This window comes from Oncorhynchus clarkii, chromosome 32 (assembly GCF_045791955.1).
Source record: "Oncorhynchus clarkii lewisi isolate Uvic-CL-2024 chromosome 32, UVic_Ocla_1.0, whole genome shotgun sequence".
Classification (NCBI taxonomy): domain Eukaryota; kingdom Metazoa; phylum Chordata; class Actinopteri; order Salmoniformes; family Salmonidae; genus Oncorhynchus; species Oncorhynchus clarkii.
In genome coordinates, this window is record NC_092178.1 from 5,391,355 (window position 1) to 5,509,075 (window position 117,721).

Genomic DNA, 117,721 nt, shown 5'->3' on the forward strand with positions numbered 1-117,721 from the left:
ACATATGAACAGTACCAAAACAAGCTACATATGAACAGTACCAAAACAAGCTACATATGAACAGTACCAAAACAAGCTACATATGGACAGTACCAAAACAAGCTACATATGAACAGTACCAAAACAAGCTACATATGAACAGTACCAAAACAAGCTACATATGAACAGCACCAAAACAAGCTACATATGGACAGTACCAAAACAAGCTACATATGGACAGTACCAAAACAAGCTACATATGAACAGTACCAAAACAAGCTACATATGAACAGTACCAAAACAAGCTACATATGAACAGTACCAAAACAAGCTACATATGAACAGTACCAAAACAAGCTACATATGGACAGTACCAAAACAAGCTACATATGGACAGTACCAAAACAAGCTACATATGAACAGTACCAAAACAAGCTACATATGAACAGTACCAAAACAAGCTACATATGAACAGTACCAAATCAAGCTACATATGGACAGTACCAAAACAAATGATCTAATGATTTTTTCTCTTTGCAGAAAACTCTGCATAGCTGGGATGGTTGTATCCCCGATACATGTATATATCTGTTGGTTGCAAGTATTTTATATAATCATTTGAATCCGGCGTTGTTTTGTGTATCAGTTCATAAACCGTGTGCCATAGAATCGGCACATCGAAAATCCCAACTATTTTGCAGCTGTCTATTGTTTGATCCTTTTACTATTTTCTACATTGTAGAAAACATCAACACTATGAAAGAACACATATGGAATCATGTAAAAATAAGTGTTAAACGAATCAAAATATATTTTATATTTGACTTTCTTCAAACTAGCCACCCTTTGCCTTGGTGACAGCTTCTGATTCCATCCTGTAATGTCCCTAACATCATTACCCCGTAGCAATTTGTAGTGCTCTAATTAACTTGTTAATTGTAGGGGGCAGTATTTAGATTTTTTGGGATGAAAAACACACCCATTTGAAACTGCCTATTTCTCAGGCCCAGAAACTAGAATATGCATATAATTGTCAGATTAGGATAGAAAACACTCCAAAGTTTCCAAAACTGTCAAAATATTGTCTGTGAGTATAACAGAACTGATATTGCATGCGAAAACCTGAGGAAAATCAAACCAGGAAGTGGCTTCTATTTTGAAAACTCCATGTTCCATAGCCTGCCTTCGTTCCGTTTAAAGGGATATCAACCAGATTAGTTTTCCTATCGCTTCCTCAAGGTGTCAACAGTTTTAGACATAGTTTCAGGCTTTTATTTTGAAAAAAATGAGCGAGAAAGAAAACATTGCGTCAGTGGATAGCTGGGTGTTCGCATGAGTTTTGCTTGAATAACAGAGTGGGACAGCCATTGTCTCTCCCTCTCCTATTGAAAAAGCGATTGTCCCGGTTGATATATTATCGATTATATATTGTAAAAACAACCTGAGGATTTATTATAAAAAACATTTGACATGTTTCTGTGGACATTACGGATACTATTTGGAATTTGTCTGCGATGTCGTGACCGCTCGAGCCTGTGGATTTCTGAACATAACGCGCCAAACAAACGGAGGTATTTTGGATATAAAAATTATCTTTATGGAACAAAAGGAACATTTGTTGTGTAACTGGGAGTCTTGTGAGTGAAAACATCCGAAGATCATCAAAGGTGAGCGATTAATTTGATCTGATTTTCGTGACCAAGCTACTTTGATGCTAGGTGTTCATAATGTCTTGTCTAGTGATCGATAAACTCACACAAAAGCTTGGATTGCTTTCACTGTAATGCATATTTTCAAAATCTGACACGACAGCGAGATTAACAACAAGCTAAACTGTGTTTTGCTATATTGCACTTGTGATTTCATGAACATTAAATATGTTTAGTAATTTAATTTGAATTTGGCGCTCTGCAATTCAGCGGGTGTTGATGAAAATGATCCCGCTAACGGGATGGGGTGTGTCAAGAAGTTAACCAGGAATTAAATTACTGCGCTCTCTGGACCTTCACCCTCATTCTCCTTAATTCCGTTAAACACCAGATTTTCTCACATAGTCTATATATCATCCATCCATTGTCTTGTTGGTAGAAGTTGTAAGACATTTGGCAAAAGAAACATGTCTTGTCACCTAAAAACCTCACAAACTTTTACAGATACACAATTGAGAGCATCTTGTCGGGGTGTATCACCACCTGGTACGGCAATTGCACCGCCAGGAACCGTAGGACATTCCAGAGGGTAGTGAGGTCTGCCCAACGCATCACCGGGCGCACACTACCTGCCCTCCAGGACACCTACAGCACTCGATTTCAAAGGAAGGCCCAAAAGATAGGATGGGGACAATCAACCACCCAAGTCACAGCTAGGAACACAAGCATTTTGCTACACCCGCAAAAGCATCTGCTAAATATGTGTATGTGACCAATAAAATTTGATTTGCACCTGCATTGCTCGCTGCTTGGGGATTCAGGCTGTGTTTCTGTACAGCACTTTGTGACATCGGCTGATGTAAGAAGGGCTTTATAAATACATTTGATTGATTGATTGATAACCAGGAGATAGTTGGATGTGTTCTGGCTCTTCATAGAGAAGTGTGTGATGTACCTTGTGTTTCTCTGTGTGTGTGGGATTGTGTGTGAGAGAGATGTGTAGGGGTGGATGGCATTGTGTGTGTGTGTGTACCAGCTCTGGCCAGGGTTGAAGCAACAGAAGGCAGGAAATCCAGACTGCCTGTTAGAATAAACCTGCCTCTGTCCTCTGTCCTCTCCACACCAGAATTAGTTCTGCTCCGGCAACCAGCTCTTTCTGAAAAAGACAAACACACACACACACAAAACCTTGCCTCAAAAGACAACGATTCAACCATTTGCCTTCATTCAGTCCTACTCTAATTGTTCACTCACTTGACTGAACTAAAACACATTATAGGCATTGGTTGAAGCCCAGTTGTTAAATGAAAATCTCCCTACCATCATATTGAAGCCAATATGACCACAATTTCTATGAACATTTGAAAATCAACTTGATTGATCAACTTGAACACACTCCTCGCCTCTCAACAAGATCTGTCCGTTACAGAGAACCACATGCCAGATGTACACTATAAACAGGGTCGTTATCTATTTCATTTTTAATAGTATTTTTTGCTACCTACTTAGCTCAAATTCTAGACGTCGGATTAAAACAAGACTATAGCGTACATAAAGTGACCATTGGACATAAATAAATAAAAATGCTGTTTTGAATAAATTTGTAGGTGCAACAGTTTTTATCAAATTGGTAATTTATCGCTCTCATATACTCAGTCATGTCCGTTTTGTAGAATTTTCTGACAAACATCTTTCAACTGAATCTCAAAGTTCTAACAACAGATGTGTTGCTCGGCAACAACACATCTGCTTGCATCATGCTGCCAGTCAGAGCAAGCGTATGCGAACAATGAGAGGCAAATATAGACAGACAGCATATGGGGTATTCAAGCAGAGGTTAATCAATAAATGCAAAAAAAAATAATGTTTTATTAGCTAGTTAGCTAGCTAGCTAACGTTACCTAGTTAAAATGTTAGCTTGATTGTACAAAGTCCAGCAGCTAGCCTATGTAGCTAGCTGTAACGAGTGTGCTGAGAGTCGGGAAGCAAGTTCAGGAAGTGAGTGTTTTTAATAAATAAACGCAACTAAATACAAAACAAGAAACACAAACAATGCACCGACATGACACTGGAACAGAAACAGTAACGCCTGGGGAAGGAAACAAAGAACTGTGAAACGTCGCTGGAAGCTCTGACCTGTGGAGGCGCACTGGAAGCCTGATCTGTGGAGGCGCACTGGAAGCCTGATCTGTGGAGGCGCACTGGAAGCCTGATCTGTGGAGGCGCACTGGAAGCGTGTGTGACCGGTACAGATGGCACTGGGCTGATGACACGCACCTCAAGCCGAGTGCGGAGAGGAGGCACAGGATGTACTGGACTGTGGAGGCGAACTGGAGACCTGGAGCATAGAGCTGGCACCATGCGTCCTGGCTGGATGCTCACTTTAGCTCAATACGTGCGGGGCACTGGCACAGGACGCACTGGACTGTGAAGGCATACTAGCGACACAGTACGTAGAGCCGGCGCAGGATATCCTTGTCCGAAGAGGTGTACTGGAGACCAGGAGCGCTGAGCCAGCACAACCCGTCCTGGCTGGATGCCCACTCTAGCCCAGCAAATGCGGGGAGCTGGAATAGAATGCACCTGGCTATGAATGCGCACTGGAGACACCGTGCGTATCATTGCATAACAGTGATGCACACAGTGCATGACCAGTCACACGCTCCCCACGGTAAGCACGAGGAGTTGGCTCACGTCTAAACACTACCTCTGCCAATCTCCCCTTGTTCCCCCACAAAAACATATTTTGGGTCTGCGTCTCGTGCTTGCCTCGTTGGTAATACTCCTCGTAACGTCGCCGTTCCGCTTTTGCTGCCTCAATTTCCTCCCTCGGACGGCGATACTCCCCAGCCTGTGTCCAGGGTCCTGACCATCAAGGATCTCCTCCCAGGTCCATTCCTCCTGCTTGGTCCTTTTGTGGTGGAATCTTCTGTCTCGTTCGTCATAAGGATCGAACCAATCGGCTCGGACCAATCGGATCGGACCAATTCCACATATTTATTAATACATTTTAAACTCACTGAAACAAAAACAAACAACCAAACAAAACGTGAAGCTACTAGTGTGCACACAGGCACCTAACTGTAGACAAGATCCCACACCAGAAAGTGGGGAAAAAGGCTGCCTAAATATGATCCCCAATCAGAGACAATGATAAACAGCTGTCTCTGATAGGGAAACATATCAGGCCAACATAGACATACAAAACCCCTAGACATACAAAAAACCTGAGACATACAAAAACCTAGAGTACCCACCCTAGTCACACCCTGACCTAACCAAAATATATAGAAAACAGTGATATCTAAGGTCAGGGCGCTTCTGTGGAACCGGACTGGGAACCACCACTGGAGGATCTGGACTGCAGCTCGTAGCTGGAAGCCCCGGACTGGGGACCGTCGCTGGAAGCCCCAGACTGGGGACCGTCGCTGGAGGCCCCAGACTGGGGACCGTCGCTGGAGGCCCCAGACTGGGGACCGTCGCTGGAGGCCCCAGACTGGGGACCGTCGCTGGAGGCCCCGGACTGTAGACCGTCGCTGGAGGCCCCGGACTGTGGCCCGTCGTTGGAGGTTCCGGACTGTGGCCCGTCGTTGGAGGTTCCGGACTGTGAAATGTCGCCGGAAGCTCTGGACTGGGAACTGCCACCGGAAGCTCTGGACTGGGAACTGGACTGTGGGAGTGCACTGGAGACCTGATGCGTGGGACCGGTATCGTTGGCACCGGGCTGATGACATGCACCTCAGGGTGAGTGAGGAGAGGAGGCACAGGACGTACTGGACTGTGGAGGAGCACTGGAGACCTGGAGCATAGAGCTGGCACCATGCGTCCTGGCTGGATGCTCACTTTAGCTCGATACGTGCGGGGTGCTGGCACAGGACGCACTGGGCTGTGAAGGCGTACTGGTGATACAGTACGTAGAGCCGGCGCAGGATATCCTGGTCCGAAGAGGTGTAAGGATCGGACCAATCGGATCGGACCAAGGCGTAGCGTGAACAGAGTTCCACATATTTATTAATACATCTTAACTCACTGAAACAAAAACAAACAACCAAACTAAAACGTGAAGCTACTAGTGTGCAGACAGGCACCTAACTGTAGACAAGATCCAGCACCAGAAAGGGGGGAAAAAGGCTGCCTAAATATGATCCCCAATCAGAGACAACGATAAACAGCTGTCTCTGATTCGGAACCATATCAGGCCAACATAGCCATGCAAATTTTTTTTTTTACATCACTCAAGGACTAATCATGCAATGTGCTTTTGCAACACTAGCTAGCAAGCTAGCTAATCCATAGACCAGGCTACAATAAGAGCTAGCCACATTTCACTGTCATACAGGATACAACTCAATCTGCTGAGAAACAATTGCTAGCTAACATTAACAGCGGCTCTGGCTCTGTTGTGCACTGACTGCTTGCTAACATCAGAAAAACTCACCTGTTTAACATACATAATCCATTCCAGTACACTCCTTCTCCTGTCTCCTTGAGACTTTGTGCTGTTAGTTTGGCACTGATCAACAGTGCCAAACTAACAACTCTGCCACACGTTGGATATTTTTACAACTCTGCCGTGCACACCTGTGTGAAGCAAGCCACAATAAGGATCAGTCACAATAGTGGAATTTGCTAAACAATAAATAATAAGAAATTAATAAATAAAAGTTTCCCCGTTGAAAGGGATTCAAACTGATACAAATAATGGAATCATCCCATTTGGACTAGATAATTCTAAACAAGGTCAGATGGTGAACAACCCTTAGCCATGGTATATTGGCCATATACCACACCCCCTCAGGCCATATTGCAATCATTATAATGTTGCATTATAATGTTGCATAATCACATTCCGGTGTACAAACTATGGAAATTAAAAACATAAACATTTGAATAGAAATTGATCTGAAGCCAAAAAAAGCAGGGAAATTCACAAGCACCACAATGCCTATTCCACCCATGCTCTACCAAGGTTTTCCAGTACACAGCCTTGATCTACTACAGTAGCAACAGTATGTTGGTATTGTACTTCAAACTATGTGTAGGCAGGTTCCTTAGGATTCAAACCTTCTCGAACAGCCTAATTCATACTCTTCCCTATACTTTCCATTGTAAGAGCATGGGCTCTCCATTAAAAAAATGATGGTTGGTTGTTCATTGGATTTTCTCCTACCATATCTATTGTGTTATATTCTCCTACATTATTTTAACATTTCTACAAACATCAAAGTGTTTTCTATCCAAGTATATGCATATTCTAGCTTCAGGGCCTGAGTAACAGGCAGTTTACTTTGGGCACATCAGTCAGGCGGAAATTGAGAAAAAAGGACCCTAGCCCTAACAAGCTAAATCATTACACAAAGGCGAGTTTTCATTGGGCTTTTAATTTGAATAACAAATACGTTTTTCATAACTTCACTATCGCAAATTCTTGAATCAGGCTTCAGGCCGCATACGTGTTCTGGTAAATTTCCTTTATTTTTCCGGGCTTCAGCCTATTTTCACTTACAATGTAGTTTTTAGTTTTTAGTTGAAAGGACCTTTCTCCAAGGTATCTTGCTTTAATGTATGTTTAGGTTAATGGCAGGGTCCCTCAACAATAGCCTTAAGGCTGAAGGATTAACAGGTGCACATGTTAGGACATAAGGAGGGGTGACCAGTGAGGCTGAGGTGTGATGATTAACTCAAGCTAGGGGTGAGGTTTATGGATTGAGGCTGAGGGTGTCCTAAAATGTACACTAGACGTTACTGACTGGCTACACCCAGTCAGTTTCCAATCTGATGTTCAGAAATTATTTCTCTAAGGGTCTGTCTAGTCTCCATAGCAACCCGGGAATGGAATGTTTGGACCGGCGGTTGGCAGGAGAATACGAATACCTGGGTTCTTTTCACCTGAGTGTTCTGAGTTCTCGGGAGAATGCTCTGACTGCTCTCACTGTTCATACTCGATCTAACCACTCACACAGCAGGCTGGTCACTAGAAACTGATGATGATTTCGGACGTTTGAAAAGCACTGGGAGAAAACTCATGACGCTTAGACCACTGAGCTTCCACAGTTCACTAGCAAGCCATGAGAAGAGTGGATAATAGGTGATGGAAACAGTGCGTCATTTTTAATGATTTTGTTTTAAGCCTTCCCCAAACCATAGCCCTAACGTTAACCACTCGGACTAAGACCTAGACTGTTAACCCTTTGAGTTGTTTCTGTTTTCCACCTGTAACCATGCGGAATTAACCCTGTTACCATACAGAACTGACCCTGTAACCATACAGAACTGACCCTGTTACCATACAGAACTGACCCTGTAACCATGCGGAATTAACGCATCAAAAAAAGACGTTCATCCATAATATGTCAGATTTCAAATGGAAACGATGAGATGTTGTTGCACACAGAGAAGGTCAAGGAGGACTTTTCAGAAAGTGCACAAGCCAAAAGCGTTGTCAATATATAGAGATTTTTGAAATCTAAATCAAATGAGCTTATTTTACTATCTGGAAGACGTCATTGTGTTTTCATGTGGGGATATTTTGATACTGTTGATGAAGTATATTATCATGTATGAGACTTGCCATAGGTATTTAAAACCTCTTAGGGCTGCAATCCCGTTAACGGGATAATATGACAACAGCCAGTGAAAGTGCAGGGCGCCAAATTCAAAACAACAGAAATCTCATCATTAAAATTCCTCAAACATACATGTATCTTATACCGTTTTAAAGGTTTTAATAAAGGTAGTCTTGTTGTTAATCCCACCACAGTGTCCGATTTCAAATAGGATTTACGGCGAAAGCACCACAAACGATTATGTTAGGTCACCACCAAGCCACAGAAAAACACAGCCATTTTCCCTGCCAAAGAGAGGAGTCACAAAAAGCAGAAATAGAGATAAAATTAATCACTAACCCTTGATGATCTTCATCAGATGACACTCATAGGACTTCATGTTACACAATACATGTATGTTTTGTTTGATAAAGTTCATATTTATATCCAAAACTCTCAGTTTACATTGGCGCGTTACATTACTAGTTCCAAAAACACCCAGTGATTTTGCATAGCCACATCGATTCAACAGAAATACTCATCATAAATGTAGATGATAATACAAGTTATACACATGGAATTATAGATATACCTGTGTATATCCACTGTGTCAGATTTAAAAAAAACTTTACGGAAAAAGCAAACCATGCAATAATCTGAGACGGCGCTCAGAACAATCAAGTCTAATTAGCCGCCATGTTGTAGTCTACATCAACCCTAAATTACATGCTAAATATTCCCTTACCTTTGATGATCTTCATCCGAATGCACTCCAAGGAATGCCAGGTCCACAATAAATGCTTGATTTGTTCGATAATGTCTGTTATTTATGTCCAATTAGCTACTTTTGTTAGTGCGTTTGGTATACATATCCAAACGCTTGTTCTGGTCAGCGTTACGTTGGACAAAAACTTCAAAAAAGTTATATTACAGGTCGAAGAAACATTTCAAACTAAGTACAGAATCAATCATTAGGATGTTTTTATCATTAATCTTCAATAAAGTTCCAACCGGAGTATTCCTTTGTGTCTTCAGGAGCCATGGAACGCAGGTCACTATCATGTGAAATGCGCATGACCAGAAAATGGCTGACTGCCAGACACCTGATTAATCTTACTTCTACCCCTTCCTTTTTCGAAAATTCTGTTAAAAATCGCGCAACTTTTCAGCGTCCTGCTACTCATGCCAGGAATATAGTATATGCATATGATTAGTATGTGTGGATAGAAAACACTCTGAAGTTTATAAAACTGGTTAAATCACGGCTGTGACTATAACAGATCGTGTGTTTCATTGAAAAACGCAAGAAAAACTGCTCTCTGAAAGCTAAAAATAATTTCCATAAGTCACTTCCAACAGTTATTAAAAGAGAACAGAATTTAATGGCGATCTGCCTGAAATTCATACAAATTCCGCACGATGGCGCCATTGTCCTAATTTTCAATTGAATTAATTGTTGGAAAATCCTTCTATCTGACCTGCAGTTTCCCAGTCTTCACCCGGATGCAGTTGAGGGAGATATCAGAAGCCATTGTTTTTGCAAGTGAAGACCTATTGAAAAGACATCGCCCTGTAATCATTTTGATAGATTATAAACGTTTACTAATACCTAAAGTTGGATTACAAAAGGATTTCGAAGTGTTTTGTGAAAGTTTATCGTCGACTTTTTTAATTTTAAAAAATTACGCAGCGTTTAAAAACGATGATTTTTTCTGAATGACACAGATCCCATACAAAGCTATTTTGGGTATATATGGACCGATTTAAACGAAAAAAAGACCCAATAGTGATGTTTATGGGGCATATAGGAGTGCCAAGAAAGAAGCTCGTCAAAGGTAATGAATGTTTTATATTTTATTTCTGCGTTTTGGGTAGCGCCGGCTACCGCAAAATCTGTTGTTTACGTGTCGAGCTGGCATTTTGGGGGGTGCATGCTATCAGATAATAGCTTCTCATGCTTTCGCCGAAAAGCATTTTAAAAATCTGACTTGCTGGCTAGGTTCACAACGAGTGTAGCTTTAATTCAATACCCTGCTTGTGAATTTTGATCAAAGATTGAGTTGTAACGAGTACATTTAGCATTTAGCGTAGCGCATTTGCATTTCCAGGGGCATACTTGAGACGTCTGCGTCTCAAGTATGGTCAAGAAGTTAATTCGGCTGTCATTCAGTCCCACAACACAGCAGAAGCCCCATTAAAATTTCTATAGACGGTTCACATCTAGTGGAATCCTAGGAAGTGAATCTTCCTTCTTTTCTCAAGGGGATTTCAATAGGAACTGTGTTGAATACATACCAACCTCAGATTTCTCACTTCCTGTTTTGATTTCTTCTCAGGTTTTTGCCTGCCATATGAGTCCTGTTATACTCACATACATCATTCAAACAGTTTTAGAAACGTCAGAGTGTTTTCTATCCAATACTAACAATACTATGCATATATTAGCAACTGAGACTGAGGAGCAGGCTGTTTACTTTGGGCACCTTATTCATCCAAGCTACTCAATACTGCCCCCCAGCCATAAGAAGTGTTTAAACCATGTCAAATTACATGACTCAATGACAACTGTAGTGCTCTATATAGGGAATAGGGGAGGGGGGGGGTCTGTTTTAGGAGCCAGACATACATTTAAAAAATCCTTTACATATGCTTTCAAATCCTTTAAATGTTTTTTTTCTGTGATCAGGTATTTCCTGTTTCCTGTTTTGTTAATAAATCATATATCTACAGTATGTTACAGTTAGTTACGGTTCTCTCTTCATTTCTGACACCACATTTGCATAAGACATGATTAAAACCAGGAAGTGGTTGGTCCAAGGATTCTAACCTTTATGTTCCAGAATGTAATTATTAGAATCCCGCTGGACCCGTAATTAGGTGGCCTGTCAGCGAGCTAAATTAGGAACCTGCCTGAGCCTGGACTCCTGACAGCTAATGGCTTGGACCTGCCAAAGAGATGACGGAGCAGTCTGCTGAGACTATATGTCGCTCTTACTTCTTAGGTAACACCTTAGGGCTTTTCAATGTGCTACAGATGAAATCATTATTTTACTGACGACATTAGAGTACAAGACATAATATCCATGTTATAGAATATCAGTCGTTCAAGTCCCTGAAGTAGCTAGATTGTAATGTCCATCTGATTGCTGACGATTCTCCACTTCCTGGATCCATCCTCTCCCTAACCATTCTCCTGTCCTCCCATTCACTTCTCCTAACTCTAACCCTCCTGTCCTCCCATTCACCTCTCCTAACTCTAACCCTGCTGTCCTCCCATTCACCTCTCCTAACTCTAACCCTCCTGTCCTCCCATTCACCTCTCCTAAATCTAACCCTGCTGTCCTCCCATTCACCTCTCCTAACTCTAACCCTCCTGTCCTCCCATTCACCTCTCCTAACTCTAACCCTCCTGTCCTCCCATTCACCTCTCCTAACTCTAACCCTGCTGTCCTCCCATTCACCTCTCCAGCCTCTTCTCTCCTCCCCTGCCCTTCACTTCTCCAGCCTCTTCTCTCCTCCCCTGCCCTTCACCTCTCCAGCCTCTTCACCCTCCCCTGCCCTTCACTTCTCCAGCCTCTTCTCTCCTCCTCTCCCCTTCACCTCTCCAGCCTCTTCTCTCCTCCCCTGCCCTTCACCTCTCCAGCCTCTTCTCTCCTCCTCTCCCCTTCACCTCTCCAGCCTCTTCTCTCCTCCTCTCCCCTTCACCTCTCCAGCCTCTTCTCTCCTCCCCTGCCCTTCACCCCCCAGCCTCTTCTCTCCTCCCCTGCCCTTCACCTCTCCAGCCTCTTCTCTCCTCCCCTGCCCTTCACCTCTCCAGCCTCTTCTCTCCTCCCCTGCCCTTCACCTCTCCAGCCTCTTCTCTCCTCCCCATCCCCGTCTTCTCCCTAACTTGTAAATGCATGTAGGCCAATAGAGCTAGCACTCCACTAATGCTAATCCTATGGGAAGAGAGGATAACAGAGCTAGCTCTGAGGCTTGTGCTAGTACTGTGGGTTTGTAATGGGAGCAGAGGCAAAAAGAGCTAGCTCTGAGGCTAATGCTAACAGCACTGTGGGAAGTGGGAGGAGAGGCTAGCCCACAGAGGGAGGGACAGACAGCCAACACAGTGCATGGATCCTCAGTCACTCTCACAGTGCTAAACACACAGAATACTGCAGCCTGCACACAGGGAGAGACAGAGAGAGAGAGAGACAGAGAGACAGAGAGACAGAGAGAGGGAGGAGTGAGAGAGACAGAGACAGAGAGAGAGAGAGAGAGAGAGGGTGGCACCGAAGGGGAGAGGAGAAGATGCATGGCTTGCAATGTGAGTAAGAGAGAGTTTGTATATTTTAAATGGAGAGTGAGGAAAACTGTTTGTGATCACGGGTGTGTGAGAGACAGTTGAGCGCTGGTGTCCGTGGCTGTATCTCTCTCTCTCTGTGTGTGTGTGTGTGTGTGTGTGTGTGTGTGTGTGTGTGTGTGTTTTACACGCTCTGTCAGCTATCTGGAATCCTCTATTGACTGAGTAGTGCTACACTGTGTAGTGTAGTGTAACAGTGTTACACTGGAGTGCAGTTACTTGGACGAGAATAGACAGAAAGACAGACAGACAGCAGTACCAGTAGCTCTTCCTCATGGGACAAAAACATTGGACAGGAGAAAATACGTAAATAAAGGCTAGAGATACCTTTCTAAATACTCTATAGGTTACTTTGGAGTACACTTCACATGAATTGAATGTGTGTGTAGGGAGGGGTGATGTGTTGTCTGTGTGTGTAGGGAGGGGTGATGTGTTGTCTGTGTGTGTAGGGAGGGGTGATGTGTTGTCTGTGTGTGTAGGGAGGGGTGATGTGTTGTCTGTGTGTGTAGGGAGGGGTGATGTGTTGTCTGTGTGTGTAGGGAGGGGTGATGTGTTGTCTGTGTGTAGGGAGGGGTGATGTGTTGTCTGTGTGTGTAGGGAGGGGTGATGTGTTGTCTGTGTGTAGGGAGGGGTGATGTGTTGTCTCTCTGTGTACGAAGGGGTGATGTGTTGTCTCTCTGTGTAGGGAGGGGTGATGTGTTGTCTCTCTGTGTAGGGAGGGGTGATGTGTTGTCTCTCTGTGTAGGGAGAGGTGATGTGTTGTCTGTGTGTGTAGGGAGGAGTGATGTGTTGTCTGTGTGTGTAGGGAGGGGTGATGTGTTGTCTGTTTGTGTAGGGAGGGGTGATGTGTTGTCTGTGTGTGTAGGGAGGGGTGATGTGTTGTCTGTGTGTGTAGGGAGGGGTGATGTGTTGTCTGTGTGTGTAGGGAGGGGTGATGTGTTGTCTGTGTGTGTAGGGAGGGGTGATGTGTTGTCTGTGTGTAGGGAGGGGTGATGTGTTGTCTCTCTGTGTACGAAGGGGTGATGTGTTGTCTCTCTGTGTAGGGAGGGGTGATGTGTTGTCTCTCTGTGTAGGAAGGGGTGATGTGTTGTCTCTCTGTGTAGGGAGGGGTGATGTGTTGTCTCTCTGTGTAGGGAGGGGTGATGTGTTGTCTCTCTGTGTAGGAAGGGTGATGTGTTGTCTGTGTGTGTAGGGAGGGGTGATGTGTTGTCTGTGTGTGTAGGGAGGGGTGATGTGTTGTCTGTTTGTGTAGGGAGGGGTGATGTGTTGTCTCTCTGTGTAGGAAGGGGTGATGTGTTGTCTGTGTGTGTAGGGAGGGGTGATGTGTTGTCTGTTTGTGTAGGGAGGTGTGATGTGTTGTCTCTCTGTGTAGGGACGGGTGATGTGTTGTCTCTCTGTGTAGGGAGGGGTGATGTGTTGTCTGTGTGTGTAGGGAGGGGTGATGTGTTGTCTCTCTGTGTAGGGAGGGGTGATGTGTTGTCTCTTTGTGTAGGGAGGGGTGATGTGTTGTCTCTCTGTGTAGGAAGGGGTGATGTGTTGTCTCTCTGTGTAGGAAGGGGTGATGTGTTGTCTCTCTGTGTAGGGAGGGGTGATGTGTTGTCTGTGGGTGTAGGGAGGGGTGATGTGTTGTCTGTGTGTGTGGATGTTTCTCAGCAGCTCTCCATGAAGGTGCTCATTCTTTTCTCCTCTTTTGTTGTGTCTTTGATTCAGGCTTTACAGGGTGGGTCAGGTTGGATGGGGAATGTGGGTCCTACTCAGAACAGGGTGGTGCTGGCTGGGGATTGTGGGTAGTACTCAGAACAGGGTGGTGTTGGCTGATGAATGTGGGTAGTATTCAGAACAGGCTCATGTTGGCTGGGTAATGTGGGTACAAATCAGAGCATGGTGGTGTTGGCTGAGGATTATGGGTAGAACTCAGAAAAGGGTGGTGCTGGCTGGGGATTGTGGGTAGTACTCAGAACAGTGTGGTGCTGGCTGGGGATTGTGGGTAGTACTCAGAACAGGGTGTTGCTTCTCTTCCTCTCTTTTCACACACTGTACTGGTTCTTCTTTCTTCCCCAGGGCTCCCTCTCTCCATACACACAAATAAAATGAGAGAGTGAGTGAGTGAGTGAGTGAGTGAGTGAGTGAGTGAGTGAGTGAGTGAGTGAGTGAGTGAGTGAGTGAGTGAGTGAGAGAGAGAGAGAGAGAGAGAGAGAGAGAGAGAGAGAGAGAGAGAGAGAGAGAGAGAGAGAGAGAGAGAGAGAGAGAGAGAGAGAGAGAGAGAGAGAGAGAGATTCTCATCATATCTGTATGCTGCTGTACATTCCTCCATATATATCAAATATACTGTATATATATAACATATCTCTGTCTGTCTGTCTCCTTTAATTCTTCCCTGTTTCCTCACTCCCTCTTTATCTTTCACTCTGCTTTGTTGGAAAAGGACCCCGTATGTCATCATTTCACTTTAAGTCTGCTGTTTACGAAGCATGTGACAAATAACATTTGACTTCTGTCCCCTTTTCTCCTTCTATCCTTCCCTCTTTCTGCCCCTCTGCTAATAATCGAAGATGGTGTCCCAGTGCTGATACAGAAATAGAGAGAACAAGACAACGAAAGAAGGGATGGTGGAAAGAGGTCAGAGGAGGCCAACTTGATCATTTTTCTCCATGACCCCTGACCCCACAGAAGAAGAAAGCAGAGACAAGAGAAAGAGAGAGAGGAGATAGAGGGGGGACAGTACCATCCCGTAACCCTCAGGTCCTCAGGAGTAATGTCCCGACGGAGCTCAGTGGGTGAGCTGGTGCCCAGGGAAGTCTCTGAGATCCTAGCCCGGGAAGGGAAGGCCCAACGTGGGCAGAGGAAGACTGGAGGGTCCCTGGGCCAGGCCTTCAGTTGGTTAAAGGGAAGCAAGGGGAAGAACAACGTCAGTAACAGACAGAACCGGATGGGGAGTGGGATCGGGGATACAGAGGGAGACCAAACCAAACACAGACAACACCAGAATCACAGTTCACCTAAAGGTACGTCTGAAACGGGGGTGAGATGAATTGTCCTTTAGAATGTGTAGCAGAGGTTAACTGTACATGGCTGGAGTGGCCCGTGATGTCACCTTCTCTGATGTCACCTGACTGTCGCACAGGAATTACGAACGCTGAGCGTTTCTGCTTTGACGTTAGTGATGTAGCTGAAGAATGCACCACACACACCACACGTACACACGCACACACACTACACGCACACACCCACACACACACACATGCACACACTCTTCCTTTTACTGATGAGTTTGCTGGGTCACGTGGGCGGCACAGAGATGTACTTTTCTTTCTCCCCGCTCCTCTCAGTGTGTTTATGAGTGTTTCACCAGACCACCATTCCTCCTGGCTAGCCAGAGAGTCTGAACCAAACCTAGAGGGTTAGCCAGAGAGTCTGAACCAAACCAAGAGGGTTAGCCAGAGAGTCTGAACCAAACCAAGAGGGTTAGCCAGAGAGTCTGAACCAAACCAAGAGGGTTAGCCAGAGAGTCTGAACCAAACCAAGAGGGTTAGCCAGAGAGTCTGAACCAAACCAAGAGGGTTAGCCAGAGAGTCTGAACCAAACCAAGAGGGTTAGCCAGAGAGTCTGAACCAAACCAAGAGGGTTAGCCAGAGAGTCTGAACCAAACCAAGAGGGTTAGCCAGAGAGTCTGAACCAAACCTAGAGTGCTAGCCAGAGAGTCTCAACCAAACCAAGAGGGTTAGCCAGAGAGTCTGAACCAAACCTAGAGGGTTAGCCAGAGAGTCTGAACCAAACCTAGAGGGCTAGCCAGAGAGTCTGAACCAAACCAAGAGGGTTAGCCAGAGAGTCTGAACCAAACCAAGAGGGTTAGCCAGAGAGTCTGAACCAAACCAAGAGGGTTAGCCAGAGAGTCTGAACCAAACCAAGAGGGTTAGCCAGAGAGTCTGAACCAAACCAAGAGGGTTAGCCAGAGAGTCTGAACCAAACCAAGAGGGTTAGCCAGAGAGTCTGAACCAAACCAAGAGGGTTAGCCAGAGAGTCTGAACCAAACCAAGAGGGTTAGCCAGAGAGTCTGAACCAAACCAAGAGGGTTAGCCAGAGAGTCTGAACCAAACCAAGAGGGTTAGCCAGAGAGTCTGAACCAAACCTAGAGTGCTAGCCAGAGAGTCTCAACCAAACCAAGAGGGTTAGCCAGAGAGTCTGAACCAAACCTAGAGGGTTAGCCAGAGAGTCTGAACCAAACCTAGAGGGCTAGCCAGAGAGTCTGAACCAAACCAAGAGGGTTAGCCAGAGAGTCTGAACCAAACCAAGAGGGTTAGCCAGAGAGTCTGAACCAAACCAAGAGGGTTAGCCAGAGAGTCTGAACCAAACCAAGAGGGTTAGCCAGAGAGTCTGAACCAAACCAAGAGGGTTAGCCAGAGAGTCTGAACCAAACCAAGAGGGTTAGCCAGAGAGTCTGAACCAAACCTAGAGTGCTAGCCAGAGAGTCTCAACCAAACCAAGAGGGTTAGCCAGAGAGTCTGAACCAAACCAAGAGGGTTAGCCAGAGAGTCTGAACCAAACCAAGAGGGTTAGCCAGAGAGTCTGAACCAAACCAAGAGGGTTAGCCAGAGAGTCTGAACCAAACCTAGAGGGTTAGCCAGAGAGTCTGAACCAAACCTAGAGGGTTAGCCAGAGAGTCTGAACCAAACCTAGAGGGTTAGCCAGAGAGTCTGAACCAAACCAAGAGGGTTAGCCAGAGAGTCTCAACCAAACCAAGAGGGTTAGCCAGAGAGTCTGAACCAAACCAAGAGGGTTAGCCAGAGAGTCTGAACCAAACCAAGAGGGTTTCACAGTATTTCGCCTCACCTCTCTGAGACGTACTAGTTTACAGAAGGTTCTTGTTTCAGTTATAGAGCTGAGGTCATTTATAGAGAAGAGAGAGGTGGACAGTGCATTTTCACTGGTTTATTAACTGTCAGCCTGTCTGTCTGTCTGTCTGTCTGTCTGTCTGTCTGTCTGTCTGTCTGTCTGTCTGTCTGTCTGCCTGTGTTGCCTGCCTGTCTGTCTGCCTGTCTGCCTGTCTGCCTGCCTGTCTGTCTGTCTGTCTGTCTGTCTGTCTGTCTGTCTGCCTGTCTGTGTGTGTTGTCTGTCTGCCTGTCTGTTGTCTGCCTGCCTGCCTGCCTGCCTGTGTTGTCTGCCTGCCTGCCTGCTGGAGGGTCTAGCCATTATAACCAGTGGACGAAGTTTAGTCTAAACTAACTAAAGACAACTGGTGAATATCTCCCTATGTTGGTTCTACGAGGGTCATCAGAAGTTGACCTTTAAACGACTGGACCAGTGAGCGTTGGCGTTCTGTGTGTGTTCAGTAGCTCCCATTAGAATCCCAATAATGGTGTAGAATGGTCCAGAAGACGACTGCAGGATGACAGAAACCTTGACCTCCTTTTGACATTGTTTCGGGATTGTGCTTTTCAGACACAGAGCTTTCCAGGTCGGATAAGAGATGACTATAATTTGGTTTATGAATCGGTTTCTTTGTTCTCTTTTCTCGGCATTGTGAATTGGTGACCGTGCTTTTGTTGAGACCTTGTTTTTGTCTCACACCTTTTTTCTTTCTCTCTTTGTTTGTCTGTAAGAGAGAGAGAGAGAGAGAGAGAGAGAGAGAGAGAGAGAGAGAGAGAGAGAGAGAGAGAGAGAGAGAGAGAGAGAGAGAGAGAGAGAGAGAGAGAGAGAGAGAGAGAGAGAGAGAGAGAGAGAGAGAGAGAGAGAGACAGAGAGACAGAGAGAGACAGAGACAGCGAGAGACAAAGACTGATAAAAGAGAGAGAGAGAAAGAGAATAATAGAAAATAAAAGAGAGAGAGAGGGAGAGAGGATAGATTTAAAGTTAGATTTTGGATAGAGAAGATAGAGAGGATAGAGAGGATAGAGAGGCCCTAATTCTCCTGTTTACTAGACCTTTAATAACAGCATATTCCTTCTGCTGTTCATATTTCTAGAACCAGCCGGATGACTTTACCAGACCAACCTGAAGAGTAGGAGGCTTTACACAAACCAATCTGTCTGTGTGTTACTGTGTGTCTGAGACTGTACTGTGATTTGTATAGGTTTGTGTTGGTGTGCGTCTGTGTGTTTGCGTCCTGCCCCCCTATCTATCTCTGTCAAGCCTGTGAATGTCCTTTCTGGAATGTATAATTTATAGAAATTCTTCTCGTGTAAAACCACTGGGAACAGAGTGTGTGTGTGTGTGTGTGTGTGTGTGTGTGTGTGTGTGTGTGTGTGTGTGTGTGCATTCAAACCACAGTCTTTGATGTGCTGGGATCCTGGGAACAGAGTGTGTGTGTGTGTGTATGTGTGTGTGTGTGTGTGTGTGTGTGTGTGTGTGTGTGTGTGTGTGTGTGTGTGTGTGTGTGTGTGTGTGTGTGTGTGTGTGTGTGCATTCAAACCACAGTCTTTGATGTGCTGGGATCCTGGGAACAGAGTGTGTGTGTGTGTGCATGCGTGTGCGTGTGTGTTTCTGCATGCAAGAGCTTGTGTGTGTGTGTGAGTGTCTGTGTGCTTGCGTGTTTGTGTGTATTTGTGTATTTATATGTGGGTACATGGATGCTTGGTTCCCAGTTTGTGTCCAGAGTTATGTGATGGAGAGGAGAGATTACATAGGAACACAAAGCCTTATTCAGAGAGGAGAGATTACATAGGAACACAAAGCCTTAAAAAAAAGTATAGACTTTAGTCAATATGGAGGCTATATACAGGAGGCACCGGTACAGAATCAATGTGGAGGCTATATACAGGGTGTTACGGTACAGAGTCAATGTGGAGGCTATATACAGGGGGTACCGGTACAGAGTCCATGTCGAGGCTATATACAGGGGGTACCGGTACAGAGTCAATGTGGAGGCTATATACAGGGTGTTACGGTACAGAGTCAATGTGGAGGCTATATACAGGGTGTTACGGTACAGAGTCAATATGGAGGCCATATACAGGGGGTACCGGTACCAAGTCAATGTGGAGGCTATATTCAGGGGGTACCAGTACAGAGTCAATGTCGAGGCTATATACAGGGGGTACCAGTACAGAGTCAATGTGGAGGCTATATACAGGGGGCACCGGTACAGAGTCAATATGGAGGCTATATACAGGGAGGTACCGGTACAGAGTCAATGTGGAGGCTATATACAGGGGGCACCGGTACAGAGTCAATGTGGAGGCTATATACATGGGGTACCGGTACAGAGTCAATGTGGAGGCTATATACTGGGTGTTACGGTACAGAGTCAATGTGGAGTCTATATACAGGGTGTTACGGTACAGAGTCAATGTGGAGGCTATATACATGGGGTACCGGTACAGAGTCAATGTGGAAGCTATATACAGGGGGTACCGGTACTGAGTCAATGTGGAGGCTATATACAGGGGGTACCGGTACAGAGTCAATATGGAGGCTATATACAGGGTATTACGGTACAGAGTCAATGTGGAGGCTATATACATGGGGTACCGGTACAGAGTCAGTGTGGAGGCTATATACCTGGGGCACCGGTACAGAGTCAATGTGGAGGCTCTATACAGGGTGTTACGGTACAGAGTCAATGTGGAGTCTATATACAGGGTGTTACGGTACAGAGTCAATGTGGAGGCTATATACATGGGGTACCGGTACAGAGTCAATGTGGAAGCTATATACAGGGGGTACCGGTACAGAGTCAATGTGGAGGCTATGTACAGGGGATACCGTTACAGAGTCAATGTGGAGCCTATATACAGGGGGTACTGGTACAGAGTCAATGTGGAGGCTATATACAGGGTGTTACGGTACAGAGTCAATGTGGAGCCTATATACAGGGGGTACCGGTACAGAGTCAATGTGGAGGCTATATACAGAGGGTACCGGTACAGAGTCAATGTGGAGGCTATATACAGGGGGTACCGGTACAGAGTCAATGTGGAGGCTATATACAGGGGGCACTGGTACCGAGTCTTTGTGAGGGGGTACAGGTTAGTTGAGGTACCGTAGAAGCTGTTGAGGAGCCTTTTGGTCCTAGACTTGGCGCTCCGGTGCCGCTTGCCGTGCGGTAGCAGATAAAACAGTCTACATCTTGGGTGACTGGAGTCTCTGACAAATCTCTGGGGTTTCCTCTGTTACCACCTGGTATATAGGTCTTGAATGGCAGGAAGCTTGGACCCAGTGATGTCCTGGGCCGTACGCAATACTCTCTGTAGCGCCTTACGGTCAGAGCAGTTGTCATACCAGGCGGTGATGCTCTCGATGGTGCAGCTGTAGAACCTTTTGAGGATCTGGGGACCCATGCCAAGTCTTTTTCAGTCTCCTGAGGGGGAATAGGTTTTGTCGTGCCCTCTTCACACCTGTCTTGGTGTGTTTGGACCATGATAGATCGTTGTTGATGTGGACACCAAGGAACTTGAAGCTCTCAACCTGCTCCACCACAGCCCTGTCGATGTGAATATGGGCCTGTTCGGCTCGCTTTTTCCAGTAGGCCACGATCAGCTCCTAAGTCTTACTCACATTGAGGGAGAGGTTGTTTCCTGGCACCACACTGCCAGGTCTCTGACCTACTCCCTTACAGGCCATCTCATCGTTGTCGGTGATCAGGCCTACCACTGTTGTGTCGTTCGGAGAGGAGAGAATACCTAGGAACACGAAGCTTTATTCAGAGAGGAGAGACTCAGAGAGGGAAAGATCTTCAAATACATTTTTAATTAGATCACTACCCACACACATTCATGAGTGGACGTGCACACACACACACACACACACACACACACACACACACACACACACACACACACACACACACACACACACACACACACTTCCCTGAATGGCAAAGACAATCTCCCTTTTGATTTTTTTAACTATTTTTTTGTTATCCTTTCACTGTCCCCCCTCTCTCATTCTCTCGTGATACTGTCCCCCTCCCCACCTCTCTCTTTCATTCAGAGATAGTTATCACTGTCTCTCTATCTCTCTCTTTCATTCAGAGATAGTTATCACTGTCCCATCTCTCTCTCTTTCATTCAGAGATAGTTATCACTGTCCCATCTCTCTCTCTTTCATTCAGAGCTCGTGATACTGTCCCCCTCCCCACCTCTCTCTTTCATTCAGAGATAGTTATCACTGTCCCCTCTCTCTCATTCACTCAGAGCTCGTGATACTGTCCCCCTCCCCACCTCTCTCTTTCATTCAGAGATAGTTATCACTGTCTCTCTATCTCTCTCTTTCATTCAGAGATAGTTATCACTGTCCCATCTCTCTCTCTTTCATTCAGAGATAGTTATCACTGTCCCATCTCTCTCTCTTTCATTCAGAGATAGTTATCACTGTCCCATCTCTCTCTCTTTCACTCAGAGATAGTTATCACTGTCTCCCTCCCCCCTCTCTCTTTCATTCAGAGATAGTTATCACTGTCCCCCTCTCTCTCTTTCATTCAGAGATAGTTATCACTGTCTCCCTCCCCCCTCTCTCTTTCATTCAGAGATAGTTATCACTGTCCCCCTCCCCCTCTCTCTCTTTCATTCAGAGCTCGTGATACTGTCCCCCTCTCTCTCTTTCATTCAGAGATAATTATCACTGTCCCATCTCTCTCTCTTCCATTCAGAGATAGTTATCACTGTCTACCTATCTCTTTCACTCAGAGCTCGTGATACTGTCCCCCCCTCTCTCTTTCATTCAGAGATAGTTATCACTGTCCCATCTCACTCTCTTTCATTCAGAGATAGTTGTCACCGTCCCATCTCTTTCTCTTTCACTCAGAGCTCGTGATACTGTCCCTCTCTTTCTCTTTCATTCAGAGATAGTTATCACTGTCCCCTCTCTCTTTCATTCAGAGATAGATATCGCTGTCCCATCTCTCTCTTTCATTCAGAGATAGTTATCACTGTCCCCCTCCCCCTCTCTCTCTTTTATTCAGAGCTAGTTATCACTGTCCCCCTCTCTCTTTCACTCTGAGCCAAATAGTTATCACTGTCCCCCTCCCCCTTCTCTCTTTCACTCAGAGCTCGTGATACTGTCCCCCTCCCCCTCTCTCTCTTTTTCAGTCAGAGCTAGTTATCACTGTCCTTCCTCTCTCTTTCACTCTGAGCCAAATAGTTATCACTCCAAATTCATTATAAATATACTAAATATTGACTAACTCCCCCATAGTGACTAACTCCACCATAGTGACCAACTCAACCATAGTGACCAACTCCGCCATAGTGACTAACTCCACCATAGTGACAAACTTCTCCATAGTGACTTACTCCTCCATAGTGACTATCTCCTCCATAGTGACTATCTCCTCCATAGTGACTAACTCCTTCATAGTGACTAAATCCTCCATAGTGACTAACTCCACCATAGTGACTAACTCCCCCATAGTGACTAACTCCACCATAGTGACTAACTCCACCATAGTGACTAACTCCACCATAGTGACTAACTCCCCCATAGTGACTAACTCCCCCATAGTGACTAACTCCACCATAGTGACTAACTCCCCCATAGTGACTAACTCCACCATAGTGACTAACTCCTACATACTGACTAACTCCACCATAGTGACTAACTCCACCATAGTGACTAACTCCACCATAGTGACTAACTCCACCATAGTGACTAACTCCACCATAGTGACTAACTCCACCATAGTGACTAACTCCCCCATAGTAACTAACTCCACCATAGTGACTAACTCCACCATAGTGACTAACTCCCCCATAGTAACTAACTCCCCCATAGTGACTAACTCCCCCATAGTGACTAACTCCACCATAGTGACTAACTCCACCATAGTGACTAACTCCACCATACTGACTAACTCCCCCATAGTGACTAACTCCACCATACTGACTAACTCCCCCATAGTGACTAACTCCACCATAGTGACTAACTCCACCATAGTGACTAACTCCACCATACTGACTAACTCCACCATAGTGACTAACTCCACCATAGTGACTAACTCCACCATAGTGACTAACTCCACCATAGTGACTAACTCCACCATAGTGACTAACTCCACCATAGTGACTAACTCCACCAATAGTAACTAACTCCACCATAGTGACTAACTCCACCAATAGTAACTAACTCCACCATAGTGACTAACTCCACCAATAGTAACTAACTCCACCATAGTGACTAACTCCACCAATAGTAACTAACTCCACCATAGTGACTAACTCCCTCATAGTGACTAAATCCTCCATAGTGACTAACTCCACCATAGTGACTAACTCCACCATAGTGACTAACTCCACCATAGTGACTAACTCCACCATAGTGACTAACTCCACAATAGTAACTAACTCCCCCATAGTGACTAACTCCACCATAGTGACTAACTCCCTCATAGTGACTAACTCCACCATAGTAACTAACTCCACCATAGTGACTAACTCCACCATAGTGACTAACTCCACCATAGTAACTAACTCCCCCATAGTGACTAACTCCACCATAGTGACTAACTCCCTCATAGTGACTAACTCCACCATAGTAACTAACTCCACCATAGTGACTAACTCCACCATAGTGACTAACTCCACCATAGTGACTAACTCCACCATACTGACTAACTCCACCATAGTGACTAACTCCACCATAGTGACTAACTCCACCATAGTGACTAACTCCACCATACTGACTAACTCCCTCATAGTGACTAACTCCACCATAGTAACTAACTCCACCATAGTGACTAACTCCACCATAGTGACTAACTCCACCATAGTGACTAACTCCACCATAGTGACTAACTCCACCATAGTGACTAACTCCACCATAGTGACTAACTCCCCCATAGTGACTAACTCCACCATAGTTACTAACTCCCCCATAGTGACTAACTCCACCATAGTGACTAACTCCCCCATAGTGACTAACTCCACCATAGTGACTAACTCCCCCATAGTGACTAACTCCACCATAGTGACTAACTCCACCATAGTGACTAACTCCACCATACTGACTAACTCCCTCATAGTGACTAACTCCCCCATAGTGACTAACTCCACCATACTGACTAACTCCCCCATAGTGACTAACTCCACCATAGTGACTAACTCCACCATAGTGACTAACTCCACCATAGTGACTAACTCCCCCATAGTGACTAACTCCACCATAGTGACTAACTCCACCATAGTGACTAACTCCACCATAGTGACTAACTCCACCATAGTGACTAACTCCACCATAGTGACTAACTCCCCCATAGTGACTATCTCCACCATAGTGACTAACTCCACCATAGTGACTAACTCCCCCATAGTGACTAACTCCACCATAGTGACTAACTCCCCCATAGTGACTATCTCCACCATTTCTTTATAACAATGTGCATTTGTTTTGTGGTATTTACTTTTATATATAGAAATAGGGGTTATTTTTATTTTCTATTTTTTCAATGTAGCCCCCTCTAAACCACCTACTGTCTGACCAATGTAGCCCCTCTAAACCACCTACTGTCTGGACACTGTAGCCCCCTCTAAACCACCTACTGTCTGACCAATGTAGCCCCCTCTAAACCACCTACTGTCTGACCAATGTAGCCCCCTCTAAACCACCTACTGTCTGACCAATGTAGCCCCCTCAAACCACCTACTGTCTGACCACTGTAGCCCCCTCTAAACCACCTACTGTCTGACCAATGTAGCCCCCTCTAAACCACCTACTGTCTGACCAATGTAGCCCCCTCTAAACCACCTACTGTCTGACCAATGTAGCCCCCTCTAAACCACCTAATGTCTGACCAATGTAGCCCCCACCTACTGGCCCACTGGCAGGGTGACTTTGTGGTGAGGTCATTTTTTTTCTCAATCCCTGGTATTCACTGTTTCTGGATAGAGCAGGTTTTTAGTTGTTCAAACTCAGCTCTCTCTCAGCTGCTGTCAGGCACATCTGTGTGGCCTGGTGTGTATGTGCACGTGTGTGCACGCCTGTAAATGCAAGAGGTCAGCGTGGAGAGAGAAGAGGTCACCGTGGAGAGAGAAGAGATCACCGTGGAAAGAAAAGAGGTCACAGTAGAGAGAGAAGAGGTCACCTTGGAAAGAGAACAGGTCACTGTGGAAATAAAAGAGAACACAGTGGAAAGAGAAGGGGCCATAATGGAAAGAGAAGAGGCCACCGCGGAAAGAGAAGAGGTCAGAGTGGAAAGAGAAGAGGTCATCGTGGAGAGAGAAGAGGTCACCGTGGAAAGAGAAGAGGTCACCGTGGAAAGAGAAGAGGTCACCGTGGAAAGAGAAGAGGTCACCGTGGAAAGAGAAGAGGTCACAGTGGACTGAGAAGAGGTCACCGTGGAAAGAGAACAGGTCACCGTGGAAAGAAAAGAGGTCACAGTGGAAAGACAAGAGTTCATAATGGAAGGAGAAGAGGTCACTATGGAAAGAGAAGAGGTCACTGTGGAAAGAGAAGAGGTCACAGTGGAAAGAGAAGGGGACATAATGAAAAGAAAGAGGTCACCTTTGAGAGGGAAGAGGTCACCGTGGAAAGAGAAGAGGTCACCGTGGAAAGAGAAGAGGTCACCGTGGAAAGAGAAGAGGTCACCGTGGAAAGAGAAGAGGTCACAGTGGAGAGAGAAGAGGTCACCGTGGAAAGAGAAGAGGTCACCGTGGAAAGAGAAGAGGTCACCGTGGAAAGAGAAGAGGTCACCGTGGAAAGAGAAGAGGTCACCGTGGAAAGAGAAGAGGTCACAGTGGAGAGAGAAGAGGTCACCGTGGAAAGCGAAGAGGTCACCGTGGAAAGAGAAGGGGTCACCATGGAAAGATAAAACGTCACAGTGGAAAGAGAAGAGTTTGAATGTTTAATGAAGTGAAAGGTTCAAATGCTCTCACTGCACAGTATACCCATACCATTCAATCACTCTAACACACGTGCAGACGAACACACACACACACACACACACACACACACACACACACACACACACACACACACACACACACACACACACACACACACACACACACACACACACACACACACACACACACACACACACACACCAGGTAATAAAGAAGCAGGGTGTGATGTCACAAAGGGCACCGGTGACACAGATTGCTTCAGATAGGTCACGTTTCGTTCAGCTACAAGACATGCAGACACCTGCTATAGAGAAAGTGATGTTGTCCCAAACATTATTAACACAGAATACAGTATGTTGTCCCCAACCTTATTGCCATTGAATACAGTATGTTGTCCCCAACCTTATTGACGCTGGATACAGTATGTTGTCCCAAACCTTGTTGACGCTGAATACAGTATGTTTTCCCCAACGTTATTGACGCTGGATACAGTATGTTGTCCCAAATCTTGTTGACATTGAATACAGTATGTTGTCCCCAACCTTACTGACAAGGAATACAGTATTGTCACGAATCTCGCCGAAGATGGTGCCTCTTCCTGTTCGGGCGGCGCTCGGCGGTCGTCGCCGCCGGCCTAATAGCTGCCATCGATTCCCTTTCTGTTTGTTTCTGTTTATTGGGTAATTGGGTACACCTGTTTTGAGTGAGTGTTTGTTTGTAGGCTATTTAAGGGCACTAGGCCCGCTGGGTATTTGTGCGGGCTTGTTTTCTGTTATCTGGTGTATGGTTGTAATCAGTATTTTTTCTGGACAGTTTTTAGTCCGTTGTATTTTGGGACGGGCTGTTTCATGCGCCCTGGTGTTTTGCATGTTGTGGCTCCACAGTCTATGGAATAAAATATCCACGAACTGAATTACCTGCTCTCTGCGCTTGACTCCTCCACTCACCATTGTAGAAGTTGTAACAAGTATGTTGTCCCAAACCTTATTGACAAGGAATACAGTATGTTGCCAATATTCTAGTGGTTGATGTGTCACACTTTGGCTTTCACTTAATCTGATTTCACTTAGTCTGATTTCAGTTTGTCTGATTTCAGTTTGTCTGATTTCAGTTAGTCTCAAACAAGCTTGTACTCAACTCTAAGGTTTAACTCTCTTGACACACATCCAAACACACACACAACCTCCTGTGGAAACCATATCTACAGTGGGGCAAAAAAAGTATTTAGTCAGCCACCAATTGTGCAAGTTCTCCCACTTAAAAAGATGAGAGAGGCCTGTAATTTTCATCATAGGTACACTTCAACTATGACAGACAAAATGAGAAGAAAAATCCAGAAAATCACATTGTAGGATTTTAAATGAATTTATTTGCAAATTATGGTGGAAAATAAGTATTTGGTCAATAACAACATATTTTTCCACCGGTTTCAAACATTGACAGATAAATATTCACTTAGTTTTTGAAAATCTTCCTCTGATTTGTCATCCAAAGGGTCCCAGCTATAACATGTAGTGTTGTTTTGTTAGATAAAATCCTTCTTTATATCCCAAAAAGTCAGTTTAGTTGGCGCTGTCGATTTGAGTAATCGACTTGTTCAACATGCAATGAAAGGAATTTGAAAATCCACCCATAAACTTTGGTTTCAACAAGTCAAAATGTATTTCTCTTTACTCCTCAGATACCCTAAAATGTAATCAAACTATAACATTTCTTAGGGAAAGAAGTATGTTCAATAGGAAACCGATTTTAGCAGGTGTATAATTTCCAAGACTGTGTCCTTCTGCTAAAACGGATATTTCTTATTTGTTTTTGAAGTTACAAGCCTGAAACCTTGAACATAGACTGCTGACACCCGGTGGAAGACATAGGAATTGCATCCAGGGAGCTAATTTTCAATATGACCTTTCTCTTGCCTTTCTAAGAGGATGGTCTCACTCTCAAAAAAAATTCTGGTTGGTTTTTCTTTGGATTTTCACCTACCATATCTATTGTGTTATATTCTCCTACATTATTTTAACATTTCTACAAACTTCAAAGTGTTTTCTTTCCAATGGTACCAATTATATTGCTCAGGGCCTGAGCAACAGGCAGTTTACTTTGGGCACGTCATTCAGACAGGAAGTGGAGAAGAAAGGGACCTAGCCCTAAGAAGATGTATTGCAACCAGGCTGGATGAAAATGACTACATAGACCATGATCCTTTGCAAGCTACTGCCACATTCACCATGATCCTTAGCTATTTTGTGGTTCCATTCAGCCCCATTGAGCAATTTGGCTCGATTCAAATTCAAATACATCTGGCTTCATGCGCTGTCGCGAGTTTTCTATAAGGAAGATGTGGATGACGTCATCACCATCTACTGGTTTTAATGTCTATGACACACACACACACACACACACCTAATTTGGGGGCCAGGTAGATGGAATGTGGTGTGTGTTTGTGTGTGTGTGTGTGTGTGTGTGTGTGTGTGTGTGTGTGTGTGTGTGTGTGTGTGTGTGTGTGTGTGTGTGTGTGTGTGTGTGTGTGTGTGTGTGTGTGTGTGTGTGTGATGGCAAGACTGTATAACTCAGAAATTGTCTTACAGATATGTCCTCAGAACACTGTTTCAGCCAGGAACACTGACCTTTACAATCAGTTCAGTTTGTGACCTCAGTTAACCACTAGGTGGAAGTGTTGGGTAGGTTATCTCAGGCCTAGACAAGAGCCACACCTACACACACAGAAGGAGAGGTATAATTCCTAATCATGTCCTGAGGCAATGCCCCACTGATGGTTACCCTGACAACACCTTTCCCTGGTGACAGCTGCATAACTTGACGACCACCACCACACACACACACACACACACACACACACACACACACACACACACACACACACACACACACACAATCTATTTTATGGGAGTATCTGGGGCATGTCTGACATGTTGTTTTTCTGACGTATGGAGCCATAAACCAGACTGTTAGAATGACACTGTCACTCTCTATTTCTCTCTCCTATTCTCTCTTTCTCTCTCTATCTAACTCTTTCTCTCGCTTTCTCTAGCTTTCGGCTCTCTTTCTCTCTCTCCTATTCTCTCTTTCTCTCTCTTTCTCTTTCTCTCTCTTTCTCTCTCTTTCTCTCTCTTTCTCTCTCTTTCTCTCCTGTCACGTTGCTTGCCAGATCAGTTACTTGATCAGGAAAACCTCCTGGCTCTAATTGTGCTCCATCTAACAGTCAGTGTAACGGGAGTGGTTGTTATGTTAGCATCCTAATGGACAGCTTCACTCTGTGGGATCCGTTTATACAGGATCCATTACCATTAGCGGTAGTGTACAGGACTCTCCTCTCTCTCAATGATGTTCTCTCTTCTCTCCTCTCTCCTCTCTCTAGATGATGTCTTCTCTTCTCTCCTCTCCTCTCCCTCTCTCTCTTCTCTTCTCTCTCTCTTCTCTCCTCTTTCGTCTCTCTCCTTTCTCTCGCTCTCTCCTCCTTTCTCTCTTCTCTCTCTCCTCTCTTCTCCCTTCTCTCTTCTTTCTCCTCTATCTTCTCTCTTTCTTGCTCCTATGTCTCTCTTTTTCTCGCTCCTATGTCACTGTCCCATCTCTCCTAATCTCATATTAACCTTAAATAGCTGAACTATCTGTTGGCCTGTAAAATTGAGGTTGTAAATCCCTCCTCAATTTCTCCAGTTCCTCTCCACTACCTCCCCTCTACCTCTCCTCCGCCCCTCTAGTGTCTCACAGTAAATCTCTTCCTTATCACATTCTCTACTCAACAGCTGCTGGGCTGGGCTATATAATAAACATAAGGCAGAAGGGTCATGACATAGTGACGTTATATGAATCACCATGACGTAGCTAGTTATATGAATCACCATGACGTAGCTAGTTATATGAATCACCATGACGTAGCTAGTTATATGAATCATCATGACGTAGCTAGTTATATGAATCACCATGACGTAGCTAGTTATATGAATCACCATGACGTAGCTAGTTATATGAATCACCATGACGTAGCTAGTTATATGAATCACCATGACGTAGCTAGTTATATGAATCACCATGACGTAGCTAGTTATATGAATCACCATGACGTAGCTAGTTATATGAATCACCATGACGTAGCTAGTTATATGAATCACCATGACGTAGCTAGTTATATGAATCACCATGACGTAGCTAGTTATATGAATCACCATGACATAGCTAGTTATATGAATCACCATGACGTAGCTAGTTATATGAATCATCATGACGTAGCTAGTTGTATATATCACCATGACGTAGCTAGTTATATGAATCATCATGACGTAGCTAGTTATATGAATCACCATGACGTAGCTAGTTATATGAATCATCATGACGTAGCTAGTTATATGAATCACCATGACGTAGCTAGTTATATGAATCACCATGACGTAGCTAGTTATATGAATCACCATGACGTAGCTAGTTATATGAATCACCATGACGTAGCTAGTTATATGAATCACCATGACGTAGCTAGTTATATGAATCACCATGACGTAGCTAGTTATATGAATCATCATGACGTAGCTAGTTGTATATATCACCATGACGTAGCTAGTTATATGAATCATCATGACGTAGCTAGTTATATGAATCACCATGACGTAGCTAGTTATATGAATCACCATGACGTAGCTAGTTATATGAATCACCATGACGTAGCTAGTTATATGAATCACCATGACGTAGCTAGTTATATGAATCACCATGACGTAGCTAGTTATATGAATCACCATGACGTAGCTAGTTATATGAATCACCATGATGTAGCTAGTTATATGAATCACCATGACGTAGCTAGTTATATGAATCACCATGACGTAGCGAGTTGTATGAATCACCATGACGTAGCTAGTTATATGAATCACCATGACGTAGCTAGTTATATGAATCACCATGACGTAGCTAGTTATATGAATCACCATGACGTAGCTAGTTATATGAATCACCATGACGTAGCTAGTTATATGAATCACCATGACGTAGCTAGTTATATATATCACCATGACGTAGCTAGTTATATGAATCACCATGACGTAGCTAGTTATATATATCACCATGACGTAGCTAGTTATATATATCACCATGACGTAGCTAGTTATATATATCACCATGACGTAGCTAGTTATATATATCACCATGACGTAGCTAGTTATATATATCACCATGACGTAGCTAGTTATATATATCACCATGACGTAGCTAGTTATATGAATCACCATGACGTAGCTAGTTATATGAATCACCATGACGTAGCTAGTTATATGAATCACCATGACGTAGCTAGTTATATGAATCACCATGACGTAGCTAGTTATATGAATCACCATGACGTAGCTAGTTATATGAATCACCATGACGTAGCCAGTTGTATGAATCACCATGACGTAGCTAGTTATATGAATCACCATGACGTAGCTAGTTATATGAATCACCATGACGTAGCTAGTTGTATATATCACCATGACGTAGCTAGTTATATGAATCACCATGACGTAGCTAGTTATATGAATCACCATGACGTAGCTAGTTATATGAATCATCATGACGTAGCTACAGATGTAGGATCTTACTTTGAGCCAGTTTGCCACAATATTATTTACGTTGATCTACTTTTTTTTTCTCCCATCTTGTCTCGTTGCTGCAACTCCCCAACGGGCCTGGGAGAGGTCAAAACATGACTCGCTGAAAACCTCAAAATCTGCAGGCACCAATGTGTCGGAGGAAACATCGACGACCCGACGACCCGCCTGCCACAAGGAGTCGCGATGAGCCAACTAAAGCCCCCCTTTGCCAAACTCTCCCCTAACCCAGAAGATGCTGAGCCAGTTGTGCCTTTCTCTTTGGGACTCAAGGCCAGCTGTGCCTCTCTCTGGGACTCAAGGCCTGTTGTGCATCTCTCTGGGACTCAAGGCCAGTTGTGCCTCTCTATGGGACTCAAGGCCTGTTGTGCTTCTCTCTGGGACTCAAGGCCAGTTGTGCCTCTCGATTGGACTCAAGGCCAGTTGTGCCTCTCTATGGGACTCAAGGCCAGTTGTGCCTCTCTATGGGACTCAAGGCCAGTTGTGCCTCTCTATGGGACTCAAGGCCAGATGTGCCTCTCTCTGGGACTCAAGGCCTGTTGTGCCTCTCTATGGGACTCAAGGCCTGTTATGCCTCTCTATGGGACTCAAGGCCAGTTGTGTCTCTCTCTGGGACTCAAGGCCTGTTGTGCCTCTCTCTGGGACACAAGGCCTGATGTGCCTCTCTATGGGACTCAAGGCCTGTTGTGCGTCTCTCTGGGACTCAAGGCCTGTTGTGCGTCTCTCTGGGACTCAAGGCCTGTTGTGCGTCTCTCTGGGACTCAAGGCCTGTTGTGCGTCTCTATGGGACTCAAGGCCTGTTGTGCCTTTCTCTGGGACTCAAGGCCTGTTGTGATACAGCCTGGGGAATTTAAAATAATAATAGTTTAATAGGGTAATAGTTTAATAGTTTAATACGGTAATAGTTTAATAGTTTAATAGGGTAATAGTTTAATAGGGTTATAGTTTAATACGGTAATAGTTTAATAGGGTAATAGTTTAATACGTTAATAGTTTAATAGTTTAATACGGTACTAGTTTAATAGTTTAATACGGTAATAGGGTAATAGTTTAATAGGGTAATAGTTTAATACGGTAATAGTTTAATAGTTTAATCCGGTACTAGTTTAATAGTTTAATATGGTAATAGTTTAATACGGTAATAGTTTAATAGTTTAATAGTTTAATAGTTTAGTAGTTTAATACGGTAATAGTTTAATAGTTTAATAGTTTAATACGGTAATAGTTTAATAGTTTAATAGTTTAATATGGTAATAGTTTAATAGTTTAATACGGTAATAGTTTAATAGTTTAATAGTTTAATAGTTTAGTAGTTTAATACGGTAATAGTTTAATAGGGTAAAAGTTTAATAGTTTAATATGGTAATAGTTTAATACGGTAATAGTTTAATAGTTTAATACGGTAATAGTTTAATAGTTTAATACGGTAATAGTTTAATAGTTTAATACGGTAACAGTTTAATAGTTTAATAGTTTAATAGTTTAGTAGTTTAATACGGTAATAGTTTAATAGTTTAATACGGTAACAGTTTAATAGTTTAATAGTTTAATAGTTTAGTAGTTTAATACGGTAATAGTTTAATAGTTTAATGGGGCAATAGTTTAATAGTTTAATAGTTTAATAGTTTAATACGATAATAGTTTAATAGTTTAATACGGTAACAGTTTAATAGTTTAATAGTTTAGTAGTTTAATACGGTAATAGTTTAAAAGTTTAATGGGGCAATAGTTTAATAGTTTAATAGTTTAATAGTTTAATAGTTTAATACGGTAATAGTTTAATAGTTTAATACGGTAACAGTTTAATAGTTTAATAGTTTAATAGTTTAGTAGTTTAATACGGTAATAGTTTAATAGTTTAATAGTTTAATAGTTTAATACGGAACTAGTTTAATAGTTTAATACGGTAATAGTTTAATAGTTTAATACGGTAATAGTTTAATAGTTTAATACGGTACTCGTTTAATAGTTTAATACGGTAATAGTTTAATAGTTTAATACGGTAATAGGGTAATTGTTTAATAGGGTAATAGTTTAATACGGTAATAGGTTAATAGTTTAATACGGTAATAGTTTAATAGTTTAATACGGTAATAGTTTAATAGTTTAATACGGTAATAGTTTAATAGTTTAATACGGTAATAGTTTAATAGTTTAATACGGTAATAGTTTAATAGTTTAATAGTTTAGTAGTTTAATACGGTAATAGTTTAATAGGGTAATAGTTTAATAGTTTAATAGTTCAATAGTTTAACAGGGTAATAGTTCAATAGGGTAATAGTTTAATAGTTTAATAGTTTAATAGGGTAATAGTTTAATAGTTTAATAGTTTAATAGGGTAATAGTTTAATAGTTTAATACGGTAATAGTTTAATAGTTTAATAGTTTAATAGGGTAATAGTTTAAAAGTTTAATACGGTAATAGTTTAATAGTTTAATAGTTTAATGGGGCAATAGTTTAAAAGTTTAATAGGGTAATAGTTTAATAGTTTAATAGTTTAATGGGGCAATAGTTTAAAAGTTTAATAGGGTAATAGTTTAATAGTTTAATAGTTTAATGGGGCAATAGTTTAATAGTTTAATAGTTTAATAGTTTAATAGTTTAATAGTTTAATAGGGTAATAGTTTAATAGTTTAATACGGTAATAGTTTAATAGTTTAATAGTTTAATAGTTTAATAGTTTAATAGGGTAATAGTTTAATAGTTTAATACGGTAATAGTTTAATAGTTTAATACGGTAATAGTTTAATAGTTTAATAGTTTAATACGGTAATAGTTTAATAGTTTAATAGGTTAATAGTTTAATAGTTTAATAGTTTAATAGGGTAAGAGTTTAATAGTTTAATACGGTAATAGTTTAATAGTTTAATAGTTTAATAGCTTAATAGTTCAATAGTTTAAAATGGTAATAGTTTAATAGTTTAATAGTTTAATACGGTAATAGTTTAATAGTTTAAAAGTTTAATAGTTTAATAGTTTAATAGGGTAATAGTTTAATACGGTAATAGTTTAATAGTTTAATACGGTAATAGTTTAATAGTTTAATAGTTTAATAGTTTAATAGTTTAATATGGTAATAGTTTAATAGGGTAATAGTTTAATAGCTTAATAGTTTAATACGGTAATAGTTTAATACGGTAATAGTTTAATAGTTTAATACGGTAATAGTTTAATATGGTAATAGTTTAATAGGGTAATAGTTTAATAGTTTAATAGTTTAGTAGTTTAAAATTGTAAGAGTTTAATAGTTTAATAGGGTATTAGTTTCATAGTTTAATAGGTTCATAGTTTAATAATGTAATAGGGTAACAGTTGAATAGGGTAAAAAGGTCATGTGTTTGTGTCTTCCCTTTACCAGAGTCTGTGTTGACAGGAGATGTTAGTCATGTTTGTTGTGTAGTCTAGTTTGACAGACACACAGCCTGCTCTGGGTGTTGTTGTGTACAGCTTGACAGACCGATGAGATGTTCTGGTCAGAGTAAACACTGGAGTATTTTTTGGATCCTCTCTTCAGAGAATAGAGAGCTAATAAAATAATTACGATAGATGAAAACATCCAGAAAACAGTCAGAAGAGGTGGAGAGAGTCCACACACAGAGAGAAAAGGACTAAACTGTGTCTGAGACATAAACAAAGAGATGTGAGGTAGGGAGAGAGAGAGAGAGAGACAGAGAGAGAGAGAGAGAAAGAGCAACAGAGAGAGAGATAGAGAGAGAGAGAGAAAGAGAGAGAGAGAGAGAGAGAGAGAGAGAGAGAGAGAGCGAAAGAGACAGAGACAGAGAGAGTGGGAGGGGCACACACAGACAGGCTTGCTGAGTGGAACTGTACGGTCACTGCTGCTTCCGCTAGATGTATTGGACTGAGAGAATGTGTAAGCAGCTTAGTTGTGTGACAGGCGTAGTACTGGCCGGAGCGATGAGGTTGTGAGGGTAGGTGCGTGGGGGTTCTCAGGCTGGAACTGTGTCAGTGTGTCAGTGTGTTATTGTCTAGCTGGAACTGTGTCAGTGTGTTGGTGTGTAGTTAGAACTTTGTCAGTGTGTCAGTGTGTAGCTGGAACTGTGTCAGTGTGTTCTTGTGTAGCTGGACCTGTGTCAGTGTGTCAGTGTGTAGCTGGACCTGTGTCAGTGTGTCAGTGTCTAGCTGGAGCTGTGTCAGTGTGTCAGTGTGTAGCTGGAACTGTGTCAGTGTGTCGGTGTGTAGCTGGAGCTGTGTCAGTGTGTCGGTGTGTAGTTAGAACTGTCAGTGTGTTGGTGTGTAGTTAGAACTGTGTCAGTGTGTCAGTGTGTAGCTTGAGCTGTGTCAGTGTGTAGCTGGAGCTGTGTCAGTGTGTTGGTGTGTAGCTGGAGCTGTGTCAGTATGTTGGTGTATAGCTGGAACTGTGTCAGTGTGTTGGTGTGTAGTTAGAACTGTGTCAGTGTGTCGGTGTGTAGCTGGAACTGTGTCATTGTGTCAGTGTGTAGCTGGAACTGTGTCAGTGTGTTGGTGTGTAGTTAGAACTGTGTCAGTGTGTCAGTGTGTAGCTGGAACTGTGTCAGTGTGTTCTTGTGTAGCTGGACCTGTGTCAGTGTGTTAGTGTGTAGCTGGACCTGTGTCAGTGTGTCAGTGTCTAGCTGGAGCTGTGTCAGTGTGTCAGTGTGTAGCTGGAACTGTGTCAGTGTGTCGGTGTGTAGCTGGAGCTGTGTCAGTGTGTCGGTGTGTAGTTAGAACTGTCAGTGTGTTGGTGTGTAGTTAGAACTGTGTCAGTGTGTCAGTGTGTAGCTTGAGCTGTGTCAGTGTGTAGCTGGAGCTGTGTCAGTGTGTTGGTGTGTAGCTGGAGCTGTGTCAGTATGTTGGTGTATAGCTGGAACTGTGTCAGTGTGTTGGTGTGTAGTTAGAACTGTGTCATTGTGTCAGTGTGTAGCTGGAACTGTGTCAGTGTGTTGGTGTGTAGTTAGAACTGTGTCAGTGTGTCAGTGTGTAGCTGGAACTGTGTCAGTGTGTTCTTGTGTAGCTGGACCTGTGTCAGTGTGTCAGTGTGTAGCTGGACCTGTGTCAGCGGTCATTGTGTAGCTGGAGCTGTGTCAGTGTGTCAGTGTGTAGCTGGAACTGTGTCAGTGTGTCGGTGTGTAGCTGGAGCTCTGTCAGTGTGTTGGTGTGTAGCTGGAGCTGTGTCAGCGGTCATTGTGTAGCTGGAGCTGTGTCAGTGTGTCGGTGTATAGCTGGAGCTGTGTCAGTGTGTCGGTGTGTAGCTGGAGCTGTGTCAGTGTGTTGGTGTGTAGCTGGAGCTGTGTCAGTGTGTCGGAGTGTAGCTGGAGCTGTGTCAGCGGTCATTGTGTAGCTGGAGCTGTGTCAGTGTGTCAGTGTGTAGCTGGAGCTGTGGGAATATGTGTTTGTTTACTAGGGTGACGTGGAGTGTGAGTGTATGAGTGAGTCTCTAGCCAGATTTAGAGCAACACGAATGTGTATTTAGCGAAAACAGGGAAGGCATGACAGAGCATGAGATTGAGTGTATGAGTGAGTTTTTCCAGTAGTGTGTGTATGCTAAACTGTTTGTGACTGTGTGTGAGTTTCAGGATTAAGGGGGTGTGAGTTTCAGGACCAGGGGGGTGTGAGTTTCAGGACCAGGGGGGTGTGAGTTTCAGGACCAGGGGGGTGTGAGTTTCCGACCAGGGGGGTGTGAGCTTTTGAAGAGGGACAATCCAGATGTTGCCTTTTGGGACACCTCCTTCACCTGGACTCTAGACCCCATGTAGGGGGGTGAGGATTACCCCGGATTCCTTCACCATGGGGAACAGCGTCCACAAGAACAAGAAGAGGGTCTCTGAAGCCCGCAACGGACCCTCTTCACACCTCAACCCTGACCTCCGCTCAGGCTCTAAACCTGGCCCTAACCCCAGCCCCCGCTCAGGGAATACCAAATCCTTCTGGCACTTTGGGCGGGTGGATAAACTCAAAACAGGTAGGATCAGAGCTGGATGATCAATGGGAATGTTTTTGGGGGATTAATTTCAGCAGTCTGTGATGTCAGCAGCATGATGTCATCTGTCTTCTAGATCTTCCTGGAGATTCCAATGAGATAGTTCTAGATTCCAATGTGTAAATGGTCATTATCTCTGGTTGTAGTAACGATGGTGTCAAAAGCATGAACACCTGTTTGTTACCTTGTGGAGAGGAGGGGCAAGCTTCCTGTGGAACAATATGAGGTAGCAGAAGTTACTGACGTTGATGTGAGTGTTTCTCATTCAGACAGATGTATCAGACTGTTCTGGTGGGCTGTTTAAACATGCAGACAGATGTATCGGACTGTTCTGGTGGGTTGATTATCATGCAGACAGACGTATCAGACTGTTCTGGTGGGCTGTTTCTCATTCAGACAGATGTATCAGACTGTTCTGGTGGGCTGTTTCTCATTCAGACAGATGTATCAGACTGTTCTGGTGGGCTGTTTCTCATTCAGACAGACGTATCAGACTGTTCTGGTGGGCTGTTTCTCATTCAGACAGATGAATCAGACTGTTCTGGTGGGCTGTTTCTCATTCAGACAGATGAATCAGACTGTTCTGGTGGGCTGTTTCTCATTCAGACAGACGTATCAGACTGTTCTGGTGGGCTGTTTCTCATTCAGACAGACGTATCAGACTGTTCTGGTGGGCTGTTTCTCATGCAGACAGACGTATCAGACTGTTCTGGTGGGCTGTTTCTCATGCAGACAGACGTATCAGACTGTTCTGGTGGGCTGTTTCTCATTCAGACAGATGTATCGGACTGTTCTGGTGGGCTGTTTCTCATTCAGACAGATGTATCTGACTTCACTGTTCACAGATGCACTCTGTGTTTTAGTTCTTTATGTCACATGTGAGGGTGTGTGTAAGTGTGTGTGTGTGTCTGTGTGTGTGCGTGCGTGTGTGTGCGTGTGTGCGCGTGTGTGTGGGTGGGTTTACCTTGTAGCCTAGGTGTGTCTATCTGGAGTGGAAAACTCTGCTAAATATGGCCCTGTGCTGATAAGTTTAATGTGAACCCTCTGAACACTCTTTCCCTATAGTTAAACCCCAAATACATTCACCTTCCACAACACTGCACTTTTCACAACCTTTCCGTTGAACCAGACAACATTTCCGTTCTGATTCTGTTATCTGAACACATGTACAGATGTAGGAACTTAATTTGATCACTATTTAAATTCAAGCTTGTAGTGTATTCAAAGTTTAAAAAAGGTTTCTAAAGTAGTTTTTTTAAATTTCCCTTAACAAAAACTGCATCGACCCCTACAAAAAAAATAGATTCATTTTACAATCCACGTATTAATTCACATTTCCTTCTGCTGCAAAGATTATTTTCCAGTTGCAGCAAATTGGCTCAAATTAAGATCCTACATCTGCATGTAGGAGAGTCTCTCTACATGTGGAATGAATCCATTTATTTTAAGACCCAATGTTTTCCTGGAATGTTCTTACAATATTCAACCTCTGATGGAATGTCTTGTCTGTTGATCCAGGATGCTGATGGTTTCCATGGTAATAAATCAACTTTTTTTTTTTTTACCATATAAGGCTATCTTCCGTATACCACCCTTACCTTGTCACAACACAACTGATTGGCTCAAATGCATTAAAGAAAGAAAGAAATTCCAAAAGCCAAGAGTGTGCAAAGCTGTCATCAAATGGCAAAGGTTGGCTACTTTGAAGAATCTCAAATGTAAAATATAGTTTGATTTGTTTAACACCTTTTTTGGTTACTACATGATTCCATAAGTGTTATTTCATAGTTTTGATGTCTTCACTTTTATTCTACAATGTAGGAAATAGTAAATAAAATAATGAAAAACCCTTGAATGAGTAGCTGTGTCCAAACTATTGACTGGTACGGTACATGTTACTCTGTTTACCAATAATACTGTCATGTCATCTTGCCTGTAGGCCAACACAGTCTTGTAAAGTTAAGCCATTATGGTACATTGGATCATTTAATCAACACGTTGTGATCCCACATTTCTTCCATTTTCTATCTAGAGTATTGTTAGTACAGTTGATGAGTACCCTATCTTGTGAGTATCTTATCTTATGAGTATCTTATCTTATGAGTATCTCATCCTATGAGTATCTTATCGTATGAGTATCTTATCCTATGAGTATCTTATCCTATGAGTATCTTATCCTATGAGTATCTTATCTTATGAGTATATTATCTTATGAGTATCTTATGTGTATCTTACCTCTACTTACCTCTTCCACAGTCCTGTCTCTTTATGGGCCTAGAGTGCTGACGTCCTGTCCTGTGTCTTTATGGACCTAGAGTGCTGACATCCTGTCCTGTGTCTTTATGGACCTAGAGTCCTGACGTCCTGTCCTGTGTCTTTATGGACCTAGAGTGCTGACGTCCTGTCCTGTGTCTTTATGGACCTAGAGTCCTGACGTCCTGTCCTGTGTCTTTATGGACCTAGAGTCCTGGCATCCTGTCCTGTGTCTTTATGGACCTAGAGTCCTGATGTCCTGTCCTGTGTCTTTATGGACCTAGAGTGCTGGCATCCTGTCCTGTGTCTTTATGGACCTAGAGTCCTGGCATCCTGTCCTCTGTCTTTATGGACCTAGAGTCCTGGCATCCTGTCCTGTGTCTAACACTGTGTTGTTTAAATAGATTTGATTAAAGAGGAGAAACTTTGTTTACGATGGAGACTTTGTTCATTGGCTGTGGCTAAAGGGATTTTATTTTGGGAGAGAAAATGTGCTTATTATGGTTTTAGTTAAGTTTCACAAGGAGATGGCAGTGCTTAGTACAATGGTACTCGATGCAGTTGGCTACACACACACATGTATTCACACACACACACACACACACTTGATGATCCTCCCAGTGCTTCCAGGTGCTTTTTTAGCAAACTAGAGTCAACTTTTTGGATGAGATGTGTCCCATCATGTCTGGTCGAAAACCGAACACTGCATTCCACAGTAAGAACCTCGTACCAACGGTCAAGCGTTGTGGTGGTAGTGTAATGGTTTGGAGATGCTTTGCTGCCTCAGGACCTGGACGACTTTCCCTTAATAGAAGGAACCATGAATTCTGCTCTGTGTCAGAGAATTGTACAGGAGAATGTCAGGCCTTCTGTTTGTGAGCTGAAGCACAGCTGGGTCATGCAGTAAGACAATGATCCAAAACACACAATCAAGTCTACATGAAAATGGCTAAAACGCAATAAATTTTAAGTTTTGGAATGGCCAATTCAAAGTCTAGACCTAATCCCCATTGAGATGTTGAGGCAGGACTTGAAACGAGCAGTTCATGCTTGAAAACCCACAAATGTCACTGAGTTAAAGCAGTTATGCATGGAAGAGGGGGCCAAAATTCCTCCACAGCGACGTGAGAGACTGATCAACAACTACAGGGAGTGGTTGGTTGGAGTGATTGCAGCTAAAGGTGGACTGATCAACTACAGGAAGTGGTTGGTTGGAGTCATTGCAGCTAAAGGTGGACTGATCAACAACTACAGGAAGTGGTTGGTTGGAGTCATTGCAGCTAAAGGTGGACTGATCAACAACTACAGGAAGTGGATAGTTGGAGTCATTGCAGCTAATGGTGGCACAATCACTTATTGAGTGTAAGGGGGCAATTACTTTTTAACACAGGAGAATTGGGTGTTGTATAACTTAGTTTATGAAATGAATTAAATAAGTATAAGTAATTGTTGTGTTATTTGTTTACACGGGTTCCCCGTCTAATATTAGTTTTTGGTTGAAGTATTGGTAACATCAAATCAAACTGTATTAGTCAAATGTGCCGAATACAACAAGTGTAGACTTTACCGTGAAATGCCGAATACAACAAGTGTAGACTTTACCGTGAAATGCTGAATACAACAAGTGTAGACTTTACAGTGAAATGCTGAATACAACAAGTATAGACTTTACCGTGAAATGCTGAATACAACAAGTATAGACTTTACCGTGAAATGCTGAATACAACAAGTATAGACTTTACCGTGAAATGCTGAATACAACAAGTATAGACTTTACCGTGAAATGCTGAATACAACAAGTGTAGACTTTACCGTGAAATGCTGAATACAACAAGTGTAGACTTTACCGTGAAATGCCGAATACAACAAGTGTAGACTTTACCGTGAAATGCTGAATACAACAAGTGTAGACTTTCCCGTGAAATGCTGAATACAACAAGTGTAGACTTTACCGTGAAATGCTGAATACAACAATTGTAGACTTTACCGTGAAATGCTGGATACAACAAGTGTAGACTTTACCGTGAAATGCTGAATACAACAAGTATAGACTTTACCGTGAAATGCTGAATACAACAAGTATAGACTTTACCGTGAAATGCTGAATACAACAAGTATAGACTTTAACGTGAAATGCTGAATACAACAAGTATAGACTTTACCGTGAAATGCTGAATACAACAAGTGTAGACTTTAGCGTGAAATGCTTCACTTACGAGCCCTTATCCAACAGTTCAGTTCAAGAAGAGTTAAGAAAATATTTACCAAGTAGACTAAAATAAAAAGTAATAATAAAAAGTAACACAATAAGAATAACAATAATGAGGCTTCATACAGGGGGTACTGGTACAGAGTCAATGTGGAGGCTATATACAGGGGGTACCGGTACAGAGTCAATGTGGAGGCTATATACAGGGGGTACCGGTACAGAGTCAATGTGGAGGCTATATACAGGGGGTACCGGTACAGAGTCAATGTGGAGGCTATATACAGGGGGTACCGGTACAGAGTCAATGTGGAGGCTATATACAGGGGGTACCGGTACAGAGTCAATGTGGAGGTTATATACAGGGTGTTACGGTACAGAGTCAATGTGGAGGTTATATACAGGGTGTTACGGTACAGAGTCAATGTGGAGACTATATACAGGGGGTACCGGTACAGAGTCAATGTGGAGGATATATACAGGGTGTTACGGTACAGAGTCAATGTGGAGACTATATACAGGGGGTACCGGTACAGAGTCAATGTGGAGGCTATATACAGGGGGTACTGGTACAGAGTCAATGTGGAGGCTATATACAGGGGGTACTGGTACAGAGTCAATGTGGAGGCTATATACAGGGGGTACTGGTAAAGAGTCCATGTGGAGACTATATACAGGGGGTACCGGTACAGAGTCAATGTGGAGGCTATATACAGGGGGTACTGGTACAGAGTCAATGTGGAGGCTATATACAGGGGGCACTGGTACAGAGTCAATGTGGAGGTTATATACAGGGGGTACCGGTACAGAGTCAATGTGGAGGTTATATACAGGGGGTACCGGTACAGAGTCAATGTGGAGGTTATATACAGGGGTACCGGTACAGAGTCAATGTGGAGGTTATATACAGGGGGTACCGGTACAGAGTCAATGTGGAGGCTATATACAGGGGGCACCGGTACAGAGTCAATGTGGAGGCTATATACAGGGGGTACCGGTACAGAGTCAATGTGGAGGCTATATACAGGGGGTACCGGTACAGAGTCAATGTGGAGGCTATATACAGGGGGTACCGGTACAGAGTCAATGTGGAGGCTATATACAGGGGGTACCGGTACAGAGTCAATGTGGAGGTTATATACAGGGGGTACCGGTACAGAGTCAATGTGGAGGTTATATACAGGGGGTACCGGTACAGAGTCAATGTGGAGGTTATATACAGGGGGTACCGGTACAGAGTCAATGTGGAGGTTATATACAGGGGGTACCGGTAACGAGTCAATGTGGAGGCTATATACAGGGGGTACCGGTACAGAGTCAATGTGGAGGCTATATACAGGGGGTACCGGTACTGAGTCAATGTGGAGGGTATATAGAGGGTGTTACGGTACAGAGTCAATGTGGAGGCTATATACAGGGGGTACCGGTACAGAGTCAGTGTGGAGGCTATATACAGGTGGCACCGGTACCGAGTCAATGTGGAGGCTATATACAGGGGGCACCGGTACAGAGTCAATGTGGGGGCTATATACAGGGGGTACCGGTACAGAGTCAATGTGGAGGCCATATTCAGGGGGTACCGGTAATGAGTCAGTGTTGGGGTACAGGTTAGTTGAGGTAATCTGTACATGTAGGTGGGAGTGACTAATCATAGATAATATACAGCGAGTAGAAGCAGGGTACATGAGGGGGGGTGGCAATGTAAATTGTCCGGTTGCAATTTTTATGAATTGTTCAGCAGTCTTATGGCTCGGGGGTAGAAGCTGTTGAGGAGCCTTTTGGTCCTAGACTTGGTGCTCCGGTACCACTTGCCGTGCGGTAGCAGAGTAAACAGGAGTCTCTGACAATTTTATGGGCTTTCCTCTGGCACTGCCTATTAGACACATACCACCCTCTATAGGGCTTTCCTCTGACACCACCTGGTATAGAGGTCCTGGATGGCAGGATGCTTGGCCCCAGTGATGTACTGGGACGTTCGCACCACCCTCTGTAGCGCCTGCTATACCAAGCGGTGATCCAACCGGTCAGGACGGTGCAGCTGTAAAACATTTTGAGGATCTGTGGACCCGTCTGGGGGCCCGTGCCATCTGGGGGCCCGTGCCATCTGGGGGCCCGTGCCATCTGAGGGCCCGTGCCATCTGGGGGCCCGTGCCATCTGGGGGCCCGTGCCATCTGGGGGCCCGTGCCATCTGGGGGCCTGTGCCATCTGGGGGCCCGTGTCAACATCCAGTACATTAGAAAGGGGGCAAATAATTAGAAAGGGGGCAAATACTTTTTCATTGCACTGTATACACACACTCTCTCTGTTTCGCCTACCCCTCTCTCTCTCTCTCTCTCTCTCACTCACTCACTTACCTCTCTCACTCACTTACCTCTCTCACTCACTTACCTCTCTCTCTGTCTCTCTCTCTCTCACTCACTTACCTCTCTCACTCACTTACCTCTCTCTCTCTCTCTCTCACTTACCTCTCTATCTCAATTACCTCTCTCTCTCTCACCTCTCTCTCTCACTTACCTCTCTCTCACGTACCTCTCTCTCACTCACTTACCTCTCTCTCTCACGTACCTCTCTCTCTCACTTACCTCTCTCTCTCACGTACCTCTCTCTCACTTACCTCTCTCTCTCTCACTTACCTCTCTCTCACGTACCTCTCTCTCACGTACCTCTCTCTCACTCACTTACCTCTCTCTCTCACGTACCTCTCTCTCTCACTTACCTCTCTCTCTCACGTACCTCTCTCTCTCACTTACCTCTCTCACGTACCTCTCTCTCACGTACCTCTCTCTCACTCACTTACCTCTCTTTCTCACGTACCTCTCTCTCTCACGTACCTCTCTCTCACTCACTTACCTCTCTCTCTCACGTACCTCTCTCTCTCACTTACCTCTCTCTCTCACGTACCTCTCTCTCTCACTTACCTCTCTCTCTCACGTACCTCTGTCTCTCACTTACCTCTCTCTCTCTCACTTACCTCTCTCTCTCTCTTTCTCTGGTTTCCAGTAAATGGATATAAAGTGCTCGTCTGCTGATCCTTCCTTCCTCTGTCTCTGAGTCGTGTTTGTTGTGTGATTGAGTGAGTGAGTGTGTGTATATGAGTGAGTGTGTGTGTGTGTGTGTGTGTGTGTGTATATGAGTGAGTGTGTGTGTGTGTGTATATGAGTGAGTGTGTGTATATGAGTGAGTGTGTGTGCTGCCCATACCAAGAACACAGACATGGTCTGTTCATAGCTAATGTGTATGGCATGATTCTGATGAGCAACAATCAAATGAGCTTACAGTCCTGGATTTACCCTGAAAGCAGAGCCTCAGGAGAAATTCAAGTGGGGCTAAACTTCCTGATTTGGCCTCTTTTTCGGCTTGGTCATTAAGAAATGCAGCGGCCATGACTGAAGCCAAACTAGAGAGTTGTCTTGTGGGGGGGGTTAATGTGGGTGTCTCTTGCGTGTGTGTGTTTGCACTTTCACCCTGCCAAAACAGTACACAGTTACAGTCACTCCCCCTTCCAGATAACTTGAAACAGTCTAACCAGGTCGTCTGTCTTAAAGTCTCCTAGGTTAGCTAGTCCTAGCCTACCTCTTTCGACAATTAGCTGGTTTGACATTTGTTAGCCACTCCCTGGGGGGCTAGTTAGGGAGCGTCAGTAAATTGTAAATTGCACAATATTTTCATGTTGCAGATACTTTTAGTTGCCTCGTTAAATGCTTTCAATATTTGTAAGTGAATTTCTACAATGTACAGTTGGTTTGAGGTTTTAAAGTCATTGAAAAGTGGAGTTATTGACATTTTAATATATATTGTCACGTGTACGTTGTGTGATTTACTGATTGTCCCTAACGAGCCCCATAGGGATATCCAATGTCAAACCAAATTGACCATTGGGCATTACGATCGGGTCGAGTGCTGCTCTTCGGAGTGATGATTACTTGGGTGATACATGCTGTGGGCATTGTGGGTAAGATTGAAATAAACCCATGACAAGGAAAACTGTTACGGTACCCTTCATTTCAACACACCTTGGTTTTCCTATCATCTCAAAAACATGTTTTGGCCGACTTTATGATTAAAACTATCCTATTTTACACTTTATAGTTTATTTTGACACTCCAGTTAATGTTTCTGAGTCATATCGATGACACATAGGGCGTTTTCAAATTTGAAAATAGCTTTTTTTAGGTGCAGTTGCTCTTTAAGGAAGTGTTTACACCCCTTGCCTTGTCCTCACTCCTCAATAAACACATGTGAGTCTGAGTCATGTTGACAAACAGCGAACACATTGAAACCTAGACCATGTAGTAGTTTCTCCTGCTGTGTAACTTTCTACCTCTGATCTCCATTACCCAGCATCTCATGACTAGATGTATCCCATGAGAAAAAAAAAAAGCTGAAAAGATAAAATAAGAACAAGAGATGAGTGTTTGTGCTTTATAGAATTTCTTAGAGGTTGTTGTTCCAGGAAAATGTAAAGAGAGTAGAGTTAGAAATTATAGAACCGACATTCCCATTCAAAGGGAACATTTCCATTCCATTTTATTGTAATTCTATGGTTGAGACCAGACAGTGGACTTACGTGGTTCTGAGGGTTTTCTTGGTGACCTCATGATGAAAATGAACTGAAAATTCACTCTTCATTGGAGAAATATGTTTTTCAGTGTTTATCAGTTGCTTTTCAGAATTTACTTATATCCATATTGACGTCACTAAAGATGTCAGAGGCAATCAGATAGCAGGTGTGAGAATATTTTCAACATAAATACACAACTCAGAGGACGAGAGGTCAATGGAGTAATAATGATCAATGGGTCAGAGACATGGGAGGAATTTAATTCCAGGATTCATAGCTACATGGCAAGTTCTCATTGGTCCAATTTGTTTATACATTGAACCTGTAATAGGATACTTGTTATTTGGCCATTGGCCCAGTTTTTTTTGCAAGGAATTCTAATTGGTCAACCACAGGCTAGGGCGGGGTTATATATCTACACTCTGTCTCTTTGTTCTGTGGGGAGAATCACGGAAGAGAATCACTGAGGACAGGGGAGAATGAACATCTACCTCTCAGCATAACATCTCCTCTATGAAAAAAACAATTTTTATCCTCCTGATTTGCTTTGGGGTCTGTGTTATTGAAGAGTAACGTCAACTGCTAACACAGGTGAAACACCTGTCTGTGCATCCGTCCTTCCAAACAATCCTTTCAAACAATCTGTCAAGATGTAATTGTAAACTGACAACAATCTTGTGCGACCATCTACGAGAGTGACATTAGTAATTTAACCACAAGATAAAAACATGGCCGGAAAACATCAGTTTTCAATGATGGATGAAGCCGATCGTCAGTATATGGAGCATTCAGTAGGGTGAAACCAGCCGATCGTCAGTAGATTGAGCATTCAGTAGGGTGAAACCAGCCGATCGTCAGTAGATTGAGCATTCAGTAGGGTGAAACCAGCCGATCGTCAGTAGATGGAGCATTCAGTAGGGTGAAACCAGCCGATTGTCAGTAGATTGAGCATTCAGTAGGGTGAAACCAGCCGATCGTCAGTAGATTGAGCATTCAGTAGGGTGAAACCAGCCGATCGTCAGTAGATGGAGCATTCAGTAGGGTGAAACCAGCCGATCGTCAGTAGATGGAGCATTCAGTAGGGTGAAACCAGCCGATCGTCAGTAGATGGAGCATTCAGTAGGGTGAAACCAGCCGATCGTCAGTAGATTGAGCATTCAGTAGGGTGAAACCAGCCGATCGTCAGTAGATTGAGCATTCAGTAGGGTGAACTGTTCAGAACTCTGAAACCAGAAATGTATGACACAGAAAGGACACTGTTCCCCACTTCATGATATAGAAAGGACACTGCTCCCCACTTCAAATCAAATCAAATCAAAATCAAATTTTATTTGTCACATACACATGGTTAGCAGATGTTAATGCGAGTGTAGCGAAATGCTTGTGCTTCTAGTTCCGACAATGCAGTAATAACCAACAAGTAATCTAACTAACAATTCCTTCATGATATAGAAAGGACACTGGTCCCCACTTCATGTGTTCAGAAAATAAATGCATTATGATGTCACATGACTTTTGTACCTGTTTCCTCCAGCATCTTCACAGGGTCCTTTGCTGTTGTTCTGGGATTGATTTGCACTTTTTGGAGCGGTATGACGGCTTCGTGGTCCCATGGTGTTTATACTTGCGTACTATTGTCTGTACAGATGAATGCGATACCTTCAGGGATTTGGAAATTGCTCCCAAGGACAGTGAATTATAAGTGAATTTATATGTCTATAAACAATTGTTGGAAAAATGACTTGCGCCGTGCAGAAAGTAGATGTCCTAACCGACTTGCCAAAACTATAGTTTGTTAACAAGAAATTTGTGGAGTGGTTGAAAAACGAGTTTTAATGACTCCAACCTAAGTGAATGTAAACTTCCGACTTCAACTGTATGTAAAATAATCCATCTACCTTGAGGATCTGTTTGGACAATGGAGATCAGCTCCACCCCCTTCCCTTGAAACACACACATGCTGCCCCCCCCCCTTTTTGATCATGTTCCCAAGCATCTCTGTGCAGTCAGACCTTTGGTTATTTTGTGCCACCTGGGCCACAATAATTTGCCACCTCTCTGATTGTCCGAGTGTGACCCCCTCCGCATGGGTTACCGCAGCTAGTGTTGCCAGCACTGCCACTGCCTGGGTGGGGGTGGGGGGGGGGCACCCCGCCGGAAAATCCCCAGCAGTTAGGTACAAGGTCGTCAAGGTTCTCATTAGCAGCTTTGTGAATGTCCTTGTATATTAAGCTCTCCTATCAGTGGGCGTTGGCTTTGTAGGACCAACCCTGCCAGGCAGGTTCAAAATCTTGAGGGGGCAGTTCTGCTTTAGTAGGTCTCTGACCACATGTATCTTTATGATTTGGTTGAGTATAGGCTACTTGCATTAGGACCATATAAACAGATGAGGACTTCTCCTTAGTGTGTGGGTGTCTCAGGTGGGTGTCTAAGGTATATGGTTGGGGACCGTTCCATCATGATAGGACAATAAATAAATAAACTGTATTCATCATTTATTTTAAAAATTTATATTCCATATCTGCACACAATTGAAAGTTCAAATCAAATCACATGTATTTATAAAGCCCTTCGTACATCAGCTGATATCTCAAAGTGCTGTACAGAAACCCAGCCTAAAACCCCAAACAGCAAGCAATGCAGGTGTAGAAGCACGGTGGCTAGGAAAAACTCCCTAGAAAGGCCAAAACCTAGGAAGAAACCTAGAGAGGAACCAGGCTATGTGGGGTGGCCAGTCCTCTTCTGGCTGTGCCGGGTGGAGATTATAACAGAACATGGCCAAGATGTTCAAATGTTCATAAATGACCAGCAGGGTCAAATAATAATAATCACAGGCAGAACAGTAAAGTTCTCTCTGTCACAAGCCCTGGTCACAAACACACATGGACTCTGGGATTTACAACCGCTATCCTTTTTCCCTCACTTAACTCCACACTTTTCCAAACACACAATACACACGCACCCCACCTTCCATCACAATACACACACACCCCACCTTCCATCACAATACACACACACCCCACCTTCCATCACAATACACACGCACCCCACCTTCCATCACAATACACACACACCCCACCTTCCATCACAATACACACGCACCCCACCTTCCATCACAATACACACACACCCCACCTTCCATCACAATACACACACACCCCACCTTCCATCACAATACACACACACCCCACCTTCCATCACAATACACACACACCCCACCTTCCATCACAATACACACGCACATACCCACATTCAACTTAATGAGAACGCATCGTCTCATCTCAAGAGGTTAAATAAATAAAATATTAAAGTTATTAAAGTTATTACCAAAAAAACTAACATGGTTGAGTTTAACAGGGTTGTCTGTAAGACAGGAAGACAGGCAGGAAGACAGACAGACAGGAAGACAGACAGGCAGGCAGACAGACAGGAAGACAGACAGACAGGCAGGCAGACAGACAGGAAGACAGACAGGCAGGCAGACAGACAGGAAGACAGACAGACAGGCAGACAGACAGGAAGACAGACAGGCAGACAGGCAGGAAGACAGACAGGCAGGAAGACAGACAGGCAGGAAGACAGACAGGAAGACAGACAGGCAGACAGACAGGAAGTATCATAAACGAGAGCATTAAGAGGTTTAAGTCGAGACCCGGGGGGGCTTTAGGCCTGCCCTGTCCTGCTGGATGTGTGGGGAGGAAAACTATAGGAAGCACAGCTACCACTCATCAACTCATCAATCATCATCAACTCCATTACAATGCCTTGCTTGCATTACTGACAAAGTGGTTGTCTGGTAGTCTAACTTTCAGTCTGTCTGACTCACTTTGAGTCACTTTGTGTATGACTCTGTTTCAATCGTTCACTTTCCTTCTTTCTCTTTCTCATTATGTTTCTATATTTAATACCTCTTCACAGTGTCCTGAAACAGAATGTCTGTCATTATGTTTCTATATTTAATACCAGTGTCCTGAAACAGAATGTCTGTCATTAGGGTTCTATATTTAATACCAGTGTCCTGAAACAGAATGTCTGTCATTATGTTTCTATATTTAATACCAGTGTCCTGAAACAGAATGTCTGTCATTATGTTTCTATATTTAATACCAGTGTCCTGAAACAGAATGTCTGTCATTATGTTTCTATATTTAATACCAGTGTCCTGAAACAGAATGTCTGTCATTATGTTTCTATATTTAATACCAGTGTCCTGAAACAGAATGTCTGTCATTAGGGTTCTATATTTAATACCAGTGTCCTGAAACAGAATGCCTGTCATTATGTTTCTATATTTAATACCAGTGTCCTGAAACAGAATGCCTGTCATTATGTTTCTATATTTAATACCAGTGTCCTGAAACAGAATGCCTGTCATTATGTTTCTATATTTAATACCAGTGTCCTGAAACAGAATGTCTGTCATTATGGTTCTATATTTAATACCTCTTCACAGTGTCCTGAAACAGAATGTCTGTCATTATGTTTCTATATTTAATACCAGTGTCCTGAAACAGAATGTCTGTCATTATGTTTCTATATTTAATACCAGTGTCCTGAAACAGAATGTCTGTCATTATGTTTCTATATTTAATACCAGTGTCCTGAAACAGAATGTCTGTCATTATGTTTCTATATTTAATACCAGTGTCCTGAAACAGAATGTCTGTCATTATGTTTCTATATTTAATACCAGTGTCCTGAAACAGAATGTCTGTCATTATGTATCTATATTTAATACCAGTGTCCTGAAACAGAATGCCTGTCATTATGTTTCTATAATTAATACCAGTGTCCTGAAACAGAATGTCTGTCATTATGTTTCTATATTTAATACCAGTGTCCTGAAACAGAATGTCTGTCACTATGTTTCTATATTTAATACCAGTGTCCTGAAACAGAATGTCTGTCATTATGTTTCTATATTTAATACCAGTGTCCTGAAACAGAATGTCTGTCATTATGTTTCTATATTTAATACCAGTGTCCTGAAACAGAATGTCTGTCATTATGTTTCTATATTTAATACCAGTGTCCTGAAACAGAATGTCTGTCATTATGTTTCTATATTTAATACCAGTGTCCTGAAACAGAATGTCTGTCATTATGTTTCTATATTTAATACCAGTGTCCTGAAACAGAATGTCTGTCATTATGTTTCTATATTTAATACCAGTGTCCTGAAACAGAATGTCTGTCATTAGGGTTCTATATTTAATACCAGTGTCCTGAAACAGAATGTCTGTCATTATGGTTCTATATTTAATACCAGTGTCCTGAAACAGAATGCCTGTCATTATGGTTCTATATTTAACACCAGTGTCCTGAAACAGAATGTCTGTCATTATGTTTCTATATTTAATACCAGTATCCTGAAACAGAATGTCTGTCATTATGTTTCTATATTTAATACCAGTGTCCTGAAACACAATGCCTGTCATTATGTTTCTATATTTAACACCAGTGTCCTGGAACAGAATGCCTGTCATTATGTTTCTATATTTAATACCAGTGTCCTGAAACAGAATGCCTGTCATTATGTTTCTATATTTAATACCAGTGTCCTGAAACAGAATGCCTGTCATTATGTTTCTATATTTAATACCAGTGTCCTGAAACAGAATGTCTGTCATTATGTTTCTATATTTAATACCAGTGTCCTGAAACAGAATGTCTGTCATTATGTTTCTATATTTAATACCAGTGTCCTGAAACAGAATGTCTGTCATTATGTTTCTATATTTAATACCAGTGTCCTGAAACAGAATGCCTGTCATTATGTTTCTATATTTAACACCAGTGTCCTGAAACAGAATGTCTGTCATTATGTTTCTATATTTAATACCAGTGTCCTGAAACAGAATGTCTGTCATTATGTTTCTATATTTAATACCAGTGTCCTGAAACAGAATGCCTGTCATTATGTTTCTATATTTAACACCAGTGTCCTGGAACAGAATGCCTGTCATTATGTTTCTATATTTAATACCAGTGTCCTGAAACAGAATGCCTGTCATTATGTTTCTATATTTAATACCAGTGTCCTGAAACAGAATGCCTGTCATTATGTTTCTATATTTAATACCAGTGTCCTGAAACAGAATGTCTGTCATTATGTTTCTATATTTAATACCAGTGTCCTGAAACAGAATGTCTGTCATTATGTTTCTATATTTAATACCAGTGTCCTGAAACAGAATGTCTGTCATTATGTTTCTATATTTAATACCAGTGTCCTGAAACAGAATGCCTGTCATTATGTTTCTATATTTAATACCAGTGTCCTGAAACAGAATGTCTGTCATTATGTTTCTATATTTAATACCAGTGTCCTGAAACAGAATGTCTGTCATTATGTTTCTATATTTAATACCAGTGTCCTGAAACAGAATGTCTGTCACTATGTTTCTATATTTAATACCAGTGTCCTGAAACAGAATGTCTGTCATTATGTTTCTATATTTAATACCAGTGTCCTGAAACAGAATGTCTGTCATTATGTTTCTATATTTAATACCAGTGTCCTGAAACAGAATGTCTGTCATTATGTTTCTATATTTAATACCAGTGTCCTGAAACAGAATGTCTGTCACTATGTTTCTATATTTAATACCAGTGTCCTGAAACAGAATGCCTGTCATTATGTTTCTATATTTAATACCAGTGTCCTGAAACAGAATGTCTGTCATTATGTTTCTATATTTAATACCAGTGTCCTGAAACAGAATGTCTGTCATTATGTTTCTATATTTAATACCAGTGTCCTGAAACAGAATGTCTGTCATTATGTTTCTATATTTAATACCAGTGTCCTGAAACAGAATGTCTGTCATTATGTTTCTATATTTAATACCAGTGTCCTGAAACAGAATGTCTGTCATTATGTTTCTATATTTAATACCAGTGTCCTGAAACAGAATGTCTGTCATTATGTTTCTATATTTAATACCAGTGTCCTGAAACAGAATGTCTGTCATTATGTTTCTATATTTAATACCAGTGTCCTGAAACAGAATGCCTGTCATTATGTTTCTATATTTAATACCAGTGTCCTGAAACAGAATGTCTGTCATTAGGGTTCTATATTTAATACCAGTGTCCTGAAACAGAATGTCTGTCATTATGGTTCTATATTTAATACCAGTGTCCTGAAACAGAATGCCTGTCATTATGGTTCTATATTTAACACCAGTGTCCTGAAACAGAATGTCTGTCATTATGTTTCTATATTTAATACCAGTGTCCTGAAACAGAATGTCTGTCATTATGTTTCTATATTTAATACCAGTGTCCTGAAACAGAATGCCTGTCATTATGTTTCTATATTTAACACCAGTGTCCTGGAACAGAATGCCTGTCATTATGTTTCTATATTTAATACCAGTGTCCTGAAACATAATGCCTGTCATTATGTTTCTATATTTAATACCAGTGTCCTGAAACAGAATGCCTGTCATTATGTTTCTATATTTAATACCAGTGTCCTGAAACAGAATGTCTGTCATTATGTTTCTATATTTAATACCAGTGTCCTGAAACAGAATGTCTGTCATTATGTTTCTATATTTAATACCAGTGTCCTGAAACAGAATGTCTGTCATTATGTTTCTATATTTAATACCAGTGTCCTGAAACAGAATTTCTGTCATTATGTTTCTATATTTAATACCAGTGTCCTGAAACAGAATGTCTGTCATTATGTTTCTATATTTAATACCAGTGTCCTGAAACAGAATGTCTGTCATTATGTTTCTATATTTAATACCAGTGTCCTGAAACAGAATGCCTGTCATTATGTTTATATATTTAATACCTCTTCACAGTGTCCTGGAACAGAATGCCTGTCATTATGTTTCTATATTTAATACCAGTGTCCTGAAACAGAATGTCTGTCATTAGGGTTCTATATTTAATACCAGTGTCCTGAAACAGAATGTCTGTCATTAGGGTTCTATATTTAATACCAGTGTCCTGAAACAGAATGCCTGTCATTATGTTTATATATTTAATACCTCTTCACAGTGTCCTGGAACAGAATGCCTGTCATTATGTTTCTATATTTAATACCAGTGTCCTGAAACAGAATGTCTGTCATTATGTTTCTATATTTAATACCAGTGTCCTGAAACAGAATGTCTGTCACTATGTTTCTATATTTAATACCAGTGTCCTGAAACAGAATGTCTGTCATTAGGGTTCTATATTTAATACCAGTGTCCTGAAACAGAATGTCTGTCACTATGTTTCTATATTTAATACCAGTGTCCTGAAACAGAATGTCTGTCACTATGTTTCTATATTTAATACCAGTGTCCTGAAACAGAATGCCTGTCATTATGTTTCTATATTTAATACCAGTGTCCTGAAACAGAATGCCTGTCATTATGTTTCTATATTTAATACCAGTGTCCTGAAACAGAATGTCTGTCATTATGTTTCTATATTTAATACCAGTGTCCTGAAACAGAATGCCTGTCATTATGTTTCTATATTTAATACCTCTTCACAGTGTCCTGGAACAGAATGCCTGTCATTATGTTTCTATATTTAATACCAGTGTCCTGAAACAGAATGCCTGTCATTATGTTTCTATATTTAATACCAGTGTCCTGAAACAGAATGTCTGTCATTATGTTTCTATATTTAATACCAGTGTCCTGAAACAGAATGTCTGTCATTATGTTTCTATATTTAATACCAGTGTCCTGAAACAGAATGCCTGTCATTATGTTTCTATATTTAATACCAGTTTCCTGAAACAGAATGTCTGTCATTATGTTTCTATATTTAATACCAGTGTCCTGAAACAGAATGCCTGTCATTATGTTTCTATATTTAATACCTCTACACAGTGTCCTGGAACAGAATGCCTGTCATTATGTTTCTATATTTAATACCAGTGTCCTGAAACAGAATGCCTGTCATTATGTTTCTATATTTAATACCAGTGTCCTGAAACAGAATGTCTGTCATTATGTTTCTATATTTAATACCAGTGTCCTGAAACAGAATGTCTGTCATTATGTTTCTATATTTAATACCAGTGTCCTGAAACAGAATGCCTGTCATTATGTTTCTATATTTAATACCAGTGTCCTGAAACAGAATGTCTGTCATTAGGGTTCTATATTTAATACCAGTGTCCTGAAACAGAATGTCTGTCATTATGTTTCTATATTTAATACCAGTGTCCTGAAACAGAATGTCTGTCATTATGTTTCTATATTTAATACCAGTGTCCTGAAACAGAATGTCTGTCATTATGTTTCTATATTTAATACCAGTGTCCTGAAACAGAATGCCTGTCATTATGTTTCTATATTTAATACCTCTTCACAGTGTCCTGGAACAGAATGCCTGTCATTATGTTTCTATATTTAATACCAGTGTCCTGAAACAGAATGCCTGTCATTATGTTTCTATATTTAATACCAGTGTCCTGAAACAGAATGCCTGTCATTATGTTTCTATATTTAATACCAGTGTCCTGAAACAGAATGTCTGTCATTATGTTTCTATATTTAATACCAGTGTCCTGAAACAGAATGTCTGTCATTATGTTTCTATATTTAATACCAGTGTCCTGAAACAGAATGTCTGTCATTATGTTTCTATATTTAATACCAGTGTCCTGAAACAGAATGCCTGTCATTATGTTTCTATATTTAATACCAGTGTCCTGAAACAGAATGTCTGTCATTAGGGTTCTATATTTAATACCAGTGTCCTGAAACAGAATGTCTGTCATTATGTTTCTATATTTAATACCAGTGTCCTGAAACAGAATGTCTGTCATTATGTTTCTATATTTAATACCAGTGTCCTGAAACAGAATGTCTGTCATTATGTTTCTATATTTAATACCAGTGTCCTGAAACAGAATGCCTGTCATTATGTTTCTATATTTAATACCTCTTCACAGTGTCCTGGAACAGAATGCCTGTCATTATGTTTCTATATTTAATACCAGTGTCCTGAAACAGAATGCCTGTCATTATGTTTCTATATTTAATACCAGTGTCCTGAAACAGAATGCCTGTCATTATGTTTCTATATTTAATACCAGTGTCCTGAAACAGAATGTCTGTCATTATGTTTCTATATTTAATACCAGTGTCCTGAAACAGAATGTCTGTCATTATGTTTCTATATTTAATACCAGTGTCCTGAAACAGAATGTCTGTCATTATGTTTCTATATTTAATACCAGTGTCCTGAAACAGAATGCCTGTCATTATGTTTCTATATTTAATACCTCTTCACAGTGTCCTGGAACAGAATGCCTGTCATTATGTTTCTATATTTAATACCAGTGTCCTGAAACAGAATGCCTGTCATTATGTTTCTATATTTAATACCAGTGTCCTGAAACAGAATGTCTGTCATTATGTTTCTATATTTAATACCTCTTCAGTGTCCTGAAACATAATGCCTGTCATTATGTTTCTATATTTAATACCTCTTCACAGTGTCCTGAAACAGAATGCCTGTCATTATGTTTCTATATTTAATACCAGTGTCCTGAAACAGAATGTCTGTCATTATGTTTCTATATTTAATACCAGTGTCCTGAAACATAATGCCTGTCATTATGTTTCTATATTTAATACCAGTGTCCTGAAACAGAATGTCTGTCATTATGTTTCTATATTTAATACCAGTGTCCTGAAACAGAATGTCTGTCATTATGTTTCTATATTTAATACCAGTGTCCTGAAACAGAATGTCTGTCATTATGTTTATATATTTAATACCAGTGTCCTGAAACAGAATGTCTGTCATTATGTTTCTATATTTAATACCAGTGTCCTGAAACAGAATGTCAGTCATTATGTTTCTATATTGAATACCTCTTCACAGTGTCCTGAAACAGAATGTCTGTCATTATGTTTCTATATTTAATACCAGTGTCCTGAAACAGAATGCCTGTCATTATGTTTCTATATTTAATACCAGTGTCCTGAAACAGAATGCCTGTCATTATGTTTCTATATTTAATACCAGTGTCCTGAAACAGAATGTCTGTCATTATGTTTCTATATTTAATACCAGTGTCCTGAAACAGAATGCCTGTCATTATGTTTCTATATTTAATACCAGTGTCCTGAAACAGAATGTCTGTCATTATGTTTCTATATTTAATACCAGTGTCCTGAAACAGAATGCCTGTCATTATGTTTCTATATTTAATACCAGTGTCCTGAAACAGAATGTCTGTCATTATGTTTCTATATTTAATACCAGTGTCCTGAAACAGAATGTCTGTCATTATGTTTCAATATTTAATACCAGTGTCCTGAAACAGAATGTCTGTCATTATGTTTCTATATTTAATACCAGTGTCCTGAAACAGAATGCCTGTCATTATGTTTCTATATTTAATACCAGTGTCCTGAAACATAATGTCTGTCATTATGTTTCTATATTTAATACCAGTGTCCTGAAACAGAATGTCTGTCATTATGTTTCTATATTTAATACCAGTGTCCTGAAACAGAATGTCTGTCATTATGTTTCTATATTTAATACCAGTGTCCTGAAACAGAATGTCTGTCATTATGTTTCTATATTTAATACCAGTGTCCTGAAACAGAATGTCTGTCATTATGTTTCTATATTTAATACCAGTGTCCTGAAACAGAATGTCTGTCATTATGTTTCTATATTTAATACCAGTGTCCTGAAACAGAATGTCTGTCATTATGTTTCTATATTTAATACCTCTTCACAGTGTACTGAAACAGAATGTCTGTCATTATGTTTCTATATTTAATACCAGTGTCCTGAAACAGAATGCCTGTCATTATGTTTCTATATTTAATACCAGTGTCCTGAAACAGAATGCCTGTCATTATGTTTCTATATTTAATACCAGTGTCCTGAAACAGAATGTCTGTCATTATGTTTCTATATTTAATACCAGTGTCCTGAAACAGAATGTCTGTCATTATGTTTCTATATTTAATACCAGTGTCCTGAAACAGAATGTCTGTCATTAGGGTTCTATATTTAATACCAGTGTCCTGAAACAGAATGTCTGTCACTATGTTTCTATATTTAATACCAGTGTCCTGAAACAGAATGCCTGTCATTATGTTTCTATATTTAATACCAGTGTCCTGAAACAGAATGTCTGTCATTATGTTTCTATATTTAATACCAGTGTCCTGAAACAGAATGCCTGTCATTATGTTTCTATATTTAATACCAGTGTCCTGAAACAGAATGTCTGTCATTATGTTTCTATATTTAATACCAGTGTCCTGAAACAGAATGTCTGTCATTATGTTTCAATATTTAATACCAGTGTCCTGAAACAGAATGTCTGTCATTATGTTTCTATATTTAATACCAGTGTCCTGAAACAGAATGCCTGTCATTATGTTTCTATATTTAATACCAGTGTCCTGAAACAGAATGTATGTCATTATGTTTCTATATTTAATACCAGTGTCCTGAAACAGAATGTCTGTCATTATGTTTCTATATTTAATACCAGTGTCCTGAAACAGAATGTCTGTCATTATGTTTCTATATTTAATACCAGTGTCCTGAAACAGAATGTCTGTCATTATGTTTCTATATTTAATACCAGTGTCCTGAAACAGAATGTCTGTCATTATGTTTCTATATTTAATACCAGTGTCCTGAAACAGAATGTCTGTCATTATGTTTCTATATTTAATACCAGTGTCCTGAAACAGAATGTCTGTCATTATGTTTCTATATTTAATACCTCTTCACAGTGTACTGAAACAGAATGTCTGTCATTATGTTTCTATATTTAATACCAGTGTCCTGAAACAGAATGCCTGTCATTATGTTTCTATATTTAATACCAGTGTCCTGAAACAGAATGCCTGTCATTATGTTTCTATATTTAATACCAGTTTCCTGAAACAGAATGTCTGTCATTATGTTTCTATATTTAATACCAGTGTCCTGAAACAGAATGCCTGTCATTATGTTTCTATATTTAATACCAGTGTCCTGAAACAGAATGTCTGTCATTATGTTTCTATATTTAATACCAGTGTCCTGAAACAGAATGTCTGTCATTATGTTTCTATATTTAATACCAGTGTCCTGAAACAGAATGTCTGTCATTATGTTTCTATATTTAATACCAGTGTCCTGAAACAGAATGTCTGTCACTATGTTTCTATATTTAATACCTCTTCACAGTGTCCTGAAACAGAATGTCTGTCATTATGTTTCTATATTTAATACCAGTGTCCTGAAACAGAATGTCTGTCATTATGTTTCTATATTTAATACCTCTTCACAGTGTCCTGAAACAGAATGTCTGTCATTATGTTTCTATATTTAATACCAGTGTCCTGAAACAGAATGTCTGTCATTAGGGTTCTATATTTAATACCAGTGTCCTGAAACAGAATGTCTGTCATTATGTTTCTATATTTAATACCAGTGTCCTGAAACAGAATGTCTGTCATTATGTTTCTATATTTAATACCTCTTCACAGTGTCCTGAAACAGAATGTCTGTCATTATGTTTCTATATTTAATACCAGTGTCCTGAAACAGAATGTCTGTCATTAGGGTTCTATATTTAATACCTCTTCACAGTGTCCTGAAACAGAATGTCTGTCATTATGTTTCTATATTTAATACCAGTGTCCTGAAACAGAATGTCTGTCATTAGGGTTCTATATTTAATACCAGTGTCCTGAAACAGAATGTCTGTCACTATGTTTCTATATTTAATACCAGTGTCCTGAAACAGAATGTCTGTCATTATGTTTCTATATTTAATACCTCTTCACAGTGTCCTGGAACAGAATGCCTGTCACTATGTTTCTATATTTAATACCAGTGTCCTGAAACAGAATGTCTGTCATTATGTTTCTATATTTAATACCAGTGTCCTGAAACAGAATGTCTGTCATTATGTTTCTATATTTAATACCTCTTCACAGTGTCCTGAAACAGAATGTCTGTCATTATGTTTCTATATTTAATACCAGTGTCCTGAAACAGAATGTCTGTCATTAGGGTTCTATATTTATTACCAGTGTCCTGAAACAGAATGTCTGTCACTATGTTTCTATATTTAATACCAGTGTCCTGAAACAGAATGCCTGTCATTATGTTTCTATATTTAATACCAGTGTCCTGAAACAGAATGTCTGTCATTATGTTTCTATATTTAATACCAGTGTCCTGAAACAGAATGTCTGTCATTAGGGTTCTATATTTAATACCAGTGTCCTGAAACAGAATGTCTGTCATTATGTTTCTATATTTAATACCAGTGTCCTGAAACAGAATGTCTGTCATTATGTTTCTATATTTAATACCTCTTCACAGTGTCCTGAAACAGAATGTCTGTCATTATGTTTCTATATTTAATACCAGTGTCCTGAAACAGAATGTCTGTCATTAGGGTTCTATATTTAATACCTCTTCACAGTGTCCTGAAACAGAATGTCTGTCATTATGTTTCTATATTTAATACCAGTGTCCTGAAACAGAATGTCTGTCATTAGGGTTCTATATTTAATACCAGTGTCCTGAAACAGAATGTCTGTCACTATGTTTCTATATTTAATACCAGTGTCCTGAAACAGAATGTCTGTCATTATGTTTCTATATTTAATACCTCTTCACAGTGTCCTGGAACAGAATGCCTGTCACTATGTTTCTATATTTAATACCAGTGTCCTGAAACAGAATGTCTGTCATTATGTTTCTATATTTAATACCAGTGTCCTGAAACAGAATGTCTGTCATTATGTTTCTATATTTAATACCTCTTCACAGTGTCCTGAAACAGAATGTCTGTCATTATGTTTCTATATTTAATACCAGTGTCCTGAAACAGAATGTCTGTCATTAGGGTTCTATATTTAATACCAGTGTCCTGAAACAGAATGTCTGTCACTATGTTTCTATATTTAATACCAGTGTCCTGAAACAGAATGCCTGTCATTATGTTTCTATATTTAATACCAGTGTCCTGAAACAGAATGTCTGTCATTATGTTTCTATATTTAATACCAGTGTCCTGAAACAGAATGTCTGTCATTATGTTTCTATATTTAATACCAGTGTCCTGAAACAGAATGCCTGTCATTATGTTTCTATATTTAATACCAGTGTCCTGAAACAGAATGTCTGTCATTATGTTTCTATATTTAATACCAGTGTCCTGAAACAGAATGCCTGTCATTATGTTTCTATATTTAATACCAGTGTCCTGAAACAGAATGTCTGTCATTATGTTTCTATATTTAATACCAGTGTCCTGAAACAGAATGTCTGTCATTATGTTTCAATATTTAATACCAGTGTCCTGAAACAGAATGTCTGTCATTATGTTTCTATATTTAATACCAGTGTCCTGAAACAGAATGCCTGTCATTATGTTTCTATATTTAATACCAGTGTCCTGAAACAGAATGTATGTCATTATGTTTCTATATTTAATACCAGTGTCCTGAAACAGAATGTCTGTCATTATGTTTCTATATTTAATACCAGTGTCCTGAAACAGAATGTCTGTCATTATGTTTCTATATTTAATACCAGTGTCCTGAAACAGAATGTCTGTCATTATGTTTCTATATTTAATACCAGTGTCCTGAAACAGAATGTCTGTCATTATGTTTCTATATTTAATACCAGTGTCCTGAAACAGAATGTCTGTCATTATGTTTCTATATTTAATACCAGTGTCCTGAAACAGAATGTCTGTCATTATGTTTCTATATTTAATACCTCTTCACAGTGTACTGAAACAGAATGTCTGTCATTATGTTTCTATATTTAATACCAGTGTCCTGAAACAGAATGCCTGTCATTATGTTTCTATATTTAATACCAGTGTCCTGAAACAGAATGCCTGTCATTATGTTTCTATATTTAATACCAGTTTCCTGAAACAGAATGTCTGTCATTATGTTTCTATATTTAATACCAGTGTCCTGAAACAGAATGCCTGTCATTATGTTTCTATATTTAATACCAGTGTCCTGAAACAGAATGTCTGTCATTATGTTTCTATATTTAATACCAGTGTCCTGAAACAGAATGTCTGTCATTATGTTTCTATATTTAATACCAGTGTCCTGAAACAGAATGTCTGTCATTATGTTTCTATATTTAATACCAGTGTCCTGAAACAGAATGTCTGTCACTATGTTTCTATATTTAATACCTCTTCACAGTGTCCTGAAACAGAATGTCTGTCATTATGTTTCTATATTTAATACCAGTGTCCTGAAACAGAATGTCTGTCATTATGTTTCTATATTTAATACCTCTTCACAGTGTCCTGAAACAGAATGTCTGTCATTATGTTTCTATATTTAATACCAGTGTCCTGAAACAGAATGTCTGTCATTAGGGTTCTATATTTAATACCAGTGTCCTGAAACAGAATGTCTGTCATTATGTTTCTATATTTAATACCAGTGTCCTGAAACAGAATGTCTGTCATTATGTTTCTATATTTAATACCTCTTCACAGTGTCCTGAAACAGAATGTCTGTCATTATGTTTCTATATTTAATACCAGTGTCCTGAAACAGAATGTCTGTCATTAGGGTTCTATATTTAATACCTCTTCACAGTGTCCTGAAACAGAATGTCTGTCATTATGTTTCTATATTTAATACCAGTGTCCTGAAACAGAATGTCTGTCATTAGGGTTCTATATTTAATACCAGTGTCCTGAAACAGAATGTCTGTCACTATGTTTCTATATTTAATACCAGTGTCCTGAAACAGAATGTCTGTCATTATGTTTCTATATTTAATACCTCTTCACAGTGTCCTGGAACAGAATGCCTGTCACTATGTTTCTATATTTAATACCAGTGTCCTGAAACAGAATGTCTGTCATTATGTTTCTATATTTAATACCAGTGTCCTGAAACAGAATGTCTGTCATTATGTTTCTATATTTAATACCTCTTCACAGTGTCCTGAAACAGAATGTCTGTCATTATGTTTCTATATTTAATACCAGTGTCCTGAAACAGAATGTCTGTCATTAGGGTTCTATATTTAATACCAGTGTCCTGAAACAGAATGTCTGTCACTATGTTTCTATATTTAATACCAGTGTCCTGAAACAGAATGCCTGTCATTATGTTTCTATATTTAATACCAGTGTCCTGAAACAGAATGTCTGTCATTATGTTTCTATATTTAATACCAGTGTCCTGAAACAGAATGTCTGTCATTATGTTTCTATATTTAATACCAGTGTCCTGAAACAGAATGCCTGTCATTATGTTTCTATATTTAATACCAGTGTCCTGAAACAGAATGTCTGTCATTATGTTTCTATATTTAATACCAGTGTCCTGAAACAGAATGCCTGTCATTATGTTTCTATATTTAATACCAGTGTCCTGAAACAGAATGTCTGTCATTATGTTTCTATATTTAATACCAGTGTCCTGAAACAGAATGTCTGTCATTATGTTTCAATATTTAATACCAGTGTCCTGAAACAGAATGTCTGTCATTATGTTTCTATATTTAATACCAGTGTCCTGAAACAGAATGCCTGTCATTATGTTTCTATATTTAATACCAGTGTCCTGAAACAGAATGTCTGTCATTATGTTTCTATATTTAATACCAGTGTCCTGAAACAGAATGTCTGTCATTATGTTTCTATATTTAATACCAGTGTCCTGAAACAGAATGTCTGTCATTATGTTTCTATATTTAATACCAGTGTCCTGAAACAGAATGTCTGTCATTATGTTTCTATATTTAATACCAGTGTCCTGAAACAGAATGTCTGTCATTATGTTTCTATATTTAATACCAGTGTCCTGAAACAGAATGTCTGTCATTATGTTTCTATATTTAATACCTCTTCACAGTGTACTGAAACAGAATGTCTGTCATTATGTTTCTATATTTAATACCAGTGTCCTGAAACAGAATGCCTGTCATTATGTTTCTATATTTAATACCAGTGTCCTGAAACAGAATGCCTGTCATTATGTTTCTATATTTAATACCAGTGTCCTGAAACAGAATGTCTGTCATTATGTTTCTATATTTAATACCAGTGTCCTGAAACAGAATGTCTGTCATTATGTTTCTATATTTAATACCAGTGTCCTGAAACAGAATGTCAGTCATTATGTTTCTATATTGAATACCTCTTCACAGTGTCCTGAAACAGAATGTCTGTCATTATGTTTCTATATTTAATACCAGTGTCCTGAAACAGAATGCCTGTCATTATGTTTCTATATTTAATACCAGTGTCCTGAAACAGAATGCCTGTCATTATGTTTCTATATTTAATACCAGTGTCCTGAAACAGAATGCCTGTCATTATGTTTCTATATTTAATACCAGTGTCCTGAAACAGAATGTCTGTCATTATGTTTCTATATTTAATACCAGTGTCCTGAAACAGAATGTCTGTCATTATGTTTCTATATTTAATACCAGTGTCCTGAAACAGAATGTCAGTCATTATGTTTCTATATTGAATACCTCTTCACAGTGTCCTGAAACAGAATGTCTGTCATTATGTTTCTATATTTAATACCAGTGTCCTGAAACAGAATGTCTGTCATTATGTTTCAATATTTAATACCAGTGTCCTGAAACAGAATGTCTGTCATTATGTTTCTATATTTAATACCAGTGTCCTGAAACAGAATGCCTGTCATTATGTTTCTATATTTAATACCAGTGTCCTGAAACAGAATGTATGTCATTATGTTTCTATATTTAATACCAGTGTCCTGAAACAGAATGTCTGTCATTATGTTTCTATATTTAATACCAGTGTCCTGAAACAGAATGCCTGTCATTATGTTTCTATATTTAATACCTCTTCACAGTGTCCTGAAACAGAATGTCTGTCATTATGTTTCTATATTTAATACCAGTGTCCTGAAACAGAATGTCTGTCATTAGGGTTCTATATTTAATACCAGTGTCCTGAAACAGAATGTCTGTCATTATGTTTCTATATTTAATACCAGTGTCCTGAAACAGAATGTCTGTCATTATGTTTCTATATTTAATACCTCTTCACAGTGTCCTGAAACAGAATGTCTGTCATTATGTTTCTATATTTAATACCAGTGTCCTGAAACAGAATGTCTGTCATTAGGGTTCTATATTTAATACCTCTTCACAGTGTCCTGAAACAGAATGTCTGTCATTATGTTTCTATATTTAATACCAGTGTCCTGAAACAGAATGTCTGTCATTAGGGTTCTATATTTAATACCAGTGTCCTGAAACAGAATGTCTGTCACTATGTTTCTATATTTAATACCAGTGTCCTGAAACAGAATGTCTGTCATTATGTTTCTATATTTAATACCTCTTCACAGTGTCCTGGAACAGAATGCCTGTCACTATGTTTCTATATTTAATACCAGTGTCCTGAAACAGAATGTCTGTCATTATGTTTCTATATTTAATACCAGTGTCCTGAAACAGAATGTCTGTCATTATGTTTCTATATTTAATACCTCTTCACAGTGTCCTGAAACAGAATGTCTGTCATTATGTTTCTATATTTAATACCAGTGTCCTGAAACAGAATGTCTGTCATTAGGGTTCTATATTTAATACCAGTGTCCTGAAACAGAATGTCTGTCACTATGTTTCTATATTTAATACCAGTGTCCTGAAACAGAATGCCTGTCATTATGTTGCTATATTTAATACCAGTGTCCTGAAACAGAATGTCTGTCATTATGTTTCTATATTTAATACCAGTGTCCTGAAACAGAATGTCTGTCATTATGTTTCTATATTTAATACCAGTGTCCTGAAACAGAATGCCTGTCATTATGTTTCTATATTTAATACCAGTGTCCTGAAACAGAATGTCTGTCATTATGTTTCTATATTTAATACCAGTGTCCTGAAACAGACTGCCTGTCATTATGTTTCTATATTTAATACCAGTGTCCTGAAACAGAATGTCTGTCATTATGTTTCTATATTTAATACCAGTGTCCTGAAACAGAATGTCTGTCATTATGTTTCAATATTTAATACCAGTGTCCTGAAACAGAATGTCTGTCATTATGTTTCTATATTTAATACCAGTGTCCTGAAACAGAATGCCTGTCATTATGTTTCTATATTTAATACCAGTGTCCTGAAACAGAATGTCTGTCATTATGTTTCTATATTTAATACCAGTGTCCTGAAACAGAATGTCTGTCATTATGTTTCTATATTTAATACCAGTGTCCTGAAACAGAATGTCTGTCATTATGTTTCTATATTTAATACCAGTGTCCTGAAACAGAATGTCTGTCATTATGTTTCTATATTTAATACCAGTGTCCTGAAACAGAATGTCTGTCATTATGTTTCTATATTTAATACCAGTGTCCTGAAACAGAATGTCTGTCATTATGTTTCTATATTTAATACCAGTGTCCTGAAACAGAATGTCTGTCATTATGTTTCTATATTTAATACCTCTTCACAGTGTACTGAAACAGAATGTCTGTCATTATGTTTCTATATTTAATACCAGTGTCCTGAAACAGAATGCCTGTCATTATGTTTCTATATTTAATACCAGTGTCCTGAAACAGAATGCCTGTCATTATGTTTCTATATTTAATACCAGTGTCCTGAAACAGAATGTCTGTCATTATGTTTCTATATTTAATACCAGTGTCCTGAAACAGAATGTCTGTCATTATGTTTCTATATTTAATACCAGTGTCCTGAAACAGAATGTCAGTCATTATGTTTCTATATTGAATACCTCTTCACAGTGTCCTGAAACAGAATGTCTGTCATTATGTTTCTATATTTAATACCAGTGTCCTGAAACAGAATGCCTGTCATTATGTTTCTATATTTAATACCAGTGTCCTGAAACAGAATGCCTGTCATTATGTTTCTATATTTAATACCAGTGTCCTGAAACAGAATGCCTGTCATTATGTTTCTATATTTAATACCAGTGTCCTGAAACAGAATGTCTGTCATTATGTTTCAATATTTAATACCAGTGTCCTGAAACAGAATGTCTGTCATTATGTTTCTATATTTAATACCAGTGTCCTGAAACAGAATGCCTGTCATTATGTTTCTATATTTAATACCAGTGTCCTGAAACAGAATGTCTGTCATTATGTTTCTATATTTAATACCAGTGTCCTGAAACAGAATGTCTGTCATTATGTTTCTATATTTAATACCAGTGTCCTGAAACAGAATGTCTGTCATTATGTTTCTATATTTAATACCAGTGTCCTGAAACAGAATGTCTGTCATTATGTTTCTATATTTAATACCAGTGTCCTGAAACAGAATGTCTGTCATTAGGGTTCTATATTTAATACCAGTGTCCTGAAACAGAATGTCTGTCACTATGTTTCTATATTTAATACCAGTGTCCTGAAACAGAATGTCTGTCATTATGTTTCTATATTTAATACCAGTGTCCTGAAACAGAATGCCTGTCATTATGTTTCTATATTTAATACCAGTGTCCTGAAACAGAATGTCTGTCATTAGGGTTCTATATTTAATACCAGTGTCCTGAAACAGAATGTCTGTCACTATGTTTCTATATTTAATACCAGTGTCCTGAAACAGAATGTCTGTCATTATGTTTCTATATTTAATACCAGTGTCCTGAAACAGAATGCCTGTCATTATGTTTCTATATTTAATACCAGTGTCCTGAAACAGAATGTCTGTCATTATGTTTCTATATTTAATACCAGTGTCCTGAAACAGAATGTCTGTCATTATGTTTCTATATTTAATACCAGTGTCCTGAAACAGAATGCCTGTCATTATGTTTCTATATTTAATACCAGTGTCCTGAAACAGAATGTCTGTCATTATGTTTCTATATTTAATACCAGTGTCCTGAAACAGAATGTCTGTCATTAGGGTTCTATATTTAATACCAGTGTCCTGAAACAGAATGCCTGTCATTATGTTTCTATATTTAATACCAGTGTCCTGAAACAGAATGTCTGTCATTATGTTTCTATATTTAATACCAGTGTCCTGAAACAGAATGCCTGTCATTATGTTTCTATATTTAATACCAGTGTCCTGAAACAGAATGTCTGTCATTATGTTTCTATATTTAATACCAGTGTCCTGAAACAGAATGTCTGTCATTATGGTTCTATATTTAATACCAGTGACCTGAAACAGAATGTCTGTCATTATATTTCTATATTTAATACCAGTGTCCTGAAACAGAATGTCTGTCACTATGTTTCTATATTTAATACCAGTGTCCTGAAACAGAATGCCTGTCATTATGTTCCTGTCCAGCATGCTACTGTCCAATGTCTTCCAGGAACAAACATCGTCCATAATGGTGTGATTCTATATCCTCAGCCACTAGATATAAAAACCGAATGTTGACGAAGCGCTGCCCATCTCATTAAACTCTATGAAGTCAATCAATGCGTGATGTCATACACATTAGCTAAAGTAATGCATGTCTGGCGTCCCTCCTAAATACCACCCTTCCCCCAGCTTGCCTATCCCTTGTTAATACTTTACTGGTCTCTGGTGATGTGTTCCAAATGACACCCTATTCCCTATCTAGTGCACTTATTTTGGGGCCCATAGAGCTCTGGTCAAAAAGTAGTGCACTAGATCGTAGAGAATAGGGTGTCATTTGGAATGCGAGACTAGTAGGGCAGGTGACCTCGTAACTCAGTCCCACTGTAACGTAGAGCAGGGTTGGGGCAATGCATTTAACAGGCTCCTGTGTGTGTGTGTGTGTGTGTGTGTCCTGTGCTTTAGAATACATCCTAAGATGTGTATAACTGTCAAATAAATCCCGAATCTAGAGTATTAGACGTGTTTTCAGATAATAACTTTGACACCTAACGTAGCCACTTCATATGCACACTCAGTGCCATAGGGCTCTGGTCAAAAGTAGTGCACTAGATAGGGAATAGGGTTCTATAGAGCTGTGGTCTAAAGTAGTGCACTATATATAGGGAATAGGGTTCTATAGGGCTCTGGTCTAAAGTAGTGCACTATATATAGGGAATAGGGTTCTATAGGCCTCTGGTCTAAAGTAGTGCACTATATATAGGGAATAGGGTTCTATAGAGCTGTGGTCTAAAGTAGTGCACTATATATAGGGAATAGGGTTCTATAGGGCTCTGGTCTAAAGTAGTGCATTATATATAGGGAATAGGGTTCTATAGGGCTCTGGTCTAAAGTAGTGCACTATATATAGGGAATAGGGTTCTATAGGGCTCTGGTCTAAAGTAGTGCACTATATATAGGGAATAGGGTTCTATAGGGCTCTGGTCTAAAGTAGTGCACTATATATAGGGAATAGGGTTCTATAGGGCTCTGGTCTAAAGTAGTGCACTATATATAGGGAATATGGTTCTATAGGGCTCTGGTCTAAAGTAGTGCACTATATATAGAGAATAGGGTTCTATAGGGCTCTGGTCTAAAGTAGTGCACTATATATAGGGAATAGGGTTCTATAGGGCTCTGGTCTAAAGTAGTGCACTATATATAGGGAATAGGGTTCTATAGGGCTCTGGTCTAAAGTAGTGCACTATATATAGGGAATAGGGTTCTATAGGGCTCTGGTCTAAAGTAGTGCACTATATATAGGGAATAGGGTTCTATAGGGCTCTGGGCTAAAGTAGTGCACTATATATAGGGAATAGGGTTCTATAGGGCTCTGGTCTAAAGTAGTGCACTATATATAGGGAATAGGGTTCTATAGTGCTCTGGTCTAAAGTAGTGCACTATATATAGGGAATAGGGTTCTATAGGGCTCTGGTCTAAAGTAGTGCACTATATATAGGGAATAGGGTTCTATAGGGCTCTGGTCTAAAGTAGTGCACTATATATAGGGAATAGGGTTCTATAGGACTCTGGTCTAAAGTAGTGCACTATATATAGGGAATAGGGTTCTATAGGGCTCTGGTCTAAAGTAGTGCACTATATATAGGGAATAGGGTTCTATAGGGCTCTGGTTTAAAGTAGTGCACTATATATAGGGAATAGGGTTCTATATGGCTCTGGTCTAAAGTAGTGCACTATATAAAGGGAATAGGGTTCTATAGGGCTCTGGTCTAAAGTAGTGCACTATATATAGGGAATATGGTTCTATAGGGCTCTGGTCTAAAGTAGTGCACTATATATAGAGAATAGGGTTCTATAGGGCTCTGGTCTAAAGTAGTGCACTATATATAGGGAATAGGGTTCTATAGGGCTCTGGTCTAAAGTAGTGCACTATATATAGGGAATAGGGTTCTATAGGGCTCTGGTCTAAAGTAGTGCACTATATATAGGGAATAGGGTTCTATAGGGCTCTGGTCTAAAGTAGTGCACTATATATAGGGAATAGGGTTCTATAGGGCTCTGGGCTAAAGTAGTGCACTATATATAGGGAAATGGGTTCTATAGGGCTCTGGTCTAAAGTAGTGCACTATATATAGGGAATAGGGTTCTATAGTGCTCTGGTCTAAAGTAGTGCACTATATATAGGGAATAGGGTTCTATAGGGCTCTGGTCTAAAGTAGTGCACTATATATAGGGAATAGGGTTCTATAGGGCTCTGGTCTAAAGTAGTGCACTATATATAGGGAATAGGGTTCTATAGGGCTCTGGTCTAAAGTAGTGCACTATATATAGGGAATAGGGTTCTATAGGACTCTGGTCTAAAGTAGTGCACTATATATAGGGAATAGGGTTCTATAGGGCTCTGGTCTAAAGTAGTGCACTATATATAGGGAATAGGGTTCTATAGGGCTCTGGTTTAAAGTAGTGCACTATATATAGGGAATAGGGTTCTATATGGCTCTGGTCTAAAGTAGTGCACTATATATAGGAAATAGGGTTCTATAGGGCTCTGGTCTAAAGTAGTGCACTATATATAGGGTATAGGGTTCTATAGGGCTCTGGTCTAAAGTAGTGCACTATATATAGGGAATAGGGTTCTATAGGGCTCTGGTCTAAAGTAGTGCACTATATATAGGGAATAGGGTTCTATAGGGCTCTGGTCTAAAGTAGTGCACTATATATAGGGAATAGGGTTCTATAGGTCTCTGGTCTAAAGTAGTGCACTATATATAGGGAATAGGGTTCTATAGGGCTCTGGTCTAAAGTAGTGCACTATATATAGGGAATAGGGTTCAATAGGGCTCTGGTCTAAAGTAGTGCACTATATATAGGGAATATGGTTCTATAGGGCTCTGGTCTAAAGTAGTGCACTATATATAGGGAATAGGGTTCTATAGGTCTCTGGTCTAAAGTAGTGCACTATATATAGGGAATAGGGTTCTATAGGTCTCTGGTCTAAAGTAGTGCACTATATATAGGGAATAGGGTTCTATAGGGCTCTGGTCTAAAGTAGTGCACTATATATAGGGAATAGGGTTCTATAGGGCTCTGGTGTAAAGTAGTGCATTACATATAGGGAATAGGGTTCTATATGGCTCTGGTCTAAAGTAGTGCACTATATATAGGGAATAGGGTTCTATAGGGATCTGGTCTAAAGTAGTGCACTATATATAGGGAATAGGGTTCTATAGGGCTCTGGTCTAAAGTAGTGCACTATATATAGGGAATAGGGTTCTATAGGGCTCTGGTCTAAAGTAGTGCACTATATATAGGGAATAGGGTTCTATAGGGCTCTGGTCTAAAGTAGTGCACTATATATAGGGAATAGGGTTCTATAGGGCTCTGGTGTAAAGTAGTGCACTATATATAGGGAATAGGGTTCTATAGGGCTCTGGTCTAAAGTAGTGCACTATATATAGGGAATAGGGTTCTATAGGGCTCTGGTCTAAAGTAGTGCACTATATATAGGGAATAGGGTTCTATAGGGCTCTGGTGTAAAGTAGTGCACTATATATACTGTATCGACCAATTAACAACAAGTTGTGACGATAAAATAAAAGATATTCTCAGAAAGTGAATATGAAAACTGTTTACTCACATGAGGTCTAGAATTGTCTTGAATTAGGAGGAACCCAGGGCCAACCGCACCAGCATATGGTATCACAAGGGGTCTGAGGATCTCATCTCATCTCGCTACCTAATGGCTGTCAGGCTACCTCTGGCGAGCACATGGAGAGCTGTGCGGCCCTCCAAAGAAATGCCACCCCACACCATGACTGACCCATCTCCAAACCGGTCATGCTGGAGGATGTTGCAGGCAGCAGAACGTTCTCCACGGCGTCTCCAGACTCTGTCACGTCTGTCACATATGCTCATTGTGAACCTGCTTTCATCTGTGAAGAGCACAGGGCGCCAGTGGCGAATTTGCCGATCTTGGTGTTCTCTGGCAAATGCCAAACGTCCTGCACGGTGTTGGGCTGTAAGCCCAACCCCCACCTGTGGACGTCGGGCCCTCATACCACCCTCATGGAGTCTGTTTCTGACCGTTTGAGCAGACACATGCACATTTGTGGCCTGCTGGACGTCATTTTGCAGGGCTCTGGCAGTGCTCCTACTGCTCCTCCTTGTACAAAGATGGAGGTAGCGGTCCTGCTGCTAGGTTGTTGCCCTCCTACAGCCTCCTCCACGTCTCCTGATGTACTGGCCTGTCTCCTGGTAGCGCCTCCATGCTCTGGACACTACGCTGACAGACACAGCAAACCTTCTTGCCACAGCTCGCATTGATGTGCCATCCTGGATGAGCTGCACTACCTGAGCCACTTGTGTGGGTTGTAGACTCCGTCTCATGCTACCACTAGAGTGACAGCACCGCCAGCATTCAAAAGTGACCAAAACATCAGCCAGGAAGCATAGGAACTGAGAAGTGGTCTGTGGTCCCCACCTGCAGAACCACTCCTTTATTGGGGGTGTCTTCTTAATTGCCTATAATTTCCATCTGTTGTCTATTCCATTTGCACAACAGCATGTGACATTTATTGTCAACCAGTGTTGCTTCCTAAGTGGACAGTTTGATTTCACAGAAGTGTGATTGACTTGGAGTTACATTGTGTTGTTTAAGTGTTCCCTTTATTTTTTTGAGCAGTGTATATACGTATCATCATAGCCATTTTATCGACTGCATGTTGGAGAGGCTGTATGTATAATCCCTCTGTTGGTCATTCAGGATTAGAGGTACTGGAGCATGGCCCATTCAGGATTAGAGGTACTGGAGCATGGCCCATTCAGGATTAGAGGTACTGGAGCGTGGCCCATTCAGGATTAGAGGTACTGGAGGATGGCCCATTCAGGATTAGAGGTACTGGAGCGTGGCCCATTCAGGATTAGAGGTACTGGAGCATGGCCCATTCAGGATTAGAGGTACTGGAGCGTGGCCCATTCAGGATTAGAGGTACTGGAGGATGGCCCATTCAGGATTAGAGGTACTGGAGCGTGGCCCATTCAGGATTAGAGGTACTGGAGCGTGGCCCATTCAGGATTAGAGGTACTGGAGCATGGCCCATTCAGGATTAGAGGTACTGGAGCGTGGCCCATTCAGGATTCTAGGTACTGAAGCATGGCCCATTCAGGATTAGAGGTACTGGAGCATGGCCCATTCAGGTTTAGAGGTACTGAAGGATGGCCCATTTGGGATTAGAGGTAGAGTAGCATGGCCAATTTGGGATTAGAGGAACTGGAGTGTGGCCCATTTGGGATTAGAGGTACTGGAGCATGGCCCATTCAGGATTAGAGGTAGAGTAGCATCGCCCATTCAGAATCAGTGTGAGCTGGCAGAAGCTGGTTAACAAGGTGGTGGGGTGACAAGGACACAAAAGCACCCTGAAATGCCACGCGGCACAGAGAGAGAGATATACATAGACCCACACACTGGGTATAAATAGCTCTCTTTTCTCACCCCCTCCTTCTCTCTCTCTCTCTCTATCTCTCTCTGTTTCTCTCTTGTATTTGGAGGGCTGTGGCATGTGGAGACTCGTTGTAGAGGAGAAGCCATGAAGTGAGTTCAGAGGTCTTTCATTGACATTCTCATCTATATCCTCTGTCTCCTGTGTCCATAATGCCACCGAAGGCTTGCTGAGGAGGAGCGGAATCTTCTGGAGACAGATAGGAGCTCTCTCTCTCTCTCTCTCTCTCTCTCTCTCTCTCTCTCTCTCTCTCTCTCTCTCTCTCTCTCTCTCTCTCTCTCTCTCTCTCTCTCTCTCTCTCTCTCTCTCTCTCTCTCTCTCTCTCTCTCTCTCTCTCTCTCTCTCTCTCTCTCTCTCTCTCTCTCTCTCTCTCTCTCTCTCTCTCTCTCTCTCTCTCTCTCTCTCTCTCTCTCTCTCTCTCTCTCCTGATAATTCCATGAGGAGTTGTGTTAGTAAAGTCAGGGTGTAAGTAGATCAGGGAAGTCAGTAGAGTGCTATTGATTAGTTCTATAGCAGCAGCAGAGGAACACTGGTCTGGTCTGGTCTCGTAGTCAGGGCCAGTGTCATAGCAAAAATAAATTGCCATGGGTCAGAATGCTTATTTAGTTTTCCCTTTCTCACACACACACACACACACACACACACACACACACACACACACACACACACACACACACACACACACACACACACACACACACACACACACACACACACACACACACACACACACACACTGGTTTTGGCCAGTCAGGAGTGAGGTAATGAGGTGGAACATGGCTCTGTTTCTCTCATGGTTCAGCGCTCTTTATTCTCTCCTGATGTGGAGTACAGAGGTCAGCCAGGGAACAAACTGACACCTTCCCTTTAACAACAAGATAGAGGTCAGCCAGGAAACAAACTGACACCTTCCCTTTAACTACAAGATAGAGGTCAGCCAGGGAACAAACTGACACCTTCCCTTTAACAACAAGATAGAGGTCAGGCAGGGAACAAACTCACACCTTCCCTTTAACAACAAGATAGAGGTCAGGCAGGGAACAAACTCACACCTTCCCTTTAACTACAAGATAGAGGTCAGCCAGGGAATAAACTCACACCTTCCCTTTAACAACAAGATAGAGGTCAGCCAGGGAACAAACTGACACCTTCCCTTTAACAACAAGATAGAGGTCAGCCAGGAAACAAACTCACACCTTCCCTTTAACTACAAGATAGAGGTCAGCCAGGAAACAAACTCACACCTTCCCTTTAACAACAACTGGTAACTGGTAGTGGTAAGTGGTAACTGGTAGTGGTAAGTGGGAGCTGGTAACTGGTCGTGGTAACTGGTAAATTGTAACTGGTAGTGGTAACTAATAACTGGTAGTGGTAAGGGAGCTGGTTAGTGGTAGCTGGTTACTGGGAATGGGTAACTGGTAGTGTTAACTGGTAACTGGTAGTGGGAACTAATAACTGGTAGTGGTAAGGGAGCTGGTTAGTGGTAGCTGGTTACTGGGAATGGGTAACTGGTAGTGTTAACTGGTAACTGGTATCTGGTAACTGGGAGTGGTAACTGGTAACCTGGTAACTGGTAACTGCTAACTGGTAGTGGTAACTGGTAGTGGTAGCTGGTAGTGGTAATCATATCCTCTAACTGGTTCAATACTTCTCCCAGTGGGAAGAGGAAGAGGGATACTCTTAAGCTTTTAAAGAATAGTTTAATACACCAGCTGTTCCTATGTCCTACAGGCCAGCTCATGATTTTGGATGTCCTCATCAATTGATTTATTCTGGCTTTTTCATGGTTCGAATCGCAAAAAAAGATTGAGAGACTAGATTACACTAGCACCATCTAGTGGACAATATAATACATTACACTAGCACCATCTACTGGACAATATAATACATTACACTAGCAGCATCTAGTGGACAATATAGTACATTACACCACCACCATCTAGTGGACAATATAATACATTACACTCGGAACATCTAGTGGACAATATAATACATTACACTCGGAACATCTAGTGGACAATATAATACATTACACTCGGAACATCTAGTGGACAATATAGTACATTACATAAGCAGCATATAGTGGACAATATAATACATTACACTAGCACCATCTAGTGGACAATATAATACATTACACTAGCACCATCTAGTGGACAATATAGTACATTACACTAGCAGCATCTAGTGGACAATATAATACATTACACTAGCACCATCTAGTGGACAATATAATACATGACATCATTTTGTATTGCGTTATCCATTCCAGGCAATTGCAATATCACAGACGGACAGGGATCAGAGTCGACCCTGGCACCTCAAGACCCTGGCACCTCAAGGCCCCCCACCTCAAGGCCCCCACCTCAAGGTCTCCACCTCAAGGCCCCCCACCTCAAGGCCTCCACCTCAAGTCCCCCACCTCAAGGCCCCCACCTCAAGGCCCCCACCTCAAGGCCCCCCACCTCAAGGCCTCCACCTCAAGTCCCCCACCTCAAGGCCGCCCACCTCAAGGCCCCCCACCTCAAGGCCCCCACCTCAAGGCCCCCACCTCAAGGCCCCCCACCTCAAGGCCCCCCACCTCAAGGCCCCCCACCTCAAGGCCCCCCCACAGCAGCCTTTTTTTCCCCCTTGAGTCCCGCAGGTAAATATTCATCCAAACCCCCCCCCCCCATTTAGACCGACCCACTGTGCTAAAGATGGGCCAGCTGTCTCTGTCTAATATTCATGTTCCCCGTCCTCCTAGTTTTCTTGTCCTAAACCTTTAACAATTTTACAGACATTGTGGAGAGGGCTGTAAACGTGGAGTGGAAGTTGCCTTAACCTTTGCTCCCTCAATGAGACTGTTTTATTGGTGCTCTAAACACTGACTGTCTTCTGATTGGTGGTTTGACCTTCTGAAAGGAGGACGGTCATCTTCTAGTCACTTCGTAGGTGATTTAGGAACTTCTTTCATGACTCTGCTCATTGAGTGAACTCCAAAACAACTGTCTCTACCACAACAGATGGTTTGATTATCTGTGCATTTGTGTTTGTTAGTCATTGGAGCTACAAACATCAGCAATTTGCTGCACATTCTAGAACGCATGCAACTCTGTGTGTGACCAATAAACTTGGATTTGAACTCCTCTCTCTCCCCTCTCCCCCGCCTATCTCCCCTCCCTCCTCTCTCCCTCCTCTATCCCCCTTCTCTCCCCTCTCACCTCTCCCCCTACTCCCCCCTCTCTCTCCCCTCTCACCTCTCCCCCTCCTCCCCCCTCTCTCTCCCCTCTCACCCTCCTCTCTCCCCCTTCTCCCCCCTCTCTCTCCCATCTCACCTCTCCCCCTCCTCCCCCTCTCTCTCCCCTCTCACCTCTCCCCCTCCTCCCCCCTCTCTCTCCCCTCTCACCTCTCCCCCTCCTCTCTCCCCCTTCTCCCCTCTCACCTCTCCCCCTCCTCTATCCCCTCTCCCCCCTCTCTCCTCTCTCCCCTCTCCCCCTTCTCCCCCCTCTCTCTCCTCTCCCCTCTCCCCCTTCTCCCCCTCTCTCTCTCCTCTCTCCTCTTTCCCCTCCCCCTGGGCCAGATGGTGTCTCTATAGGTCTTCTAATGAATATTAAAATAAGGGGCCTGTGGAACAACAAGGGGCCCATAAAAAGATACCAGAGACAGAGCAAAGATCGGTGTGTGACAGGAAAATGGTGGGGGAAGAGTGTTCTGGGTTATAGGAGACTGTGTATTCTGGGTTATAAGAGACTGTGTTCTGGGTTATAGGAGGCCGTGTGTTCTGGGTTATAGGAGACTGTGTTCTGGGTTATAAGAGACTGTGTTCTGGGTTATAGGAGACTGTGTTCTGGGTTATAGGAGACTGTGTGTTCTGGGTTATAGGAGACTGTGTGTTCTGGGTTATAGGAGACTGTGTTCTGGGTTATAGGAGACTGTGTGTTCTGGGTTATAGGAGACTGTGTGTTCTGGGTTATAGGAGACTGTGTGTTCTGGGTTATAGGAGAGAGAGAGAGAAGTGGAAGGAATGAGAGAGACAGAGAGAGACAGTAGGGACATGATATGAATGAGAGGAGACAAGAGGAGTGAGAGAGAGACCAACAGCAGGGAGTGAGGGGTGATAAGATAGTTAGGTAAGACTGACTATAGTAGGTTAATTCTTACTGGCAGTGGGCCCATCTCTAAAGCTGCTCCCCTGGAGGTCTCCGCTCAGCCCCCACCACTGGCTTAGACCCTTTAATGCACTGCCAAGCACCCCGGACTGGGTAGCAGATGGGGGGAGGAGCACCCCGGACTGGGCAGCCAGAGCAGTGGAGGAGCACCCCGGACTGGGTAGCAGATGGGCGGAGGAGCACCCCGGACTGGGCAGCCAGAGCAGTGGAGGAGCACCCCGGACTGGGCAGCAGATGGGGGGAGGAGAACCCCGGACTGGGCAGCCAGAGCAGTGGAGGAGCACCCCGGACTGGGTAGCAGATGGGGGGAGGAGCACCCCGGACTGGGCAGCAGATGGGGGGAGGAGCACCCCGGACTGGGCAGCCAGAGCAGTGGAGGAGCACCCTGGACTGGGCAGCAGATGGGGGGAGGAGCACCCCGGACTGGGCAGCCAGAGCAGAGGAGGAGCACCCCGGTCTGGGCAGCAGATGGGGGGAGGAGAACCCCGGACTGGGCAGCCAGAGCAGTGGAGGAGCACCCCGGACTGGGCAGCAGATGGGGGGAGGAGCACCCCGGACTGGGCAGCCAGAGCAGTGGAGGAGCACCCCGGACTGGGCAGCCAGAGCAGTGGAGGAGCACCCCGGACTGGGCAGCCAGAGCAGTGGAGGAGCACCCCGGACTGGGCAGCCAGAGCAGTGGAGGAGCACCCCGGACTGGGCAGCCAGAGCAGTGGAGGAGCACCCCGGACTGGGCAGCCAGAGCAGAGGAGGAGCACCCCGGACTGGGCAGCCAGAGCAGTGGAGGAGTGATACTTTATTTGTGTCGTCTCACACAAATGATTTAGATACGTCTAGTACCCATCTAAAGACTCAAACTGTTTCCTTTATCAAGAATCAACGACAGCTGGCAACAAACCAAAAAAAAACGCGTATCTTACATTTGCGTTGGATGAAAGTGGATTTAAGCAGAGTTACAATTTGTTGACGAATAGATGTAAATATCAATCTGCTGATAGTTGTATCTGCACAGATCTGCAGGGGCCTAGGTAACTGTTTTACAAGGGTATCCATCCAGCTGGCTGGGAGTGTAACCTAGCTCTAGTCCCCCTGCGGGGGGCTTCTTAATTCAGGATAGATGCAGCCGTCGAGCGGAAGAGAGTCAAAGCTCTGGTACGAGTGGAACATTGGTATACTGTCAAGCAGACTTAAAAGGGGATGCGCAATTATCTGAGCTGATGTGAACTGAGAATATGATGATGGCTATTTATAGCTAAAACCAGCACTTAGTCCATAAGCTGGAGGGCATGTGAGAATCTACCAGGAAGAATGAGTGAGAATATAAAAAATAACTTGTTTTTGGCACAAATACACACCATCTCTGACCTCTCTGCTGTCACATATACACACCATCTCTGACCTCTCTGATGTCACACATACACACCATCTCTGACCTCTCTGATGTCACACACACCATCTCAGGCTGCTCTATCCAACTCTGACCTCTCTGTTGGTTGTCTGCGACAGAGGCATCTGCCGCGGTACTCAGTGTAATGGCACGTTTCCAATCTTTAACATCGTTTAGGTTGCTGTTAATTAAGATTGTTTTGTTTTGGTTCTTGTATGGGACGAGGGTGTACAGGTGTTTTTGGTGTGTGCGTATGTGTGTGCGTGTGCGTGTGTGAGTGTGTGTGTGTGTGTACACACTAAAACAAATGCTGGGTTAAAGAACAACCCAATTTGGCTTCTTTGGTAACCCAGCTCTTGGTAAATATTAGACAGAACACACGCTGGGTTATTTGGACTCAGCCAGTCGGGTTGCGTGAATAACCCAAACATGGGTTACTTCAACCATCAGTCAGGTACTATTTACTTTCATAATGAGTTGATCAGCCCCAATAACCCAGCACTAATAACCCAGCACTAATAACCCAGCACTAATAACCCAGCACTAATAACCCAGCACTAATAACCCAGCACTAATAACCCAGCACTAATAACCCAGCACTAATAACCCAGCACTAATAACCCAGCACTAATAACCCAGCACTAATAACCCAGCACCAATAACCCAGCACCAATAACCCAGCACCAATAACCCAGCACTAATAACCCAGCACTAATAACCCAGCACTAATAACCCAGCACTAATAACCCAGCACTAATAACCCAGCACTAATAACCCAGCACCAATAACCCAGCACCAATAACCCAGCACCAATAACCCAGCACCAATAACCCAGCAATAATAACCCAGCACTAATAACCCAGCACTAATAACCCAGCACTAATAACCCAGCACTAATAACCCAGCACTAATAACCCAGCACTAATAACCCAGCACCAATAACCCAGCACCAATAACCCAGCACCAATAACCCAGCACCAATAACCCAGCACCAATAACCCAGCACCAATAACCCAGCACTAATAACCCAGCACTAATAACCCAGCACTAATAACCCAGCACTAATAACCCAGCACTAATAACCCAGCACTAATAACCCAGCACCAACTGATCAGCTGGGTCTTTTTTAATGTAATTCAAAGGATGTGGCTTTCAAATATATCTTATTGGCCACCAATGAGATGTTTACATACTTCCAATTAAAACGTTCCTTAATTTTTTGGGGGGTATTTTACACATTCTCCTTGAATATTAAGATTGTTTATGACATATTATATATAATACATTGATGTTTTGGAATGATATTGATAGACATGTGGAATTATATTAACTCTCACGGGTGGCCAAAAACAACTATATTAAGGCCACGCCCCCTACTAATCTACGCCTCCAGTCTTCTGATCTGACCCCACTGGGTCATATCCCAACAACCCAGCACCACTAATAACCAAGCCTCAACAACCCAGCACCACCAAGAACCCAGCCCCAACAACTCATCCCCAACAACCCAGCACCACTAATAACCAAGCCTCAACAACCCAGCACCAACAACTCATCCCCAACAACCCAGCACCACTAATAACCAAGCCTCAACAACCCAGCACCACCAAGAACCCAGCCCCAACAACCCAACCCCAAAAACTCATCCCCAACAACCCAGCACCACCAATAACCCAGCCCCAAAAACTCATCCCCAACAACCCAGCACCACCAATAACCCAGCCCCAATAACCCAGCACCACCAATAACCCAGCCCCAACAACCCAGCACCACCAATAACCCAGCCCCAACAACCCAGCCCCAAAAACCCAGCACCACCAATAACCCAGCCCCAACTACCCAGCCCCAATGACCCAGCCCTAATAACCAAGCCCCAACAACCCAGCCCCAACAACCCAGCCCCAATGACCCAGCCCCAACACCCAGCCCCAACACCCAGTCCCAACACCCAGCACCAACACCCAGCACCAACAACCCAGCACCAACGCCCTAGTGTTTGTGGGAGTACAGTACGTAAACGGGTCCCCCCTCATTCTAAGACTCAAAACTCAGTTGGCATTAACAAGGAACTCCTGGGGGAGAGGAGTGTGTGTGTGTGTGTGTGTGTGTGTGTGTGTGTGTGTGTGTGTGTGTGTGTGTGTGTGTGTGTGTGTGTGTGTGTGTGTGTGTGTGTGTGTGTGTGTGTGTGTGTGCGTGCAAGTGTGTGCAAGTGTGTGCAAGTGTGTGCAAGTGTGTGCAAGTGTGTGTGTGTGCGTCTCTTTGTGTGTGTGTGTGTGTGTGCGTCTCTTTGTGTGTGTGCGTCTCTTCGTGTGTGTGTGTGTGTGCGTCTCTTCGTGTGTGTGTGTGTGTGTGCGTCTCTTCGTGTGTGTGTGTGTGTGTGCGTCTCTTCGTGTGTGTGTGTGTGTGTGCGTCTCTTTGTGCACGTGTGTCTAGGCTCAGCAACACAAGACAAAACTTGGACAGCCGTTTCGCTCAGGGGGTTTGTCCTTGTCTGACAATAGAGAGGGGCGTTCTAAAGGAGGGAAGGATAAAGCAGCGGATTGGCTACCAGGCTCAGGGTGCATGCAAGGCTCCTTGTGTCCAACCTACTTAGGGGCTAACCAGTCATTCTGTCACTGAGCTAGCTAGGCTAACGAGGACTAAACACCGTGACTCTTTAACTCTACCACAGACTATTGCAGACCACTACAAAACAGACAAGACAGAGACAGCCAAAAGACGACTACTACTGACCTCTGTAGATTGGGAAAAGATTTTGGTCATTTTTCGCCAAAACTGTTATTGACAGCGACTAGGAGCCCAAGACGTTATGATTCTGTAATTCTACGACAGACCAGTTAGACCCAGACAGAGAATACAAACACAACTAGACCTGTAGAGGTTTGAGTAGGTAGCCTACAACTAGATTGTACATTATTTCACAGACACTTTTATCCAGAACCACTAGACACTTTTCTTGATCTCTCTCTTTTTTTTGGGGGGGGGGGGGGGGGGGGGGGTTGATTCCAGTCCACAGAGTATAAAATAGTAACTTTTGGTTGGACGTTTATTCTCGTCTCTACCTCTCCTCCTTGTAATGGTCTCAGTGTAAACATGGTGGTGTACTTGAGGAAAAACATTCGCTCTCTGCTCTCCGTCTTCAAGAAGAAAGGTGAGTGAAGATGGGAGTTATGTTTTCGCTGATCTGGAAGATTGTGTGTTTTATGTTCGATGACTTGTTTGGTTAATAGGCTCTTTGGTGTAGTCTTGTGTCTGATTGAGGAGCAACTTGTTGTGGATGTTTGAGAGGCTCTACACTACCTGTTTATAGACATGAGATCAAACAGGGTGGATGTTTGAGAGATCAGATATGTCTTGAATCCTCTTTCATGTTATCAGTGTAGAAACAGAAAGATGGTGACAGAGGAATGGTGAAAGATGGTGACAGAGGACTGGTGAAAGACTAGAAACAGAAAGATGGTGACAGAGGACTGGTGAAAGACTAGAAACAGAAAGATGGTGACAGGGGACTGGTGAAAGACTAGAAACAGAAAGATGGTGACAGAGAACTGATGAAAGACTAGAAACAGAAAGATGGTGACAGAGGACTGGTGAAAGATGGTGACAGAGGACTGGTGAAAGATGGTGACAGAGGACTGGTGAAAGACTAGAAACAGAAAGATGGTGACAGAGGACTGGTGAAAGACTAGAAACAGAAAGATGGTGACAGAGGACTGGTGAAAGATGGTGACAGAGGACTGGTGAAAGACTAGAAACAGAAAGATGGTGACAGAGAACTGGTGAAAGATGGTGACAGAGGACTGGTGAAAGATGGTGACAGAGGACTGGTGAAAGACTAGAAACAGAAAGATGGTGACAGAGGACTGGTGAAAGATGGTGACAGAGGACTGATGAAAGACTAGAAACAGAAAGATGGTGACAGAGGACTGGTGAAAGATGGTGACAGAGGACTGGTGAAAGACTAGAAACAGAAAGATGGTGACAGAGAACTGGTGAAAGATGGTGACAGAGGACTGGTGAAAGATGGTGACAGAGGACTGGTGAAAGATGGTGACAGAGGACTGGTGAAAGAATAGAAACAGAAAGATGGTGACAGAGAACTGGTGAAAGATGGTGACAGAGGACTGGTGAAAGATGGTGACAGAGGACTAGTGAAAGACTAGAAACAGAAAGATGGTGACAGAGGACTGGTGAAAGACTAGAAACAGAAAGATGGTAACAGAGGACTGGTGAAAGATGGTAACAGAGGACTGGTGAAAGATGGTGACAGAGGACTGGTGAAAGACTAGAAACAGAAAGATGGTGACAGAGAACTGACGAAAGATGGTAACAGAGGACTGGTGAAAGACTAGAAACAGAAAGATGGTGACAGAGGACTGGTGAAAGATGGTGACAGAGGACTGGTGAAAGACTAGAAACAGAAAGATGGTGACAGAGAACTGATGAAAGATGGTGACAGAGGACTGGTGAAAGACTAGAAACAGAAAGATGGTGACAGAGGACTGGTGAAAGATGGTGACAGAGGACGACTGGTGAAAGACTAGAAACAGAAAGATGGTGACAGAGGACTGGTGAAAGATGGTGACAGAGGACTGGTGAAAGATGGTGACAGAGGACTAACTGAACTAAAAGGTCACAAAGGGTTGTTCCCTTTCTGTCTTTTGTCCCAGAACAGCCCTCAGTCTTCGCTATTCTAACCTCTCTGTCTCCTCACTACTCTAACCTCTCTGTCTCCCCACTACTCTAACCTCTCAGTCTCCTCACTACTCTAACCTCTCTGTCTCCTCACTACTCTACCCTCTCTGTCTCCTCACTTCTCTAACCTCTCTGTCTCCCCACTACTCTAACCTCTCTGTCTCCCCACTACTCTAACCTCTCAGTCTCCTCACTACTCTAACCTCTCTGTCTCCTCACTACTCTACCCTCTCTGTCTCCTCACTTCTCTAACCTCTCTGTCTCCCCACTACTCTAACCTCTCTGTCTCCTCACTACTCTAACCTCTCTGTCTCCTCGCTACTCTAACCTCTCTGTCTCCCCACTACTCTAACCTCTCTGTCTCCTCACTACTCTAACCTCTCTGTCTCCCCACTACTCTAACCTCTCTGTCTCCTCACTACTCTAACCTCTCTGTCTCCTCACTACTCTAACCTCTCTGTCTCCCCACTACTCTAACCTCTCTGTCTCCTCACTACTCTAACCTCTCTGTCTCCCCACTACTCTAACCTCTCTGTCTCCCCACTACTCTAACCTCTCTGTCTCCCCACTACTCTAACCTCTCTGTCTCCTCACTACTCTAACCTCTCTGTCTCCTCACTACTCTAACCTCTCTGTCTCCTCACTACTCTAACCTCTCTGTCTCCTCACTACTCTAACCTCTGTCTCCTCACTACTCTAACCTCTCTGTCTCCTCACTACTCTACCCTCTCTGTCTCCTCACTACTCTAACCTCTCTGTCTCCTCACTACTCTAACCTCTCTGTCTCCTCACTACTCTAACCTCTCTGTCTCCTCACTACTCTAACCTCTCTGTCTCCTCACTACTCTACCCTCTCTGTCTCCTCACTACTCTACCCTCTCTGTCTCCTCACTACTCCAACCTCTCTGTCTCCTCACTACTCTAACCTCTCTGTCTCCTCACTACTCTAACCTCTCTGTCTCCTCACTACTCTAACCTCTCTGTCTCCTCACTACTCTAACCTCTGTCTCCTCGCTACTCTAACCTCTCTGTCTCCTCGCTACTCTAACCTCTCTGTCTCCTCGCTACTCTAACCTCTCTGTCTCCTCGCTACTCTAACCTCTCTGTCTCCCCACTACTCTAACCTCTCTGTCTCCTCACTACTCTAACCTCTCTGTCTCCTCACTACTCTAACCTCTCTGTCTCCTTACTATTCTAACCTCTCTGTCTCCTCACTACTCTAACCTCTCAGTCTCCTCACTACTCTAACCTCTCTGTCTCCTCATTACTCTAACCTCTCTGTCTCCTCACTACTCTAACCTCTCTGTCTCCTCGCTACTCTAACCTCTCTGTTGAGTTCCCTGGCCACTTAGGAAGGCAGCAGCATGTTTATCTTGGAACCATACCAAGGCTACATCCCAAATTACATCCCATTCCCTATGTAGTGCACTACTTTTGACCAGGGTGCCTATGTGTTCTAGTGCACTTTAAAGAGAATAGGGTGCAATTTGGGATGCCTCGCCCATATGGACTACCTAGGGTGAGAAAAGGCTGGGGATTAAACAATCTGGGGTTAGCCCTCCGGGGTGGCTAAGGCGGGACGTCTGCCTAGCAGACTGTCACACACAAACACGCACACACCGCTCGTAAGTTCACTTGGCAGCTTGTGCCCCAAACAGAGCATTGAGTGTGTGGAGAGACGCAAATGATACACACATACCAAGAGAGACTGGTGATGGGACAGGGAGACTGGTGGGAGACTGGTGGTGGGACAGAGAGACTGGTGGTGGGACAGAGAGACTGGTGGTGGGACAGAGAGACTGGTGGTTGGACAGAGAGACTGGTGGTGGGACAGAGAGACTGGTGGTGGGACAGAGAGACTGGTGGTGGGACAGAGAGACACAAATTAAATAAATCAAATCGTTATTAATCAGAGACAGAGAGACAGAGAGACAGAGAGACAGAGAGACAGACAGACAGACAGACAGACAGAGGCTAAAGGGTCAGGAAAGGTGAAAAGGGGAGCAGAAGGACAGACAGCAGGAGATAATGTGGTATTGGATGGAAGACCAGAAAGGGGAGTCAGTGTACTCTGATTAAGGGTCAGGATGTTCTAGAGCTGTAATGCCTTCATTAGTACCGTACACAGTGTTGCTAGGTACTGGAATACATTCTAAAGCCCCGGGTGCCAGTCACTGAGCAGCTACTCCAGTCTGTAGGGTGTCCTGTATGTAAGCACACTACCAGAACCTCTACCATCTGATCCTCAGTCACAACCCTTTATCATGTCAGCATTTTACAACATCTCCTAGGTACTGGTTTTCATCCTGGATTAAACTCTCTCCCTCCCTCCCTCCCTCCCTCCCTCCCTCCCTCCCTCCCTCCCTCCCTCCCTCCCTCCCTCCCTCCCTCCCTCCCTCCCTCCCTCCCTCCCTCTCCCCCTCTCTCTCCTTACTCTCTCTCCCTCCCTCCCTCCCTCTCTCCCCTTCCCCCCTCCCTCTCCCTCCCTCCCTCCCTCCCTCCCTCCCTCCCTCCCTCCCTCCCTCCCTCTCCCTCCCTCTCTCCCTCCCTCTCCCTCTCTCCCTTACTCTCTCTCCCTCCCTCCCTCCCTCTCTCCCCTTCCCCCCTCCCTCCCTCCCTCCCTCCCTCCCTCTCCCTCTCTCCCTCCCTCTCCCTCTCTCCCTCCCTCTCCCTCTCTCCCTCTCTCCCTCTCTCCCTCCCTCCCTCCCTCCCTCTCTCCCCTTGCCCCCCTCCCTCCCTCCCTCCCTCCCCTCCCTCCCTCCCTCCCTCCCTCCCCCTCCCTCCCTCCCTCCCTCCCTCCCTCCCTCCCTCCCTCCCTCCCTTTCTCCCCTTCACCCCTCCCCCCCTCCCTCCCTTTCTCCCCTTCACCCCTCCCTCCCTCCCCCTCCCTCTCGCCCTTCCCTCCCTCCCTCCCTCCCTCCCTCCCCCTCCCTCTCAACCCTTCCCTCCCTCCCTCCCTCCCTCCCCTCTCTCTAGCTGGTCCTAAGTGTCTGGATGAACAGAAGAAGTTGACAGTTCACTACACAGCCTCCTCACACTACCAGGAGAATGTGTTCATCGAGGGCAACCGCCCTCAGTACCTGGAAGACCTGCACACTGAGGCACAGGAGGGGTTAAAGATACTACAACAAGAAGGTAGTGACACTACACACTACACACTACACACTACACACTGCACACTGCACACTACACACTACACACTGCACACTGCACACTGCACACTGCACACTACACACACTGCACACTACACACACTGCACACTACACACTGCACACTACACACACTGCACACTGCACACTGCACACTGCACACTACACACTACATACTACACACTACACACTACACACAATGCACACTACACACTGCACACTACACACTGCACACTACATACTACACACTACACACTACACACACTGCACACTACACACACTGCACACTACACACTGCACATTAAACACTGCACACTACACACTACATACTACACACTACACACTGCACACTGCACACTACACACTGAGGCACGGGAGGGGTTAAAGATACTGCAACAAGAAGGTAGTGACACTACACACAACACACTACACACTACACACTGCACACTGCACACTGCACACTGCACACTGCACACTGCACACTGCACACTACACACTGAGGCACGGGAGGGGTTAAAGATACTGCAACAAGAAGGTAGTGACACTACACAAAACACACTACACACACTACACACTACACACTACACTGCACACTACACACTGCACACTGCACACTACACACACTGCACACAACACACTGCAAAAAACACACTACACAAAACACACAACACACTCACAAAACACACTACACAAAACACACAACACACAACACACTACACAAAACACACTACACAAAACACACAACACACAACACACTACACACTGCACACTACACACAGAGGCACGGGAGGGGTTAAACACACTACACACTACACACTACACACTACACAGAACACATAACACACTACACAGAACACACTACACAGAACACACTACACAGAACACACTACACACTACACACTACACAGAACACACTACACAGAACACACTACACAGAACACACTACACAGAACACACTACGACACACTACACACTACACCCTGCATGACACACACTCAATAGACACTAATGGAAGAAGGGGTATTTAGATCTCAGAGCTGTAGGGAATATCTGAAAAACCATCTTTGTCCCTCCTACAGAACACAACAAAGGAGTGGACTTTCAGGAGGACCATAGTGACGCAGTAAGTAGTGGCGTCATTTGAAACCATACGGCTGGTACTGGTCCACTGAGAACTAGGAGCAAGGAGCAGACAACTTCTGCAGTGATTGAAAACTTTGTCCCTAAAAACCCCATTCCTCTCCTCTGCAGGATGTCAGCCCCAACCACGGGGATGGATCTCAGGAGTCAGGAAGTACCGCCGGGAATTCTGTTACTGCAGTGACCTCTGCTGGATTGGCTGTGTCCACGAGACCTGTGCTCACACGCCAAGGTAGGTGTGTGTGTGTGTGTGTGTGTATGGGGGGGGGAGGAAGTATTCATTATCATATCCATTTCATCATATTTTAATGAAAGCTAATCATAGATCATGCCTTGGACCTAGTATAGTTTGGTCATTTGTACAATATTTCTCATACATGCCTTATTCATAGCAGAATGTGTCTCTCTCTACTGGGTCTCTTCTGGTTCTCTACTGGGTCTCTACTGGGTATACTGGGTCTACTGGGTATACTGGGTCTCTACTGGGTCTCTACTGCAGCTACTGGGTCTCTACTGGGTCTCTACTGGGTCTACTGGATACCTACTGGGTCTACTGCGTCTACTGGGTCTCTACTGGGTCTACTGCGTCTACTGGGTCTCTACTGGGTCTCTACTGGGTGTCTACTGGATACCTACTGGGTCTCTACTGGGTCTACTGGGTACCTACTGGGTCTCTACTGGGTCAACTAGGTCTACTGGGTCTCTACTGGGTCTCTACTGGGTCTCTACTGGGTCTACTGGATTCTACTGGGTATACTGCATCTCTACTGGGTCTACTGCATCTACTGGGTCTCTACTGGGTCTCTACTGGGTCTACTGGATACCTACTGGTTCTCTACTGGGTCTCTACTGGGTCTACTAGGTCTACTGGGTCTCTACTGGGTCTACTGGGTCTCTACTGGGTCTCTACTGGGTCTACTGGGTACCTACTGGGTCTCTACTGGGTCTACTAGGTCTACTGGGTCTACTGGGTCTCTACTGGGTCTACTGGGTCTCTACTGGGTACCTACTGGGTCTCTACTGGGTCTACTAGGTCTACTGGGTCTCTACTGGGTCTCTACTGGGTCTCTACTGGGTCTACTGGGTACCTACTGGGTCTCTACTGGGTCTACTAGGTCTACTGGGTCTACTGGGTCTCTACTGGGTCTACTGGGTCTCTACTGGGTACCTACTGGGTCTACTGGGTCTCTACTGGGTACCTACTGGGTCTCTACTGGGTCTACTAGGTCTCCTGGGTCTCTACTGGGTCTCTACTGGGTCTACTGGGTACCTACTGGGTCTCTACTGGGTCTACTAGGTCTACTGGATCTACTGGGTCTCTACTGGGTCTACTGGGTACCTACTGGGTCTCTACTGGGTCTACTAGGTCTACTGGGTCTACTGGGTCTCTACTGGGTCTCTACTGGGTCTCTACTGGGCCTCTACTGGGTCTACTGGGTACCTATATAGATACAGACACATTATATAGATACAGACACATTACATATATACAGACACGTTACATAGATACAGACACATTACATAGATACAGACACATTACATAGATACAGACACATTACAGAGATACATTACATAGATACAGACACATTATATAGATACAGACACATTACAGACACATTACATAGATACAGACACATTATATCGATATAGACACATTACAGACATATTACATAGATACAGACACATTACAGACACATTATATAGATACAAACACATTACATAGATACAGAGACACTACAGAGATAGAGATGCTCAACCTCCAGATGAGTATCAGGGGGAGTTTGTGAGGTACAATTCATACAAGCTTGTTTGGCTGGTAGCTTATTCTTCAAATGGCCGGGGCTGCTGTTGAACCATGATGTGCAGGCATAATCAAAAGTGACACTGGACCAGCGCACTAGCTGGGTTTTCGTCATATTGGCGTCAGTTTGTCAAGCAAAAAATGTTTTTATAAAAACAACATGCCATTTCTGATTTTCCTTTTGGAAAATTTGGAGCCGTTCAACACGACAGGGAATATTTTTAATTTACCGGGTGTTTGAGGAATATATCGGACGTTCATATGCATTCAGATTATAGGAGGAACTCCGGTAGAGCTGAAACAGTCTTCCTCACCTCAAGTTCAACTGTCGGAGTCACTTCCTTCATATCGTAGGTCTGCAGTAGCATAAAGCATAATAATGATCACACCATATCAAACCTTCACAAACTTTTCAAAACTTTTTATTAGGGTAATATGAAAAATAAGACAAGCCATTGTTTTTAAGGAAAATATGAGCAGAAGAGCAAATGTAAACAAGGGAGGAAAAAAACCCACTACCAACCCCTGTGCCAAATAAAGAAAAACACATCTCTCCCAAAGCAAAACAAAATATATAAAAAAAAGTTTGCAACCCCCCCCGACCCCCCCCTCAGTAAATTCCCTAAAGTTAATTTAAAATCCCCAACACATTTTTACTCATCCATCCCTTATTTCCTCCCTTATCTCATTCTTCTCCCTCCTCTAAAAACATCTCATCCCTTATCTCCTCCCTTATCTCATCCTTCTCCCTCCTCTAAAAACATCTCATCCCTTATCTCCTCCCTTATCTCATCCTTCTCCCTCCTCTAAAAACATCTCATCCCTTATCTCCTCCCTTATCTCATCCTTCTCCCTCCTCTAAAAACATCTCATCCCTTATCTCCTCCCTTATCTCATCCTTCTCCCTCCTCTAAAAACATCTCATCCCTTATCTCCTCCCTTATCTCATCATTGTACCTCCTCTAAAAACATCTCATCCCTTATCTCCTCCCTTATCTCATCCTTCTCCCTCCTCTAAAAACATCTCATACCTTATCTCCTCCCTTATCTCATCCTTCTCCCTCCTCTAAAAACATCTCATCCCTTATCTCCTCCCTTATCTCATCCTTCTCTCTCCTCTAAAAACATCTCCTCTCATCCTTCCAGGCTCCACATTCAAGCCTCTGAACCCAGTGAAGAGACAGGACAAGAGGAAGAACAGGAGGACAACTATCATGGGCATACCCCAGCAGGTCCAGAGAGAGCTGGGTACATGTCTCGTCCTTGGATGGCAGCTAGCTTTAACTCCGAGCTTCACTTGACAAAGAAAAGTCACCCAGACCAATAAATGTCCAGAGTTTTGTAAATAAAGTGATCATGATGAATACTCTTAGGCACGTTGACAAAAAAAAGTCAAATCAATGGTACTCTTCTGTCATATTTAAATTAGGTGATAAGATGTGTTCCATCTCTATTCCCCCTTCTAGCCCTTCACAGTGGCTCTGAGTACAAAGTTCATTCCCAGCTCCCCAACGGCTCTGTCGGACAGGGTAGTGACAGCCAATCAGGTGCGGTCGTCATCCCCACCATCGACGGAGAGACCCCTCTAGCCAGCTACGAAGGGGCAAGAGTACACCTCTCAGACCTGGAGGTGAGGCTTTCATATGAGCCTGTATCAAAAATCAGGCTTTCAGCGTTATAACTCGAACAAGTACATTTGTTGTGTGCTACTGGTTATAGTGTCGTACTTTCACTTACCGACAGCTACTTGCATGACTAAATTGTAGTTACATTGTATCTCATAACATCGGATTACGATTAGTAAAATGTTTTTTTTTATTGCCTTGTGCAAATATATTTATACTATAATTACAACTGAACTCACCTAAATAGGCATCCAGAGAGGAGCAGCTGTTGAGACACCACCTCCAGTCTGTTTACAGGGACGACCAGGGCTTCAGTCACCACAGGGGACTGGACTCTCGTCTCTCCTCCACCCAGAGACCCAAGTCTCTGGCCGTGCCGGGCACGACCTCCTCGTGCTCCTCTGGATTCCCCAGCTTCCTCCAGGAGCAGGTGAGTCCCGTTCAGAACAGTGTTTCTTCCTGCTGGGGTCATCGACACTGAGTGAATTAAACATTAGGAACACCTGCTCTTTCCATGACATAAACTGACCAGGTGAATCCAGGTGAAATATATGATCCCTTTATTGATGTTGCTTGTTAAATCCACTTCAATCAGTGTAGATGAAGAGGAGGAGACATGTTAAATAAGGATGTTTAAGCCAATTGAGACAATTGAGACATGGATTGTGTATGTGTGCCATTCAGAGGGTGAATGGGCAAGACAACAGATTTAAGTGCCTTAGAACAGTGTATGGTAGTAGGCACCAATGCGCACTGGTTTGTGTCAAGAACTGCAATGGTTTTTCACACTCAACAGTTTCCAGTGTGTATCAAGAATGGACCACCCGAAGGACATCCAGCCAACTTGACACAACTGCATTGGAGTCAACATTGGCCAGCATCCCCGAGGAACGTTTTCGAGACCTTGTAGAGTTCATTCACCGACGAATTGAGGCTGTTCTGAGGGCGAAAGGGGCAGGTGCAACTCAATATTACAAAGGTGTCCTTGATGTTTTGTAAACTCAGTGTCAACGAAAAAAGCATGCACACATGCTAAGTCGTTTTGGTGTCTGTTAAAGTGTCTGTTAAATGGCATCCCTGGAATGACATGATCATCGGATGCTGATGTTAAACCAAGCTTGCTATCTGAACCACTGGACTTACAACTAAGATCAAAATACTCATTGTGAATGGTTGAATTTTCTTGTTGAGGTGCACCAGTGACCAGTTCTGAAACCGGATTGCACAGTGGAGAAAGTACAGTGGGATTCGAAATGATCAGTGATCTGTTTGTTAACTTGGCTTTCAAAGACTTTAGAAAGGCAGAACAGGATGGATGTAGGTCTGTAACAGTTTGGGTCTAGAGTGTCTCCACCTTTGAAGAGGGGGATGACTGCGGCAGCTTTCCAATCCTTGGGGATCTCAGACAATACGAAAGAGAGGTTGAACAGGCTGGTAATAGGGGTTGCGACAATGGCGGCGGATAGTTTCAGAAATAGAGGGTCCAGATTGTCAAGCCCAGCTGATTTGTACGGGTCCAGGTTTTGCAGCTCATCTGCTATTCCCTTTGAAGAGGGGGAGAACTGCAGCAGCTTTCAAATCTTTAGGAATCTCTGACGATGTGAAAGAGAGGTTGAACAGGCTAGTAAAAGGGGTTGCAACAACGGCGGTGGAAAACTTTAGAAAGATAATGGAATGCTGAGCCTGCAAAATGGCTTCCAGCTCCACATTTGGCCAAACTACAGTATATCTACATAGTATGACAGCTCTGCAGTTCTCTACATAGTATGACTCCTAATGTTGACCCTTGTATTTGCCCCCACCCAGGGTCCGGTGATGTCCATCTCTCCCCAAGCCACTTACATGTCTAAGATTATCCCGAACGCCTACCTGCCGGCCTCCGTCGACGTCATACAGATTGACCGCAGCACCAGTCGTACCCGTGGAAACAGCGGTAACGGCACGGCCCGTACCATCAGCAAGAGCTGCCTGGCGTCCGGGTCGTCGGACAGCCCTGCGTCGTCGAGGAGGTCGGGCGGTGAAGGTTGCTATGAAGGCGGTGACAGCGTTTCACATGGTGACAGTAGTTCCCGTGACAATGGCTCTAAGGTGACCCCACACTCAGTGACCAGCTGGAGCCACTCGCAGTCTTCCGAGACGATCAAGTCCAACTCCTCCGCCATCTCCTCCACAAAGGGGAGCTTCGGACTTGCTAACCCACAGACGGTGAGCCTCGTTGGGCAGGAGACACAGCCGCAGCAGCCTGGTGCTGGGGACCAGGACAAGGTGAGCCTACAAAGCTCTAGTGCTCTCAGCAGCACTAGTAGAGGTACTGGTACTGCGACCGCTCAGGGGGTCCTATCTGGATCTGGGGGGATGAGCGATGTTGGAGGAGACTCTTTCAGATTCTCTCGCTGTCTGTCGATCATGAAGTCCAAGTTGCCCCCTGCTCCCCCCAGGAGGACCAACTCACTGCACCATGAGAAGATGATAAAGAGGCGACTGGTGGAGATTAAAGACCTCAGTGACTCTGCGGGTGGGAAGTTGGAGGCTGCTGAGGACACAAGCTTGGTTACGATCGAGATCTCTAAAGAGCTCTACAAAGAAATCACAAAGAGCTCTGTCCCTGTATCCAAATCATCTGGGTTTAACTCTTTAGATGATACAAGATCTTCCACAGCATCTAGTCCTCTGAGTCCCACACAGGCCTCCCATGGAGGTAGTGGGAAATCAGAGGGGCCAGTGTCCAGCAGCTCTTCCCCCCAGAAAGCCCCATCAGAGGAGGGTACATTTGAAAGGACCATGTCCCCCTCCAGTGGGTACTCCAGCCAGAGTGGTACACCGACACTTTCCCCCAAGGGGATCCTCCCTTCCGTCTCCCCAGGTAAACAGAAGAAGTATCCTGTCAAACCGGAACGATCTGGTTCAAGAGCTTCCTTCTCTGCAGCCTCAGTCTCCTCTTCCCTCACCTCCCTGTCTTCAGTCACCTCAGAACTCGTCAATCGAGAGGCCTCGAAAAACAGCTTTAGCCCTCTTCAGCAGGCCTCCCTACCCCTGGCTGTTATGAGAATAGAAGATCCAGAAACGGGGACCCCAGTCCGTTTCTCTTCATCCATGGTGATCAGTGAGCTGCTTAACATTCCGCCACCCCCCAAAATCAAAGCCCCTTCCCCGCCACCCCCGGAGACCTGGGCCCACAACAGACACACCTTCGAACTACTGTGTGGGCCTTGCCCCAACATCAACAGGCTAGCACAGCTCCAGGAGCAACAGGAACTAAAAGAGCAAGCTGCCATGATTGAGCAAAAGCAGGAACCTCAAACTAAAGCTAGCAAGGAGTCTGAAGGCTCGAACAAAAAGCAGGCTACGGTAGAAGAAGTTACTTTGACAAAATCAGAAAGCAAACACATTGTTCCCCGAGACAAGACTGAGCCTATGTTAGAGCAGGCACCTGAGGTATCCGAGAGCACAGAAAGTCAAACGAAAGAACAAGGAAGCCTGGCGGTGATCGCAGAGAAGGTAAAAGCAAGTGTAGAGATCCAGGACCAGAAGCAGGAACAGAGTAGTAGTAGCAGTAGTAGTGTTGCACAGGTCAAGGATCAAGAAGAGAGGCTAGAGACACAAGTTAGTTTAACAATGATTCCAAAGAAGGAACCCCCTCCTGTCATGAAGAAAAGTACTCCTAGAAAAGAAGCTAAAGTTCAATTAACAGCAGATATTCAACAAAAGTCGCCATTTGATGAGGTCACAGTAGAGGTGAAGGTAGAGTCACCCAGCAAGAGTGAGAAGTGTTCTCCACGGGATGAGGTAGTCGCTAAGGAAGTTGAGGTAGTCACTAAGAAAGTTGAGGTTGAGGTAGCAGCTAAGGAGGTTGAAGGTCGGAGTGCTACTGAAAACACTAAAGAGGAAAGTCCCACCAAATCTACACAGACCCTTGCCGTGGAGCCTCCCAAAGTGGACCGGGTCTCCCCTCCAGCCTCCCCTCCCCCTTCCCACCACCCTCCTCCACCTCCTTCTAAGACACCTCCCTACTCTGTGGCCACTCCCCCACCTGAGTTAGAGGAGGAGTGTGAGGAAGAGATTCCCATAGTACAGTCCTGCTGGCCCCCTCCACCCCCACCAGAGGAGCCAGCAGATTCAGTCTTTGATGAGCCAGATGAGATGGACTTTCCACCTCCTCCCCCTCCCTTCATGACAGAGAGCTTGGCAGATGTGGTGGAGACATGTAACACAGTCGCTGATGTCCAGGAGGCGTCCATTATAGCTCTGGATGGGGAGGAGGTTAAGGAAACCGTGAATGGTTTCACTGTAGCAACTGTGAATGGGGAAACTACAGATCTTTCAACCATTTCCACTCAAATGGAGCCAAAAGAGGATAAACCTGAAAAGGTGATTCTGAACTCTAATGCTCTAATCCCAACTGATGAAACCAGCTTTGAGGAATCTGAATCAGCTGAGCTCCAATTAATTCCTTCAGATGATTCAGCTGTCATTTCTCCAGTTCAGCCCAATGAAAAAGAGGCAGAGGTCAAGCAATCTGCCCAGAAACCAATCACAATGCAAGAAGACACCCCACAACCAACAGAAACGTCTCCTGAGTCACAGGAAGTCCCGCCCTTACCAGAGGATGTCCCTCCCCCACACCAGGAAGCTCCTCCTCCTCCTCCACCAATGACAACAGCCTTGGTGCCACCTTCAAGTATTCCTCCTCCTCCACCTCCTATCAATGTCCCCCTCCCTCCCCGTGTACAATGTGAGGATCAGATGCCCTCTGTGCTCCCTAACAATGCCCCACGTCCACCACCCATTAACATCCCTCTCCCACCCCCTCTCCCAACTGAGAACCAACCCCCGGTGATCTTCAGGAGACAGCCCAGCTTGGCGAACAGAGAGACCAGGAGCAAAGAGCTTCTGTCTAGGCACAAGAGTGTCCCTATTCCCAAAGAAGATGCCAACATTCCACTGGTCACACCCTCTCTGCTTCAAATGGTACGTCTCAGATCGGTCAACGTTGGCGAAGACTACGTTAAAGCGCTTTCTGACGACAACAATTCCAACAGTGGGATGCCACCTGCTCAGAATCAGAGTTCAACCCAAATCCAAACCCAAGGATCTCAGAACATAACACCCCAAAAACCAATTCGGAGATCCCTGTCGCTAAAATCCACACCTCCACCACTGAAGTCGTCCCCGGTGACGCTCATCGCCCCCTCGATGAGTATGCAGGAAGCTATCCGAATGAAGACAGCAGCCATGTCTTCCAGAGATAATCTTCCAACACGCTTTAGAATGCCATCCTCCATCTCAATTCCCAGTTGCAGTGGGGCTAAATCAGGAATGTTATCCCCATTGTTACCAGAAGGGGGTGAGATGCTAAAGACCCCCACCACCACCACCGCTAGCTTCATCTTCTCCAGGAGCTCAAAGAAGGTTGTCATAGAAACGCCTGCCTCCTCCTCCCCCGAGGTACAGGCGAGCCTAAAGCAGAGCCTAGCCGCGGAACTCAAGCGTTTTTCCGAACAATCTATGGCTTCCACAGTCGCTAATGGCAACGTTGGAAGAACTGGGATTCCGAGGAGAATTCCGCCACCCGTGGCTAAGAAACCAGCTCACACCTTGGAGAAGCCTGTGTGTTCTACACTGAGAAGCACTCCGTCTCCGAGGGGAACAGAAGCTAACGGAGAGACAGAAACAGCGCAACCTGCGGGCCAGCAAGCACTGACAGAGGACAGCAAGTAAGAACATCAGCGCTACACCTAGAATAGGATTTTGGCTGCATGTTAATAACTACACCTCCTTGAAAAGACAAGCTGTAAAGTAAATGTAATTTGTTTATTTCAGGTAGTAATGCAGGTAGTGCATCAAATTGATCTTGCAGTGATTATGTTTCATTGAATGCTTATAAATTATTTAAAGACGAACACCACGCTCTCTCACACACACACACAACATATCATAGGGCTCTGGTCACAGGTAGTGCACTATATATAGAGAATAAAGTGCCTATTGGGACGCACTCACTTCTAAGTTTAACATATTTCCACTGTTTTCCAGGTGAAATGGAGACGTCTAACATTGTGGAAGCACCATTGCGCTTTTTGAAAAAGACTGGATTCTTGTGGAATGGGACTAAGACGACAAACAAATCAAGGACTGCAAGAACCTGAGAAACATGGGGGAGAGAGAGAGAGAGAGAGAGAGAGAGAGAGAAAGGGAGAGAGAATAATGAGAGTAGAGAGAGAGAGTCAACTCAGAGTTAAAATGTCTTCAAAAGGCCTTTATATTTTTGCAAAAAAAGATGGCATTGGTCCCCATTTCTTTTCAAATTAAAGCTTTATTTTGGGAGTATTTAATATTATTATGTAAAATATTATATATACCAGCGTTTAGAGGAATAATATTCACCGTAAACGCTTTATGGCGGCTCAGTCGGAAAAATACCTTTAAAAGAGCTTCAGCGCCACAGATAGAATAGAGAGCCCTTAGTCTGCTCTAGGACAGTGCAACCCTCAGGACAAAGGACAAACTGCGGCTGGATTTTGTAAATACAGCACAAAAGGCTGTGCTTGTAGTAGAGGTCATCCAGAGGTTAAAAAAGGTAGCAGTCACTGCAGTTGAGAAAGAAATAACAAGACGACAATTTAAAAAAAAAAAATCTTCATAAAGATTCCCTTTTGGAGTCAAACAATCACTGAATTATTTTAATTAATTATCTTATTTCCTAATGGAATGACAGATTATGTAATTCCCAGAATGTATATTTTGATCTCGTCGATCAATCAAGTCATTTGTGGTGTCAATCAATCAATTAACACCACATTTTACTGCGCCTATCCGGGGTGTGTGTCAATCAATGTGTTATTTTTGTTTTTTGACCAATGACACCACAAATTATTTAGGCTTAGGTAGGGTAGCGCATGAGAAAAAAAGAGAAGCTGCATATTTAAAAAAAAATACCATTTATATATTAGACCTATTGTCAAATTTATTTAAAAAATAAAATAAAATAAAAAAGATCACTTTGTAAGATAATGAAGCTTTTAAAGTTTAGGCAAGAAAACATTTTATCCTTCTGAAAACTAACGTTCAACTAAATGAGCTGCTTCCCAATTCTAGATCTCTTGGCCTGCATCCCAAACGGCACATGTATCCCCCACACAGTACTAGTATGGTGGCAGCAGCCTTGTGGAGCGTTTGGCCAGGAACTGAAAGTTTGCTGGTTTGAATACCTGAGCCGACAAGTTGAATAATTGTTTTTGTTTTTTGCACCAGGGGTACTGTACTACTATGGCTGACCGTGTAAAACACCACGTTTTACTGCACCTATCCGATGTGTGTCAACAAATTATTATTATTTTTTTTTAAGTTTAAATGTTGTAAACCAGAGAATATAGTGTATTTTTGGGACACAACCCAAGCAGATAGGCACAATATGGCTATTCCTTATAGTTACTTACACTAAACACCATTCCCATGCGTTCAAAAGACAATATTGATGGCTTTTCTGTTACTTAACCATTTCCTGTTTTATTAATATCTATATAATAATCTTTAAGTTGCTTTAAAACAACGTTCTTTATTAGTCCTGCGTCTGTCATTTCACAACCAATTATTAAACCTTTGGTTTGAGTTCAACTGATTCATCAAAATGTGTTGTTTTTGTGGATGGCCTTACAGAGTCAGTTTTACTTCATGAAATCAACAGGCCTGTGGATCGTAACTACGGAAACAGTGAGTGCAAATGGTAAACTATTCCCTACATGGTGAACAACTTTTGGGACGTACCTTATGAACAGTAGTGCACTAAAGTATTCAGACCCCTTCCCTTTTTTCACATTTTGTTATGTCACATTATTCTAAAATGTATAAAAAAATAATTATAAAATGTCCTCAATCTACACACAATACCCCATAATGACAAAGCAGTTGTTTTTTGTGTGTTTTTTTTTTTGCTAATTAATATAAACTAAATAACTTATTTAATTAAGTATTTAGACCATTTGATATGAGACTCGAAATTGAGCTCAGGTGCATCCTGTTTCCATTGATCATCCTTGAGATGTTTCTACAACTTGATTGGAGTCCACCTGTGGTAAATCTAATTGTTAACACATGCTAGGGAAAGGTACACACCTGTCTATATAAGGTCCCACAGTTGACAGTGCTTGTCAGAGCAAAAACCAAGCAATGAGGTCGAAGGAATTGTCCGTAGAGCTCAGAGACAGGATTGTGTCGAGGCACAGATCTGGGGAAGGGGACCAAAAAATATTCTGCAGCATTGAAGGTCCCCAAGAACACAGTGGCCTCCATCATTCTTAAATGGAAGAAGTTTGGAAACACCAAGATTCTTCCTAGAGCTGGCCGCCTGGCCAAACTGAGCAATCGGGGGAGAAGGTAGCTTGGTGGTTAGAGCGTTGGACTAGTAACTAGTAGGAAGGTTGCAAGATTGAATCCCAGAGCTGACAAGGTAAAAATCTGTTGTTCTGCCCCTGAACAAGGCAGTTAACCCACTCTTCCTAGGCCGTCATTGAAAGTAAGAATTTGTTCTTAACTGACTTGTCTAGTTAAATGAAGGTAAAATAACAGTGAAAAAAAGGGCCTTGGTCAGGGAGGTGACCAAGAACCCTATGGTCACTTGGACAGAGCTCCAGAGTTCCTCTTTGGAGATGGGAGAATCTTCCAGAAGAACAACCAATCTCTGCAGCACTACCAATGAGGAAGCCACTCCTCAGTAAAAGGGATATGACAGCCTGCTTGGAGTTTGCCAAAAGGCACCTAAAGGACTCTCAGACCATGAGAAACAAAATTCTCTGGTCTAATGAAACCAAGATTGAACTCTTTGGCCTGAAAGCCAAGTATCACGTCTGGAAGAAACCTGGCACCATCCTACGGTGAAGCATGGTGGTGGCAGCATCATGCCCTGGGGATGTTTTTCAGCGGCAGGGACTGGGAGACTAGTCAGGATTGAAGGAAAGATGAACGGAGCAAAGTACAGAGAGATCCTTGATGAAAACCTGCTCAGGACCTCAGACTGGGGCAAAGATTCACCTTCCAACAGGACAACAACCCTAAACACACACCCAAGACAATGCAGGAGTGGCTTCGGGACAAGTCCTTGAGTGGCCCAGCCAGAGCCCGGACTTGAACCTGATCGAGCATCTCTGGAGAGACCTGAAAATAGCTGTGCAGCGACGCTCCCCATCCAACCTGACAGAGCTTGAGAGGATCTGCAGAGAAGAATGGGAGAAACTCCCCAAATACAGGTGTGCCAAGAAAAGTCAAGGCTGTAATCGCTGTCAGAGATGCATCAACTAAGCACTGAAGAATGAGTCTGAATACATATGTAAATGTGATCTTTTTAAAATGTTATTATTTATACATTTGCAAAAAGGTCTAAAGAAAATGGTTTTGCTTTGTTATTATGGGGTATTGTGTGTAGAATTATGGGGGGGGGGGTAAACAATTTAATAAATTTTAGAATAAAACTAACATAACAATTATATGAAAAGATGATAAATTATTCAAGTGTATTAGAAATCACTGTGATTTCTGTGATTGTGTTTTTCATTTAGGTGACTGTGTGGTAACCATGTGTACTTGTCTGGTTTAAATATTACCAATCATCAGTCAGGCAGGATGTAGATCTTACCAAGAGGCCGCTCCCTATATTAAAGCTTTCACTGCCAAAACGGTGTTCACTGCATCAGATTTCAACATAGCTGCCAGCCATTGTGACAGGCCATCTTACTGGAGATGTCATCCAGAGGACACTGGGGCAGGAAGACAACCACTGGTTTATGTCATTTACAGATAATACAGTATCAGTATTGTGACACGAATAACAGATTAATTCCTGGTCCCCCCCCCCATATGATAAAATAACAGGATAATTCCTGGTCCCCCTCCCATATGATAAAATAACAAAATAACAGAATAATTCCTGGTACCACCACCCCATATGATAAAATAACATAATAATTCCTGGTCCCATAAAATCATAGCTTGATTGATTGACGTTATGTATCTTCAACCGTTAACATATCAAATCAAATCAAATCCACTAGCATTCTCATACCACCACGACACAGTTCTACATTCACGTTGTGTAATGTCACACCGTAATGGATAGGTCCTAGGTAACTGGCGTGGATGATTTAAGGCATGGTGTACATAGTGAGTGTCTAGGTTAAGTGGTCACAACCAATGTGGTTCCATATTTTCCTCAAAAGATTTTCCCAGAGGGAAAATACAACACTGATATCAATAGTAAAATATAAACTGTTTAATTAAACCCAAATTGATGTGCTAGTTTGATCATAGTAATAAAGGGGAATGGAAACACTTTAGGAAGTGAATCTAAGCAAATAGATGTATTCAATCCAGTAGTACTAGACATGAGCATTTAACATAAAAACATCTCTATGGGCCTCCCGGGTGGCGCAGTGGTCTAAGGCATCGCAGGGCTAGCTGTGCCATCAGAGACTCTGGGTTCGAGCCCAGGCTCTGTCGCAGCCGGTCACGACCGGAAGTCCATGGGGCGACGTACAATTGGCCTAGCGTCGTCTGGGTTAGGGAGGGTTTGGACGGTAGGGATATCCTTGTCTCATCACGCACTAGCGTTCTCCTGTGGTGGGCCGGGCGCAGTGCACGCTAACAGGGTCGCCAGGTGCATCGGTGTTTCCTCTGACACATTGGTATCGACAGCTGGCTTCCGGGTTGGATGTGCGCTGTGTTAAGAAGCAGTGCGGCTTGGTTGTGTTTCGGAGGACGCATGGCTTTTGACCTTTGTCTCTCCCGAGCCCGTATGGGAGTTGTAGCGATGAGACAATATAGTAGCTTCTAATATACCAATACCACGATATTGGGGAGAAAATAGGGTAAAATAAAAAATATAAAAAAAATAATAATAACACATCTCTTTATTCAGTATTTTGATCTTCGACAAGGTTTATTTTAGCTATGGTCAGGGCCATTTTAAATTGCCATAGTAACGACTGACAGGGATCAGCAAATTGTCTGTGGTATCGAAGACAGTGGGGTTAGGGGCGGACAACAACAGATAGTAATTCAGACGTGAACTATATAGCGCCAGGCTGTATGAATTGTCTCCAAAAAAGATCCCTCGGTAAACTACCACATAGGCTACCCAAGGACACGCAACTTTTGAAGAAGTGGCTCCATGTCCTGAAGAGGAAGGATGTGCCAGCTCGAACTGCAGACAGCAATTCGCGGAGGAAGACTTCACGATGAAGGGCACTTTCGATGCGGCAACCAGAAGTGTCTAACGCTGGCCTAGTCAACAACAGTCATGACCGGTTAACGTTACTTCAGGCTCCATTGCATTGACTCGCGTCGCCTCCGTTCGGTCGTTTTTGCTCGACTCCGAAGTCAGTGATGAAGCTCTTCAAGGGTTAAGTTGTAGAGGTTACCGTTCGGAGTCGAGCAAAAGCGACTGAACGGAGGCGACGCGAGTCAAAGCAATGTCTGAAGTCTGAAGTAACGTTAACCAGTCATGACTGTTGTTGACTAGGCCAGCGTTAGACACTGGACAACTTTGTTGCAATTAAAAGGTAACTTAACTAGCTAATTGCGTCTGAAGTGTTTTGCGTAACACCCCCAACCCAATAACATTGGCAAGCAACTCAACTGCAACAGTTTCTCCTTGTAACTAGAGTTAAAGTAACATAATATTGAGTATAATGGTATAATTATGATGATCTGATGAAGTAAGAATAGAAAAATAATAATATATAACTTGCACACCCAAACGTAGACGTATGTAAGTCGTGTAAAAAGTAATTCTGAGAAATTTTCAGAGTGGTCCCTTTATGGATCATTTGAGGTATGATAAGGTTAAAGCATTGTACAGGGACTTGACTTACCTCTAACCCGTAAAACTATAATATAACTTACCTCTGTTATTAGGTAACGTTAGTTACTGTGGCGAGCTTCCACCTCAAATAGTCAAGTACTGGAATACAATTAGTCAACAGATTTGTTTTTGTATTGTTTTGTTAGCTCCACCTCATTTAGCTAGACTGAAGTTGGTGTGTGTGTGTGTGTGTGTGTGTGTGTGTGTGTGTGTGTGTGTTTGTGTGTGTGTGTGTGTGTGTTGACAAAGCTTACAAGGCGGGTAGCTTGTTTAAACGCCGACTGATAGATTTGGGTTCAGTTGTCTTAACAAAACAAATCTTCATCCGTGAAAATGTTTTCATGAGGCAGAGGAGGCAGAGGAGATACATGCAAATCCATGTTATTTCTAAGGCGATTGTTAATTTAAAGTATATGCAGTGATTCTTGAATATAACTATAGCCTAACAGATACCGTAATTGTTTTCTACCAACAGGAAAGAACGGTTAGTACAGCATGCCAAACTGACCCCCTGGGTGCCAGAGTGTTCCTGTGCTGCGTGGAGAAGAGGTCCACCAGGACCCTCACTAAAGAGGTACACCGGGACCCTCACTAAAGAGGTCCACCAGGACCCTCACTAAAGAGGTCCACCGGGACCATCACTAAAGAGGTTCACCGGTACCATCACTAAAGAGGTCAACTGGGACCCTCACTAAAGAGGTTTACTGGGACCCTCACTAAAGAGGTCAACCGGGACCATCACTAAAGAGGTCCACCGGGACCATCACTAAAGAGGTTCACCGGTACCATCACTAAAGAGTTCCACCGGGACCCTCACTAAAGAGGTCAACCGGGACCCTCACTAAAGAGGTTTACTGGGACCCTCACTAAAGAGGTCCACCGTGACCATCACTAAAGAGGTCCACCATGACCCTCACTAAAGAGGTCCACCAGGACCATCACTAAAGAGGTCCACTGGGACCCTCACTAAAGAGGTCCACCGTGACCATCACTAAAGAGGTCCACCATGACCCTCACTAAAGAGGTCCACCAGGACCATCACTAAAGAGGTCCACTGGGACCCTCACTAAAGAAGATTACCGGGACCATCACTAAAGAGTTCCACCGGGACCCTCACTAAAGAAGATTACCGGGACCCTCACTAAAGAGGTCCACCGGGACCCTCACTAAAGAGGTCAACCGGGACCCTCACTAAAGAGGTCCACTGGGACCCTCACTAAAGAGGTTCACCGGGACCATCAATAAAGAGTTCCACCGGGACCCTCACTAAAGAAGATTACCGGGACCCTCACTAAAGAGGTTCACCGGGACCATCAATAAAGAGTTCCACTGGGACCATCACTAAAGAGGTTTACTGGGACCCTCACTAAAGAGGTTTACTGGGACCATCACTAAAGAGCTCGGGGACCAGCTCGATTTAGCTCGCGTCCATCAGTATACAACCGAGTCCTGACCCTATACACCACAGATGGAGCTGACGGAGAGAGAGATCAGTGAAGACCAGAACTACACCACAGATGGAGCTGATGGAGAGAGAGATCAGTGAAGACCAGAACTACACCACAGATGGAGCTGACAGAGAGAGAGATCAGTGAAGACCAGAACTACACCACAGATGGAGCTGATGGAGAGAGAGATCAGTGAAGACCAGAACTACACCACAGATGGAGCTGATGGAGAGAGAGATCAGTGAAGACCAGAACTACACCACAGATGGAGCTGACGGAGAGAGAGATCAGTGAAGACCAGAACTACACCACAGATGGAGCTGATGGAGAGAGAGATCAGTGAAGACCAGGACTCGCTGTACGAACCTGAGCGCTCAGAATCACAATCATCGCAGTGCGAGCCAAGATATACTATCGATCACTTTGGGGGAGCGGGGTGGTGTTCCCGAAAAATGGAGAAGGAGCAGGTCATTCAACAGCGAGTTCAAAAGATACACCCCGTCCATAAAGGGAATCGGAGTGGAATTGTTTATTTTTTTACCCTGTTTCAATGGATGTGCTACCTTGTCCCGGTTCTGCTGTTTCGACTCTCTCTCTCTCAACCTATTGATGCTCAGCTATGAAAAGACAACTGACATTTGCTCCTGAGGTGTTGAACTGTTGCACCCTCTATAACCACTGTGGTTATTATTTTGATGTAAAAAAAAGGGGGCTTTTTTGTAAAAAAAATATACATTTGATCGATTACTATGCTGGATGCTGTGTATTCACTAACTGTCTGAGTGATGGGACATTTTATATAGTATCTGTAACATATTTAGGTGTGTATAGAAAACAATAGTAGAAACAATAACAAGGTGTCTCCCTGCTCCTCTTTGGGTAACCCACAGAGAGAGAGAGAGAAAGGTGTTTCCGCCCTTCAGTGTTTTAAAGATGACGTGTCCCAGTTTGGCGTTTGTCCTGTCACTGGGCTACACTCTCTCTTGACACCTTCAGGTCCACCTGGAGAGAGACACAGACAGAAACCCTCAGTATACTGGGTTACACACCATCCACTATCCTGACACGTTCAGGTCCACCTGGAGAGAGACACAGACAGAAACCCTCAGTATACTGGGTTACACACCATCCTGATACCTTCAGGTCCACCTGGAGACAGACAGACAAACAGACAATACACTGTGACATTGACATTCACTAAGAAGTAGCAAAGTATCTTGGCTATTGATCTGTGCCTTAAAATCTTTGGTGTGACTTACTACCATATACGGGCATATGAATGTATAAGGAAAGGCCTAGCTGAGAGTCTCATTTCAAGATGGCCGCTACCTACATTCCGGTTAGCGTTGTAAAGCATAAATGAAATAAATGGAATATGTTGATACACACCGAAAGCCGGGACTCCACAGATCATGAGGATACTTTATTTGTCTGCCTGTGACCTACCGTTATTGATCATCAGCCCCGAGAGTCAAAATGTTTATTTTACACAGCGTTCTCAGCAAACATCTTACAAGGTAAGTTTATATTTGGTTCTGTGTTTGAGCTGTAGTTCCATGGGTATCAAATGAATCCCTAGGTTGGTAGGGACAAATCTAGCCTATTGCCAATGGTCTCTGATGAAGTATGACCTAATGGCAACATTGAATGTCCACAGAGTGACTATCTTTGCACATAAAACATATGACATTGCCTGCTTACGTGCTTGTAGGCATCCATGACACAGGGGATTGGCTACTATGGCACCTCTTGTAGCCAATGAGATAAGCTGTTCAGGGATATGCAGTTGACCTGGGTGGGACAAAGCAAGGCCTAGAACCTTTTTATGTGTAATGCGAACTATTGCTACCTGGCTCAGAGACAAGACGCACTAAGCACGTTACATTATATTGTAAACAGACTATTGTTTTAATATCGTCGCTATAGAATAAAAGATGGCTTCTCAAGGCGTAAAAACTAAGAATATCAAACAGGAAGCTAAAAAGAAGGCAGCTATACAACCGACATAGGAGCTTTGAATAAAATACGGGTCGGACTCGGATCAGGGGAGCGATTTTGGACAACGAGGATTTCGACACGGCCAACTAAGATTTTTTTTCTAGAAGGATTGGATCCACTTTTAGATCTGTAAGTAAATTATTTTCATGACTTTATAAAGTTAATTTAATATATATATATATATATATTTTTGTGTGTTCTCTTTTTGTTATCTGGTCAGAGAGGGACTGCTTCACAGACTAACACAACACGCACAAGCTACGGTGAAAGTGAAATCTAATTATCTAGACCTGGGATGTAAAACAAACAAACGCCATTTGTAAATAGTTCTGTTTTTTTCTTTCTATTTTTGCACCTCTTTTAGTGAAGGACACTAAAAACTTTTATAAACTTGTGTAACCAAGTTTGTGTTTGATATATTTATTTCATGTAAACCAAAACAAGAAATGTCCCTTTTTCAGGACCCTGTCTTTCAAAGATAATTCGTAAAAATCTAAATAACTTCACAGATCTTCATTGTAAAGGGTTTAAACTGTTTCCCATGTTTGTCCAATGAATCATAAACAATGAATGAACATGCACCTGTGGAACGGTCGATAAGACACTATCAGCTTACAGACCGTAGGCAATTAAGGTCACAGTTATGAAAACTTAGTAGAAAGGCCTCTTTAGTGTCCTGACTCTGAAAAACACCAAAAGAAAGATGCTCAGGGTACCTGCTCATCTGTGTGAATGTGCCTTAGGCATGCTGCAAGGAGGCATGAAGACTGCAGATGTGGCCAGGGCAATAAATTGCAATGTCTGTACTGTGAGACGCCTAAGACAGCGCAATAGGGAGACAGGATGGACAGATGATAGTCCTCGCAGTGGCAGACCACGTGTAACAACACCTGCACAGGATCGGTACATCCGAACATCACACCTGCGGGACAGGTACAGGATGGCAACAACAACTGCCCAAGTTACACCAGGAATGCATTTCTTTCTAAAAGGTATCTGTGACCAACCAATGCATATCTGTATTCCCAGTCAAGTGAAATCCATAGAATACGGCCTAATGAATATATTTAAATTGACCGATTTCCTTATTTGAAGTGTAACTTATTAAAATCTTTGAAACTGTTGCATGTTGCGTTTTATAATTTTGTTCAGTATATTTAGGGGCGGTAGGTAGCCTAGTGGTTAGAGCTTGAAGTTTGCTGGATTGAATCCCCGAGCTGACAAGGTAAAAATCTGTCTTTCTTCCCCTGAACAAGGCAGCTAACCCACTGTTCCCCTGAACAAGGCAGTTAACCCGCTGTTCCTCTGAACAAGGCAGTTAACCCACTGTTCCCCTGAACAAGACAGTTAACCCACTGTTCCCCTGAACAAGGCAGTTAACCCACTGTTCCCCTGAACAAGGCAGTTAACCCACTGTTCCCCTGAACAAGGCAGTTAACCCGCTGTTCCTCTGAACAAGGCAGTTAACCCACTGTTCCCCTGAACAAGGCAGTTAACCCGCTGTTCCTCTGAACAAGGCAGTTAACCCGCTGTTCCCCTGAACAAGGCAGTTAACCCACTGTTCCCCTGAACAAGGCAGTTAACCCACTGTTCCCCTGAACAAGGCAGTTAACCCGCTGTTCCCCTGAACAAGGCAGTTAACCCGCTGTTCCCCTGAACAAGGCAGTTAACCCGCTGTTCCCCGGAACAAGGCAGTTAACCCGCTGTTCCCCTGAACAAGGCAGTTAACCCGCTGTTCCCCTGAACAAGGCAGTTAACCCGCTGTTCCCCTGAACAAGGCAGTTAACCCACTGTTCCCCTGAACAAGGCAGTTAACCCACTGTTCCCCTGAACAAGGCAGTTAACCCACTGTTCCCCTGAACAAGGCAGTTAACCAACTGTTCCCCTGAACAAGGCAGTTAACCCACTGTTCCCCTGAACAAGGCAGTTAACCAACTGTTCCCCTGAACAAGGCAGTAAACCCGCTGTTCCCCTGAACAAGGCAGTTAACCCACTGTTCCCCTGAACAAGGCAGTTAACCCACTGTTCCCCTGAACAAGGCAGTTAACCCACTGTTCCCCTGAACAAGGCAGTTAACCCGCTGTTCCCCTGAACAAGGCAGTTAACCCGCTGTTCCCCGGGTCTCCGAAGACCTGGATGTTCATCAAGGCAGCTCCCCTCACCTCTTTGATTCAGAGGAGTTGGGTTAAATGCGGAAGACACATTTCAGTTGAATACATTCAATTGGACAACTGACTAGGTAGCATGCTAAACATCAAGGTAGACTAGCTTGACTAGTATGTGAAAGTTTTAGAGCAGCACGGAATGAGTCACTCCCTAGCTAAAGCTGGCTTTAAATGATACGCTGAGGAACCTCCAACTCTCTTATATCGTTGAGGATTAGCTGACGAACCCACAACTCTTCCTTATATCGTTGAGAATTAGTTGAGGAACCCCCAACTCTCTAATATATTGAGGCAGGGTTAAGTTTTGATGTCTGGTCGAGGAATTTACTAACAACAACATTTAGTCACCATCAGATCGATTCTTGTAAAAATGTCAGTTCTGAAAACGCGTAGCAACATGTACCATTGTCTGTCCTGTACAACTGCGGTGTGTTGAAATGCAAACTTCTAATAAAAACTTTCAGCGTAACCACCAACTTTTCCTCCTTGCTCGTCGAGACGTCCCAGGGATCCCGCATAGCACGGACTCAATTGGATCTCGGCTTACGTAGTAAGAGCAAAGAGGATGAAACTCGGTGGTTCGATTCACTGAAAGTTTATAGTAGAAGTATGAATTTCAGCAACTCGCAGAAGGACAGCAGTTGTTCAGGACAATTTACATGTTTTACAAGACTCGACTGATGGTGACTCAATGTTGTTTGCTAGAAAATTCCTCTAACAATCATCAAAACCTCGTGGCAATATGTATTTTTGAGCGACCAGACCAAATTCACAGACATTATGGTTTTATAGATATTATTCTACTTGAAAGCAAGTCTATGAAACGGTAGATATGTTTTATGTGCTCTATTTATATGCCTATATTACTTTTTTACTATTGGTTTTGTACACCAGCTTCAAACAGCTTAAATCATATATATTTCACAATGATTCTCTACACTATTCTATCTTATTTTGTCACATAAACCTACATTAGCTAGGATCAGGGGGTACTCCAGGCAGAGCAAAATTCAGTTGGTGGTACAGGAAATGAAAAAGGTTGGGAACCACTGGATTGAATGAACCATGCTAACCACTAACATTCGGCTAATTTATATGTAAAAAAAAACAACAAAAAAAAACATTTGAGTGATTTTAAACTTTGAAATCATATAATAAAGACTATCGACAGAAATATACACCACACACTTCCATCTTACCTTCGCGTTAATGTCTTAACTTAGGGTCGTTGTTGAGATGAAAAAGTATCTCGCATCAACCTGCGATTGACTAAACCAGATGAAAAGCATAGAAATTGATTTCAGAGACTTCTTCTTCGACGAGGTTCAACGGCGTTTGGCAGTAACGTGACCTACCGACTGGAGTATTTCTTTTTTGAAATATTTTTTTAACCTTTATTTAACCAGGCAAGTCAGTTAAGACCACATTCGTATTTACAATGACGGCCTAGGAACAGTGGGTTAACTGCCTGTTCAGGGCCCAGGGAACAGTGGGTTAACTGCCTTGTTCAGGGCCCAGGGAACAGTGGGTTAACTGCCTTGTTCAGGGCCCAGGGAACAGTGGGTTAACTGCCTTGTTCAGGGCCCAGGGAACAGTGGGTTAACTGCCTGTTCAGGGCCCAGGGAACAGTGGGTTAACTGCCTTGTTCAGGGCCCAGGGAACAGTGGGTTAACTGCCTTGTTCAGGGCCCGGGGAACAGTGGGTTAACTGCCTTGTTCAGGGCCCGGGGAACAGTGGGTTAACTGCCTTGTTCAGGGCCCGGGGAACAGTGGGTTAACTGCCTTGTTCAGGGCCCAGGGAACAGTGGGTTAACTGCCTTGTTCAGGGCCCAGGGAACAGTGGGTTAACTGCCTTGTTCAGGGCCCGGGGAACAGTGGGTTAACTGCCTTGTTCAGGGCCCGGGGAACAGTTGGTTAACTGCCTGTTCAGGGCCCGGGGAACAGTGGGTTAACTGTCTGTTCAGGGCCCAGGGAACAGTGGGTTAACTGCCTGTTCAGGGCCCAGGGAACAGTGGGTTAACTGCCTGTTCAGGGCCCAGGGAACAGTGGGTTAACTGCCTTGTTCAGGGCCCGGGGAACAGTGGGTTAACTGCCTTGTTCAGGGCCCAGGGAACAGTGGGTTAACTGCCTTGTTCAGGGCCCGGGGAACAGTGGGTTAACTGCCTTGTTCAGGGCCCGGGGAACAGTGGGTTAACTGCCTTGTTCAGGGCCCAGGGAACAGTGGGTTAACTGCCTTGTTCAGGGCCCAGGGAACAGTGGGTTAACTGCCTTGTTCAGGGCCCAGGGAACAGTGGGTTAACTGCCTTGTTCAGGGCCCAGGGAACAGTGGGTTAACTGCCTTGTTCAGGGCCCGGGGAACAGTGGGTTAACTGCCTTGTTCAGGGCCCGGGGAACAGTGGGTTAACTGCCTGTTCAGGGCCCGGGGAACAGTGGGTTAACTGTCTGTTCAGGGCCCAGGGAACAGTGGGTTAACTGCCTGTTCAGGGCCCGGGGAACAGTGGGTTAACTGCCTGTTCAGGGCCCGGGGAACAGTGGGTTAACTGCCTGTTCAGGGCCCGGGGAACAGTGGGTTAACTGCCTGTTCAGGGCCCGGGGAACAGTGGGTTAACTGCCTGTTCAGGGCCCGGGGAACAGTGGGTTAACTGCCTGTTCAGGGCCCGGGGAACAGTGGGTTAACTGCCTTGTTCAAGGCCCAGGGAACAGTGGGTTAACTGCCTGTTCAGGGCCCGGGGAACAGTGGGTTAACTGCCTTGTTCAGGGCCCAGGGAACAGTGGGTTAACTGCCTGTTCAGGGCCCGGGGAACAGTGGGTTAACTGCCTGTTCAGGGCCCGGGGAACAGTGGGTTAACTGCCTGTTCAGGGCCCAGGGAACAGTGGGTTAACTGCCTGTTCAGGGCCCGGGGAACAGTGGGTTAACTGCCTTGTTCAGGGCCCGGGGAACAGTGGGTTAACTGCCTGTTCAGGGCCCGGGGAACAGTGGGTTAACTGCCTTGTTCAGGGCCCAGGGAACAGTGGGTTAACTGCCTTGTTCAGGGCCCGGGGAACAGTGGGTTAACTGCCTTGTTCAGGGCCCGGGGAACAGTGGGTTAACTGCCTGTTCAGGGCCCGGGGAACAGTGGGTTAACTGCCTGTTCAGGGCCCGGGGAACAGTGGGTTAACTGCCTGTTCAGGGCCCAGGGAACAGTGGGTTTACTGCCTGTTCAGGGCCCGGGGAACAGTGGGTTAACTGCCTTGTTCAGGGCCCGGGGAACAGTGGGTTAACTGCCTGTTCAGGGCCCAGGGAACAGTGGGTTAACTGCCTTGTTCAGGGCCCAGGGAACAGTGGGTTAACTGCCTTGTTCAGGGCCCAGGGAACAGTGGGTTAACTGCCTTGTTCAGGGCCCGGGGAACAGTGGATTAACTGCCTTGTTCAGGGCCCGGGGAACAGTGGGTTAACTGCCTGTTCAGGGCCCGAGGAACAGTGGGTTAACTGCCTGTTCAGGGCCCGGGGAACAGTGGGTTAACTGCCTGTTCAGGGCCCGGGGAACAGTGGGTTAGCTGCCTTGTTCAGGGCCCGGGGAACAGTGGGTTAACTGCGTTGTTCAGGGCCCGGGGAACAGTGGGTTAACTGCCAGTTCAGGGCCGGGGGAACAGCAGGTTAACTGCCTTGTTCAGGGCCCGGGGAACAGTGGGTTAACTGCCAGTTCAGGGCCCGGGGAACAGTGGGTTAACTGCCTTGTTCAGGGGCAGAACGACAGATTGTTACCTTGTCATTTATACCTTTTGATCTAGCAACCTTTCGGTTACTGGCCCAACGCTCTAACCACTAGGCTACCTGCCGCCCCGCTAGGCTACGTGCCGCCCCGCTAGGCAACGTGCCGCCCCGCTAGGCTACGTGCCGCCCCGCTAGGCAACGTGCCGCCCCGCTAGGCTACCTGCCGCCCGCTAGTCTACGTGCCGCCCCGCTAGGCTAGCTGCCGCCCCGCTAAGCTACGTGCCGCCCCGCTAGGCTACCTGCTGTATAACTTATACCCTTATACATAAATGTTTTTCCTATCAAATACCCTACGATCTAACACTACACTCACTTTTTTTTTAAATACGATACTCCACCATTTAAATCTATTTAGTCCTACTTCAGGCCAACAGCCTGAAAGGATGGGACACCACCACTTAACACACCCTGTAACTTTTCTGGCGTCAAATCTCTCACACCCAAATACCTCTCTGCAGCTGCCACCACAACCTCAATTTTCTGCAACTTATGTTCCATCCCTGATAACCATCCCTGATAACCATTCATATAAACAAACATCTTACTGAAATATATAACTTGTTGGTTTATCCCTCTGTACTGGTATATCTCTACTACTCTCACCACTCCTCCCCCTTAACCCATCTTCCTCTACTTTCTTCACTGCCTCAGCATATGACCCTGGAAACCTCAACCTGCCTCTCTCACACGGGTCATTTCTGATTCCCAGGCTCCATGGGCACCCCTACAGTTAACACATACAACTACTTTCCCCAATGCTACACATTCCTTTGTCTCATGCTCTTCTGCACACTTCTCACACCTAGGAACCTCCCTCCTACACACTGCTGCCACATACCCATAAACTGTAACAACGTAATGTAGTCGACACAAAAGTTGGTACAGGATAACGTTATATATGCTAACATCACTTTGTCGGGCAAAAGGCTCAACATCAAAACTGAAACAGACAATGACTCTTCTGTTTCACCGCTCACGCCACCCTGTCTGCGTCACACCAAACGACGAGTGTCACAAACGACGGGGATCTTCCCTTCCGGTTGACTGGCAGCTTCCACATTAACCTCTACCCCAGTAATCACTCCTTTCAATGGAGCCCTTTTCTTTTCTTTCTTCATTTGTTTAACATGGAGCGCCTGCTCCCTCTAACCAGCCGAAACACAAACAATTATCACAAGACCACTTCTGGTTACCCTCACCGATTCCACAGCAACAAACTCTGTTTCCACAAATGGATCAGCCAAAAGGCAAGGGTCCACTTTTTTCCCAAAACGTCAATCCTACTCTCACAGACTCATCTTTATCCTGACCCTCTGTGCAAGAATCGGGCTGTGCGAACTTAACCAGTGGTGGAAAAAGTACCCAATTCTCATACTTGAGTAAAAGTAAAGATACCTTCATAGAAAAGGACTCAAGTAGGTGAAAGTCACCCAGTAAAATACTACTTGAGTAAAAGTCAGCCAGTAAAATACTACTTGACTAAAAGTCAGCCAGTAAAATACTACTTGACTAAAAGTCAGCCAGTAAAATACTACTACAGTAAAAGTCTAAAAGTATTTGGGTTTTAAATATACTTAAGTATCAAAAGTAAAAGTATAAATCATTTCAAATTTCTTATATTAAGCAAACCAGACAACACCATAATATATATATATATATATTTACAGATAGCCAGGGGAACACTCCAATATTAAGACATCATTTACAAACAAAGCATTTGTGTTTATTGAGTCCGCCAGATCAGAGGCAGTAGGGATGACCAGGGATGTTCTCTGTTTAGTGAGTCCTCCAGATCAGAGGCAGTAGGGATGACCAGGGATGTTCTCTGTTTAGTGAGTCCGCCAGATCAGAGGCAGTAGGGATGACCAGGGATGTTCTCTGTTTAGTGAGTCCTCCAGATCAGAGGCAGTAGGGATGACCAGGGATGTTCTCTGTTTAGTGAGTCCTCCAGATCAGAGGCAGTAGGGATGACCAGGGATGTTCTCTGTTTAGTGAGTCCTCCAGATCAGAGGCAGTAGGGATGACCAGGGATGTTCTCTGTTTATTGAGTCCTCCAGATCAGAGGCAGTAGGGATGACCAGGGATGTTCTCTGTTTAGTGAGTCCACCAGATCAGAGGCAGTAGGGATGACCAGGGATGTTCTCTGTTTAGTGAGTTCACCAGATCAGAGGCAGTAGGGATGACCAGGGATGTTCTCTGTTTAGTGAGTCCTCCAGATCAGAGGCAGTAGGGATGACCAGGGATGTTCTCTGTTTAGTGAGTCCTCCAGATCAGAGGCAGTAGAGATGACCAGGGATGCTCTCTGTTTAGTGAGTCCTCCAGATCAGAGGCAGTAAGGATGACCAGGGATGTTCTCTGTTTAGTGAGTCCTCCAGATCAGAGGCAGTAGGGATGACCAGGGATGTTCTCTGTTTATTGAGTCCTCCAGATCAGAGGCAGTAGGGATGACCAGGGATGTTCTCTGTTTAGTGAGTCCACCAGATCAGAGGCAGTAGGGATGACCAGGGATGTTCTCTGTTTAGTGAGTCTGCCAGATCAGAGGCAGTAGGGATGACCAGGGATATTCTCTGTTTAGTGAGTCCTCCAGATCAGAGGCAGTAGGGATGACCAGGGATGATCTCTGTTTAGTGAGTCCTCCAGATCAGAGGCAGAAGGGATGACCAGGGATGTTCTCTGTTTAGTGAGTCCTCCAGATCAGAGGCAGTAGGGATGACCAGGGATGTTCTCTGTTTATTGAGTCCTCCAGATCAGAGGCAGTAGGGATGACCAGGGATGTTCTCTGTTTAGTGAGTCCACCAGATCAGAGGCAGTAGGGATGACCAGGGATGTTCTCTGTTTAGTGAGTCTGCCAGATCAGAGGCAGTAGGGATGACCAGGGATATTCTCTGTTTAGTGAGTCCTCCAGATCAGAGGCAGTAGGGATGACCAGGGATGTTCTCTGTTTAGTGAGTCCTCCAGATCAGAGGCAGTAGGGGTGACCAGGGATGTTCTCTGTTTAGTGAGTCTGCCAGATAAGAGGCAGTAGGGATGACCAGGGATGTTCTCTGTTTAGTGAGTCCTCCAGATCAGAGGCAGTAGGGATGACCAGGGATGTTCTCTGTTTAGTGAGTCCTCCAGATCAGAGGCAGTAGGGATGACCAGGGATGTTCTCTGTTTAGTGAGTCTGCCAGATCAGAGGCAGTAGGGATGACCAGGGATGTTCTCTGTTTAGTTTGTCCTCCAGATCAGAGGCAGTAGAGATGACCAGGGATGTTCTCTGTTTAGTGAGTCTGCCAGATCAGAGGCAGTAGGGGTAAGACCATTTTCCTGTCCTGTTAAGCAATTCAAATGTAATGAGTACTTTTGGGTATCAGGGAAAATGTATGGTGTAAAACGTATATTATTTTCTTTAGGACTGTAGTGAAGTAAAAATACAAGTTGTGAAGAATATAAATAGTAAAGTACAGAGACCCCCCCAAAAAAGTACTTTAGTAGTACTTTTACTTACTTTGGACTTCACATCTCCGATACTTTCCGATACTTCGCCCTCATTCACTTCCATTTCTCCTCCCGTCTTCAACTCACTCTGCTTACAGTTTCTACCAGTCTTCTTTAATTAACAAACCATCTCCCTTTTTTTCTGCAATTTTTAACCGACTCGAGCTCACCCTCTTCCTCCCTCTCTCTCAGACCTCCTCTGCCTCTCTTTTTCCCCTCCTTCCAGGTGGAAGAAGGGAAATGCCCCACATGACTATTTTAGAGATGCACTGTTAAACTGCAACTCACACTGTGTCCATTTGGGTCCCTTCAAAATAAAAGTGTTCCAAGTTTGGGATTGAGACCGGTAGATTTCTCCCACTGCACCAGATCTACAGAAAGGGGTTGAATATGAAACCTGGTATCACAATGTATAGTATGAC

At 43.2% G+C, this 117,721-nt stretch overlaps 1 protein-coding gene across 2 annotated transcripts; it reads left to right on the top strand.

The window, feature by feature from the left end:
- The first annotated feature begins 15,064 nt into the window (after window positions 1–15,064).
- LOC139392338 (NHS-like protein 3) lies at window positions 15,065–100,221 on the top strand. 2 transcript variants are annotated; one of them, XM_071140254.1, is made up of 9 exons: window positions 15,065–15,517; window positions 87,869–88,027; window positions 89,121–89,164; window positions 89,293–89,413; window positions 92,129–92,230; window positions 92,449–92,612; window positions 92,855–93,037; window positions 94,414–98,321; window positions 98,641–100,221. In XM_071140254.1, exons 1-9 carry the CDS (start codon window positions 15,268–15,270, stop codon window positions 98,642–98,644), a joined length of 4,935 nt encoding a protein of 1,644 aa, XP_070996355.1. In that variant the 5' UTR covers window positions 15,065–15,267; the 3' UTR covers window positions 98,645–100,221. The 2 variants fall into 2 exon arrangements, with proteins under 2 accessions (XP_070996355.1, XP_070996356.1); XM_071140255.1 differs by lacking the exon at window positions 15,065–15,517 and adding an exon at window positions 83,225–83,348.
- The last annotated feature ends 17,500 nt before the right edge of the window (window positions 100,222–117,721 follow it).

Excerpts from the sequence above, each read along its gene's own strand:
- LOC139392338 (XM_071140254.1), top strand. The coding sequence starts at position 15,268 with ATGTCCCGACGGAGCTCAGTGGGTGAGCTGGTGCCCAGGGAAGTCTCT. Across the intron at positions 89,414-92,128 it reads ACCTGTGCTCACACGCCAAG|GCTCCACATTCAAGCCTCTG; the intron begins GTAGGTGTGTGT and ends TCATCCTTCCAG. Across the intron at positions 92,613-92,854 it reads TACACCTCTCAGACCTGGAG|GCATCCAGAGAGGAGCAGCT; the intron begins GTGAGGCTTTCA and ends TCACCTAAATAG.